The sequence below is a fragment of the Lytechinus variegatus genome, chromosome 12, assembly GCF_018143015.1.
Source record: "Lytechinus variegatus isolate NC3 chromosome 12, Lvar_3.0, whole genome shotgun sequence".
Classification (NCBI taxonomy): Eukaryota; Metazoa; Echinodermata; class Echinoidea; order Temnopleuroida; family Toxopneustidae; genus Lytechinus; species Lytechinus variegatus.
This window is the reverse complement of record NC_054751.1, coordinates 33,286,507-33,396,888: the sequence shown is the minus strand read 5'-3', so window position 1 is coordinate 33,396,888 and position 110,382 is coordinate 33,286,507. Positions and strand designations below refer to the sequence as shown.

At 35.2% G+C, this 110,382-nt stretch overlaps 5 protein-coding genes across 8 annotated transcripts in view; 3 read left to right on the top strand and 2 right to left on the bottom strand.

Moving 5' to 3' along the window:
• Window positions 1-3,022: 3,022 nt before the first annotated feature.
• Window positions 3,023-15,948, top strand: LOC121425462 (WD repeat-containing protein 54-like). Of its 2 annotated transcripts, XM_041621523.1 has the most exons (9): window positions 3,023-3,351; window positions 5,443-5,505; window positions 6,658-6,724; window positions 7,487-7,540; window positions 9,135-9,167; window positions 10,230-10,437; window positions 10,730-10,892; window positions 11,486-11,554; window positions 12,034-15,948. In XM_041621523.1, the coding sequence occupies exons 1-9, from the start codon at window positions 3,109-3,111 to the stop codon at window positions 12,163-12,165; spliced, it is 1,032 nt and encodes a 343-aa protein (XP_041477457.1). In that variant the 5' UTR covers window positions 3,023-3,108; the 3' UTR covers window positions 12,166-15,948. The 2 variants fall into 2 exon arrangements, with proteins under 2 accessions (XP_041477457.1, XP_041477458.1); XM_041621524.1 differs by lacking the exon at window positions 9,135-9,167 and having other exon boundaries at window positions 3,024-3,351.
• A 4,987-nt stretch (window positions 15,949-20,935) lies between these two features.
• Window positions 20,936-60,007, bottom strand: LOC121425461 (coiled-coil domain-containing protein 125-like). Of its 2 annotated transcripts, XM_041621521.1 has the most exons (13): window positions 59,822-60,007; window positions 41,357-41,892; window positions 39,658-39,728; window positions 36,423-36,509; window positions 32,262-32,270; window positions 29,220-29,291; window positions 28,631-28,716; window positions 27,992-28,074; window positions 26,755-26,870; window positions 25,341-25,451; window positions 23,786-23,993; window positions 22,083-22,246; window positions 20,936-21,070 (listed from the first exon to the last, which is right to left on the bottom strand). In XM_041621521.1, the coding sequence occupies exons 2-13, from the start codon at window positions 41,715-41,717 to the stop codon at window positions 20,963-20,965; spliced, it is 1,476 nt and encodes a 491-aa protein (XP_041477455.1). In that variant the 5' UTR covers window positions 41,718-41,892; window positions 59,822-60,007; the 3' UTR covers window positions 20,936-20,962. The 2 variants fall into 2 exon arrangements, with proteins under 2 accessions (XP_041477455.1, XP_041477456.1); XM_041621522.1 differs by lacking the exon at window positions 32,262-32,270.
• Window positions 60,008-63,938: 3,931 nt separating this feature from the next.
• On the top strand, window positions 63,939-80,007 carry LOC121425709 (synaptobrevin homolog YKT6-like). Of its 2 annotated transcripts, none has more exons than XM_041621877.1 (8): window positions 63,939-63,977; window positions 67,411-67,666; window positions 68,185-68,267; window positions 69,075-69,175; window positions 70,140-70,244; window positions 70,990-71,055; window positions 72,943-73,044; window positions 73,665-80,007. In XM_041621877.1, exons 2-8 carry the CDS (start codon window positions 67,563-67,565, stop codon window positions 73,698-73,700), a joined length of 597 nt encoding a protein of 198 aa, XP_041477811.1. In that variant the 5' UTR covers window positions 63,939-63,977; window positions 67,411-67,562; the 3' UTR covers window positions 73,701-80,007. The 2 variants fall into 2 exon arrangements, with proteins under 2 accessions (XP_041477811.1, XP_041477810.1); XM_041621876.1 differs by lacking the exon at window positions 63,939-63,977 and adding an exon at window positions 65,943-65,967.
• A 793-nt stretch (window positions 80,008-80,800) lies between these two features.
• On the bottom strand, window positions 80,801-91,134 carry LOC121425708 (mitotic checkpoint protein BUB3-like). Its single transcript, XM_041621875.1, has 7 exons — window positions 91,033-91,134; window positions 87,541-87,756; window positions 86,274-86,343; window positions 84,921-85,072; window positions 84,147-84,410; window positions 83,251-83,423; window positions 80,801-81,230 (listed from the first exon to the last, which is right to left on the bottom strand). Exons 2-7 carry the CDS (start codon window positions 87,736-87,738, stop codon window positions 81,107-81,109), a joined length of 981 nt encoding a protein of 326 aa, XP_041477809.1. The 5' UTR covers window positions 87,739-87,756; window positions 91,033-91,134; the 3' UTR covers window positions 80,801-81,106.
• An 8,250-nt stretch (window positions 91,135-99,384) lies between these two features.
• The window catches only part of LOC121424652 (putative pre-mRNA-splicing factor ATP-dependent RNA helicase PRP1), a 25,215-nt gene continuing 14,217 nt past the window's right edge, over window positions 99,385-110,382 (top strand). The window contains exon 1 of the mRNA XM_041620389.1: window positions 99,385-99,501. Coding sequence (XP_041476323.1) covers window positions 99,437-99,501 — 65 coding nt within the window. The 5' untranslated portion in view covers window positions 99,385-99,436. The remainder of the gene's footprint in view (window positions 99,502-110,382) is intronic.

Genomic DNA, 110,382 nt, shown 5'->3' with positions numbered 1-110,382 from the left:
GGAAATGGTATTACAGAGGGATAAATGTATTTACAAATAATGTTTCAGCGTTGATTCGCAATATTTTGTGTCAATTTCATGAATTATAGTTGTTAGATCATTTAAAACATCATTATAAAGTGAAAAGAATAAGCACAACTTAATTTCAGACTTACCTATGCAGTGGTAAGCTAGGATGCACCCCTCGTATACATAATGGACCCGTCACGATATTCAGAGACGTATCCAACTTTCAGAGAATGAAATTGATTTTTGTTGGCAAAAATAATGGTATCTGATATATTTTTATCTATAGTTCGGACTGACAATGTTTATATATTTATATATTCCTAATAAAATGTTCAGCACTGCAATGGAAAGAGCTAGAAAACCGCTGTGACTCGAACAACACACTGACGTACACAAAAGCTCTGCCCAGTCTTATTTGTTGAATGCACGTCGAGTGTAGGTTTGCTCTTCGGACATCAATATCACAAAGAAAATCTCCTCTGATTTGATGATAAAAGTGCACTATTTCCTTCTAAACCAATCTCCATGGTTCTTTCATGAGCATTTACCTCACAATGTGCCCTTTATTATAATCTGGGCGGAAATTCTTCATACCATCACACACCGATGTGACGACGGATATAAATGTCTCCAAAACCGATTATCCCAATACATATTCCTGACTATGGATGGTTTTGAGTGATTTTAATGTAATAAAGTGCCATATTTCCCATCAATTAAATGTATAAAAAATAATGGTCATCTGATAGAAGTTGTTAACATTCATTTTAGGGGGGCGGAAATTCTATCTGAATCAACGCCTGTCCTTGATACACATTTGTTTGTGAAAAAAGGTATGATGCCAGGGAATTCTGCGTGTTAAAAGGGTGCGCGCGTGCAGCGAGGACCTGTCCGCTAGTTCTCCATATGAGAGAGAGAACTCTAATAAAAGTATAAATTAACTGACTTTCATCGGGTTCCATGATAAATGAAGTATACCACCGTGTACTCCTGATTTTCAGCTTTAATTTGATATATAATTCGCCATTATTTTGTTTTCAATATAGTTCTCCTTTTTAACTATGTAGCCTTCTTCATATTAAAGGACTTTTGGAAGTTTCTGGAAATATATGTATATTGTATTGTTATATTATTTTTTTCATTATTTTTTTCTTGTATTATGTTATTACTGAAATATGATATATTCATTTATTTTATTTCTGATTCTGTCCTTTTGATAAAATCATAAATGGTAGTTAATAAATTGGTATGATAATACTATTACTAATATGATTTTCATTTTTATCTGCTCCATTATTCTCTCCTACATGACTTTGGCTTGCACTTGTAAATTTGTCTCTTTTTTCTTATCTTGGAAAAAAAGAAGTGATTACGATATCCCTTGAAGTTCAATTTATCATATTGTATCATTTTTAGTTTGTTTAAATATGCGCTTTTATAAAGTGGAAATGTTGTATTAGAGAATACTGTAATATTTGTATTTGTTACTGAAATCGATTGTTTTGAAAGGATATATTTTCATCAATAAATCAAGACGAATCTGAATATTTGTTTCATTGTTCATTCTGTTTGCCTGTGTTTGTGAATCAAGCCACTCCCAATGCTCTTAATTGATTAAATTGTGTTGATAAAGAAGGGTAGGTATTAATATCTGGATAAAAATAAAGGAAAATACAAGGATATAGGGAGCAAGAAGTAGAAAGTCCAGATTAGAAAGTTACAAGATTAAGTGATGAAAGGGATCATCACTTACTTACTTCCAGGATACTGCCAACTCCCCTAAAATGGTTCAAACGGGCAGGGTTAGGGTGCGCTGATGGTCGTTACGTGGAGGTGATTGGCGATGCTTAGTATTGATTTTGGTTAAGTACTTCTGGATTGTTTCTTTGAATTTGTCTTTATATATATGTAACAGATTAAATGAAATCATGCAACCAGGGGTAGAATGGGTGGGGGTTGGGACTCTGTCATCAAAAGGTGAAAATCATATTAAAAAACATGGACTTTCAAAATATACCCTAAACAGGTAATCATCCCATTCTTCGATCTTAGAATACCATAACAAGTGTTTCATTATGTTTTCCCCTTGCTGAATAATGCCTTGTATATTTGTTTTTCATGACAAGGCAAATACATGTAAATTTTAACTTTTACCCATTTTCAGGCTGTTAGAAATGATATGCCCTTTCTTTTTCTTTTTTTGATTTTCAATGATTGGTAACTTTTCTCACTGCTAGTATGTACATAATGTGTCCTTGAAAAGCAATACGTTTTACTGATTTTTTTAATAGGTCCACAGAGGTGTCCGGCCATTTTGTGATAGCAGTGGCCCCTTGGAAGGAGGAAAAGTGATTTGAGAGTGAAAAGGAATCATTTATTATTAGATTAGGAATAATGCAAGAGCATTGTAACAGGTGTTAACAGACTATAGTATGGTACGAAAAGGTGGTTAGAGAAAGATGGTGAGAGAAAGAGATTTAAAGTGGTGTTTAATGGCTCATTAATTGTGTGAATCATGACGAGGCATACGTGTATCAAAGATGGGGGGAGTATGATTCACAAGTGACTTGTCCCCCCCCCCCCCTCCTTGGCCAAACCTATTGCCATCCATCTTTTGATCCCACTTACCCCCAACTTTTGAAGTGAGGATTTAAATAAAAGTATTTTTCCTTGCTTGAGGTGTTGTAAGGACATTTTGCCTACTTGGATTGAAACTTTTTTTTACTTGTCCCCTCTAGGTGGTTATAAATTGGATCCCTTTTTTATGTACACCCTCTTTTTCGACTGAAAAAAAGCCAAACAAAATGAGACTAATTGGTGTGCACCTCTAGGAAATCCTGGACCTTTTTCTGATAAATATAAGAGAAAATAAATTTAGAAAATCAAGACTGACAGGACAAATGATATGAATTTGATAGCAGATTTCCCTTCCCTCTCAGCCTACTCTATCTTGATCTTCTCTCTGATATGTATCTGCCGCCATCTGCGTCGAAATATAGAAATCAATTCTTACCTTCGCGGCCTTCACTACAAGACGCCACTGAGCTGAATGAATGACTGATTTGACCCTGAAGGAACTGAAATTACATCTTTATCATCATGTATCACAAGTCGAAATCGGTACATTTAAAAAGTTCCGCATCTTTAAGATACAACAATCTGTCGGTGCTTTGCTCACCGGAACGGAATGTGACTTGCTACGCTGTTGTTCATAAAGCGGTGGTGAACATCTCGAACTGCGCCGGGGATGGAGCGGGGAGCGGTGTCGGTCCCAACGTCACACAGCGACAACTGCATTGCAAAGATGTTGCCGGTGTCACTCAAAATGCAGCCATTCTGGAGGTAATTATGAAGTCTCATTTATTTCAGAAAATTTGGAGCGAAATTTCGAGATTATCCTAGGCCATTTTAACTTAAGTGACTGGGGACTTATTTAAAGGACAAGTCCACCCAAAAAAAGTTGATTTGAATAAAGAAATTGGAAGGAGAGGGGCAAACAAGTTTTTATAGGTAAAACTTTACGCCTGCAACAAGGTATGTTACAAGATCCAACAAAAATTTAACACTAACGTTAATAGCAGTACAGTACTGTAGCACTGAAAATATCAAAAGAAAGTTATGACATTTCAAATTTTCGCTTAATTTATTAAAAAGCAGTTATATATGCACATCCTGGTTAGTACGTAGATGAGAATCTGATGTCATCCACTCACCAACTTATTTAATTTGTATTTCATTAGATCTGACCTAGTCCTAGAAAACATGATGTAGAATTATTTCTAGGCCTATAAAGATGTGAAATTTCGAATTTTCTCATTATCAAGTGAAACAGCGATTAATTCCTCCTGAACATGTGGAATTATCATTGCTTAATACTAGTTTGTTCAGACAAGTTGGTCCTTATTGTAAAGGTAAGATCTGTAAAAGATGAAATATTGTATAGTGAGTGATTGTATTACCGACCGGCCTTGTATTACCGAACGCGCGCATCATATGCGTCAGAAAATAATCAAATACGCTCAAACCCTTGCAACTTCCTTCCAAAGGGAACTTAAATAGAAAAAAGATGAAAAATTATCAAAAACACAATTTCGAAGTCTTTATATCCTCGAAACAATAAAATATGGTCAAAATAGCTCATCAGTGACTTTGACTGTTGTTTTCCCAACTTTTCCCATAGAAAACACACGTTCGGTAATACGATACCTTTTCAAGTGACCAAAATTTTTCACTTGCGAAGAGGGGTCCGATTGGAAGCTGATGTCGTAAAAATGAAAAACAATTTCGGCAAAATTTCTCCATATTTATATTTTGTAGGTATTTGTGTATTTATGGTGAAAGTTTGGTAAATTTTATTGGAATAATGTGTTTGATATGATCAAATTCATGAAAAGTGTTCGGTAATACGATCCACTACCATATATAAATCAAACATAAAAAAACAAGAAATAGTGAGTGAAGTACATCATCGACTGCCTCATTTGCATTTCACTGAATTGTTTTTTATCACTGTTTCATGAAAAACAAGCTTAAACTTAAAATGTCATAAATTTCTTGATGTCCGATTTTGATGAAATTTTCAGCGTGATGCTAGATTGAATTTTCCCTATTTATTCAAATCAACATTTTTCTGGGATGAACTTGACCTTTAATTTTGGGGTAAAATTTATTCTGATTCTGAGTGAGCGATCTTGCTCAGTATCAGGAAAAAAAATTGTCACAGGCATCGCTTTAGTTTAGGGGTGGTAGTATTTATCAACCGAGTAAAATATTCTTTACATTCATTCATATGTTAGTGTCACAAGAATATTCAGAATACTAACTCGGCTCAGAATAATGTTATGAAATTAGTGAACACGACCAATAAATTTTACAATAAGTGACAGAAGTATTTGGGTTGGTGTTTTCCTGATTTATAATGATTTGCCAAGACCTGGATGATCAGGTTGTCTTTAACATTAATTTTAATAGCACTTCAGTGAGAGCTGAATATTGTTAATTGTATTCTGATTAACAACTTGTAATACTTTTGTGCAGTATCTCTACTTGCATGCAGTTTCAGAGGTGCTGGTCAGAAAATTGGGATCGTCCCAGTTTACAGGGACTGTCTCAGTTTTCAAAGATTTCTCTTTGAGTGCACTAGTAGTAGTCAATGTAAACATATCAGGTTTCATAACAAGATTATTGGAAATGGTAAGTCATGAAAAATAGATAGTGAACTTGGGTGTGAGTTGAGGTCACTGAATCTATTTTTAGCACTCAATCCCTGTAATTGTAAAAAAAAAATGTCCCCATGAAGTCGGGCAATCTCATTTTCTCAAGACATGATTTGTCCTGGTTTATGAGGACATCCTTGTTTTCTGGGACAATCCCAATTTTTGGACCAGCACCTCTACTGTTAATGTGCTTATTTCTTCCTCTTACATACTTTAGGCTAAATTCTGTGAGTTGCCTTCAAGAACTCTAATGGTGGTATGCTGCCAGAAAGGTGTACAGGTGAGAAACTACTTTTCTATTCATTTCAATTCAATTTCATTTTATTGTCCACATGGAGATTTGTTACATTATATACATTTATCACATGCATACCATCTATACATTTATACAAAATTGCATTAGAAAGTGACAAACTCTCCAGAATAATGTCAATGTTTTTCCAATAAAGATGTAAAAGTAAAGACAATAGAAGATCTCATACATGTAGGTTTACGTGCACTTGGGTGTCATTTGATAAAAACTTGTTAGAATAACAAATACATGTACAACTTCTGTTACAGTAATAATATCAGCCAATTACATGTAAATCAAATCAAATGATTTCAGTAGTTTTAAACTGTTATTACAAATTTGTTAACAAGTTTTATGAAACAGGCCCCTGGTCTACAGCTGTTGATCTACTAATATCACATGGACTAAACCCATTCAGTCTACTGCCAATATGTGATTATTTGTGTTTTGTCTGCACTACACTTGCTTTATACCATTTTTAGTCCAACCCTCATTTACTGTAGTCTAATGCCCAGTCAGTTTAATGCTCATTTTTGTTTAGATACCAATTATTTTTATCTTTGTCAAATAAAAAGTTGATTCATAACCAGTGGATATTGGACCAAGGTCTAACCTCACTGAAAATTAAACAAAATGGTAATTGGTGAATAAGATGAGACGAAATAGTTTGGAGATGAACATTTGAGACAACCTTGGATTAGAACATGTTGGATGAGACCAAACTGAAAGTAAACAACACAGATGTAGACTGACAATATTTCCATCACACATACACGTACATGTACATGCGTTTCCTGGAGATGGACAATAGTTGGAGTGAAAAGTGAGCAAAATAGATACAATTCCCCCTACTTTGTTAATTGTCATAATTGGATTATTGAAAGTCAACAAAATATGAAAATGCTTTATCAATTCATCTAACCTTAGACTGATGCAGGCACAGATATGTAAAGAATGTATAGATTTTTTATGCAAAGATGTTTTCAAGTTTTGGAGGTTTAAATGTAAGTTACAATATGAATTTTTTTTTTAATTCAACATCCTGGGAATCAGGAATGGGTGCTGGTGAGATCATATTCACCCATTTAGTAATGTATTAAATTGTTCATTCTGCTATTGATATATTTATTTTGTTTGTAGATGTTTGAACCAGACAGCTCAGCATTGGTATTCTGGCATGCTCTATTCAACTCTGATGGCAATGACGGTAAATTCATTGTATTTCATTTTCATATTTGTTATTTGTAAGGATATCAATAAATGATAGCTAATAATATATATGATTTATTTGCGCTAAATGCATTCTATAGAATGCACTAGGAGCAGTAAGTTAAAGTAAGTTAAGTATATAAACAGCAAATAGAAATCAAGTCAGTTAAGAATAGCAATTGTTAAATAAAGTGTATAATGATAATAGTATGGTAGTAAATGTGTCCTAAGTCTGTGCGATACCCTTTCTGCACATAGAGGCAGTTGTGCGATTTCTAATGAAAACTGACATGCAACGCCCATGAGCTCTCCGTATAAAGATGAGACTTAATTGAAAAATCCCAGTTTAAATAGTGAAAAATTTGTTGATTTGAGACATGTTATGCAAAGATCTCAATAATAATAATAATAGCTGGATTTGTATAGCACTTTTTGTCCAAGGATAAAAAGTGCTGGTGTTATTACCACGGCTTTCGCTGTGCTGCCTATATAGACGCTCAAGCATTCAAGCAATTTCTTCCTACTTGGTACTGATTCACCTCACCTGGGTTGAGTGCAGCACAATTTTGGTAAATTTCTTGCTGAAAGAAAACAACCACTAGATCACGACGCCCCAAAAAATGCATCTTTCCCTCTAAAAACAATGTGTATTGTGAAATAACAACAAATTAGACATTCAATCTTCAATAAAAATGAAGACTTCACAAAGCTACCAAATCTTACTAATTAAAACATGTTGTATACATTTTTTTTCATGAAGGTTTTTTGTTTACCCGAGGGATAGCATCTGTTCTAGACAGTTTTATTGCAGTTGGTAAGTGTCATGCTTTTTCTTTATGTGGTTAATGATCTTCTGTCTGTATCTACAGGACATGTACTTCCTCACAAACAAGCTAAAAAATAAGAGTAAAATAAACATATAATTTTTGTATGAATCCAGAAAGTTTTGTCAGGGTTTGTTGAAACACACAGTTATAAAGATGTTGAGATAAAAAAGATCAAACCAAATACGAAAGTCAAAAGACTTTGTAAGTGTCTTTGACCAAAATGCTTGTGGATCCATGCTTCATTTCATTTTTTTATGTATATATTTAGAATGAGGTTGAACCATTGTAATTGTGGTTTACAATGACACTGATTGAAGTTGATACAATCGGGGAATGTGTAGATAAGGGGGCATTCTTATCCAAATGAAATTCCATTTGACAATAACGATATATTTGGAAATTCATCCTGTAATAGACTTGCTCTATCTATATTCAGTTGATCTGCTTGTTCTGCTATTCCTATGACATATCAACTTTTTTATTTTGCTTGTCAATTCTTCATGCACATTTTTAACTTTCTTGGCTGAAGCTGTGCTTTAGTAATTAGTTTCAGCACTGTCCAACCCAAGCAACTTTGTAATATTGCATAACCCATGGGACAAGGTTTACCACTACTTTTAAAAGCAATTTCTGAACTGAAGGAATGTACAGGTTGTGTAATCTTATCACCCAATTAAACAGTTTTTTATTTAAGAAGTGAAAAAGAAGAAGATGTAGAAAAAACACCCACTAATCTGAAAAAATAAGAAAATTATTAATTTCCCAAATTTCCTTATAGAAAATTATACCCTCTAATTATCAGCACTTAACGCTATTGAAATGGTAAACATTACAGTATGAATTCATAGAGATTAAACCCAAATGAGTAAAGGTATAGTATGAAATGCAAAGCTCTTATGGGCATTTTCACGGTAACTGACTTTACACGGCACAATTTTACACACTTTTCATTGTGTGTATGATTATCTCTAAAACAACAAATGATGGGAATTTACTTACCGTAAAAGCAAACTCCAATCATTTAAAGAGATATTCATACACACAATGAAAATTGTGCCGTGTAACGTTAGTTACCGTGAAAATGCCCTTATGTAGACACTTCCTATTTGTATTGTACATTAGGAGGATAGCACAGAGTCTGGCCTCTAACCTATAGGCAGAGGATACAGCTTTTGTCTTTGCCTTTACAAGTCTGATGCTGTTATTTCAAACATCAGCAATATGTCTGATAGAGAAGACTATCACTCCTGGCTGTGCAGCCACTCAGGTCTTGCGTTACTTCTTGTTGTTTTTTATAGACGAATGTCCAGTGGCAGGTTCTAGTAATGAAAAAAACGCAGCTAAATCCTAGTAGATAAAACAACAAAAGCTAACGCAAGAGTGTACAGACCAGTAGCCATGCTTCATACTCTTCCACATCAGAAGTATTACTGACTTACCGTATATGAGCATCAGACTCATTAATGCAAAGACAGAAGTTCGTCCTCTGCGTATACATGTTATAGGCTACACAGAATCTAGAATAGCACAATATTTATTGTAGTGGCATTTTTCTCCTTCCATCTACCTAAATGCGTTCAGGGGCAGCATTCGTCCATGACCGCGAATCACCAGGTTCAGTATTTCTCACTACTATGAACTTGTATCAGCACTCAGCACAGGTTGCAGTTACATCTAGATTTCATGCACACATTTTATTTTTAGTTGTAAAATACCCACTGGATTTGAGTCTGCCAGCAAGTGCATTTAGAACATCGCATGCCTAAGTTTTTAAAATCCATATCCTAAACCTAGGGTTCCCATGCCCATGGATTCACAATATTCTATTGGACTGTATCATCATTCCCTGGCATACCCCCCCCCCTCCCCCTCCCTCAGTGATACCATGATCTGTGATCAGAATTTGGGCTGTGTTTAAAAGCATCAGAGATTTTTTTTTTTTGAGGGGGGAGGGGGGCTTCTGGTGAGTTTTTTAGCTCACCTTCCCAAATATTTGATTTTTTTCAAATTTGTTACATTGTATTACTTATTCTAGTGGACTCCGTGGATATTTCACGGGCTCTTTTGATTAAATTTACCAGGTCTTTAGGGGTAATTTGGGAGTGATTTCACACCGACCCCATGTCATTTCCCCCATGTTATGCATGCAAGGTATGAACAGACATTCATGATCCAAACAATATATGTACCTACTATTTTGTCAGTCTATGTAACAGTGTCCTACAAAATATAGAACATCCACTGTTCACCCTCTTTTAATTACCAGTACTGCACATTATGTTTTGTTTTCAAACCTGCATCTCATTATTCCAGCTTTATTGCCCATTTGTTTGACAAGTGTTTCATCAGTTGATGTATATAAATAAGAATTCCCTCCCTCTCTCTTTTACTTTTTGTTTTTAAATTAATTTTCTTTCTGGATCGATTAAAGTTGGATTGACTTTTAGTTTTATAATGATGTATATTTACTAGAAAATTGAAACAATTTCCAAGTTTGAGATGATAGCAGCAGTGGTGGTAGTAGCAGAAGTAGAATTTTTACCAAGCCAGCTCTAGGCTGAGTTATAGGTTTATAGCTTGTGTAATATTTTGATTGAAGTGGAAGTTTCATTTTACCATTAATGATATGCATCACTACAGTCATTATTTCTTGTTTTTTATTATCATTTATTATAGGTACATCAACAGGCTCTGTTCTTGTGTTTTCTATACCATCCCGAGGTACCAATGTCCAGTTGAGTGAGACGCTAAGCGGTCACTCTTATCCTATTAGTGCTGTAGCTGGTGCTGGGGATATGATGGCTAGTGGGGATGACAGTGGATGTATAATGGTCTGGCAGGCCGGACCAAAGTTCTATCAGCTGACCAGAATCAATGGCGGAGGGTCAGTATACTTATTTTCATTCGAAGATTAACTTTAAGATGCCGAGCTAACTTATGCTTACAGATTTACTATACAAATAGAATATTTGTAATGATTTGTGATGAATTGATTATTTTCTTTTTGGATATCTGGAAGGTACCTTTTTTTAATACACTGAAGGAGAGTCTCATGAAACTTTTTTTAATGAAATCTATTTCTGTCTATCTTTATACATGTTTAATCTATTTATTTCTGAAATCTATTTATTTGTGAAAGCTGTTTATTTATGAAATCTATATTTTGTTTCTACCAGGGCTACATGTTCATCTCTCTGTCTGTACAAGAATCTAGTGATAGGAGGATATGGAACAGGTCATATTCGTATCTTTGATACTCAGAAAGGAAACCTGATGACTGAAATATGTGCACATGCTAAGTGGATCCATGCCATGGATCTTGCTCCATCTGCTGGACTGGTAAGTTAGCCAATTTTTTTGTTCAAAATGTATTTTTTGTGATAATATATGTTCTTTTATAAGATGATCATTTTCTTTTAATGTAAAGTCTGTAGATATTTGATGCAAAATTTCACTGGAGTGGGAGGTTGTGCGATTTGAATAGACTATGGTAAATATTAAGTATCAGTGCACAATTGACATTAATCACAAACTGTGCGTTAGACACCATTATATCTCAATTCAGAAAAGTAAGAAATCATCTATTATATTATTAGTAACAAGCTAAAACCCAAGCATAAGTCTACTATAAGTTCTGCTTAAACAGGTTCTCGGAGCTGAAAGGTGAATAAAACAAGTGCACAATAAATAAAATGGCGCAGAACAGTAGAGGGAGAACTAAAAAACGTAAGGCACACATGGAGAACTGTATAGATCTTGGCCCAGGACCGACAGAAGTGGAGGACATTCGTTGCTGCCCTACATGCCAATGGAGGCATAGCGGGCCGTAAGAACAATGAATATAAACAGTTGAGGTGGTGACCCTTTGACTTAGATGAATATCCATATACATATATTCTGAAACTTTTTTACATTTTTATTGTTGTTTGCAGTTATTGTCAACATCAGAAGACACAATGTTGAGAGTTTGGTCTTTAAAATCAGATGATAACCAAGCAAAGGTAAGGACATGAGTAATTCCACATTGGATGGTTTCATACGTTATCCTCACCCACAACAAGTGTGATATTTGTTAGAAATGTCAAAAATGATACTCTCACCAATAATTAGCATTCTATTAGCAATATTAAATGAGTTAAAGGCGAAAACATACACAAAAAATCAAATCTAGGGCAAATTTCATACGCTTACTTGCATATTTAATTGAAAAATATAAACAATTTTTTTTAACCTTCACAGTCTTGAAGTTTACATCCGGCTTTGTGCAATTGCAAATAATCGCTGCGATCTTGCAATCAGATCTGAAGGGGGGGATGGTCAAATTGACCTCCCTCCCCCAGTATATCCTGGTCTGTAATAGCCTAATTAAAATAAGGTTACACAAGGAAGAGGGGTTGATTTTTTTTTTGCTTCTGTAGGAATAATAAAAAAACTAGTAATGTGTCGTTAATTTCTTTCTTTCTGAATTCTGTACTTACAGGTATCGCTTGCCTACCAAGAATGCATCACAGATATTCAGTTATGTGGTGCTAAATTCCTTGACAAAGAAGGCCATTCTTTCTGTGTGAGTGGATATGATGCCCCTGAGGTTGTATGTTTTACTAAGGGATAGAGGATTTTATTATTATTCTTGACAGATGATGCTGGTATATCATCATTCCTCTTAATGAATAGTTGGACTTTGATCTCATCACATTTCAGGATCATATTTAGGTAAAGAAAGTTAGCACTTAGGAAACTTTTTCTTGTGTTAAAAATCTGATTTTGAGCCAAAGTGGAATATTTAGTTCATATTTAGCAGATGATTATAGGTAATTGGAGCGTTTCATGAAACTAGTGGTTATTAATTTTCACTCTAGTGGTTAGTAATTTTCACTGACCATTGTTATAAGCTACCATTCCTAGCATTTGATTGGCTCAGAGCATATTGATCATTGAAATTCACTGACTATTTTGTGTTTATGAAACGCTACCCGTGAGTGTAAGGTTTTCTTAAAGGGCTGATGTAAGAACAAGAGTCTTTTAAATGATGATTTTATGTAGGTAAGAGGAATATGTATAATGATGAACATTCCTTTACATGTTGTCTTAAGGGTAACTTAGATGCTGCACAACATTAAAGTTTAAGTAATATTTCATTGCATGAATTAGTTTTTATGGGTAACTTGAGATTGTCTTTTTGAACTAGTGCATTACCTGGGCCCAACAGCACAAAGATTTTTCAAAGATTGCAAACATGAAAGAATAGCTCGGATCGGTTTCTGCTCAATATCTGGTTCAAAATAAACATGCAATAACAATCTTGCTAGAGTTTTGTTATTTTGTGATTGATTGCAAACATTTTGCAGTAAAAAGCCAGGGAGAGCATAATTTGTAAAGACTTGAAGATTTTTTATCCAACAAGTGTCATTTTATCAGAAAGTTACCATAGTAACAGTGCTCCTTAGCCAATCAAAGTCAAGGATAGTTATCAGATCTGACACCTTGGCGGGCAAAATGTTAGGTCGATACTTTAATAGTACATTCTTAAGTACTTTGAATATAATGATTATAATGATTTGATGTACTGAAAACAATGACACCCCAAGTCAAATGTGTATTCATGTAATTGAGTGTAATTTTTAGCAATGGTATTCAACCCAGGGGGGGGGGGCACTCACATATATTGGTGGTACGGGACGTGGTGCTTTGATGACCCCCCTTTTCTTTATCCAGAGGATGTCAATCCCTAGGCATATGAAGGAAGAGCTGAGTTTCTACTGATATCCTGAAATATCCTTTTGTAGTAGGGATTAAGATCTTGCCGACATCATTAAGAGTATTATAAATATTTAGAATTGAACCTAATAAAATGATTACAAGGTACTGTAGTCTAAATGTAAATTTATTTTGCTTTAGCACTTCATTGTACGTGTGATAGGCTGTCATGATAAATCATAGGATTGAAATGACGTTGATTAAAAGAATCTTTAGAAACAAATTTTACAGATCAGTTTGTTCTACCATTGTAATTACACCAATATGGCTCTTTTAAAGCAGTACAAGGTTCCAAACATATTCTGCTTGTAATTGTTTTTATTGCACCTCTTGACAACATCTTGTAATTTGCTGAACCAATTGGTCAATCCCCGACATGCATTGACTTACAGTCTTGTTTCTTGTATATGCCAGAATGTTAGGTTGTAAAAGGGATGTGTGCCTTTATTCATGAATATCTCATAATGGTGTCATTTGAATTAAGAAGTAAAGTTTATCAAGGATTTTTGCTATTTTGTTTTGTTTCTGAGAGTAAAACGTTGGATGTTCTTTGTAAAATATTGATAGGAAGCAATGGTGATGTTTCTTCATGGTTGCTACGGATACTGGCTTTCGTTCGATTGCCATTTCAGCTACAGAATATAGTTTCAGTTGTATTCATTAGATTTCAAACTATTAGTACTTCTATTATACTTGCACCGTCCTTATTTAATATTGATATCACCTTGAGATATTGTGTATATTGTATCAAAAGTGAAATTATATTTACATGAAGTTATTATTGCAGCGATGGTGATTTAGATGTACTAGATTGTTTATCTGTATATCAGGACTATACAGTAGGTTGATTAAAGCGTATATTTGTAGAGGCAGATGTAGCATTGCTTGAATAGAATGAAAATAAAATGTGTGAAAATGCTATTTAGGATGTACTAGAAATGGTTCTGAGTAGCTAGCTTTTGAGATGTTATTTAAGTGCTTAATCTTAGTATAAAAGCAGGCACATCAAGTTTATGTTTGGTCAATAGAGTTGCACAGTTTGCTTTATTGTCAACTCTTGACTAATTTTACTTGTGGTATTGCTGTTTTTTAGGAAGTCATGACACGCTTCATGCCATACCTAAGCAATTTTTTTGGACATGGAATAAAATGGATTCATCCAATTCAGATGGATATCCCTTCTCTTGCAAAATATGTCCATCCTTGTACTGTATTCATGTGCGGTAATTAATGTCCCGTCCCACTTGTATTTTGTAGATGATACAAAGAAAAGTAAAATGTACATCATGCCAAGTTTACTTACTACCCGAATGAAATAATAAAAAAAAAAAATTAGCAATGTTTAGAGAAAATTTGATGGAGAAAGTGTAATAAATTGTCTGAACGGTCTTTATGGTACTACATTCCCCATTTGTTTTTATAAAAAAAAATAATGAGATCCTGATCAATTGTTACTTGAGGTTTGTCTGGCTCTGCCAACATTCAGCACAAGATTTCTTTTTCTAAACTACTATTTATCCCTTTAATATTCCTGCCAATATGAAAGCAGATAGGATACCCAAATCTACTGTACATTCCTCTTGCTTATAAATCAATATTTGTGTGTTGTGCTGGTATAAAAAAATGTGGCATTTTTATTTGCTAGTTATTAAATTTTATATTGCAAGATGTATTCAGCATGTTGTAGTGTTTCTTATTGATGTGCAATGTATGGTATGTGTATTTACCATTTTATACATTAATAACATCAATGTTTTGACATTTCTTTGTTATTTGATGGTTGTTTTTCAATGTACAAATTGTAATTTGCTTTTGTAATTCATACTCATTGAAATAATACATGTATATTTATATATATATGGATAATCAGCTATTTCAAGTCAGCTTTACATCAAATGAAGCCAATGTCTTTTATAGAAACTGTCAAATAATCCTACTTCAAAATGGAGAGATGACAAGATTTCTCAACATGATCCTACTAATGAATGGATTACAATACTTCAGATCCAGTTTGCATGTAATTGTTGCTATGTCTAGCAGGCCTCAAGCAAGCATTCAAGTAGATTATGCATCATGGATGTTAAAGTATTGGATCAAATCAAGTGGAAAACAATGAATAGTTAAAGCCAGTGAAATTCAATGCTTTCAAGATGGTTCAATTTGATCTTGCGATAAGAAAGTGTGTATGACAGACTTCTTGAGTCAGAAATTAGCTTGGTGAAGGGGATGCATATGTGGCTAGTTATCATTCAAACTTTGAGAATTCACTTTTTTTCCATCTTCAAATTTGATACCATATTCAACAAAGCACCTAAGACGATAGAGGACCACTGAACAAAAGTGTTAGCTGTTTCAATAAAACATATTGTACTCTATGCATTGATTCTCAAATGTCTTGTTTGCTGTCATAGTATACAGATTGATTGAGATAATGTTGATGTTTACACAACCTGTTTGATATATCAATATTCCAATTCTTATCAAGAACAAAATACAGTGCACAGTTCATGTGGTTATAGCATGATGTATTGAAATGATGTATTGAAATCAAGAAATTATTATTGTCGAAAAGAAAAGTATATCTTTATATTTCACATTGTTGCTTGTATAATGTGTGTTATTAAAGTATGTAAATGTATACTCTGTGTTTTAATATGTTTTCTTTGATTGTCACATTCTCTAGCTTACTCCTCTTGTAAATTAATCTTTGCTCGTTAGTGCTTCCAATAATATTATTTACAACAGATTATTCTTCTTCCAAAATGCAACAAATTTACTCCAGCTAAGGATACCAATCATTTTAAGAGACATCTAGCCCCCTCCACTCATTTTAATTTTTTATTGTTGATGAAAAAAACTTGGGGGCTCAGTTTAGGAAAAATGTTACCCATAACCGTAAAATTACTAAGTACTTTCCTCCTCGCCCAATAAAATGCTTTAATGTTTTAAAGTATGTCACGAATAATTAAATGTTAGGTTCCTGACTAGTGTTCATTTGAAACCCCCTAACTGCATCCTTCTTTTACCAGGAAGCGGAGGGGGGGGGGTGATCCATGCTAAAGCATCTCTTCAAAAGGCCTACAATAATTGGGGAGGGGAGATAAATTTGGCACCATCCCTGCTATAGGCCTGTGATAAAAGGGTTACAAATCCTCTCCCATTCCATCTCTAGAGGGGGAATATCTATTCTGGTAGAAAACAGGGGGGGGGGGTGGTGCAAAATTGTGATGATTCTACAAATTTCTAGATGGCATTAAATATTTCAATTAAATAAAATTTGGGGGCATGCTGTGGCAGTACAACAATTGTGGCTAGCTACGGCACCACAAGAACAAAACTGAAACATATTTCAGATGACTTCCATATCCTTCTTCAAGACTTTTATTGATGAAAATTTCAAGATGTGTGTTTGCACACATTTTAATGCTGAATGAATGGATCATTCTATCTCATCAAATTGATACATGGTTTCATAGGTCAACATTAAAAAAATTCATATCTTAAGTTCTTGTTCAGACATAGTGCAAAAAATATATTCTTTTTAAAATATTGTTGAGACTTGGGCATCACATTTCCAAACTTATGTTAAAGCCAATAAAAAGTTAGGCAGTTTGAAAAATAGGAATTTACACATCCATTCTATGTTTGAGAAGTGAATTATTGTATTGGCCAAACCTTTACTTTTCATTTAGAAAATTCAATAGTAAACTTTACCAATAGATATCAGATTCTAGATTACTTGCTCTTTGTTTTGTGATATTCTTTCATTTTATCTGTCACTGAATTCATAGTTTCAAATTGAATTATCTTACGACTGGCTTTAATGTGCTTTTAATATGTCATTTTCATTTTCCAAATTCAGCAGATCCTTAATCTCATATTTTGTGCCAAAATCAAGAATTATGTCACCCACTTTTTGTAGTAGAACAGCGAAAACATGTCCTACCTCTGCAAAAATTATGTGTTTATGTGATGTCTCATCAACTTCGTTCACTTGCTCCATGTCTGAACAAGAAATAAAACTTTTTTAATCAAACAGAGAAAAATGACACTGATAGCCAGGCGTGGATCAAGGGGGGGGAGGCAAAATTACGATTTTTAATGAAAAAGACCTTTTTTTGTCAATTTTTTTCGGGTAACAAATATCCTTCATTTGTGGTTGGTTGAAACCTTTTTTTTTGTTTGCTTGTCAAAATTTTCCTCTGAAAAATTTGCCCCCCCCCCTTTTGGAAAATCCTGGATCCGCCCCTGTTGATAGCCAAAGTCTGAAGAACAGAGATACTTAAAAAGCAATAGAATACAATTACATTGAATAAGAGAATCCATAACATACAGAAGAAGCAATGTCATTTTTTTATTACAAATGGAAGACATGGAACTGGAATTTTTCACAACATAAATAAATATAGTACAGATAATATAGTACAGAAGGTGTTCAAGGAGTTGAAAAATCTTGCCAGTATATAACATGTTCCTGAATTTTTACTGGGGAAGCCCACCTCGGTTTAAAAAAAAAGAAAGGGAAAATGAGAGGGAAACAAATCAATGACAAATCTTATTCAGATAAAATACCAATTATTCAGCTTTTCTAAGTTGAATTATTACGAGACAATATTAAAATTTGGCTCCTTTTCCCAATTCCCTGAAAAACCTTTTGTTATTGTTGTTGATCACAAATAAATTTCTTATGTTTAGTCATCATGTTGAGTCAACAACAAATTGTCCAACTAGCTATGAATAGCAATATAAATGAAGTAATTATATTTTCTTAATAATAATAATAACTGTACTTTGGAAGGGCTTTTTGCCTGAGGATACAAAGTGCTGCTATTATTACCACAGCTTTAGCTGTACAGTATAGGTGCTCGAGCATTCAAGGAATTTCTTCCTGCCAGGTAATATCATATCTTCCTGCCAGGTAATATCATATCTTCACCTCACCTGGGATGAGTGCAGCACAATGTGGAAAGACAAGAGTTTTTGTAGATGAATGATCTAAATACCATTACAACAAAAAGAAGCTTCTTCCCCTTTTTTTCATTGGAGCAGAAATGGTTGGATAATCAAAATTATTTTTCATAATTCTACCTCTGATTTCTTTGCTCCCAGCATCAAACACCACGTATACAACTTGTCCCTTTAGAGCTACAATGACATGTCATTTATATTACATTCACACAATATCATATCTTCAACACATATTACCACATATGAAGTAAAGTTAGAATTCATAAATAAATATATAATGTAATCTCTATGTCACATAGATTTGAATACACCCTAACTTTGGAAGCACATGTAGATGAAAACATTTCATAGTAGAGAAAGACCAAGGTAAAAAGAAAGAAATCTATTTAACAATAATGACAAATGTTCTAGTACTGCAGCTAGTGAAGATGAGATATACAGATAAACTAAAGACATGATACAAGCTTTGGTTTTAAGCACAAACAAGATGAAATATTCAGCAAAGACCAATGAACACATATATTAATTTCAACTGACCCTTTACAAGTCAGTTAAAACAAAAGTGAGTTGCAACAAACTAGAGGATTAACACTACTTTTTTTCATTTGAGTCAAGTTTTTAAAGAAATCATGAAGATAATATTTTATAATGCATTCAAATGATTCAATACTTCATTCCTGTTTTGACATTGCAGAATAATAAGCCAATAATTACTGTTTGTTGACATTGACGTAACAAAGAATTATTTGTGAAGTTTTCTTAATGCTTATAAATGTGTGTATAGCAAAGACATTGCCTAAATTAATTGTTCACTGTGACTCTCTATCAAAGCTGTTAACTTGAGAGATCATTGTAAAGAAGAACACCACCTCCAATCAATCACATGACATGTTCTTAACAAATCAACAAGCAACATTCTAAGCATGTGAAAAAATACAATTCAAACATTAACTATAACAAATTTTCTATATAACACAAAGAATATAATAATTACTAGTTGACATGGTGATGTATGTTCAAATACTTTCATATATACATGTACTGCCAGTTGTTATTGGAATGTCATAAAAATTGTCAGCATTTTGGGGGAAAATATAGAAGACTTTATACTTCAGCTATTTCAGCCACCTAACACTGATTAATTGTTGTGTTGGATCGATTGCACTTTTACTTTCAACCAGACTTAATAAGAGCAAATCAATGCAAGATGTAGAGTTCATACATATTTATTAAAGATGATAACTTGATTATGATAACAAATAACACAGGAACATGAGTAAGTCTGATGGTGACTATACTCTCTGAACTCCAATCTCTAATCTATCTGTATGCTGGAACAATCTGTAAGGTAATCTGCAATCTGATTTGGGTTCAGAAGTGAACCCCTTATATATTGGTCTGGTCTAGATTCTTTACGATCAAACAGGTGTTGGTCAACCTTGGATGCTTGACCAAAACAATCTGTACGTCATAACTTTACTCTGAATTGGGGAGTTGACCTTTTAGGGAGAACATGAAATGTAGTGAATAAGAAACCCATTAAATGTGTGTGCGTCAGAAGTTTAGCTGGAAGAAGAATGAGTAATACTTTCTTATGAAAGTTGGAACTGGTATACTTCCTGTAGAAGTATTGATTAAGTATCAATTATGTATTGATATAATATTGAATATGTGAGATATGTCTTATCATCACATAACATAATTTCAAAACTCAATATCTCATCTATAGTCTACAGTGACTAAGTTGACAAGTTCATATCTAGGGTTTGGTAACACAAAACTGAGCAATTGATCATGGGAATAATTTTTTATGATTGATTGCATAAACCATAATATAAAATCAATCATATTAATCCATTACATTATCAGTTACTCGGCTTTGTGTTATGACCCCAGAACATGTTAACACCAAGGAGGTAGTAAAACATTCCTTAAAAATAGTATTATTCACAAGGGTATGTAAGGTCATGTGATTTATAGGAATGGTCAATAGGAGAGGATGTCTTTAATCCAAAATCATGAAAAAGCTATGAGACTCAATTTTAAACTGTTCCACTGAATGGAAACCCAACATATGAGGTACAAAATATCAAATTTCCATTTCAGTGTGTTATGAATTAAAAGTAATGAGAGAAATCTGGAAAATACAGAATTTCACATAAAAATACGAATGTCTAGAATTTCTGCATTCTCCACCAAAAGTACTCTCTTCAGCCTGTAAAATAATATGACTTTCTTTCAATAAATAATTATGTAGCCATAAAACATATCACTAGGTATGACATTACCTAAAACATCTTTGGTTATACCTCATTATGAAGTAAAGCACATGTTTTTACAAATCAATTTAATATCATAATCAATTTATAATTAATGAGTATCAAAATTTGAATTGAATAGAGAGAATGGACTCTAACTGGATGTGAGATACAGGAAGTACCATATACCTAGCTTTATTAGGGTTATAAGCTCCTGAAATCATGATGTTTCATTGGCTGATAGAATATCCATACCGGCATGCACTACTTAAACTAAGTCCCTAATCCAAACTATCTTGAAGCGAGGTATTATTCTCAAAGGCCACTAACAGACTTACAATGATTTTACATCCATTACTGACAGTTGAGTTTGTTTTTAAGAGCCCCCAATCATTTTCAATACTGTTTGAGGTAATTCATCTGGTATTAAAGATCACTGTATTTCTTCATGGTTGCTTCTAGATCTTGAGTACGTCTTGCCAACATCTTGGTAACCAACCGCTGGTGAGCTAAGGCTTCACTTTTATCATTCAGCTAAAAATGAGGGAAGAAAAGGAAAAGGAATATTGTCATGAATGTGTATAAATGTTGCCTTCAAGATGTCTTCTTATTCAAGCTGTGACCTGACAAGGATGTATTTTGTTTGTAGTCCCATTCATGCATTTTTATGTGCAGTAAATTTAATTCTCAGCAGACTTGAATTTGTTGAAATTGATTTGGTGATATGCATATCTCCATGCATACTCTATCAACATTTTTCAATGATTTTGATACAGTTTCTTCCATAATTCAAAATCACGAATCAGAACATAAGTTCATCATCAAGAGAGTATCAATAAATAAAATAACCATTAAGATATCAAGAATTGTAGGCTCCTTTAACGAAAAAAACTCTCATGAAAAACAGTTTGATTTGTCATGTATGCAATTCAAGTTTCACCTTGAGAACTACTTGACGTAATATAGCTTATTTTCAATATTTACCACTTCATAGGCTATATATTCAAAATTATCATATACTGTATATAGTGTTCTAGCGATGCATTGAAAAAACATGTATTTTGGTCTGCATCAATTGCCGTGCAGTATCAGAGCGCAACTACGCTCGAAGACATCATAATGAACTACATGCAAGTCGCATGTAAATGACCAAAATTGACCATATAATTTTTTTTTTGGGGGGGGTGGGATAGATGATTATGATTATATTGGATGGCTTTATTTCATGAAATACTAGACATATATCACTCGTTAGGGCCAATATTCCACTCATCTGTGATTCATGGAATATTTTTCCAAACTCTTGGAATATTTTTGGTATTTCATCCTGAGCCATCCAATATAATATAATTACCATATTATTATAACATATACTCTAACCTCAACAAATCACTACCAGAAGAAAAAAATGGAAGAATCATGTCAGATTAAAAATCACGAAAGAAAAGGTTGATGAGCATTTGATAGATCATCTGATATATTATCCATAATAAATGTGATATAAATAACACTTTCAATATTACTGTATCAAATCAGAGATTCCTACCAGTTCGGCCATGTTTCTGATGAGATCAGGCATGGGTTGAGAGACTTGAACCCCGACACTTCTTGACCGTTCATGATGGATCTCATCCAGTTCACTGACCACTAGAGCTTGTATGTCCAGTGATTCTGCTAGCAGCTTACCAACATCATCCCGTTGACAATGTCCTGAATTGGATTAGTTTCAAAGAATTATCAAAGTGGTACTCTAGTCTGAAATCTAAATGAATTGAATAACTGGCATAAAATGGCATAAGCAAATGCAGAGGGACCATTATGGTTACATAATTTACACAAAAAAAGAAGAAATTAGCCAACTTGAAAGTACTTTTCTTACTCTTTATCTATGTCAAATTTTACAGTCATGTAATTCATCAAAAAATAGAAACAAGGAAATCATGCTTGCATAAACCTAGATATTTATACCACCTTTTCTCCTTGCTCTTTGAAACTCTTTCCAAAATTCTTCTACATTAGATTAAGTAGTTATATAGATGTTAGTCAGTCTATCCTTTTTAGCAGGTTAAATATACACGTTACCGTAAGTAACGGTGTATTAACCGCACCCCCAACTTTGGACTAAAAAAAAAATTCTCACAATTTATGGTACGAAGAAACAAAAACTAAGTTTAAGATTAAAAAGTATCCAAAGAGATTACCGGTATGCGGAAACATGCTGTTCTTGATCAACAATTAGAAAGAAAGAACGGTCCGACAATATTGGCCACTTACACACTCACCTCACAGTGTACACACACACAGCATTACATTGCAAACTACGATACAGTACCAGTCATGCCAGTACTTCTTATCCAATTATGATCTGTGTCTTTTCCAGCGTAGGAGGAAGAAAAATTCACATTTCTTGCATCACAACCTCACAATCACTTTCAGAAATCTGATGTCTTAGCATGAATTTTGGATACGGGATTACAGGAAGGTTCAAGAAACAAAGAAATTGACATTTTTTCCAGTTGTTTTTTACGGCTTCGTGCCGTCTCTCTCGTGCGTGGTTTACATGGTATCTTATGAAAAGCAAACAAGAAGGAAAAAAACAAGCTGGCGCAAAACGGCACTTTGAATAGCGCCAGCTTAAGTCGCACTATAACCATATTACAACGCAATCTCTAAGCTCACTCAACTCTCGCTCAGCGGTGACAAAATATTACCGAGTATGCTTGGCGTCTCTTTTAACTTAGCCAGGGAACTTCACTACTTTGAATAGAGAATAAAGTCAAAATTAGTGTCATGAAGGTGGGTGCGTTTGTTATGGACAATATTTAATTAAGATCGTAATAATCGCTTCCCATTACCCGCGGCTCATACCCCTCTAAACGACATTGTCTGGGCGGCTACACCCGGCCACTCGATGTGTTGTGAACTGGCAGACATCGTACATGTACGGGAGGGGTTACGGCGGGCTGGCTCAGACCCGTCACCGTGTATAAACCGCACCCCCGACTTTTGCTTCTATCCCGCCGAGAAAAAGGTGCGGTTAATACACCGTTACTTACGGTATTTGAAAAGGTGAGGATCTGCTTTTCCAGATAACAATAACAATTAATGTGCAAGTGAAAAGCAGTTCTATGGAATTCATGTGTATTAACTGGTGTCAATTTGAGAGAGCATCAGGTTAAGACTAAAAATAAAAACTAGAATTACTTTTTCGCTGACTTAAAGCGACAGACCCATATCTACAAATCTTACCATTCTTTGGCGGCGTCTTCTTCATCCATGGTAGAAGAGGTTTTCTCCTCATCCCATTCTTCTCAGCGTCTTTTGCAGCAGACGGAGGAGGGGAGTCGGCAAGCTCTTTGCTCATCGATGAGTTACGGTTGAGTTGTTCTTCAAAGGCTTTCCGGAAGGCATCGGCTACGAGGTAGGCTTCCTTGAGACTCTCATTTAACTTGAAATTCTGTAAGAAACAGCAAGGGAAGATGGTAAAATAAAAACACAAAAGAGGACCAATAGAACACAATGCTTGGTAAACATGGTCACACATGAATAAAAAATTGAACTGGTTCAACATAGTGTCACTCCTTGAATGATACTAAAAAATGAGACTCCACATCTATTTCTTTAATATTTTAGGTAGCTATTTCAGAACCAATTAGCTCAAACAAATGTTACCTGTGTATGAAATTTGTAATTTAACACTAGTAATAAAGTCATTCTTATTCAAGCTGGCCTAGTTGCTAAAGCAACAGATCTGACACTACTTTCTACAGTCACTATAAAATCGTACAACGTCAATTTAGATTTGACAGATATTTGATGTCTTTGATAACAAATGAAATGATTATTATTGAAATATATAGGCTATTCAATTTGCAAATGTAATATGAAAATGAAAATACTCCATATTATAACTAAACAACCTTACTTCCATGAATAAAGCTATCAAATACAGGTTGGAGACATGTTCTGGGTTTCCTCTTATTTCATGAGTAGTATGTAGTATTTTCCCACTACCATTATCTTGTTAATAAAATACCAAAAAGTTTCTATGACTGGAGTTCCAACAGGCAACAAATTTATTCAAGCAGCTGTTCATTTCTAAAGAAGCACAAAGAAAGAACGGCAATAAGGACCTTTTGATGTCCGCTTTTGAAGCCGCCAGTTTCAGTGAAGAAAGCAGAGGGGTGAAATTTTACGAATATCCATTTGTATCAATCTTCCATCTTTCATATTAATAAACAAACTGAAATTTGAATGCATGGCAAAACATCAATAACCAAGCACTATAACGACAAGATATTTGCTCAGATTATATCAATTAACCTGTAATCAGTGAAAAAAGAAAGAATTTGACCTTTACTGAAACCAGATTTGAATATTTTTCTGATCGTTTGCGGCGAATGAAAATTTCAAATGTGGTCTGTAGAATATTGTTGTTCATTACTGTATAAGCCAGATGAGTGCCCGCACATTCCCAGTCGAGCAAATTTGAGTCATATTTCAGGACATATTGCATAGTTTAATATCGCATGCCTCCGAATTGTGTACTACACATATAACCAGACCAAGATGCGGTGAAAAAGTAATTATCAGCACAAAAGCATATTTCCCTTTGTATGACCTATAGCTGTAGAGTCATGCGGGAATCATTTGTCTACACAATTGCAAGAGATGTTGAGCATAGTGCATGCCTGATATACTTTCTGCTGGTGGCTTTTAACCTTGTTCAATGAGATTTTATTTGCTGTTACTCCATTTCATTTGAAACCTCCTTGATAATACACTAAGTTTTCTCACTACTTACCTCATCTTTGAGTAAACTGTTATCTTTTTTGAGTAAGGCAGCTGTCTTAGCACACCGGCAAGGCTCTGGTTTATTACCACGACACAAACAGGAACCAAGCACGGCCATTTGCTGAGGAATAAAATACCATGTGAACATGGTGAAGTCGCTTTAACTCTTCATGCGTTCACCTGTAAACCCCCTGTGTGTTGCATTATGTTAGCAGTGATCCCCTCTCATTCACATATTTCTAACAATAAACCTGGCCATGGTATTGTTTGTGAGGGGGTTTTATTGATTTTCTCCTCTCCTTTTTTCAATGAACTTCCTGGCTGTGATCAGGGTGAATTGATTTTTGGGGATAACTCAACGATTCTGTAATTTGTAAACTGCGATAATCCGTCAAACGCTAAACTAATGTCGCACGCGCGATCAATCGGTACACATGTACGGTATACAAAAACGCCAGGCTATACATTGTAGCTAGGCACGCACTGGGGCATGCAATTGTTCGAAAAACAATGGGACAGGGGACGTCTATGGGAAATGTGTGGTTGTGCAAAAATGCGAACGAAACACGCCTACGGATGTGCAATAATGCGAACGTAACGCATGAAGAGTTAATCACTTCCGATACAGGGCACACATATTGAGCATCTGCTATGTATTACTATACAGCAAGAAACATATACATTTGCATTTGATTGTTCTATGCAATGACCATGCTAATGTTTGAGAATTCAAAATCAGTCATTGTAAAGTTTGTCTTATTTTTTTAGTCAGCCATCCCTCAATATTGCATATTACCATAGACATAATCAAATTCAGGATTATGAATACATGTACTATGCAAAATGGTATAGGAGGAACGGTGTATACATAGTCAAAATCTTCTGAACCTAGTATACTATAGTTGTTGATATTTCTTGTCCCTTAACTCAAGAATCAAATAAAAAAATAAAGACACTTTTATAGTATAACCAAAGGGCAATAAATTTGAGTTAAAAGAAGTATCACATAAAATAATGCAATCTTCTATGGAGCGTTGTGGCCTAGTGGATTAGTCTTCTGACTTTGAAACAGAGGGTCGTGGGTTCGAATCCCAGCCATGGCGTAATTCCCTTCAGCAAGAAATTCATCCACATTGTGCTGCACTCAACCCAGGTGAGGTGAATGGGTACCTGGCAGGAATTCATTCCTTAAAATGCCACCACGCTGTAAAAGGCTGCAAGGCTAAAGCCGCGGTAATAATATACAAGTCCTTTGGAAGCCCATAGGGACGTTATAACATAATATATGCGCTATACAAGAACTGCGTTATTATTATATTATTATTCTTATAATTTTCAAACAACTCTCCTTGTTTTTCAATTAATCACCTCACCTAGAATGAACTTTCATTCTTTTGTTTTTTGTTATCACTCCATTGACCTACCTCAGATACTGAGTTGTTTAAGCAAGCATCATTCTTAGAAGACCAATGTCTATCGTACTGCAGTCTCTCATTTGCATCCATCATAGCCAATAGTTCATCCCTCTCTCTTTTCAAAGCTGTAATGTAAAAAAAATCATTCCGTAATAAATCCTTGCTTTAACTAAGAGCAACTTTACAGACAACCTTGCAGAAGATAGCCTCTATACCATGTGAGTCAGAAAAAATTGACACCTCATAAATCACTAATTAAGGAATAAATATGTAACAAAGCCATAGTTATTTTATATAGCCTGAAAGAGTATCTTCTCTCAAATAATTTGATATCATATTTATGTGGTATGTGCGTACACTTGGGCAATCAGGAGGCATTCTTCACTATGATGTAAAATTTGATTTATGCCAAAGTAAGGCAATGTCTGCAATGAATGAATCTAGATACCAATGGCATCATAATCCTAAATGAGTTGCAGCAAACATCATTATTGTAGTATTATGATATCATAATCCTAAATGAGTTGCAGCAAACATCATTATTGTAGTATTATGATATCATAATCCTAAATGAGTTGCAGCAAACATCATTATTGTAGTATTATGATATCATAATCCTAAATGAGTTGCAGCAAACATCATTATTGTAGTATTATGATATCATAATCCTAAATGAGTTGCAGCAAACATCATTATTGTAGTATTATGATATCATAATCCTAAATGAGTTGCAGCAAACATCATTATTGTAGTATTGTGATATCCAAGTGCACATACATTTGAAATTCATTTGAGCATTGTGGCCCAGTGGATTAGTCTTCTGACTTTGAAACGGAGGGTCGTGGGTTCGAATCCCAGCCATGGCGTAATTTCCTTCAGCAAGAAATTCATCCACATTGTGCTGCACTCAACCCAGGTGAGGTGAATGGGTACCTGGCAGGAATTTATTCCTTGAAATGCCACCGCGCTGTAAAAGGCTGCGTGGCTAAAGCCAGGGTAATAATATCCGAGTCCTTTGGAAGCGCATAGGGATGTTATGACATAATGTGATATGTGCTATACAAGAGCTGCGTTATTATTACATTATTTTTCAGGAAAGAAACTGATGAGACACAGCCTAGGCTTAAAAATGTGTATTAAAAGTGTGGAACTCTATTTTTCATCATGCCTTTTCTTGTGGCTGCTAAATATGTCCCTTTGTCAAATAAGTCATTTTGAATCAATAAATGAACTGAATTAAACTCACCCATCTTGTCAGCATGTAATCGTCTGACCTCATCGGACCTGGCCTGTAACGTTGCCATGAGGGCAGTATTTTCAATACTCAGCCTGAAAAAATATCACATCATGATTTATGTGAAAAATTATCTGCAAGATTTTTTCATTCAACACTTCATAATTGTATAAGGTGATTCCTTTCAAGAATGTAACTTCTTGCTTGCTGACAATTGTGCCGATGTCTCATTCACCCTCCATTTCTCATTGATATCTTCTTTTCTAAAGCAGCGTTGCAATTCCTATCATAAACATGCATGTCTTACTCTGATCACATGTGTAAGTGGCACCTTCCATAAGTAATTATTTATACTTATCGGTTCATATGAAAACATATGATGGTCTTAAGTTAACATGGGAGTTGGACACAACAATGTTGGTGGCAGGGTATGTTGAATGGCGGGGTGGGGGAGGGGCTAAAGGTGACATGTTTCTTTCTTCTCTCAATTACATAATATATGTAGGTGGTATAAAGAGTTACAAGAACCAAACCTCACTTCTTCATACTCTTCTTTCTTTTTCTTCTTTTCCCTCTATATTTTTCCCTTTTTCAATTCTTGAGAAAAAAAACAGTCATAGGTGGGATTATCCCCCCATCCTCTAGTCTTACCTATCAAATCTTTCAGCCCATGTCTGCTCACTGAACATAAATGAACTTGACTTGGCATCCAATTCAAACTGTAATGCATTCACCTCCTACAAATAACAAGAAAACATGGAAAATATAAACATTAAACAGGACAAGGAAAAGCAGAACAAAAATGATTAAAAGAAATAATAATATCTTTGTAGTAAAAAAAAAAGGAACAGCATTATTTAAAAGCTATGCTTTCTGTTTGTTCCCTTTTTGTCTCATCAATGAATAATAGATAATGATTTTTTGTCTTAAATATATACATTATATTTGTTTTAAAAATTTGAAAAAATTAATCTGAATTTAATTAAACGACAAATAATGAATACATGATAACTGAAATAACAGTAAGTTTCACATTTGAAGTAATATTTTGACATTAATAATACACAGTAGGTTTAATAGCCTGTACAGGTCTTTGAATTTAAAATAATTTTTATTTCTTTCAATAATATGGAATAGGTTCTGTTTATTTCTAAAGTAACAACAAAAACAACAATGAATTAACAATACAAGCAACATTTGATAACAAAGATGTATGAACAGTGTGGAATTATGTAAATACCTTTTGAAGAACTTTGGCTTGATCTTGTACTGTAACAATATTTCTTTGTTTTTCAGCATTCAATGCAGCCACCTGATGGAGGAAAAAAGAATTCCTTATAACTTTCAAATAATAGTTAATTGTTGTTATTGACTAATGTTCTTCTGGACAACAAATAGAATGTAAAAATGATCTTAAGAGCAATAGTCAACCAATTCAATGCAAAAAGAGTGTGATGCAACATTTTATTTTAACACAAAGACAATGACAATAAATAAAATAGTAGTGAATGGTAGAATGACATACACTGTATGGTCACACACGCAGATGTATTGATAATGCAGGCATGATCTGATTACAGAAATAATAAATTTAATTATATAAAATCCTAAATATCATAGATTGCTAGACTATTACATGTACAATCAGGATAAATTTTTTTTACAGGGGCAGCGCTACATGGGACTCCTACATATGATCTTAGCCAAAAGGCTGAGATGCGATGTGACTTTTTTAAGTGGTGAAGTAAATACTGAAGAAATATAAAGTGTGGTAAAAAAATTAAGAGGAAAAGGGAAAAAGAATACGGTAAAGAGAAAATAAAAGAATAAAACAGTGGAGGAAAATGGAGGAAAGGAAAAGAGAAGCATATTAACAACAGATATATGAAAGAATAATAATTTATGTAATGCTTTGCCCAATATCAAAATACCTATTAAATGTCACTTCCGATAGCGGATATCAAGAATCTAAGAATATTTCATCCTTACAGTGAAGCTTTAAGAGTGTCTTACCCTGAAGAAGGAAAAAAATTATCAGAAATTTACTTTTCAATGTCAATTTTTGCATTTTATATAATTATATTGTAGGCCTACCCCACACAAGAGTTAAGTGACTGGTACTGGAACAAAATCACCTCTAAACCAGTATTAATGTATTTGAAATAAGAAATCAGAAAAAAATCTCCATATAATATGGTTAATTTAATAACTCTGAGTCCACAAAGTCACACAAATATTTAATTACAAGAAGTATGAAGATGATTAGAAATACAAACAGATGAATAAAACAGAAAAAGCCATATGATGTATCTTTAAAATTCACAAAGAAGAATTGGGTTCTGAATTATTATAGCCACATACCACTTACCCATGCCTAATTAGTATTAAGTAGTTTATCTCAACAAAACAAACATATTATTATCAAAAGAAAACCCTAAATATGCTACACGACCTAAAGAACAGAATATTGACTCATAGCAAACAAATTAAGTGGAAAAATACACTCACACTAAGTGCACTCAAAATACAGAATGTCACGTCTAACTTATTTGATATACATGTAATGGAGTACAATGTTTGTAACACTTGCACATTTATACTTAAACATCTGCTATTTTAACACCTCTCCATATTTCTCTACAGATATAATCAAATTCAAGCAACGAAAAAAACTTGGTCATGCCACTAATTTGCAAGCTGATTTTTGTTTATTCCAATAAAATCCATGGGTATAACTTTAAGAGCTATAAAATGTAGAATTAACATGAAGATGATAAAAAAGAGAACTGGTGAAAATGAACTTGTGCCTGGTGCTACAAAATGAAAAGCTCTCATTTCTCTCATAGATACATCACATTCTAGATCAGCAAATGCACTTGGTCATGCCAATAATCAGCGAGCTGATTCTTGTTTTAATATCTGGTGCTACAAAATGAAAGGATGCATGAAGGTGATAAAAAAGGAACTTGTAACAAAATCCAAAGATAGCTCTGAATCCAAACATATAAAGCTTTATGATGTATACTTGCTTCATCAAAATGAAGCACTTCACTTGCACTTTACAGTCTAAGAGATGCCCATCATTAAATCTTAATGTTTAGCTGCACTCATCTAAATTTGGTGGAGTGGGCGAAAGGCAGATTTTTTACTCTGAAAGGCAACTATGGGCCCTCATGAGAAGATGGATCATCATCAGCAATACTTTGATTCATTTCAATATAGCTCGCTCAATCATTCCTCCTTGAGAATTTTCTTAATACAGGAGAAACCCTGTTTCCATTATCCCTACTGAGGAATTAGATACAAAAATTCTTACTGAATCAAATTAAGTGTGGAATGTGACCTGGGCCCTCTTGCATAAAAGTTAACAAAAGTTACTAAATTATGTTGACTTTATTAACTACCATGGTAATATTGCTCAACAACCAATCAGAATCAAGGATTCCATGGAAATTACTATTGGATAGAAAAGTTAAAACCTAGGCCTACTGAGCATGCATAATGTGGGTTCAATGTTTGTATAGAGAATGTGGTGACTTGGTGGCATTAATAAATTCTTTTTATAAAAAAAAAAAACTAAGTGCATAAATTAAGCCTTGGAAATTAAATAAAATACTGTCTGACTTTAATAATTGAAAATACTTGCTCATTATTGATTAATACTTTTATATGAAACCCAGGAAATAGCACAGTAACTGCATCTTTGCTAAAATAATCTTCAGATCATTCTAAGAATTTGGGCTGATGTAGACTGGTCTACAGTGATGCACTTTCATTTGCAGGTGATATTAGATCTCTCATGGGTACACATCATTAATCTTATGTTATGACTCTCGCTTTGACATTGTTATTTTCAAAGTTAATTAACATTGAATCTGTTAGTAGAAGAAATCTGAATACACAAATGGATTGAAAATCAGAAGGAAATTTAAGTCACATTGATAATGTTCATTTTTAACAAGTTTAAATTATTTTCTGAGCTCTTTAAAGATTATGAATTTGTATACCTGAATTTAGGATTCTTGCCAACAGTAACTGAATTAAATTGACAATTCAAAATTCAATTACAGTGCATTTCCCTTTCTTGAAGTAAAGAAGACAGAGAGAGGAGGGAGCTTCAAGCAATAGGTTTTTATAATAGCAGTAACAACAAATTCAATATGAAAGTTTCTATTAACGGTACTTCTTCAAATGAACTTTTTAACATTTCATTGAAAAGCTAATTCAACATTTATTTGAAACGTTAAAGGAAACTTGAAATGAAGGATCAAATAATACTCACATGTGAAAACTGTTGAGAGTCATAAAGGAGGAAAAATTGCCAGCATTTTATAAGAAATGGAGATGGAAATAGATTACTACAAAAGGTGATAGGGAGATATTATTCAAGACTGTATAGTTGGACTCTGAATTTACTCTTTATTTACTTTCTATTGCGATACTTAAACTGGTAAAAGTTCAAAGTGAAATTTTTTACCCCTTTGGCGAGAACTCTAAAAACATACAGTTGGAGCCAAAAGTTTACATACACCTAGTAGTCAAACAGTGATCCTCAAATTTTTACACTTTCACTCATTCCTGCCAACATATGATTTCATGGATGCAGACAAGTGCGGTCTTTTCTAAATATATCTGGCATATACTTCAAATAAAAAACACTTGGAGACATATATATGGTTCATAATAGATATATTTCCAGTTTATTGGAGGGTCAAAAGTTTACATACATCAGCCCTAATACTTGGTAGCACTGCCTCCATTCGTCTTCACATCTCTCAGTAGACGTGGACAATTCGACACTAGCTTCTTGCAGACCTCCAATGTGATTTTCTACCACTCCTCTTGGCAGATGGCATTGACTTGAGTCACATTCCTTGGTTTCCTTGACCGAACATGCTTTTTGAGTTCTGTCCATAGGTTCTCAATAGGGTTCAGGTCTGGACTCTAGTGTTTCGGGTCAATTGTCATGTTGGAACCCAATTTTGACTAAGATTGAGGTTCTTAGCGGACCTTTTCAGGTTTAGCTGAAGAATTTTCAGGTAGTCCTCTTTCTTCATGGTGCCATCAATCTTCAGGAGTGAGCCAGTACCACTTGCTGCAAAGCACCCCCACAACATGATGCTGCCACCACCACTGCCCAGGTGTTCATTAGCATACTTTAGTCCGGCGTTACGGTGTTGGTCCTGGAGTTAAGGCTTCTTCCCCGCCCTGCAGCCTCTCAGTCCATGATCATGGAGGACTCGCTTTATGGTAGAGAGGAATACCTTGCTTCCTGAAGCCTCCAGATCCTGGCAAATCTCTTTTTGTCATCCATGGGTTAAGCTGAACTGTACGGACAAGCCTGTGTACTGCTGTCTGGTTGAGTTTTCGCTTTCTCCCTGATCTTGGTAGAGTCTGCACTGTGCCGAGAGTGTTATGCTTGCGTATTATGGTTTGCACTGAACCACAAGGCATGATTAGAGTCTTTGATATGACTCCTAAAGAGGAACCAGACTTGTGTAAATCAACAACATGCTGCCTAAGGTCTTCGGTATATTGCTTTGACTTCTCTATGGTGCTAATGTTGCAGTGCTGATCAACACGGTATTGGTGACAACATTTATAGATACCAACACTGAATCACTGCAGGAACTTCTGGTCAACATTTTTTACCATTAGTCTATTCAAAAGTCAAAAACCTATTCATCGGTCATATTCTAGCTTAGCTTGACAAAGATGGAATGTGAATCATGCTTCAAATGTCCAAGGAAGAGGTATGCATAATTCTGCAGTCATTATTCAATTGACATTATAGCATTATCACATTACTCAAGTCATTAAAAGGAAACCAAGTCCACTTGAAAGCCTTGGCACCTCTTTTTAAACGCATTTTATCACTTCAACAGTGAACTGTATGTAAACTTTTGACCCATTGATTTTTCAGAAATATAGATATTATAAACCATGTTAAAAATATCTGAGCATTTTATATGAAATATACACCTTGGGCATAAAGTATATGGATAATTCTTCTAATCTAATTGGCAATACAACTGGTTGAGGGACAAAAAATGATGAAAAAATGAGAAAAATATCTTTTTCACCAGGTGTATGTAAACTTCTGGCCCCAACTGTATATATTTCCCCTTTTTTCTCAAAGAAGTCAAATTTATTTTGTTCTTGCTTACCATGAATCTCCATCCTTTTTAGTTCAAATATATATGTAAAAAAAAAAAGTCCCCCCTTAAACAAACATCAATAATTTCCGAACCAATGCAAGTTTTTAATATATTTTTACACGAGCATGTACAGAATTTCTATAAGCTACCCTCTGAGTAAATGTTATGGACATATTTTACGTCATGCTTCAGTGAGCACCGTCAGAAGGCAAAAATGTCACATTTCAAAAGTCACAAGCCAAATATCATTACTTTGATTCCATTTAATTGGAACTAATTCCACATTCTCATGAAAAATAGTCAGAAGGCTTGTAAGGTACTTTCTAAAAAGACAATACAACTTTTTGGATAAATTTCACAGTTGAATAAACAAAAGTCCAAATTTGCTAAAAATTTGATTTTTATTACACATTTCTATAAATAAAATGATAGAATATGATGACAGTTATTTTGGGAAGAGTTTATTCAACAATATTCATTGCTTCACGGCTTGATGAACATTTATTGAAAACAAAAAATATGATTTTCAAATATCATAGGCAAGTATTGTTTCATTTTGGGAACTGAAATGATCTTTTCTCAACTTTTTTGTTAAGTTCATGACCAATTAACATGTTTCAATGATTCAAAGGCGTTTAATTAAATATCCACGCTTGAATGAACATGTGGAATGTGATTAGCTGTTTTCTACGTTATTGGAAAAATGAAATTTGTAACTATGGATATATGTCACAAACCTCCATGTATAGTTCATTTTATTTGATTTTTATGAAAATCCTGATGTTTAATGCATCAGTGAGCACACAATATTAAAAAATTATGCAAATGAGAAGAAAGTTCAAGGCCTTGGCCCCACTCTGTGTCACATCGAATGGTTATTTTGGTGTGCACGCATTTTGGATAGTGTTACTCTGAAGCCATGTGCGAAGTTTCATGAAATAACGGTTGGCAGAAGTAACAAAAACCGTCCATGAAACAAACCCTCATTTTGTATTTGTTAAAATTTTGACTTCGTCTCTCAAAGACTTGTGTACATTATGGGTGCATGTTTAAGAATGAGCATACCCTTATTCAATATGGTGGAACTTTTTTCAAGGCTGTCTTTAGCAATGCAATTTGGCAGTAATGTTCATCAACCTATGGGCAGAATTCTGTGCAAAAATGAAATCGATTTGTTTATTTATGGATGAGTGAGCACGCATCAAAGTGGGAAAATTGGTATTTTCAATGTCACAGACTCATTTTAAAGGGTAATAAATTGAATTTTGGGGGCAAATTTGGTTTCAAAAAAGACTTTAATTGCTGTTGTTTTTATCATCCATCATTTCTATCACCAAACACTTTCCATACTTTTAACATTTTCATGGTTGAGCGAGCACATTCGAAAACTTAGGAATGAATACTCTTTATACTGCATAAATGTATTCTTTTCCTAACAATTTCTCAGGATCAGTTTAATTTATGGACAAATCAGTGGTGGAAACAGACATTCAAAATGGGGGAGGGGTCTATTATTGGGGGAGCCACCAACATTTTCAAATTTCAACATGATCTCACAAATTGTAGAGGATACTACCATAAACCCCTATGATGATACGTCACAATACAGAGGCCGGGGAAGTGTTTTCTAAGTGGAGGGGGGGGGGCTGACCATGCAAAAATTACAATCGTATGGTCGTTTTTACATTTTTGTATATGCTTTGGAAAACGCATACATGTATGACTGAAGCCCCCCAACGCTTCCGCAGCCCCTGCAATACATCGTGGTCACTCAACCATGAACATACGATATCAAAATTGTGTGCAGTGGCTAAATGATGGATAGTAAAACAGCACAACACCATAAAATTCACCTAAAAACAACTTTTACCCAACTTTGTATTTGCACAATTTGAAAAACGACTCTTGTGACTTTCAAAAATGGTTGTTTTTAATCCAGTCTTTTATTACTCATGCACGACTCAACCAATCAATCTTATTTTTCCCAAGGAGTTGCTTAATGGGTGTAGAAAACCACCTACAAAATATCACATCTCAAAATAATTCCGTTCAAAAGTGACAGCAATTGGATTTAGGGGGGACTTACCTTTTTTGTTGTGTATATAATTATGATTGCATACACACTGTATTTAGAATTAATACATAGAAAAATATAAGTTTTTGTGAATATAATTTTTTTGAGGGGGGGTACATTCTATTATAATTATACTAGTGGTTCTACAATCACAATTCAAAGTTTCCATTTCTCTCTGTTGTATACTCTCTAATAATAATGACTGGTTTACCTGATTCTGAAGAATGCGTATTGCCCTGTACTTGCTGTCTAGTTGAGATTTAGAAGCTTCCAATTCACTTTGTAAAACTATTACTTCCTACAATTGAAAAAAAAAACAGTGTATAATGAGGGAAAACGCATACATATCTTCTTTGTAAGAAATGGTGACATCACTGTAGGTAACTACACTGCAAAAACTCAAGTGTTAATTTAACACCAGCCCGGAATCTATATATATCCACACCAGAGAAGTGTTAAACACCGGTTTTGGTGTTAGTCTAACACCAGATAGGTGTTTATACAACACCTATTAGTATTACAACAGCATCGGTTTGATTCCAAACTGGTGTCATTTCAATGCTTCTCTGGTGTGGATATATAGATTCCGAGTTGGTGTTAAATCAACACCATAGTTTTTGCAGTGTATAAATTGTTAATCACTTATTCAGGTTTCTTTTCTTTTTGGGGGGACTAGGCAGATAGAACACATACATTGCAAATTTGCAATATTCATAATCATTGTCTAGAGGACAAGTGTCCATTTCACTGTGTAACATACATGTAGAGGATGGGGAGGGGGGGGGGGGTTAGTAAACTTTAAAGATGAAACAAAGATGGGAGGTTGGAGTTATTGGAAGACCTTTTGCAAAAATAACAACAATAGAACATATTTAACATTTAACACAAGTTTACGGAAAAAAACAACACTTAAAATTTCATATGTCTACATACATGTAGCCAATGAGCCAAAATTGAAATTCATAGTACATGTACATTAAAATCTTTCCTATTAATAATGCACATATTCTCATGTTCTCTTTAATGGTAAAATACATGTACGTACAATTTGATTAATTCATACATTTAGCAGTTGGCAGGAAAGCTGGTGAATATAGTGTGTATACCCCACCAAAGCATTTAAATGAAACCATAATAATAAACAGTAGCACAGATGGTTAAATATCACTCTGATAACAATAGCCCAATCCTGTCCTATATTGATTGATAACACTTGGAATAAAAATAAATAAAACGCATCCTCTCTTTGGTTGGCACTTAGTGGTACTGTCAACTAACTTTATAAATATTTGTTTGCATTCTCTAATTTTCTAATAAATTAGATGCATAGAAAAAAACTATATATTCTACAAGTAGGCCTATATGTTAGCAATACTACTACACTAGTAGAAGTACACTGATTATTACGACTGCATGGTATATAGAGCATGTATTTCACAAGTACCAGTATATATTTGTTAAGAGACTAAATGGTGTCATCACTTTCCATGTTTAGATTTTGCCTTTAATAATGTTAAGTTAACTGTTTGAAAATCACAATTCCTCTATAAAAAATAAAAAAATAACTAGAATCTTAATAAATGCATGGGATATAGCATCCACATTCAGTATAGTTTTTGAAAGTATGACTATATTCATGAATACAAGGAGCCAATGACTGTCAGTCAGCTGATACTTCCGTTATTTTCTATGATGGACAAATTCATATGCCAACCACTGGCAGATCCAGGGGGAGGGGGCAAAGCCGGCCTGTGCCCCCCCCCCCCTTTGAGAGGCACAATTAAATTTGTAATGTAAAAATGCTGTTAATGCAAATCATTTCGTAACAAATGACAACAAGAGAAAAAACAGTATATATCATGGTTTTTATCTAAAAAAAAGAAACAAGCAAATAAATGAGCTTATGTTCCTTTTAATAATTGAGTGCATCACATCAGAAATCTACAAAGACAATCTGAGATAGATATTATAAGCATTTTTTATTATTTACAGGTATATTCTTATTCTAAACACATATTTAAAATAAACAAGGTTATACAAATTAAAAGTTATTGCATTATTAACAAAAAATTCTTTTTAAGACTTCATTTATAAAGTTTTGTCCAATATCATGATTAGGGCTAATCATGATCCAAGAAGTTTTCTTCAAAGAACTTGTGATCAATGTTCTAATAAAGACTTTAATCAAACTTCACCATAGAATAATTCTTGAAATTCTTGTCTGATAACAAGTGTGATTAAAGATAAATGCCACTTGTAATGCTTTCAAAATAACTTCAAACAGAATCCAATGACTGCCAAGTGTTTGTACTCTCTACATTATTTAATAAAACAAAAATGTAGCAAAACATTCTGGAAGTAAAACTAAGCATGTCATTCAAGCCAGATGCTTGGTGTTTTTCAAAGCATTGAGAATACAGTGCCCCACATATATGCTTATCTGTTTGTGTGACCTTCAATGTGATTTTTTTCATTTTCACTTAGATTTCATGATTTCACAAAGTCATGTTACCAGATCTAGATCTATGATGATGGAGTGACCTTTAATATTGATTTTACAGACTTCCTAATAAAATGAGCATTTACTGCAACTAATTCATTTATCATTATATAACACTTCTTTCATAATACAGGGTGGGCATTTCATAGAGCTGTAAGAGTTACTTTAAGAAAGTAAGAACTACTGGTGATCCTTTCATAAATGGTAAATGATATTATTTAGCGCATAAGAGAGGATCACCAGTCGCTCTTTTTTCTCAAAATGCACAAAAAAGCAACAGAAATTAATCCCAAATCCTCAACAAAATACGAATATCAACTGAAAAAACACGATCTCACTTTGCAACAACAATCATCGTAACTACACTCGAGCCTCTCCATCACTCGATCGTATCCAAATTAGTTTACACTTAAGTCCGCATAGAAGGCAGAATCCGGCCGTGTGTTGATGCCCTCTACGTTCGGTCATAATAAAATGATCACTGTGATTCATCAAATCCAAAATGGCGGATATTCGGAAGTCGTCGACTGCTCAAAACGATGTCCGAAAAGTCCCCAAATCAGCGATAAAATCCCATTTAACAATAAAATAATGCTAATAATATGAAAGGTGAGAATATATTTATGTCGATTATGTTTCCCTTAATATTTTATGAGCTCGAATCTCTTCGATTAATATGGATTTTAAAGCGATGTTAGTACATTGGTAGATGCAAATTTTGAGCAGCGCTAGCAATTTGACATCGCTACTCGTTGCGTGTTGGTTTTTTATGTAAACGGAATTGTCAATTTTTCTTGTACACAAAGTCTACAGGGAAACGGAATTTCCGTTTTCAGACATGCTGAAACGGAATTTGAGATTTTTTGAAACGGAAAAGGCAATTTTTAGAAATGGAAAATCACTGTCCCTACTAGACCCACTTTCCATTGGTTTAAAACTGACTTACGTTTGATGCTTCTTGGAGTCTATTAACGATAGATTGCTGGACAGCAAAGAACGAAGCAGGAACAGCAGACCCTGTCAACAAAAAGATCACATAAACATCACATGAAAATTATATTTCATCACTTTACGAATACTTTTCATTCTAACGTATCACTAACCTTTATAACGTTAATAAAAGTGCACACTTTATTATCAGTATATTACAACAATTTCCAAATAGAGAATACTTTGTTTCTATTTGTATGTTCTTTATATAGTTTGATATTCTAATAATTCCTTATCCGATTCATTTAATTTTCTGGGAAATAAAACAATAGTTATCGCAAAAATCAAGCAATCAATCCTTAATTCATCTTATTTAATTTCAATTCAAATTTGATTCAAAGGAATACTAAGAAATATCAGCTTTGCAAAGATGCTTCTATTTTTTTTCTTTTTGGGGGAGGGGAGGAACTATCACCAAATATACAAAATTTAAGGGAAAATTGAGCCTGAGAGTATTGGCAGGCTTTGTGTGCACTTTAACTATTACTGCCCCCTCCAAAATTAAATCCTGGCTACGCAGTTGCCTGACATTATATATTGGTTTTAACGAAAGCATTTAAATGAATAAATGAATTATGAATCAAGTTCAGAATATTGTGATTCAACACCTCACAAGTCATAAATATATATTCAAGAAATTTCAATTTGTTTCACAAAAATTCGAAGTATATTTACACTATAGAAACAGACTTCAATCATGTAATAGTGTGTCTATTATACTGAAACACAGGTAAATCATTTTTAATTTTCTGAGATGCATTTTTGAATTTTGATTACTGGACATCAAATAGCATATGAAGGTTATTTGCTTTTGTGACATCACTAAAATTAAATCAAGCATATAGGCTATCATAAAAAACCATAACTTATATTCTTTGGTGGACTTTTTGTAAGTCGTCATTTATATACTCATCTCAGTTCTATGCTTGGTCCTAAAACCATTGATTTCAGAGTGAACTTCCCCTGTAATACTCAAATTGAAAGACAACGTTTTGAGAGAAATTTCAAGGGTAACTGATTGAAATTTGTTTCCAAGTTTGCATATACTCAAATGACTGTAAAAGGTATATGACTATGAGATATTGCTGTGTATTTTTACTGTCAAAGATTATCATTTGGTTAATAATTTCCAGATATTACTAGAAATGGTGGGACACATTTTCTTAATGACTCGCAGCCACCAAATGCAAGGTTCTATTAAAAATTAAGGGTAAGAATTTTTCCTGGTATAGCCAAAAAAAAGTAATGTAATTAAAAATTAATTGCTACCAGGAAATTGCATTGAGACTTTGTGTAGAACTAGAAGGGTAACATTATCTCATGATAGACTGTACAGAAATGTTCAAATTAATTTCCAACTCAGGATGGGCTACAGAAATGTTTGAATTAATATCAAATGAACCATTATCATATCTATCTATATCATCATTATTTATTTGGAAAAGAAAAGGCAGATAAATAATGAATACAAACACAAGTACAGTTGTGAAAAAGTCACTTCAGGTAAAGACAAAAAAAATGTCAATATCTTGAAGTCCATAAATAGGCCTTTTGCAAACAAAGTGAATTTTACATGGATGCCCAGAGGATAATCCAATCTTATTTCAATAATTCTTTAAAGGAATTACATTGTGCAAATAGTAAGTCAGGAATACCTTTTACATCAGCAGCTAGCTTTAACTTGTCCTTCTTCTTGAGGAAATCTGTGATGTTTTGAGTGTAGAGAACTTTCTGCTGTCTGAGTGATGTTCCCAACGGCACTCCTGCAAACTCAGGAATCTCCTCCCTTTCATTCTCACCATTTCTTTCCCTTTTTATTGCTGACCCTAGACTGTTGCTCCTCTTTAGTCTCCTGCTGGAGCCGTTGCTTTTTCTTACCACGTCTGGTTCTTGTTCTCTTGATTCTGATTTGATTTTTAGGTCTTGTTGCCGAGGCGATAAGTCCACATCTTCAGTAGATGTAGAAATAGCTCCAGGTTTCAATCCTTGACCAAACCCCAAGTCTCCTTCTTCCATTTTTGAAGTAAAGTGTTTTTAAAGCATTTTCAAAAGAAATTATATCCAGTTGTGAGATGGCATCCTCACTCAGATGAAACAATGTTTTAGGCACTTCAGACTGCTGAATCTAGAGTCCAATTTCGCTTGGAAGATAAAATCTCCATTTGTGGTCATCATGAAGACGACTTAGGCCCTGCATTGATTTGAATAATAAGGAAAAAATTATGAAAATTTTTATTAATGTGGAAACAACAATTTAAAATTAAATGAACTAGGTGTAATCTACACCTCTAAAGGTTATATTGCTACTTGGACATCAGATGTATGCTGGACTGTCTGATGTATCTTCATGATATTCATAGTATGTGTTTGTTCCCAAGTCAGAGCAGTTTCCCTTGAATTAATCTTTAAAAATAAACAATTGAGAAAGCATACAACCCAGCATAACACAACTACAAACTAAAATATTCTGAGTCAAAGTGATGAAAATGTTACATTTCAAGCATTCATGTAAAAAAGGCCTCAAAAAGACAATATGGGGTCATCTACATGTACTTGAGACAGGCTTGCCCCAAAATCATCTCGCGAATTGTGTGATAATATATTTTGCTTTTAATAATAGATAATTTTGACCATATCATTGGCATATTTTACCCTTCAATTAAACTATAAGAAACACTGATTTTCATTAATATTGAAGACATTATAATTATAGGGTTAGGGTTTCTTTTGTCAATTTACCTTCACTAATATTTTGAACTGATCTTTCTGCCTTTATCTACAAGGCCTATACAAAATTTACAAATTAATGAATATAACCACAATCATAAAAATGACATATATATACATGTACCTCTAGAGTGATGTGGAGTAATAGCATTTCTATAGACTAAGGGAAATAAAGCCTTTAGAAGACTGAATTATTATTTTTTTGGCATCATCAAGGGGATCCACACTTTACAAACTTTGCTTTTTGGTGGACCCCCCTCATTTCCATTTATGCTCAATATTATACTGTTTTTTGTTTTACACAGTAAGAATGCTCGTCTGTAAAATTGTATTTGATTTGTTTTACTTTATATTACTTTGTATTATGTTTTGAATGGAAATGGAATAAAGAATTGAATTGAAAAAAAAATACCTGTACCTGATGTGCACACAATCCTTCAATTTCACTTAAAGGATACACACAAAGAAAATTCACGAAAGTGATGATTATAGACAAATTATATATGAATGGAAAGGTCTTGTCTTTTTATACACAAATATGTCACTAAAAAGTCTTACAGATGTTGTGGAAATGCAAGAAATGAAATTAATAGAGACCCTTCTCAGCCCCCAGGCAGACATTCACGCGATCGAAAACAGTCGAGAATAATGACGTCACATGATCGACTACACACTATCTCTCTGTGCATAATACACTGATACACCTTCCTGGTCTCTATTTTTCTTCGAATTTACCGTTTTCTTCATGTGTTATGATATCCGATTTCGACATCTTCAGACTATAAGAGAACCAGAACTGTGTTACTTTGTCCATTTTTATTGAATTATGAACTGGAAAGACCGATTTTGTCCACTCGACAGTCTTCGTTGTGTTGCTCTGATTCCAAGCTGTACGGTCCCATTCACTTGCTGCCGATGCAGGTTACGCTGTTTGATCCAGTCAAAAGTCAAGGTAAGCATGTTTGGAAACTGTAGTCTGTACTTGTTCTGACGATGCATTCAGGTCAGATGACAGATACAGATCTGATATAATTTTAGAATCATGCATTTTGGCATGACTACTATTAAAATTAAAAAGTCTTTATTTTAGAAATAATGTTTTTGCACAATTCCAGCAGATTTTTCTTCACAAAGACTTCAGTCAGATTTCTAAATAAACTGGTCAGGACTCAGGCGATTAAATTATTTAGGAGCACTGGCATGGACCATGGCTGAAAATATGCTGTTTCAGAGGAATGTTTGGCATTATCGTAGTTTTTGTCACCAGTCGACCATTCACTGCCGTTTATTTCGTCAACGGCAGTGATCCACTCCCATTGACTTTGTACACAACGAGCGCACAAACACCAAATTTCACGATAAGGCCGAATGTTTTCACGATATTAAGGCCAAATGTTTAAGTTTTTATTATACACAGGTCTAGTACCCAATGCGTTTATGCTCAGGAGGGCCCTGTATCGTATACATCCAGATACACAGAATTATATCACCATAATGCCGATGTCATGAAGCAAGACAAATTTTCAGCAGTGGTTACCCTGATCATGCTGATTCCTGGCCAAAACTAGAGTCTGGTGTTTCTTTCTGATTAGAGTGCTTCTACATATGAATGCGTAGTGCCTTCAACATAAAACAATGAAGATAAATGCACTCTTTGTAATGACACAGAGTACCGTACCTCAAGTGATTCACTACCGCTAAGCGGTAAGTAGAGTGGGGCCTACACAAACATCACTTGAGCGTTGAGGTAGAGCACCAGTGTTCTGAGTGGAATTTTTCAGGTGTCTAAACCCAGGCGCGGATCCATAGGGGGGGCCGAGGGGCCTTGGCCCCCCCCCCCTTCGGCTAAAAAAAAAGAGAGAGGGAAAGAAAGAAAGAAAAAAAGAGGAAGAGGGGAAAGAAAAGAAAAAAAAAGAAAGGAAGAAGGGAAGAAAAAAGAGGAAAAGGGGGAAAGAAAAGAAGAAAAGGGAAGAGGGGGAACGAAGGGAAGGAAGAGAGAGAGGAAAAGGGGAAAGAAAGAGAAGGAAAAAGAGAGGGAAAAGAAAAGGAGGAAAAAAAGAGAGAGGGGAAAGGAAGAGAAGAAAAGGAGAGAGAGGAATAAGAGGAAAGAAAAGGAGGAAGAGAACAAAAGAAAGGGAGAGGGAGGAAAGAAGAGAAGAAAAAGAGAGGGGAAAGAAAAGAAGGGAAAAAAACAAGAGAAGAAGAGGGGAAAGAAAGAGAAAAAAGAGGAAGAGGGGGAAGAAGAGAAGAAAAAGGGAGGGGGAGGGAGAAGAAAAAAGAGGAAGAGAGGGAAAAGGAGAAAAAAGGAAAGAGAGGAAGAGGGAAGAAAGAAGAGGAAAAAAAGAGAGAGAAGGGGGAAGAAAAGGGGAAAGGAAGAGAAGAAAAGGCGAAAGGAAGAGAAGAAAAGGGGAAAGGAAGACAAGAAAAGGGAGGGGAAGAGGAGCGGAAAGGGGAGAGGGGAAAGAAAAGGAGAGAGAGGAAGAGGGAGGAAAGAAAAAAAAGAGAGGAGAAAGAAAAGAAGAGGGGAAGAAAAAAGGGGAAAAGAAGAGGGAAAGAAAGAGAAAAAAGAGGAAGAGGGGGGGGGGAGGAAGAGAAGAAAAGGGAGGGGAGGGGGAGAAAAAAAGAGGAAGAGGGTGGAAAGAGAGAGGAAGAGGGGAAAAGGAGAAAGAGGAAGAGCGAAGAAGAGAAAAAAGAGAGAGAGAAAGGGGAAAGAAGAGAAGAAAAGGGGAGAGGAAGAGGGGGAAGGACGAGAAGAAAAAAAGAGGAAGAGGAGGAAAGAAAATGATGTTTGAACCAAAAGGGCGCCGAAATGATGTTCGAAGGGATGCCAAAATGATGTTCGAACTGGGGGCCAAATTGAAGTTAGAACGGGGGGGGGGGGGGGGCGAACTGATGATCGACCTACATGGAGGTGCGCCGAATTGATATTCGAGCTAGGGGGATGATATTCGATCTAGGGAAGGCAAATTGAGTTCGAAGGGATGCCAAAATGATGTTCGAACGGGGGGGGGGGGGCGAATTGATGATCGACCAACATGTAGGGGCGGCAAATTAATATTCAACTAGGGGCGCCAAATTGATGTTGGACCTACATGTAGGGGCGCCGAATTGATATTCGAACTAGGAGGGCGCCGAATGATGTTCGAAGTGGGGGCGCAAAATTGATACTCAAACTAGGGGGCGCCGAATTGATGTTCAAACTAGGGGGGCGCAAAATTGATACTCGAGCTAGGGGGGCGAAATGATATTCGAACTAGGGAAGGCACATTGAGTTCGAAGGAATGCCAAAATGATGTTCGAACTGGGGGCCGAATTGATGTTCGAACGGGGGGGAGGCAAATTGATGATCGACCTACATGTAGGGGCACCGAACCGATATTCGAACTAGGAGGGCGCCGAAATGATGTTCGAAGTGGGGGCGCCAAATTGATACTCGAACTAGGGAGGGGGGCCGAATCGATGTTCGACGTAGGGGCGCCAAATTGATGTTGGAACTAGGTTGCGCCAAATGGATACTCGAGCTAGGGGGGGCGAAATAGTATTCGAACTAGGGGCGCCAAATTGATGTTTGACTTACATGTAGGGGCGCCGAATCGATATTCGAACTAGGAGGGCGCCGAAATGATGTTCGAAGGGATGCAAAAATGATGTTCGAACTGGGGGCCGAATTGAAGTTAGAACGGGGGGGGGGGGGCGAACTGATGATCGACCTACATGTAGGGGCGCCGAATTGATATTCGAACTAGGGGCGCCAAATTGATGTTGGACCTTCATGTAGGGGCGCCGAATTGATATTCGAACTAGGGGGGGGGGGCGCAAAATTGATACTCGAGCTAGGGGGATGATATTTGAACTAGGGAAGGCAAATTTAGTTCGAAGGGATGCCAAAATGATGTTCGAACTGGGGGGCGAATTTATGTTTGAACGGGGGGGGGGGGGGGGGGGCGAATTGATGATCGACCCACATGTTTGGGCGCCAAATTAATATACAACTAGGGGCGCCAAATTGATGTTGGACCTACATGTGGGGGCGCCGAATTGATATTCGAACTAGGAGGGCGCCGAAATGATGTTCGAAGTGGGGGCGCCAAATTGATACTCGAACTAGGGAGGGGGCCGAATCGATGTTCGAGGTAGGGGGGCGCTAAATTGATACTCAAACTAGGGGGCGCCGAATCGATGTTCAAACTAGGGGGGGGGCGAAAAATTGATACTCGAGCTAGGGGGGCGAAATGATATTCGAACTAGAGAAGGCACATTGAGTTCGAAGGAATGCCAAAATGATGTTCGAACTGGGGCCGAAATTATGTTCGCATCAATTGTTTAGTTATATAGCTATCTTGTTTATGATTACAAAACTGATTAAAGTTTTACATTTTTTATGTAGAAATGTCAAAAATTTTCAGCTCGCGCTTCGCGCTCGTATTATTTGATTGTGAAATATGTAATGTCTTCATGGCTGAATGCAAGCAGTCCTTAAAAGGCACTTTTCGATCAGTTCAAAACGTGTACAAACATTTTCTGCTCGCGCTTTGCGCTCGCATTATTTATGTAGGAAGATCCCCTCTTACTCATCTTTTTCATGATTTAGGAAACATGAATAGGGTGTCCGGTTCTAGGTCTAAATCTAGAATTTTTCCGCTCGCACTTCGCGCTCGCATCAATTGATTTGATTTGATTTATTTTCTTCTGCATCCATAACATTCATATAATAAATTTTTTACAACATAATAAACATAATATGTATGCATTCTTGGCATGAATCATAAATAAAGAGTACTAAAAAAATGATTCCTGACAAAAATGATTAACTATATGATATTCACAATTTGCAGGAGGATTGTCATCATAAGCAGATTGCTTGAAAAAATGACAATCCCAAACTTATACTAATTGAATTAATACATTTATAAAGCACAATTGGCATATATTTTCAAATACGAAACATGAATTCATGCAATATTATAGTATGAAGATGATGATGATGATAATGATTATGATGATGATGATGATGAAGGCCATGGAGATGATGGTGGTCATGATGAAGATATTGGTAATGACTAAATCGAAGGAGGAATAAATTCACGATAAAAAGGATACGACACAGAAATTTTACTTCAAATATTCTGATAATAACATAGATTTAACGTTTGCCTTAAAGGGGAAGTTCACCCTGAAGAAAACTTTGTTGTGAAAATAGCAGAAAAAATAGTAAAAAAAAAATTGGTGAAGGTTTGAGGAAAATCCGTTAAAGAGTAAGAAAGTTATTAGAGTTCAAAATTTTGGATTTGTGACGTCATAAACGAGCAGCTGCCCCATGTGTTATGTAATATAAAATGTATGAATTTCAAATTTTGTATGGTTCCTGATGACTTAATTTTGTTTTCTTTTCATGATCGGGTATGAAATGATTTGTCTATTGATATACAAAAGTTACAGTGAAAACCATTTTCAATTTTCTGAGAAAATGACATTTCATTGATATTTTACCATTCGCTATGTAGGAATGCTGCTCGCATATGACGTCACAAATCAAATAATTGAAATTCTAATAACTTTTTAATTATTTGATGAATTTTTCTCAAACCTTCGGCAATATTTTTTATTATTTTTTCTGCTATTTTTACAATAAAGTTTTTGTCAGGGTGAACTTCCCCTTTAAATGAGTGAAGAGACGAAGATTGTTTTACAGACTCTGCTGGTAGAGAGTTCCACAAATCTGGACCAGGGTGTCTTATGGATCTCTGCGCAATAAGCAGTTTGGGGTTGATTAAATGGAAATTTGAAGAGTTATGGGTACGGTATGAATGAATAGATGTATTCAGAGAATAAAAGTTGTGGAATGAAGGTAGGTGGGAGCATGTTATTTACGTACTTAAACATAAGTAGTAAACTTTGAAGTGTATTTATGTCAAATACTGTTAGAGTCTTTAGTTTATGGAATAGTGGATTTGTGTGTGATAAATATTGGGAATCAGTACAGATTCGAAATTGTTTTTTTTTTCTGTAATTAAGTAAATTGTATTAAAGTTTTCCATTCTTTATAAAGAAATGTCAAAAAATTTCAGCTCGCGCTTCGCGCTCGCATTATTTAATTGATGAAATATGTAATGTCTTCATGGCTAAATGCAAGAAGTCCTTAAAAGGCACTTTTCGATCAGTTCAAACGTATACAAACATTTTCTGCTCGCGCTTTGCGCTCGCATTATTAATGTAGGAAGATCCCCTCTTACTCATCTTTTTCATGATTTAGGAAACATGAATAGAGTGTCCCGTTCTAGGTCTAAATCTAGAATTTTTCCGCTCGCACTTCGCGCTCGTATCAATTGTTTAGTTATACTGTATAGCTGTCCTGTTCATGATTACAAAAACTGATTAAAGTTTTCCATTCTTTATGTAGAAATGTCAAAATTTTTCAGCTCGCGCTTCGCGCTCGCATTATTTGATTGTTGAAATATATAACATCTTCATGGCTAACTGTATGCAGTCTTTAACAGGACTGGTAGGCCTACCTTTCCGATCGGTTGAAAACGTTTATCAAAAATTTCTCCTAGTGCTTTGCGTTCGCAGTAATTATAGCAGGCACTTCTTTTTTCCGAATGTTCAAATTTTAGGAAAAAATACATACAATTTAAAAAAAATTGCTCTCGCTTCGCGCAGGCACTATAAAATAAGGATTATGATATTATACATTTATGTTGATTTAAAGAATAAAGTTAAGAAGTGACTTATAGGACTACCCCCTTCAAAGAAACAAACGAAAAAAAAACATCTTCGAGCGGCCGATCGGGGAAAATATGGCTGAAAAAAAATTTCGGGCCCCTTTATTGGCGAAGGCTGGATCCGCCCCTGATTCATGTGCCCATGAAATAAGATAATTTAACATGCATTTAAGGCACTTATGATTGCCTGGGGGGAGGAGGGGCCGCCATTTTTCCGAAAAGTACACAGGGGCGCCAAAATCAGGTCGAATTTGGGCCCCCCTCCCTACAAAATCCTGGATCCGCGCCTGTCTAAACTTACTATTATTTGTTGTTGACCGGGAATTACATGCCACCGCACGTCGTCAATCATCAAGATAATGAAATTCATACTTTGATTTGATTATTTAAATTATTTCTTTATTTTTTTCTCTCTTCTACACACAGATCTGCACACTTGCTGACTCTGGTGACTTCTGGTCTCTGCTCGCTACTTCAATCTGGGAGATTCCATCATGTCCTCTTACTGATTTGGATATAGCCATTTTTTTCTTCACTCTTTCCAGGAGCTACGATGCAAGTTTTGGACTGATAATGATGCAACAGAAAATTTATCTTTATCGATCTTGGAAACGATTTTGAGCACAGTTTTGGAGAGAACTAAAAAAATTGACTTGGACAGGAATACAGCTTGTCGAAAATAAGAACACACAACTTAAAACGAAAAAAAAACAATTTTAATGTTATTAGGGCATTTTGCAAGAAATTTTCTAATCAATCACACGTCCCAAATCAAGGGTAAGTCCTTTGATTAAAGACAAACATGTACATGTAGTTGAACTGCTATTGCAACTCGACCTTATTACGCTTGAATTTGAATTTAAGACTTACGCTTGATTTGCAATGGAACATAAGTTTCTTGCAGTGCCCCATATTTGTGTTTTGTTATCAGATATCTAACGTGCTGATTTTTCTCGAAAGGTATAATATATTTGTCCTTTTAAACGGTATTTGAATATGGGTACGCCTTTTATTTGTTTTCCACAATATTTATTGCATGTACATGTATGAACAGAAGTGAAATATTTATTGTGAAGCACTGAATGTTGTGTGCTGTTGTGTGATGGTTCATCATTTTTTTTTGTTCTAAGACTGTAAGCCTGGTGGGTGTGAGGAAGTGGCCTGGATGAAAGAAAAGTGAACATGTGCCCAATTACAGATTTGCATATTTTAAGACAATTTTGTTTCTGGATAAATATTGCTATGCATTCCCTACATTAAGAGTAAAGGAGAAGTCCACACAATCAAAAATTCATTTGAATTTAAAGAAAAATAAGATATTGCAGGAAATTTCATAAAAACTTTGATTCAAATTTATATAATTACTACTCTAACATTGAGAAATTTTGCCTAATTTATAAAACGATGATATGCTCATCTGTGTCGATGTGCAAATTACACTAACCGTTATGTCACACGCACTAAGTTCTTTTGTATTTTGTTGTTTGATATATTTACATGACATGTAGATTTGATATTTAATTTTCTATTTATTTTCTGAAAAATTTTCAGAGGGATTTTAATTCCTCCAAATAACATTTAGAGTTACAGTTCCGTAAATGTAACCTATTGTGTTCGGATGAAGAAATTCCTATACTCAAATCTGCAAAGAATTAAAAAACAAAATGCCACAAAAAAATTAGAAACGAATGTGATGTGAGTGACAACACTAATTTGCATATCATTGTTTTGTGACTGTTTTGAGTAAAAACAGCAAGGGAAATTACTCTATTCAAATAATTTTTAGTTGATGTGGACTTGACTTTTAACTCATCCTGTACCCCTCCCATCCCAAATAAGAGTAGAATCTAATCAAGAACTTGAAAATCAAAAGCAGCAATTAAATAAGATTTGATAAATACAGGTCTGAATGGGATTTCACAAGAAAAAAAAGCTGGGTAGGGACGAGAAGGAATAAAAAAAATAACCAAGTTAATCTGAGTTTTGAACCAGGGTCCTCGTACACGACAAAACGATGGCCAACACGTTTGGCTACAGGCCATTCCCTATATTATGGTGTGCTTTTAAGATATATGAAACAAAGTCCGCTCGCCGCAGTGGGCTAATCATGTTTCGGCAATTCAACTGCAATTTCAATCATTTCGCGATGGATATTGCCATGTTATTTTGTGGTTCCTGACTTTGTTACGTAATGAAATTTCATAATTTTTTTTCAGTCGTGACGAAGAATGTCTATGCTTTATATTGATTATAATATCAATTTGTCGCAAGTGTGATTTCTAAGTGAAAATATGCTTTGTTTATTCAAATATATTTCTTGAAAAAAAAATCATTTTTTCTAAGCTAAATATCGGTTACCAAAATACGTTAAATGTGCAGTTTATTTCACTGTTCAGTAAATTCAAACTTTTATCTATATAACAAGACCAATCTTGTGAGGAATAAACAATTCTAAGAGCAAAAAACGCTGATTGGAAAGATCGTCTTCAATGGGCTGCTGTCAGCTCAGCTGCTCACGCTCATTGTGTGACGTCACTCAGCTGGAGCTCGCAAGAGGACCGATGGAAGGCAGAAATATGGCATGAAAATAAATCATTTTTTAGAGCTGATTTCTGCAAACTCTAATGACTATTTTGAAAAGTGAAGTTATATATCTGATTAGTAATACTTCCCCTTTACAATGATGACCACAAACAGGCATTATAAAATACTTTGGATTCTTCGGGTGTCTCCTTTAAATAAAAAATGTGAAAGCACCCCGGTCCCCACTGACAAGCTCGGTCACTTTCAAGTTTCTTCAAAAAAGTTATGCATCTTCGTGGATTCTTCCTCCCCCCCCCACAAAAATTTCTGTGAACGACCAAGGCAACAACAGTAATGACCATGATGGGCCAATTGTCAAAACAAAACAAAATTTCAGCACTGGCATGACTGGCAGCAGGTCTTAAGTTATACCCAATAGACCCTCCTCTAACTATATTTAGGACCAACACTACCCTACTCTATTTATCCAAATGAAGTAAAAAAATCTATATAATTCTATAATTCAACAAAATAAATACACTTTATGGCAAGTTTCCCAAAGTCTGCACAGACCTCCTTGTCTGTGCATACGCATATCTGCGCGATTCTACATGTAGTAAAAGAAGATACGCAACGAACACAAACTTTACAGATGCAAGACATAGACAGATATTCATTAAGAAATCCGACACAAAAATATAATGAATTTTGAGCATTTCATTGTGACAGCCTCAAAATGCAGCCTTTCTCATCAAAATCCCTGACTCGCATGCAAAGTGAATGGGTGTGCAGACATGGGGCACCATTTTTTGTTCAATCTGAAAATGACTGCCCGAGGTTTTTTTACAAGAAAATCATATAGATCTATTTCTTTCAAATTTTTACAAGATATTTGGTACACTTATAATAATATAATACTTTTACCACATCTAGCATTGCTTGTTTTCAATGGGCATTGTTGTTTTATCCCATCTTGGTATAATTGTTTAGTATGCTAATTCCATTTTTATACATATACAGCGAGAAAATATTTAATCAATCATTAGATTTATGATATCTCTTATTTCCGTGTAAGCCAGGTGAATACTACTTAACTCATTGACAGAAGTCCTTTAATCAGTTTTACCAACCTCATCAACATATTTTTCATTTTCCCCCTTATTCCGGCTCAGTTACATTTCATATTCAATTCTTTAAAGAAATATAATTTGTTTATAATTTGTTTCTTATTTTATTCATGCAAGCTTATGAATTACTGACTTTATCCCCACAGAATCATATTGTGGTTACAACTATCCAATATCACAGTTATCCCATGTATAAAATTATTCTAATCTTCTCCTTTCTTAATTTATAACATTTATTTATTTCATTACTTTTATATGTCATTTTGTTATAGCAATTGTTATTGTATATATTTTGTATTTTACCTTGTACAGAATTTCGCAATTCAGCCTTTGGCTGCGATGAAGTTTTTTTTAATGAACCATTTCAATTTCAATTTCAATTTCAATATAAGGAAAATTATCAATTGAAAGATTTTGTGATATTTCATATTTTTCTAATTTTTAAATGAATTCTTGTTTAAAATGAAATCAATATTGAAGAAATGTTTGCAATGAAGTTGTATTCCATATACATGATTTAGGGCTAGATCTTTTAGAAGAAAAAGGTAATCTCGGGGGCGAATATTTCATTTTTTCGCGGTAAACGCACATGATGGGACGCAATCCCTGGCACCATGGAGAGAGTAAGCACACGTTACTCGTTAGTGATGATTTTTACTCTCTAGGACTAAGAGTAAGACTCCTGGCTAGGTCACTCGGTCTCCACTTTTAAAAAAGTAGTCTAGCTAGGGTCTAGACCAAAAGCTTTGGTCTGTAGTAATTGGGCCATGTACCTGTATTAGCCTATATGTATTAGCCTGTGTATTGATCTATGTTAATGTATATTAAGTCTGTGTATGCTATGTGTATGTGAGGAGCACTTCTGATTGGAGCAGCCTTAATATGCTCCTGCATTGCCTGCTACGTACGTGCGTCACACAGCACGCACACAAGTTGGTGCCTTGTCGGGATCAGAGAGATTGGAAATAGACATCAGAGAGAGAAGACCCCGAGACGCCAACGAGTGTGGACGCCCCGGGGGGGCCACTTACATTGACGAGTGGATACCATGCGCGACCAAAAAAACACGTAAAAAGGATGTCCTTTTAACGATAGGGCACGTTACGTACGTAACGTGATAAGGGTGTCAAAAACACAAAAATAATGAAAAAAGGGTATCTATTTCGCTAGGAAAATTACGTGCTTAGGGTCGAATTTGCGGGGATGATAAAACAAAATTAAAATGTTTTATAAAGGATGTCCTTTTTGCCCCAACACTTCGTGTTTAGAGTCCGATTTGCGCGAGGTGTAGAAGGTGGGAAGGTAAAGCCGACGACGCCATGAGGACCCGTAACAATAAAACATTTCTGTACTTGTTTAGGGGTTCATTTCAGGGAATATTTGTCAATAGTATCGTTTTGTTTCCAATACTTGTTAAGGGTAGGGTTTCACACGCCAATACTTGTTAAGGGGTGCATTTTCATAATATGGAAATTACGTGTTTAGGGTGCTTTATCACACATTGAGCCTCGCCCTTATGCTCGGGCATGATTATAAAATATCCTGTTTATACAATGATACGATCAACCAATCCGTTCTCCCTTTCCTTTCTCTTCCTCCCCCCCCCCCCCCCTTTCTTTCCTATTTCCCCCTTTCGCTTCTTTCTCCTTTTTTTCTATCTTTCCTTGTTTTTTTTTACTGTACCCATTGGTGGTACCAAGGGATGGGGGAAAAGTCAGGACCGTGGTTCCCCACGCTTGAAATACCCCTATATTTCATTAAAGGAGAATGAAACCATCGGAACAAGATAGCTTGTGTGAAAACAGAAAAATCAAAGAAACAGATCAACAAAAGTTTGAGAAAAATCGGAAAATAAATGAGAAAGTTATGAGCATTTAAATATTGCAATCACTAATGCTATGGAGATCCTCCCATTGGCAATGCGACAAGGATGTGTGATGTCACTGATGAACAACTCTCCCCATTACTTTAGTATATATTTCACTTGAATTGCCTCTTTTATCACATCTATCCATAGATCATATGTTCTTTCTACATGAGGCCATGTGATACATATTTTTCAAAAATACATCATGGATAAAGAGTTTGTATCATCATAAGAAAAAGCAAAAAGAGACATTTTGAGGGTATTTTATAGTCCACCAAAAGGAAAGTTGTTCATCAGTGACATCACACATCCTTGTCGCATTGCCAATGGGAGGATCTCCATAGCATTAGTGATTGCAATATTTAAATGCTCATAACTTTCTCACTTATTGTCTGATTTTTCTCAAACTTTCTTTATTCTTATTCTTTGATTTTTCTGTTTCTACACAAGCCTATTTGTTCCAAAGGTTTCATTCCCCTTTAATTTTGTTAATTTAAGCCCCCAAAATTTGCATGCGCCAGATGAAGCTAGTGCAAATCTGGTTGCCCGGGTCAAGTTCTACAAGTTAGGATGCCTGGTTGCCCCAGCTTGGCCGTTGGATATCTCTGGGGGCCCCTTGAAAAATATACTTTTTTAAATTAAAAGAGATGCTCTAAATAGCCCTTTATTCCCTTTAATTTTGTTAATTTGAGCCCACTAAAATGCATGCGCAGGGTCAAGCTAGTGTTTATCTGGTTGCCCGAGTCGAGTTCTACAAGTCAAGATACGTGGTCACTCTGGCTAAGCCGTCGGGATATCCCTAGGGGTCCCTCGAAAAAAAAATCAAAAATTAAAAATCTCATGCCCTTTTATTCACTGACCTTGTCCCCTAAATGTCCTCGTACTAGGGCAAGCCAGTGTATTTATGGTTGCCCGAGATGTGCTGCACCTGTTAAACCCCCTATTTAGCTTTGAAAGCCCCTAATTTTGAATATCAACAACTAACCAAATTCACACGCGTTTGAATATCGAACCAACTTCACAGTTTGAATATCGAAAATCGAATATCCAACCAACTTCCTGCCGGTGTTAATGCGTGCAGGTGCAAGCATCTTGTCAGATCATCTCATCTAAAAGATGTCAACATGATGAGATCCGGGATCTTGTCATCTCATCATCTCTTCTAAAAGATGTCGACAAGACGAGATCCGGGATCTTGTCATCTCATCATCTCTTCTATAAGATGTCGACATGACGAGATCTGGGATCTTGACATCTGATCATCTCTTCAAAAGGATGTTGACATGACGACATCCGGGATCTTGTCAATTGATCATCTCTTCTGAAAGATGTCGACATGATGAGATCCGGGATCTTGTCATCTCATCATCTCTTCTAAAAGATGTCAACATGATGAGATCCGGGATCTTGTCATCTCATCATCTCTTCTAAAAGATGTCAACATGATGAGATCCGAGATCTTGACATCTCATCATCTCTTCTACAAGATGTCAACATGATGAGATCCGGGATCTTGTCATCTCACCATCTCTTCTACAAGATGTCAACATGATGAGATCCGGGATCTTGTCATCTCATCATCTCTTCTACAAGATGTCAACATGATGAGATCTGGGATCTTGTCATCTCATCATCTCTTCTAAAAGATGTCAACATGATGAGATCCGGGATCTTGTCATCTCTTCTAAAATATGTCGACATGATGAGATCCGGGATCTCGTCATCTTATCTTTTCCTATCAAGATGTCGACTTCCCAAGATAATTATCTCAACATCTCGGTGGCACTTTTAAGCTTCCATAGTTTAGGGGTTCATTTCAGGGAATATTTGTCAATAGTATCGTTTTGTTTCCAATACTTGTTAAGGGTAGGCTTTCACACGCCAATACTTGTTAAGGGGTGCATTTTCATAATATGGAAATTACGTGTTTAGGGTGCTTTTCGAGACCCCGTGGTCGCGCATGGTATCCACTCGTGAATGGAAGTGGCCCCCCCCGGGTGGACGCACGCAACCAGCTGATCCCCTCCGGCGTCATGATCTTCAATTAAGAAGCAACATAGAATCATGTGGCATCGTTAGTGCGACTGTCAGGTGACTATAAGTTGTTGTCACTGTTTTGTACTGTCGGTAACCCATTCGTGAGTCCTAATCATTGTCAGTGTCGTCCTTGTCATTAAGTAGTCAACCACTCGACCATCGTAGATTGTCTTATCCCGTGTCTCTCGTGCCGTCATCACAACTAACACATGAAGTACACTGTCATTCATGCCCAATGGTCTACATTTTACTTCATAATCATATCTCTGTTATATTGGTTGTTCCACTGAACTCCATTGCCATTGGCTCCACTCACCAATTACAGTCTACAGAGACAGAAGTTCCAAATCGATCTGTACAGGGACTAAATGGCCATTGTTTATGTATTAAGTTCATATAAACCAGGGAAGTGGGAGTTGCGCAACAGCCGAAGTGAGTCACTGTTTTCTTCCTTTTTTAACCGTTTTGTTGCATTTCAGGCTAAAACGGAATGATCTAAAGTCAAAATAAAGACTTTATTTTGGTCCATTTTTTTTATATATTTTTATGAAATAAAGATAGAAATTGATGAGCCCCGTCGGGTAAATCGTACCGGGGGGGGGGAATTTTTGCTTTGTTAACCCCCTAATCGTGATCGCACGGTCGCGAGTAGACCAAAAGCTTCAGTCTCTGTTTAGTTGGTTGTTCAGCTGAACTCCGTTGGCTTCACTCACCAAATACAGAGACCGAAGTTCTAGCGCGATCTGTACAGGGGACTCAATGGCCATATGTTCATGTACTTAAGATCGGATAAATCGGGGAAGTAAAATTGCGCGACAGCCGAGGTAAGTCACTGTTTTTGTTCCTTTTAACTTCATTTTTGTCAGTTTTTTTTGTTGCAATTAATGCCAAGAGGGAATATAAATTTGCATTTTGGTCACGTTAATTTTCAAAATTTTTATACAAAATTTGAAGAGCCCTGACGGGGGATTTTGCATTGCAAGTCCCCTAATGGTGGCTGCACGATAGCAAGCCGTCTGTGTACGAGGAGAAATTGAAAAAAAAATATTAAAAAACTCCTCGAAACGGCTGCCAGCTGTCTAGGTCGCGAGCCGCCTGTGTGGCTACGCTAGTCGCTACGACTCACGAGTATACCCAGTTGTTGTGTATCCGGACGGGTTGTGTGTCCGGACGATCTAGTACTATTTTAGAATGTCATTTGGAAAATTTTACAAGCGAAGTTTCATCAATTTTTAGAACAAAATGTTAGGAAATATTATAAAGAACAAAATAGAAAATGATTACAAGTAATGAATTCATATTTTTAGTGTAATCCACAGACAAAAAAGAAGGCTTCAAATAATTAAAGTGTCCGGACACCCGACCCCCCCCCAGGGCGCGACAAACCCGCTTGCCCGGGGCAAGTGAAAATGACGTGCGGGCAAGCACTTCTCAAAGTCAATTGCCCGATCGGGCAAGTGGTTGTTGCGTCTTTTTTTCTGTACCGTACCTCGCTTTTCCATAAATCATCAAAAATCCACACTCAAAATCATGAATAAGCCTTAAAAAATAGCGAGTAGCGCAGTTTCAAATTCCGAAATTGCGTTATTTTTTCTGTACCACGTATTTCCATACGTGGTACCAGGTATGAAAAAAATCAACGCAATGGCCGGGAAACAGTTGAATGTAGTATAGGGGTCCATTATGACTACCACCATGTGCAATTTCTAATGCACATTTTCCCCCTTCCGATATCACAATTCTGTGATAAAATAATTAGAATTACACAGGAAATAAATCACAGTCTAGTAACCGCGCATTGGTGAGTTGTCATTCGGCTTTGCTTTTCAAAACGGCCTATTAACATCCAAAATAACTTGCCATATTTGTTAATTATAACTTAAAATTCATTTGTTTCCCTTTTTGAGGGAATGAGGTAAATATCAGACAATAAATCATCAAACAAAGCTCCATCTATTTTACAAGGCCGGCGGGAGGCTCACACACGTGCGCATACTAGCTAGCCAGTCTGAGCTCTGTCTCTCTGCCAGAGCTCTGGGGGACAATTCGCTCAGTAAAGGCCTCAATGATGGTGATTTTCTGTTTCAGACAGAGTTTACATTTCGGGTATATTATTCAAAACTTCCAATAAAGTTTGATGATTTCTTCATTGTCATGTATATTTAAGTTATTAATGAATACATTCTCACCAAATTTAGACTCCCCCATAGAGAAATGCAATTTTCGTAGAAGTCTGCGTTTTCAAAGAACTTCAGGAAAAGTTAGGGTATGTGGGCCTTTATGGCTTTATTACATGGCCGAGTACAGGTTATTGTACTGGAATAGGCGAAGTAGAAATTAGATATTGAATTCATTTATATCAAAGTTCAACTCACAGTCACACCCACACAAACACCCACACACACACACACACACACCCCCACCCCCAAGATTCTAAGCATACCATTTCATGGATTTAAAGATGCAAAATGTGAAATTTTAGCCACTCCACTTTTGATGATAAAATAATTTTTTCCGAGTCAATAAAGAGCTGAACATTTTTCACTGGCTTTCTTACTTTTCCAACTACGGTAAATGAAAGCAATTCTAAGGAAATATGGTACGCAGGAAGCCATTTCATGGATTTAAAGATGCAAAATATGAAATTTTAGCAACTTTGTTGAAGGGTTTTTTAAAACCTTAAATAACCATAAAATATTGATTTTTTTCTCCAAAATAAACGTAAAGACTTAGGCCTACGTTGCTGAAAATATCCTTTTCAATGTGTGTTCTTTTATACTGGACATGATTCTCAATTGTTATTTTGTATACCTTAATAAAAATAAGAGTAGTGCCGTCATAATGAAAAAATTATTTTAAAAATTGGGCAAGCAGTTTTTTCTATCGGGCAAGCAAATTTTTTCATCACTTGCCCAACAGGGCAAGTGACGAAAAAAATTTTTGTAGAGGCCTGCCCCCCCCCCCCCCCATCCTACGACGACTACGAGAAATTTTTACGGCTGCCAGCTGTCTAACTTACATGGTCTAGCCGGCTAGAGCAACGCCAATGGCCTGCCTGCCGAATGACCGCTTCATAGTTTCATTTGATAAAAGGAAATTTGCCATTACGATATTCACCTATTCACTTGCTTGCCAAAAAGACACGCACGACGAAGATGCAGCAGGGATGAAGCAGCGGATAGAGGCCTTCTGGAGCACGGGGCTTGCCCGGCGCTGTCATCAGGTACAGTCCGGTGGGTCCGCCAGCAATAGGCGGTAGCCTTGCGTGGCGCGAGCAATAACAATAACATGAATGTTATCATCCCGGAAGTAAATCTCTATCATAGATATTTATTTTTAAACTTAGATCTATTATAATACTTATATGACAATTTTATTTTTGCTTGATATTATTTCAAATATTAAGATCTATATATTATATTTTCACATGATTATAAGCTAGCACGAGTAATTCAGGCCACATTATATTGACAAGAGAATATAATTTTTAGATTGGCAACTACCCTCAAGTACACAAATTCGACTTTAGACGTTTAAAATATTATGAGTCATTCAGAATGACGTGTCGACCGCTAGCGCTGCGCCCACGCAAGCGACCAATTAGCGCCCGATCTTCACAAGAAATATGAAAGAGCGTGTAGTGTGTCTTCAAAAGGGTGCAAAAGACAGGGGAAATGTCCTCTTTTCTAAAGTTTCAAGTTTCATTTATTTCTCCTCAAGAGATCAAGATAAAAATACATAGAAAAAATAAACAATGTAAATACAATGTATATCAAAATTAAAGAAAGTGAGGAAGGTAATGGCCAAAAAGGAAGAAACCTTGTGTCAGGCCAACCCATAACAAAAATTGTACTTAAAGAAATATTAAAAACATCATATAATCACAAATTCAATGAGGAAAAAAAAACATAACAAACAAGCAAACAAACACCTAGCTAAACCTTAACCGAATGGGGGGGAACCAAAAATAAATCTAAGATTTAGACAATAAAATGTTTTGTATTTCCTTTTAAAAACAGATACCGAAGGGCTTTATTCAATGTCAGAAGGGATTGAGTTCCAAATAACTGGTCCTTGATAACATATACTGTTTTTGAAGATGAGATGCTGTCAGATTTGATTTATTTTCTATTGCTTCACTCACAATGTTCATGATTTATAAATTTTAATTGCAAAAAATAAAAATGTAAAATGGGAGCTAGGCCTATCATTATGAGGATTACCCTGTCACCCTATATACCCGAGGAGCTGTGCTTTTGTGTAAAAAAAAAAACGGACAAGAAAAAAGGGGAAGCAGACAAAAATAAAGGGGTTTTCCTCCAGAAAAAACTTGGCAATCATAATAACAAAAAATGCCATCACTCGCATATGAAAGAAATTTATGGGGTGTGTCGTTTGTTTTTGAAGATTTACACGGGAGTCAAATTTCCCCTATAAAGTGACTACCACTTTATCATTCCATGCATAAAGGGCGTTATTACCCGTATTTATAATCAAAAGTATATTCAGGTATAGGCACATCAGTGCTTGAGGACATATACTTGAGTTAAAGGCCTGGTCACACCGCCCGAGCGTTGTTGCTGCGGTCGCGGAGCGGAGAGAAAAAATCATCACCGCTCACCACCGTTCACCATTTTCGAATTCGATTGTTTTGTTGTTGTTTTTTCGTTTTTTTTCCTCCAATTTTGTGAGCGAAATTCGACTCTCTTTCTCCTCAGCTCCACGACCGCTCCAACAACACTCGGGCAGTGTGACCAGGCCTTTACATCCTTCCCGAATCTTCCATAAAACAGAGTATGATTGCATGTGATATGCAAATTGGGGCACTATCATTCATGTTCCTTTTTGAACAGGACTAATGAATACACTGGCGTAAATCCGTGTTGATGTGTGGGGGGAAGACTGAAATATTTTGGCATTTTTTGCAGTCATGTTTTTAGATATGCAAGGAATTGTCAATGATATGTCCACAGTGGCGTACCGTAGGTCACGGCATGGGGGGGGGGGGGGGGGCGGGGGGCACCAAGCAAAATGTTTGAATCACTGAGTAAGCACGCTCAGTTGCTAGATATTCTGACCTATAATAGAGACATTTTAAGGACAATGCCATAAAACGGATATGGACATTCTATCTTAATCCCCTCCCAAAGACCCCAACATTGATGAATTGGAAGAAACGGGGGTTTCTCTTCAATGTTATAATAATGACATAAGAATTTCGTTTGGAAATGGTGAACTGGCACTTTATTGGCATTTTATGATTCAATAATATTGTTTTATTTGTTAAGCGGTATTTCAGGAGGAATTTTTACCAATAAAACAATTATCTCTTGTGATTTTTTTCTTCATTTCTTTCGTAAAAAGTGTGTGTGTTTGTGTGTGTGGGGGTGTTTGTACAGGCCATCCCCCCCTCCTCGAAAAGTGGGGGGATATATCCCCTACCCCCCGGGATTTACGCTAGTGAATGATTAAATTTAACATGTTTCGGTATAGATTATTTCAAAAATTAGATTTTAAATGCAATTTGCAAGCTTGATGGCTCGAAATCAAAATTTTCGGGATCTTATAGTTTATTTTCATTATTTATCTGTTTTGCAGAGCAACTTAAAACGTTGTCAGTTTCATTAATACAAACATGATGCAAATGTGAACAAGTGCGCAAGAAACAGACCTTAACTAGAGCATTCATGCAAATCATAATTAAAATGCTTCAAGTTTCAAGAAAAACACAAAGTTAAAATCGTCATAATATATCATGAGTACAAAACAAGAATTATTCCAATATTCTAACCATATTAATATTCTAGTCAAATTTCTCTATCTCAGGACGAGTCCATCCCAATAAAAAGTTAATAGGGCATAAAAAGGAAAATACCATCAAGCACAACACTTAAAATTTCATCAAAATCGGATAAGAAAGTTACGACATTTTATGAATTTCTCTGAATTTCACATAATAGTTATATGCGCATTCTGGTCTGTATGCAAATGAGGGAACTGATGACGTCACTCATTTTATTATATGAAATATGAAACATTTCGTCTCATATTGTTCTGTGAATCAAATTGCTTCATAAACTTGCCATTGTTTTACCATTTTATGGTTCAGTCAAGTTACACTCTTAAATCAAATCAGTCAAATTCACTAAACCATGCACTCTAGCGGCTGGGTACGTGCAACTGATATGAAAATCAGTGAATATCACATTTCTGACAATAGTATCATTCTATAGTCAGAAATAACTCTGTTCTAGTAAAATACTACTAGAAAATACTCATATGACTAGAATAACAGTTGCACCTGCTCCCGCACCTGCTGCAGCTGACCCTATCAACTAGTCATTTTTGACTGGTTTGTTTTTAGAGTGTGGTCCTTTTTGTCATATCTTTAAAAAAAAAAACATAAGAAATAGTGAGTGATGGACGTCACAGATTTTCCAATTAGAATAACTGAGTTGTGGATAATTAGGAAAAATAAGCGAAACTTTAAAATGTCATAACTTTCTTATTTTACATCCGATTTCGATGAAATTTTCACTGTTACGCTTGTTTGATTTTTCTATATTGATTCAAATCAACATTTTTCTAAAGTGGACTTTACCGTCAACTAGACCATAAACTTGAGTCTGTGTACCATCGACTGCTCTGCTGAACTTCATTAGCTACACTTTCCTAGTTTAGAAGGGGTTTAGTCAAATATCAGAATTATTTTATATAAATCCCCAGAAAATACTGACATTCCAGTCCGTTTGCCAACGCACTTTCTATTATTTTTTTTGCTCTTTTGTAGACACTATAATGTAATATATCGATTTTTTAGGTCTGCTATTTTCATGATTATGCGCTAATCGTCGCTAGAAAAAACCGCACAGTACGGCGCAATATGCATGAGTAATCGCTCCTAATTTCAGTTCAGAAAACCAGAAGCTACAAATTAAACAATCAAGAGTCTGTCGCGATTCGTTATCTGGTGCGCTGCGAGACCACCCATCTGATTCCAAACAAGAGAAGTGACAGTGAAAGCTATGCGACGTGACGTGCCCACTGATTAGTCAGAAGAGAAAGAGATAGGATTAGGATAGCAAAATAGTCAAGACTCAAGTGCAGTGACATGATTGAGAATTGAGATTGAGAATTGACATTAACAACTTGAATACTGAGGCTCTGATCTGAGTCAGTGAGTGAGACTGAGAGTGGAGCAGTGGAACGTGAACTGGATTGGAAGCAGTCACGAGTCAGCTCAGAAAAAAACTGAACGGAGAAAATAGGTCAGGTAAGTTAAAGCCGGGAGAGATAGGGCATAGGGCATGGAGATTGGAGGGGGGAGAAGGTGGCGAAAAAAAAAACTGAGTTTCGCACCGCCACCGGCCGACTTCAATTTTTTTTTCAAGCAAATTTCCCTACTACATAGTACATGTAGGAATTGTTCTTAAACCAATGTAAATCTCAGTCACATTTCAATTGGCCAGGACCGGGGGGGGGGACACTATTGACGAGTGGATATCATATATAGTGACGTATTGTATTACCGGACACTATCATATTTCCGGACGCGCATATAACTGCGTAGGAAATCAATTTCGTACCGTAAGACTTCCGCAGTTCAATATCACAGATCAATTCAAAGAACGAGAATGCAAAAACAAGGCGAAAATATAATTTTTACCTTATTTTTCTCTAAAAATGACAGAAAATGCTTGAAATAACATATAACACAGTTTTGGCATTAACAATTGATCCCAATTGATCTATTTTCTGATGGAAATACGGACCTGATTTGCCGAATTTCAATCTCGTACGCTCCATCGATTAAATCGTCGACGGCTAGTTCTCAATGTACCGGGTATACCCCGGCCGTGCGCGAGGTTTACCGTGATGGAGAGCCGTCATGATCGACATGACAGCGCATCGATAGAACTTGATGACCGAGTCTTACGATATGAACGAGCATTAACACTTGGAAGTGCAATATCGAACGCGCAATTAAAAAAAGGGAAATTAGTTAGCAAACGCAAATTTATAACAAAGATCTGCTCAGAATCGTTATAAGAAAGCAAACAAAAACTTAGAATATACTCATGAGATGATTAATCCCGAAAAAATCACACCAATTCTTTCTTACATCATTATAATCAAGAATATTTTTTACCCGTCCGGCGCGCGTCCGGAATTACAATATAATTTGTCACGCACGAAAATAATTGTTTTTCGCGGAGGGGTATGCGGCAAGTGCGGTGCAAAGAAAACTGTTGGAAAATATAAAATAATTTCATCATATTCATAATTTTCGGAATATTTGGAATAGCAAGTGATAATTTTTCTTGATTGTATTTCCTCTAGTTGTCATTTTTAAAGCACTGAAATGAAAGTGTCCGGCAATAGGATACACTGCCATACTGGTATGCGCGTCCATAGAAACGTGTGAAAAGGGTCTCTTTATCAAGATTGGGCACGTTACGTAGGTAATGTAATAAAGGTGTCAAAAACACTAAAATAATGAAAAAAGGGTAGATCTATATATTTTGCAAGGAAAGCTACGTGTTTATGGTCAAATAATTAGTTCAGACAAAACATTGTACATATGTAATGATTTGTTTCAAGTGTTTTAGTCATTGAGAATTTTAATTTTATGCGGGACATAAATTGGCAGTACTCTGGTCCATCACTATTAGACGTAATTTCAGAAAAGGTACAAAGAAGGTTCTTAAACTGAATGGAAGCATATCTCCAGGTCCAGACAAAATGCATCCAAGACTGTTGAATGAAACTGCACAATCTATTTCAGTTTCACTACAACTCATTTTTGAGAAGTCACTTGATGAAGGCATGCTTTACGGTGCTACACAAAAAGGCAATGAAGAAGAACATTGAAAACTATAGACCAAAAAGTGGCCAGAAAGTTGATGGAAAGTTTAATTTGTGATGTTGTGATGCAACATCTGATGGATCGTTGTTTCCTTTCAAACTGTCAACATGGATTTACTCCCAATCGGTCCTGTATGACACAACTTTTATGTGCAATGGAAGAGATAACACGCAAACTTGATGCTGGAATTCCTATTGATGTCATTGACATTTACTTAGATTTCTGAAAGCATTTGGCTTTGTTCCTTATGAGAGGCTCGAAGAAATTTATGTCATGGTATAGATGGGAAGTTACATGCTTGGATAAGAGCCAGAAGGGAAGAGAGAGTGATTATCAATGGTGAAAATTCTGATTGGAGTCAAGTACATGTAAGCAGTGGAATTTTGCAAGGGAGCGTGTAAGGACCCATTTTCTTTGTCATCTTTATAAATAATTTACCTAATATTTAAGATGAATGTGTAAATTTGCCGATGATACCAAAATCATTGGTGTAACCTAGCAACTCAAGTTTAATACTAGGAAATGCAAGGTTTTGCATGTACATATTGGAAAGAACAATGCGAGAAGTGTTTACACTGTAAATGGAGATGAATTAGAAGCATGTAAACATGAGAAAGATCTCAGTGTCATTATGGATGAAGAGCTCAACCGTCATGTCTCAGCAGCTGTTTTGAAAGATAACCAAAAACTTGGAATAATACACAGGACTTTTTCTCAAATAACCTCTGAAATATTACCAATCTTGTTTGTAACTCTGGTTCGACCTCATTTGGAATGTGGGAACTTTTTATGGCATGTGAGATTCAAAATGGATGCAGACAAAGTAGAGAAGGTGCAAAGGAGGTCTACTTGCATGATTCCTGGTCTCCAGAGTTTACCTTTTAGCTACGCCTATGTACAGACTCGTGTGTGTATTTGAGTTTTTTCAGACGTGTATCAATCAGATATGATTATTTACGTCTGGGACCGACCTTTAACGTCACCATCCGAAAGACGTGACCAGGGCTCGAACCTCGACCCTCTGCATCAATTTGTAACTTCCCCACAGCTTGGATTACAGGCGCATGCCACAACGCCCAGTTCACTCAATCTTCACTCACTGTTTTATAGAAGATGAAGGGGAGATATGATCACTGTTTATAAACTGTCAAATGAAAAGTTAGGGATCTCTAGTGACACATTCTTCACACCAGCAATTTACTCAGCAAAAAGAGGTTACAAGTTCAAGCTTTTCATAATGATCTAGAAGTAAATTTTCTAGCCAAAGAATAATTTCTGATTGGAACAAACTGCCTGCAGAAATAGTGGAAGCTAAATCAGTGGAAAGAATGTAAAGATCTGTTGGACAAGTTCTTGTGGGGGGGATTCAAAACCTCCATTTTTCAATGCATGTAAAGATTTATAAGTTCAAGCTGTATAGATTGTAAAATACCTGACGTAAAGAATAGAAAATCTACAGGAGTAGTCCTTCATGTCCGTTCCTGATGTGATGAGAGACTTGCTATGATATTTGCAAAGAATTACTGTGGGAAAATTGCTTGAAGTCGGCCGGTGCAAAACTGCATTTGCACAATGCTTAGGTTTAGCCTTGATAAATTAATTATACTTCATCAAGCTTAACTAACATTCCAAAGGTATAGGTCATCATTTTATGATAATTTTTGTTTCTAAAGTGATTCAATTTGTACACCTTATTTGTATATTGATCATGAATGTATTATTGATTAATCAAAATCCAATTATGAGTTTTAATTCAGAGCAATATCTTTCTGAAATCTATGTGTATTTATTCCTACATGTACATGTATATATAGTTAATTTTCTTTTCTTCTCTTGACAGATTTAGATAACTACAGACACCCAAGACTCTGAAGCAAAAGAGGGCAGTTTCTTTTCACATGAGATTATAATCATCACTCTCCATCAGAGAGACATAATCTTCATTCCACCTCCAGAGGTTTTCATCTCGCAGTCCCAACTTCCAGCAGCATCATGAAATTATTCAGTATCGTTGTCCTTTACAAAGGTCCCACCAAAGTGACAATTTTGAAGTCAGCAAGTGACTTGTCTTCTTTTGGCTACTTTCAGAAGTCAAGGTATTTATGTTTTTATTATTAAACAATGTATATGTATTTAAACACCACCTGATTTTGTTTTAAGTATGTATATCAATGTATTATACTCTTTAGTTTAATATAGTGAGTAATATTCCATTTAACATACTACCGGTATACCCTTTGCACATAGAGATCCGACATATTTGGGACAAGGTAAATGAAATATGTTGGCGGGTTATTTTTTTAATAACTCACATTTTGGAGTAGTTAATTGATTATTCAAGACTAATTAAGTTTTAAAAGTAATGGATCACACTGGTATTACTGACCATATAATATAGGCTCACGTTTTGTTTTTCTTAGACATTTGATACACTTAAGCATTTTGTGTGTTGCAGGTATGTGATTATTTATGTTCTGTGAATTTACATAGCAAATTCACTTGAATTTACAAGTTGAAAATTCTATTACTTGTGATCAATCTTAGTAGACCTTGATACATCTGGTGATCCATGCTTTTCTATACTCACTCTCCTATCCCCATTCTTTTGATACAGTGTTCAAGAGTTCATGAACTTCACAAGCAAAATTGTTGTAGAAAGAACACAGCAGAAGATGCGCTCATCGGTGAAAGAGCAAGGTATGTTTAATGTATGACGTTATTATAATTAAACCATAAAGAGAAACAGTTACAGATGCTTGTGACACATCCTTTTCCTATGTTCAGGAGATCAAAACTAAAGTCTAAGGCCCATATTCTGATAGCAGGTTTTTACTTAAACTCAGGTTTAAAGTTGTGGATTAAGTATGGAAAGCCAAAAGTATCAAAATTTATATTAAGTTGTATGTTTCTTATGTTTATTGTGCTCTTTCCTGATTCATTGATGGTGAAGACAATCATCTATTTATACTTCCTAGACAATTATGAATTATTTGAGAGCCAAATGAGCTGAAGTATGATATCTCTACTGTTAGTGATTTATGTAACAATTGGCTATCCATACTTAAACCACAACTTTAAACCTGAGTTTAAGTTAAACCTGCTATCAGAATACGGGCCATAATGTATATAATGTTATCTTACCTGGACTCTTTTTCAGAAAGAGTTTATTTGATAGGAATGCTTGCTGAAATGTCAACTTTCATTTGAAGAGCCAATCAGGAAGCATCATTTTCACTTTTATAGCAGTTGACATTCCAGCAAGAGTCGCTATCATCAACTTTTTTCGAAATGGGGTCCTGTACCTTATCAAAAAAAAGAGAATGATGACATTTTTGTAGATGAATTCATAGTAGAGTTCTGTATGGAAAATCTGACAGGAATTAGGTTTATTTATTTTGTTAAATTATATTTTTGTTTTGCGTTATTATTGCTTACTTTGAAGAGTATTTGGTATTCTTGAAAACCTTATTGAGTGATTTTTTTTCTTCAAATTAATCATTACAGATTACATTTTCCATGTCATGTGTAAAGAAAGTAATCTTTCAGGAGTTATCATCTCAGATGGGGATTACCCCCCACGCGTTTCATTTACGCTCTTAAATAAGGTGAGTCTAATTTTATATTATTATGTAACATACACTCACTATTGAATCTTCAATACTCATATGTAATATTTTATATGCTGTGTGAAATAAATGTAAACAATTGTTATTTAACTAGAATGATATGATTTAGTCGAATGAATATTGATAAGTAATAACCGCTCTGTAGTATAAGTGTAATTTGTATATTTTTTTAAACTATAAGTAATTTGTGTATCCGGTATATACACATAGTTCTTTCAATGAGGTTTTTTTGTATGATAGATCGATTTCTAAATTCACCCTTGCATTTTCACTGAATTGATAAGTTTATTTTTATAAAAACGTAGTAACCTATAATAATGAAAATACAAACCTATCAATTTTTTCTTGTTTTCCTGTCAATTTCCAATACTGCTTCCTTTTTCAAGAACTCCAATCATTTGTCTCTCTTACTGCAGTGTAGCAATATTGACTTTATTATGTGTTTTATGAAATGTGTTCTTTTGATTGTTATATGTATTGTGCAGGGCCCTGGTTGACAACAGTGTCTAAACCACTGAACAGGCTACCCTGGGTAAAGATGACAAATAAAATAAAAATAAAGTTTTTAAAGTTTAATGTTACATATTCATTAAGTTTAACTCCATCCCAACAGCAAGTTAAAATGATACTAATAACACTAGGCCTGACAGAAATAGAACTTTGAGTTGAGTCATGTTGAATTTCTGTCATTTACATAATAGTATATGTGATAATGATGAATTTTGAAAACGGGCATAACACTGAAAGTTCCTTCAAACTTTGATACAATAAATTTGATTCTGGACAAAAAAGATGTCTTTAAAACCATTCATATTTTGTTCTTGCAAGAAGAATGCAAAGTTGCTAGCCCCAATGATTTATACCCATTCTTGAGTTTACATGTAATTTGAAAGAAAAGAAAATGACCATGACCTTAATTATTGTAATTTTGTCTTTTCTTCAGATACTAGATGAGTTTGCAAGTGCTGTGTCACCATCAACATGGGGAACAGTCAAAGAAAATAGTGCAAATTATCAAGGACTTGAATCATATCTTTCCAAGTATCAGGTATTTGAGTATTGCTACAATGACCTTGATGTACATTTTATGCATATTAAACAACTGTAAGAAGCTGCAAGATTGAGGCCCATTTGTGGAAGGGGAATGGGTCAGAGCAGGATGCCCGGATAGGTGGAAAAAGTTGAGCTAGACTGGTTGTAACATGATGTGCTTGCTTTGTGTATAGCAGAGAATATTGCCTCAAACATTTAGGGGGCTGAATCGCTGATCAAGGTCCTCTCAGGGTGAATGTTTGTCATAAATTTTCCTTAAAGTTTTATTGAGAAGCTTTGAGGGTATTCCACATGTGGCCCAATTGATTAATTTTGTGTAGTTTAATATGAGGGTGAGTGTAGTGCTTGGGTTTCAATGTAAATTAAAGTGTTAGGAAATGTACAGTATGCCTATCTTTAATTATTTTCCATAGTAGAGGATGAATTTGTAAGATTTACAGCGCAAATTTTACAAGAGGATGATACTTTAAAAAATGGTTAGTATTGGAGTGCTGTTTTCGCAAATTCAATCAGATGCAAATTCTTAGTACAATATTGATGTCTTTGTTTTCTGATAGTTTGATATGCCCTTGGATTTATTGCCATTCAAAATGAAATTGCTGAGATGCATATGTAAGCCTGTGACTTACATATTTCTATTTGATGTTACCAGAAGTCTGTACAAGAGATTGTTTGGTTTGATGGGGATGTTTCTTCACTTACATCTCATTTTCTTCTTTTTTTTCTTTGAATTTTCATAGAATCCATCAGAAGCAGATCCAATGATGAAAATCCAGAAAGACCTTGATGAAACCAAAGTTATAATGGTAAGTTTTGCATTCTCTCAAATTAATGTTTTTAATTTTTCAGATCTTTTTCAATATAATAATCAAATTCATAACCATAATACCCATTCTTCCAATAAATTTCATCTATTGTCTATCAAGTCTTGTCATGAAGCTAAATTATTAAGTTATGTAGGTCCCAAACAATGGAATGAGATTCCCCAAATAATATCTAATTCACAATTTATATCTTCCTTTAGAAAACAGTACAAAAATTTTCTAGTGAATGATTATTAATTTTCGCAGTTGATATCAATGCATTACTTGTACCCTATCTGTCCCCCCCCCCCTTTGATTCGTGTCTTTTTGTATTCTTTGTTTTTTTTCTCTGTCCCTTTTCCTTCATTGTATTTACTACAATGATATGATATTCTGGTTTTTCTTTTTTATTAATATTGTTGTCTTTTTACTATGTTTTGGCGATCCAGCCTTACAGGTTTCTGATAACCTTCATGGAAAGCCACGCAATGTATTTTATTATCTAATCACATTATTTGATGTTTCTTTGTATTTTTATCCTATTTTGCAAAATAAAGATTGAATTGAATTGAAATTGAATTGAATTGAATGTACCCAAACAATGTAGGAATGAAGGAATACCTGGTATACAGTGATTTGCTTCCATTTTTATTATAAAATTAATGGGAGAGAAATTTGGGAGCTTGAAATGTGCATTTGATTAAATGCACAGAGGGGGTGCTGGTTTGGAAGAAAATTGACAAGCCAATAAAAAAAGGTTTTCACTCCAAAATGAAGATGATTTTTGGTCAGGAAACATTTGACAAGCACGAAAACAAAAACAAATAATCAAATTAAGAACAAAATAAAATGATTTTCACCCAAATGAAGGAGATATGGGTCAAATTTTGATGTTGTAGCATACCAACCTGATTTACAGGTGGTGCTGCCAATGGTGTATAACATACATACGCAGCATACCCCAAAAAGTTATCATTGGGGTGCACCCCTAGCACCCCTGCTTCCAAGGGCCATCTCTCACATTTGATTATATGGCAATGATGCTGTGTACATTTAAAGATGAATGAAAGTAGTTGCAGTAAACACTGATTTCACGAGAAAGTATGTAAAACCAGGCTTAATTGTCATTATATCATCTCGAGGATCTAGATCTGGTACAGTTTACATAATCTGAACTTTGTGAAATCTTGAAAACTAAGCTGAAAAAGGTTCACACTGAAGATCACCAACACAGATAAGCACACGTGAGACTGTGTATTATTATTGCTTTGAATGTCGACCCGAATCCTGCCCTTATTTGCTAATTTCTCAGCAATTACACAAAAACAGACACTTTGGTGGTCATTTCATTGGATTCTGTACGAACTCATTTTGAAATCGTTACCACAACTGGCATTTATCTTTAAGACTTCAGTTTTCTCCACAAAAACACCTTTACTTCAGCAGTATAGCAATTGGCATATTAAATTCCTGAAATTGTAATGCAATTGTCATTTTGAGGATCTTTACAGAACCATTATGACACATGTATTTGTTTTAATTGTTGTTTCCTTCAAAAGCAAATTACGATAATTCTGATAATGAGACAAACATTATGGTGTGAGCTGTACAGAAACACATTTGACCTAAATTGTACACACTATATTATCTAGAATATGATATTTTATTTTGAAATTTTACCAAAAGTAAGTAAAAAATTTAGGGGTGTTTGTGTAAATGTCCAAGGAACAATATTTCCCTATTGACAAGTAGTGGCTTGTATCTTAATCACTTTATATGTTAATTGTACATGTAGGTATCGAAATATGCCATTATTATTCTCAGATGCTCCTCAAGAATAATGTCATTCCTGGATTATTGTTCTATTTCAACTTTTTATCACTTTGCCAGCACGATACGATAGAATCGATGCTGACCCGAGGAGAGAAGCTAGATGATCTGGTAGCGAAATCAGATGACTTGAGTGCTCAATCAAAGACATTCTACAAAACAGTAAGTAACAAAGAAAATTTATTGGTCATTAGTCAATTGGATTTGAAGCACAAAATAAATGTATTGCTTGAAACTAAAATGTGCATGGTTAATATGTTTTGAAGTTGATTGAAGGATATGTAAGGCTCACCTTTTGAAGTAACTTTCTTTCACCAATATCGAAATATGAATAAGATAGTGGAGCGTTGTGGCCCAGTGGATAAGTCTTCTGACTTTGAAACAGAGGGTCGTTGGTTCGAATCCCAGCCATGGCGTAATTTCCTTCAGCAAGAAATTTATCCACATTGTGCTGCACTCGACCCAGGTGAGGTGAATGGCTACCCGGCAGGATTAATTCCTTGAATGCATGAGCGCTGAGAGGCAGCTCGAGCTAAAGCCGGGGTAATAATATTAATAACAACGCGCCTCGGAATAGAATATTTCTCAATAGATGGCGCTATATAAATGCCTATTATTATTATTATAGTGCTTGTGATTTAATGGGAGGTGTTATTTTTGTATTCTGAAAGACCCCCCCCTCCCCCCTCAAAAAAAAAGAAGAAATGGATCCAAATGACAATAATGTTCACAATCACATCTCATAAAGGTAAAAAATATATTTCATGCTTTCTCTTCCACAGGCACGAAAAACAAACTCCTGCTGTGTTATACAGTAAAGAACATTTGTGCGATCAGCTACTCCTAATGTAAGCACTCGTCATAATAGATGTTGGACTTATTCAGCAATGCACATGTGGTAAAAAGGCATGACTTGTATCTCTCTATATATAAAAAGAACATGCCAATGATCTTTGTAAACTGTTGATGATGATGATCTCTGGATGAATGTATAATGAGAGAATCGGATGATGGTAATGACACTGCATTTATGTACTGGACTTTGAAAAAGCAAGCTTGTGCTTGCCAAGAGACTTACAGCTGTTAAGATTCATTCCTATCTGAGGGACTAGTAAAACAAACATCATATGAGATGACAGATGACCACCGTCCTTGTATTGCAATGTCCTAGTCACCAATCATATTGCCTCTAGTGCTGGTGTAATTGAATAGTAATATGGAGCTTTTGTTTATTTAAGGTGACAATGAAGTTGGTGACGTAAAAGCATGTTTTTGGTTGATCCTTTTGTACATGCTCGTGACAGGATGTCCGTCAGTCATCAAAAATCTATTATAGATTTTAGGGTTCTGCCATGATAACACAGCATCGTAATGCCAAATTTGCTGTTGGACCTATGTATAAATTACAGTATTGTATGCTGTGGTTCCAGAAGATTCTGGTCGGAAGAAGTTATAGAGATGTAAACTTATAGTTTGACCCCCTTCCCGTTGTCTGCTCAGAATGTACCGGCACCACTGATGTCATGGAAATTTGATAATCTATACAGATTTAAGACCTTCAGCCATTCATTCTGTAATTTTTTTATAGCTTTAAATATGCCGTGCAATGGCATTTTTTCTGGAGACTTTTCAAACCTAGGCTTCACTATTTGGCTGCCATTGAGAGTCTATGCCTGACCAGTTGCAGTCCTGGGGGGTGTTTCACAAAGATTTAAGTATGACTTAGAGTCAAACTTGAATGCCTAGTTGCGCGCAGTATAAAAGGCATGACCACATTGGTCAGATCATGCCAAGAGGTCGCGCACTACAGCGTATTGATCAAAAAGACTGCGAGTTGCACATCAAGTACGCCTCAGCATGTAAGTGCGACACTAAGTCATACTAGTACTTTAATTCTTTGTGTAACACCCCCTGAATACATAATAATGTATTCGCAGGATAGAAAATTAATGTCACAGGTTCAAAGCTACATGTAAACTTGCTGGTAACCTCTTATATGATGGGAAAACACATAATTTGATGCACAAGACCAATTACACTGTGATTGGAGACTGTCTTCAGCCACAGATCTATATTTATTCTTATTAAAATTGTATTTCCCCATGGAACATGAAATATTTTTCTAATGCCTTTGAGTGTAAAATAAAGTAATATTCATCACTAATGTTGCAAAGTAAATGTATGGGATTGAATAGAATGTATCAATGTAGTGGATACACATGTCGTTATGCAATTATGAATTCATGGGAAGACATTTTGCAATGACAATGCATTGGACCTTGATGATTGGATCCTTAACTCATTAATTCAGTGCTCTATTTTTATAAAGCTGTTTGTAAACTTATTAATCACATATGACTTGAATATGAACTTGTCATAATATGCTCCCAAATTTCTCTAACATAAGAAAGAAAGACTATATTTTATAACCTCATCTAGTTTTTGGTCCCATGTATTTTATTCCAAGGTAATATGAGCAATGATGACTGAAAATTAAATTGTGAGCACCTCTTTCCAGCTTTATTTTCCTATAAATATTCCTGAATTATTGTGGGACAGCTGTTACAAATTTGAATCCATTGCGTTGAAATAATAACCCCCATAATTTATAAAAAATGTTATCAGTGGTATATAGCAAAATAGAAGCTCATTTCTATTTGAATGTATATTAAAAAGAAAATTATGCTATGATGGCATACATGTACCTCTCAAAGTTTTGTTTCTCTCAAGACTGATAATTTGGATTCGTGGAGCAGAAACGTCGGGTCGTATCTGTAGCACATGTTTCACTTAAAAGCCCTTTCTGTGAAATATTTTGTTGATCATAATTCTTGAGTCCATGACAATGACAGGGAAAGACTAACTTTGTTTGACTGAGGTCTGTTACTATGGTAAATGCTATTTGACCGGTAACTTGTCATTGGTAGCAACCATTGTGAAAAAGGACCTTTATTTTCAACATGCAAGCCTGTTTCTCTTGAAATGATCACCACACTACAAGCACATTGCAATTGTCTTGTGTGCTTGACCAGTGGTTTATATATTACAGCTATCAGCAGCAGCAGCTACCAAGAAATTTCACATTTATACAGTATGAATATAGTTTAACATTTCATCATGTTTTAATGACTTGAACACAAATTTTGTTTTGCTGCTTTTATTTTTGTACGAAATATTTCACTCAAAGGAAATTGTACTTTGCTATGGTTCTTACTCTTTTTTTAAAACAAAGTTATTTTTGCTGTCAAAGTTTGCTGAATATATATATATTTATTACTCAGAAATGACGAGAAATAAACAGGAAGTTGAAGTAAAGAATAATCCAAAACAAGTACTGTTGTTGCCAGAAGCTGTCATTTGATAATTTTTTGTTAGAGTTTCAGCCAGAGACTTGATGAATTGATACAAAGTAAAAAGAGTGATATTTACGGCTTCTATCAAACAAGAATAAGACTTTTCCCTTGTGATTTGGTATATACTACTGTCATTCATTAATTGGAATACGTGTATGATAAAGGAACATTGGTCATTTTTCTTTAGAGTATTAAAGTATAGAAAGTAGACAAAGTAAAACATTGTGACAAAAAAAAATATTGTAAGCAATGTTTTAAGAAGATAATATATTTATAAAGAGTATGACAGTTGTTAAAATATGCAGTATGTATATTTTATTTGCTTCAGTGGTATATTTTCATTACATATTTGATGTATTTTTGTATGTTTTCTTCACCTTCTGTGTTGTGGTTTCCTGTTGAAATAGATCAACAACAAAAAAAAACAAAGAGAGATTTCAATTTTGGAGAGTAAAAAATTATTTTTGATTACTATTCTCTGATTTAGCTCATCTTGTAAGGAAACCATGTAATCAAAACTCTCTAGGACTCTGTCCATTCCATGTAGACTTGCCGTACAGTAAATTTGTGCAGTGATTCAATAGTAATGCTAATTGTCATAGCCTGTTGATCGGATTGTATTTGATTTCAGTACATTTTACGGATCACAATGGTATGAATCACAATTTTGTCTCATAGTTGCTGAGTTCAATGTCAAGAATTTAGTGACCAAATACATAAATTGAACAGATACCATTTTTTTTGTGAAAAAAAGCAACAGATTTACACTCTCCACATATTTTCCCCCCTTACCTTTTTTGTTAAAATAACAAAATTAAATAATATTGAACCCTACTTTGTGATATATTTGTGATATGGAGGTTTACAATTAGGTGACACGACATTTGCTCCTGCGACAATTGCTCTGGTGTTAATATCTCAGAAGCCAGGCATAGGATTAGAGTGAGGATTGTAATAGAGATTTTGGTTTAGAATAATGTAAAGATTAGGATAAGGGTTTATTTAGCTTCGGAGGTACGGTTTTATGTTGGCTTAATGTGCAGATTTTCCATTGGAGCAATTGTCGCCGGAGAATATGTCATGGAACCATAAAATTAAAGTATATTTTTATGAAGATGACCGGTTAATCTTTGATAATTTGAATATTGATTTTTGAATATTCAAAACAATGTAATGATAGAAGCCATTCGTGTATGATAGATCAGAACGATGCAGATGTATCTACATGTACAGTATCTGTTGTATTCGATGTGCTGGGATCACAGAAATCTGTTCATCTCGAGAGAAATAGGACTTGGTATAGGGCAACTGGTTTGTTAATTTTTTTAATTTGACGTTTAACTAATGTGTTCTTAACTGTCTTGTTAACTATCAATAAGCTTTGTGATTGTTTCATAAAGCTTTCGTCATTTACGCTGGACTTAGGCAAGTTCTCGGGTGCGGAATCAGATTTATTAATTTCATATTCCCATTTTGATTCCCATCACATCATTAAAGTTCTTGTTGCTAAAATTCAATGGCCTGTATTCTGAAATCGGGTTTAACTTAGACCATGGTCTTACTCTGTGCTAAAATTATGGGAAGCCAAAAGTGTAAAATTTTCAAGATTTTTAAGTTGTATGTTTACTATGCTCTTTCCTGTTTCATCAATGGTGAAGACAATTGAGAGACAAATGAGATGAAATATGATATCTTTTCTGTAAGTGATTTATGTAACAATTGGCTATCCATACTTTAAACCTGAGTTTAAGTTAAACCCGAGTTCAGAATACGGGCCAGAGATGAGAGTGAAAGAAATTCAGGCCCATTTTGTTGAAACACTGGGCAATGTATTATCTCAAGAAGAGAACACCATTCAGTCCTGCATCAAGTCAAACTAATGAACAGCTTTATGGAACACCTTCCTCCTACCCATCTATTTTCGTTCTTTTCTGGTGCTTATCAACTCTCTTCCAAAAACAAACATTTTATTTCTAGTGGCCTTCAATTTTTTTCCTCTACTTTTAATTTTGCATGAAGCACACTTTCCAAATTTTAGGTGTCCAGCATAACTAATGCTCAAGGGGTTATACTGTTATTTCTACTAAATTTGCAACTTTGGACTGCATTTTATGAATTTTTTTTGTGTGTGTCTTGGTTAGCTATAAGGAACCCTTTTGAAGAAATGTATCTATAATTTTTTTTTCATTAAAAATCAAAACTTTATGTATTTTTCCCCTTCAAAAAGTAGTCTAACTTTGCAGACTAAAGAAACTGACTGGGATTAGTTTATGGAAAATGTATAGTTAAAATGGATACAATAGTAGACTTGTCTCAATAGACACATCATTGTCATTTATAGCCCTGTCACATTTGTTCTATGGCAGCCGTATGCATATTCATTTTTATTCAAACCCCCTATATGTAGCTGGTACAAAGAATATTATAACGGCTGTTTTTGACTCGCCATAGATCAAATGTGACTGAGGTATTAGGGTCTTGTTTAGGAAGACTATTTCACACTCTACTCCCGAGCACTCACAATTTAATATATACAGGAATTGAATGAAACAGATGTTATGAGATTTTTACAGGCATGTCTTAATTGTTCTATTGGATATACTTTGCACATGGTGGTTTATGTGAACATGTATGTGTGTATAAAGTGACGAAGGTATGCCCAGTCAATAATATTGTAATAATGATGAAGCCAATTATATGATTCTATGAATTTACAAACAAATGTGAAAATAAATTTATGTACATGTATTATGAATCTCAGTCTACATGTTTTGATTTTCATTTCTCATTTTTGTTGAATCTTTTACAAATAGTGAATCAAAATAAAGCATCAAATTTGTAGGAAATAAACATTCAACTCTTCAGATAGTTATACAATGTACTAGAAACTTTATTTACATTTATACAAATTTTACATCAATGAATCTAGTGCATCAAAACATATTCAATGATATACTGAAGTATACAACACATGAAATTTACAGCGTATGTGAAGCAAAACAAAAAGGCTAGTATTCTCAAAATAGATTTCAATTTTACCACAGTACAAAATCACAAACTTTGCAGATTTCTCGTATTTCAGGCATAAATTTAGCACCCTTTGCTAAGTGCCCGCATTCATTATTGGACTACTGTATACTTGCTGCTTGCGATGAAAATAAGATTATGTACACAAAATCTGCATATTCCATGATTTTGTACCGTGTTACAATTAAGGATACAGACTAAACGGTACAATGAAGAAATGGAAAAAAAGACGGATTATGATTTATACAAAGTAAAGTCTGTTGAGCAATTGTTTGGAGGCCAAGATTTCATTTTCTATGACGGGTGGAAATTTCTTCAGCAACAGCTGTAATTCTTCAAGAAGTATTGTACTTAACAGCAGGATTACGAAGAATGTACTTCCTCTGTTTTGTGTGTGGTTGCAAAGTTAGTATAAACTTCCATTTCCATATCGTATAGTTGGCAAAGGAAGAATCATCTAAACATGACTACCGCTTACTTATTTGAATTTCTTTCATAGCGCAGAAATGAGCTATGCATCATTGATTTAAAACATAATTATTATGGAGAATGGCATCTAAAATTTTGACAAAATTAATTCATATTATTTGAATCAAAATATTTTGAAAACTACCTTCATCACATCCCTTTTAATGTTTGGATCCAGATGAAGCACAGAGAATAAATCAAAATATACCAACAGTTAATAGAACCATACTTATTTACAAACAATTCAAGTTGTAATAAAGGGATCATAATTAGACTATAAACAAGGTACATGGGGGAGACACACATTACTGGTGGATGATGCTAAAATTACCTGATCTTTTGGCCTCTTGCAAAGAAAAAATTTTGAGCTATAACTGGAACTTGTGCAAGCTAAAAAAAAAAATCTGAAGTTAATAGATTTTAAATTGTATTTGATTTTAATTGCAACTCTCTCTGCAACAAATCCCAGATTGTGTTCATAAAATCATTCTTGAAGTTATATGCATGACTTTGCAAACATGGAATATGCAGTATTTCAGTGTGAGCTTTAGGTACTTAAAATTTAACCTGATATAATATAAGTATGACTATTGAAAATATCTATATTTTTGGCCCCCAAATGCACTTTGTAGAAAAATGTACTTCAAAGTGAATTAACACAAGATTCTGTTTTCGAAAAGTTAAAATACAACTTATTTTATGCAATCAAGAAGGCCTATAGTTGAAAACCCCACATCCATACCCCAATGCTCATAAAGTCAGTTTGTATGAGGAATATATGTGAAAAACTAAATCAACTATACATATCTCTAACTCTATGCTGTGCTGTTTAGCCATGAATTGAATTATATCTTTGATGGATAGGGCGAGTTATAAGGAAAACATATAATTATATGCAACATTTTTTCTATGACATAAAGTAGTCAAAATTGTGTTGATTCATATATTTTCACTGTAAAATATGTTTGTCAAAATCAAATTTCGCCAAATTTGCCAAATAAAATAAAAGTTAAAGGTCATTTCACAAATTTTGGGGGAATGTTTTTTTATGATTCATCTCATTAATTTTCAGTGACAAATAAGCTATTAGTCAATCTGATGCAACAATTTTGGTAGTCTCTAATACCTTTCTTTGTGAAACTCACAGACTATTAAGAACTCCATATTTGATTTGACCGATGTAAAGCAGACAATACACATATTCTAATTTAACCCACTGAATACTGAATTCTGAGATTCCCAATGGCTTCGAACCTGGATCAGCTTGTTTCAATAGGTAATGGTTTAACATTAGAAAGAAGCGGTGTGACTTACAAGGATGGTCATTCCACCAAATAATACAGTGATCTGTTACAATCTAAGGCAGATGTGCCCTTTCAACTCTTTGGTTTAGTTTCTTGGTCAGATACTTTCCTGATGAAGACCGAATCTTCAGGATGATCGATATCCCCTTCCTCATATGTATACGATGATGCTATAGCAAGCACTGAACCATCATTACTGCAACAGAAATATCAAAGAAACAAGGACTTACATTCTTAATTCTTGGTAAGATAAAATGAATATACAGTCAAACCTGCTTTAAATAACAATTATAGCTAGATTTATAGTGCTTTTTAGATGATAAAATGTGTATCTACATGCATAATTTTTCTTGCTCTAGCTCAAGCAGCTTCTTTATTCTGGTAATCGGTGGTACAGTAAATATAACAATTTTTATTTCCCTTCAGCAATTTCCCTCTATTGATACACGTTTTAAAGGAAACCAAAACTCAAGATGATAAGTAATTTTATTGGAAAGAGATAAATGAGAGGAACAATTAAAAAAAAGTTTCATCAAAATTGGTTCAGGTTGTGAAATAAGCAAGTTATGGATGTTTAAAAGGTCATGTTTTACTTTCTATGGGAATCTTCAAATAGGCAAACATGCTTCAAAATGGCTGATTTTGTGGACAACTCTCCATTTGTTTTGTACACATTTTTTTTCAGATTTTCCCCATTATCTTTCAAATTGCATATTGCCTCATTCTGAGCATAATATATGTCATGGGAAAATATAATTCACACCACATATGTCAAGGTCAGGTGGAAATGATGTGAAATATGTAAAATAAAGGAGAAAACCTGAAAATATGTGTACAAAACAAATAGAGGGCTGTCCACAAAATCAGCCATTTTGAAGCATGTTTGCCAATTTGAGGATACCCATAGAAAGTACAAGACTTTTTAAATGTCTTTAACTTGCTTATTTCATAACCGATTTTGATGAAACGTGTTTTAAATTATTCCTCTTGTTTTAGTCTTTCCCATAAGATTACTTCTCTTCTTGGGTTTTGGTTTCTTTACATGAACCTGTCTATAACGACCACCTGCTCATGAAGACTGTTTTTTCCTCACGTATGTGGTCTTCATAATAGAGGTTTCACTTTGTTAGGATCAATTTTTCATTTCATTTCATTTCATTTTATTTCCATATCCATGATATCACAAAGTATATAATATAACTCAGACATACAAATTACACAATTTATGTTACTGAACGATAAAGCATATAATAATAATGAACAAATTTGGATATGGGGGAACATGCAAAAAAGCAAAGCTTGTTACAAGGCAAGTTCCCTAAAACAACAGTATGTAATAATCATAAGTTATCCTTAAACAGGAAATAAATCAATAGGAAATACGTATACAGTTTGAAAAAGGAAAAAGTACACAATATTACTACTTATATAGCAATAGAATAATAATAGTGCACCTGATACTAAGAACAGAACAGAAGGAGGAAGAGAGAGAAAGACAGACAGACAGACAAGATGTACATGAGAGAGGGACAAGTAGAACAGACATGACTAATCAATACTAGTCTCTACATGATGTAAGACGATGCTATAGCAGGCACTGAGCAATCAATACTGTAAAAAAAAATAATATATATATATTACTGATTCACTACTAAAAGGTAAAGAGAATTGTAATTTCACCCCATGGGTTGAGCGAGCTACATGGGTTATCAAAAAGTTAAATTCACACGTACCAACTCAATTTTTTTTAAAAGATGACTTGTGGCAACCGCACACCTTACGATTGGTCTGTGACCCAATGTCAGAATAAAATTTTGTAGAATTTGATGCTAATAATGAGACTTGGGATATCTTACTGTGTAATGTTCTAAATCATTGTACGAATACCTATGTTCAAAGCTGTGACTATGCTATCATCCTTCTTAGAATAAAAGCAAATTTAATATCTAGTCATAATGACATCATAGCAGTCGTACGATATTTGCTACGATTTGAAACTTGTTCGGCCTTTACTCCAAAATAAAGGTTTGAAATCTTTCAAAATGGTTATATCAGTATTCTTTCAATTAATTTTAACCTCAAATAAAATGATATGTTCCAATCACATTTTCAGAAAATGAGCCAAGTGCAATTTGTTCCAAAATCAGATCATGAACAGTCATAAGGTGTGCGGTGGCCTTGAGATTAAATGCTCAGAGTGGACTTATCAAACGAACCTGAATGCCAGAGAGCTGATACTTGTAGGATAACAATGGAACTGACACAGACGTTTCTTGTTGAAACCATCCCAGATGTTAACAAAACCATCACAGCCTCCTGTTGCAAATGTGTTGTGTCGGTTGTGGAAAGCGATTGCATTGACTGGGTAGATCTGCTCCACCCCATCCACCTAAGGTATCAGATGGAACATAGATGCAGGTGGGGGAATGAGAAAAAGACATTAAAATATAATGAAGTTAGGCAAAAGCAACTCTTTTTGTTATGGAGCAAAATTGCTGCAAAAGTGACTGATCAGGACAAGACACATGCTAATACATGTAATAACAAGTAGTTTCCAATGCAGAATCAAAGACTAATCAACTATTTCACAACTATTATTTCAATTTGATTTCAATTTAATTTATATTTGAGCAATTTTCAATTTTGCGCATGATTATCAAATGAAGGAGTGTAAACTGACAAATTAAGAAATGGTGGATACAGAGCTGTTGGTTTCAGGTTATATTAAATAACAGATTCATAGAATCATGTGGCCATAAAGTCCAAAGGAGAAAATCATTTTTAAAATAGCAAAATTACCATAAACCATTGAGGTTTGGTTTGGTTTTATTTACCGTATAAAAATCACAATAAAATACATTGCACAAGATATGATATTAAATATAAATATATAAACATGCACATAAAAATATACGGATGGATCACTCTATTCAGAGCCATTGATATAATGGCTCTGTTCTTCCTAGAGGTCCAGTATTACTGTAATACTGCGGTGGATATTAGATCGTTTTGAATACTTCTTCAAAATCAAATCACAAAAATATTCAGTCAGAAATGGATGCAATAAAACTTTAATCAGTACTTATGGGGAGATTTTCCACACGAAACTCACCTTTAATCTATGACACTTGAAAGCATATTTCTTCTTCTGGACATCTGGACTTGGGTCAAGGTACTCCACAGCGACCCTACCCTCAATGCTGCTCAATACATAGCCTTGACCATTAGGGAAGGCTCGTATGCATCGGGTCTGGTACTTGAGACTAGACTCTCTCCTCTGCTGGACATAGCCCATGTTGCGGAGATCCCAGACGAGAACCTTGCGGCCTGCGGTACCCACTACTAGCCGGTCGCCCGTTACAGCCATTGTGTAGACCTTAAAGGAAAACATCAAAATAAGAAAACCTTATAGCCCCGACATGATACCACAGGTTCGGATGATCTGAGGTGGCACTCTTCTGACATACAGCAAGGTAATATTACTGGTCCATGCTTTTGGCATAGGGGAGGGGATGCCCCCCTCTTGAACAATGAGATGAATGGAGCAACAAACTTATATTCTGATCCATAATAATAATCAGAGAAAGCTTGCTAAAGTTGTTGCAATGAGATAGCATGCTCAGTGTGGGAGGGGGTTATGCTTTGTTGGGATGAGAGTTCAAATGCATACATACATGTGATTTTACACAAGCCACACAATTTTTTTGACTTAGGCAAAACCAAGTTAATACTACACTCAAAGAAGATAAAAAATATGTAGGAGGCAATGGAGACTCTTGGGACTACAGTCCCATCTGACCTTGACCATTTAAAATAAAGATGCAATCAAGAGTAACTGTATGTACAGAAAGTTACAATCAGCTCTAATTCTTGATGTTCCACCTACCTTGTCTGGTTGTGAGAATGATCCCGTTGATCTGCCTATCCTAGGATCCCATAGCTTGACAGTCTGATCCCAGCTACCTGTTACAACCACATTGACATCTGTACAGAACTCAACACACTTCACAGCATCCTCATGGTTTCCAAGTACATTCTCTGGGAAGTTGAAAAGAGAGGGTTGGGATGTCAGTCATCAAGGTTTTAAATCTAGTTTTGTCCTCAACTATGGGGGTGGCCGGATTCACCTCATACTGCTCATCTTCCTTTCCTATGGACCTAGCGAGTCACCCCCCCCCCCCGGGCTCAAGTGAGGAATGGCCAACCTGGATATGTCTTAATCGCCTTGAAACAGGACGGTGCAAAGTCCTTAGGAAGAAATAGGGTTACAACATAGATGGGAACACTGCTTGCGAGTGTGGGGAGGATCAGACAATGCATCACCTTCTGGTCTGCCCCCTCCTACCATAACCATGCACTGCCAATGATCTGGAGTCCTTAAAGGAGAATGAAACCTTTGCTTGTGTGAAAACAGAAAAATCAAAGAAACAGATCAACGAAAGTTTGAGAAAAATCGGACAAATAATGAGAAAGTTATGAGCTTTTGAATATTGCGATCACTAATGCTATTGAGATCCTCACATTGTCAATGCGACAAAGATGTGTGATGTCACTCTTGAACAACTCTCCCCAATTGCCTCTTTTATTACATCTATCAGTAGAACATGTATTCTTTCTATAGGAGGGCATGTAATACAGATTTTTAAAGAATACATCATGGATAAAGAGTTTGTATCACCATACGAAAAAGCAAAAAGACACATTTTCAGGGTATTTCATAGTTCATCAAAGGGAAAGTTGTTCATGTGTGACATCACACATCCTTGCCGTGTTGCCAATAGGAGGATCTCCATAGCATTAGAAATTGCAATATTCAAATGCTCATAACTTTCTCATTATTTGTCCGATTTTTTTCAAACTTTCTTTGTTCTTATTCTTTGATTTTTCTGTTTCGACACAAGCCTACTTGTTCCAAAGGTTTCATTCCCCTTTAACCTCAAAGCCAGATCTTGTACCCTCCACCAGCCAGGTCTTGTGTGGTGACCCGAGAAGAAGAAGACCTCATACCCACAGAGATCCCCCCCCCCCTTGTCCTTCCATTTTACTCTAATGGTGCATCCTCCATCCTCAACCCAACCTTCCTACGTACACTGTGAAATGAATAATGATGTTTACAGTCTTTATACATTTACTGAATATAAGCACACAACTGCGAAGATGGTCATTTTAAAAAAGGCAAGTCCGAAGGATTTACACCATAGTATTTGAGAAGAAATGATGAAGAAATCAAATACCTTACCTGTGCTTGTGTTGATATCATACAGCTTTAGCATATTGTCTAATCCACCACTGTATACATGTGTTTGATCCTGAAGAAAACAAAACAAACATCTAATGCTAATATCAGGGTTCAATGTCTGACAAGAATGAAATTAATGTGGTTTTATTTTGACATATTAAAAAAAAAAAGTTAATGGGAAAATTACATGAATTCATTAAACGGTTAGCAATAACAAGTGACACACAGCTGAATTAACAAAACATGTCCATCATTATTTCTTCAATGATACAGCAACTCCATTTGTCTACTCAACAAGAATTTAATCATTACGTATAGAAATTACGAACAGATATCATCACATCATACAAGTATTTTGCATAGACCTAATTTTTTTCTTAGTATGGATCCCTTTAAAGGGAAATAAAACTATCGTTAATAAAATGATTTGCATGAAAGGAAAAAATAGGAAACAAAGAATGGTGCAAAGTTGAATAAACTGGACAAGAAACAGAAGTTTCTTATACCCATTCAAGTTTTATCAGATACTATGCATACCAGAAGAAATCTGAATGGCAAGGTGGTAAACTTGTTACATTGCAACATGACCTTCATAATTCTCTATTGTATAAAACTTGAAATGAATGCCCAGGGGGGGGGGGCCACTTACATTGATGAGTGAATGCCATGCGCGACCAAAAAAACACGTAAACAGGATGTCTTTTTCAAGATTGGGCACGTTACGTACGTAACGTAATAAGGGTGTCAAAAACACTGAAATAATGAAAAAAGGGTATCTATTTCGCTAGGAAAGCTTCATGTTTAGGGTCAAATTTGCAAGGGTATGAAAAAGACTAGAATGTTTATATAAATGTACTTTTTGCCCCAAAAGTCAACACTACGTATTTAGACTTACGAGTCCAATCTGTGCGGGGTGTTGGAGGTGGGGCCGCAGTAAACAAATAAAGGTAAAACCGACGACCATGGCATAATTAAAATATCGCTGTACTTGTTTAGGGGTTCAATTCAGGGAATATTTGCCTGGAGTATCGTTTTGGTTCCAATACTTGTTAAGGGAATAGGGTTTCACATGCTAATACTTGTTAAGGGGTGCATTTTTAGAATATGGAAAATACTTCTTTAGGGTGCTTTTGGAGACCCCATGGTCGGGTATGGTATCTACTCGTCAATGGAAGTGGCCCCTCCGGGTATGAATGACAGCTGGCGCTTAGTCTGTAAAGCTAAGGAAAATCCTCTCTGACCTAAAAATTCTACCATGGGTACTTACACAAAAGCAGCAATCGAGTACAGGCCTGTCATGCTTGTACTTTGCCCTGAGTTGGTTGGCTTGGACATCATAGAGCCTCACTGTCTCATCCCAGGAGGACACCAGTAAGAATTGAGAGGACTTGGGTCCAAACTTGACAGCTGAGATCCCATCTTCTGGAGGCTGTTCAAGCTTAAATTCATTCACTGATTCACCCATGTTTTGTTAAGAAACACACTGCCAGGGAAAGGAGAGAAAGAATTTCATAATACATGTAGAGGTCACGACTCACAGATCAGTGTTATGCTCAGAGATGCCTGGCAGGTGCTCTGAATTTGCACCTTGCACTTGTGGTAAAAAAAAAAAAAAAACAACATTTTGCAGCCCGGCAACACATTCCCTCTAAAATTGCTTGAGAATGGGCCAAAAAATGAGCTCAATCTACCCCTTCAATTTGATGACTGTATCTTGACTAAAATAAATTTATTTTTCGGTTTACAGTCTAACATTACATTTTTATGTGATGTCCCCAATTAAGAATATATCTAGACCTTATCTAACTGGCAACTAATATAGTAACAAAACAGCACCACATTTCTGGCACTAAGCCGACTTCAAGAGAATTTCCCCACCAGTAATTGTTCACAAATGTCATAGCAAGTCTCTTTCTCAATCTTATTTCAAGGTCAATATAGCCGACCGCTTTCTCAATAATTGCGATCAGGAATGGCTGTGTAGGTCCCTAGGCCTATTTCGGCTTTGAGTCGTCATCGTTCAAAAATTCTCAGTCAGACATAGCTTCGTTTAATAGATTCGCCATAATTTTTGTATGGAGTGAAGTTAGTGACCAAAATCATGCAAAATCGGCGAACAAACAGGTGAGTTGCAGAGGCGCAGACCCAGGCAGATCTTTTGGTCACTAACTTGGTTTATGAACTTTTGTCAGAGATCTGTTTTCTGGGACAATCCAAATTTTTGGACCGGCGCCTCTTCTATATATAGACCCTTCATATATGCTGTTTGACCTGCGATCGCTCGCATGCGATGTTTTGAAATCGGCCGTGATTAATATGTGTGAGGAAAAAGATACTGGCCCAAAATCACCAATTTTGAAGATATCGGAGGATGGACACGGAGTGAAATACAGGTGAAGAGTAAGAAAGTAAGCTTTTTTTCTTTAATTTTTACAATAATCCACTTTTTGATCCCAACTTTGTCACTTGGAATATCCGATCGAGTTCACTGTCCCGAAGTTCGGATAGGTGGAGCGTAATGTAGCGGATTGCAGGTCATGCTGAAATTCAGGGAAATGTAATTGCAGACAAACTGGCAAAGGAAGCTGCGTACCATGCATGCAATACTCCACCTCCCTCTTCATCCACTTCATATGCAAGTGTCACCAAGAACATCAAGAAGAACACTGTAAGACTCTAGCAAAGGCGATGGAATACATTGTATAACCACCAAAGGCAGATGGACATATCAGCTTCAGCCAAATGTCACAAGAAAGAAAGCCTATAGTAAATATGATAGGTCCACAGAGGTCAAGATCATGAGGATGATAACTGGACAGACTAAGCTCAGAGACCATCTGCACAGAGTACTCCCTCGTGTATGCCCTACACCCACCTGCGACTGTGAACATGACAGGCAGACACTTGAACATGTCCTTCTTCACTGCCCACTCCACAAGTCGCATAGAGAGGAGATGATGCAATCCATTGACGTTGGATATCAAAGGACAAGCACCCCTTCATATCTTCGAGATATATCCCTCTTTTCCCTCCTTGGGACTAACCCCAAATTGTCATCCCAAGTGCAATCAACAATAGCATCTTCTTTGGCTCGCTTCATCAAAAGCACCAATGCCAACTTCTAGCACCAGTACCTAAGAAAATAGTACCTAGCAGCTCATCAACCTTGTTACAAACACACTGAGAGAATACTGAGATCATTTGGGTGTCGAAACGACCCACAGGCACAACGAATAACAACAACAAGTGTAGCGGTAGTGAAGTGGAACGAGCCTGCACGAACTTCGCCCGAGGTAATTCCAGTTAAACTATTCAAAACTAGATTTACACCATTTCAATTTTTGGGGTGGCATCCCTACTGATATTAATGGGAGATTGTCTCCCATATTGGAGAGAGTCTCCCGTATGTATTGGCCGTGCGCCTCTACTCGACTACTGTTCACTGTTTTTTCCCTTTTAACTTTAAGTTCATTTTGGCTGCCTTCATTTTTCCCCATTTTGGTGCATTTCAGGCAAAAACAGAATTTATTTTCGTACAGTTCTTTTCATATTTTTATGAAATAAAGTAAAGACAAAAATCGATGAGCCACGTGGCGTCATGTCAGGGGGACTATTATGCATTGTTAAACGGCTAAAAAGTAATATGGTGGGTGCACGATAGCGAGCCGTCTCTTTACGAGGAGAAATTTCAAAAACAAAATTTTTTTTTAAATCTCGATACAGCCGCTGCCAGCTGTCTAGCAAGCAAGCAGCATGTACACTGGGTGATTTCAAGTACAGTGTTCGGTGTTGGTGTTGAGAGCGTGAAACGGCTGCTGAACCGAGCCCCAACACCGAGCTGAGTTCAGAGGAGCGATACCGATCGTGTTATCGATATCCTATGACGTCACGCCTCTGCGCTGCTGATCATCTCAACTTTACGCAAGAAATTCTCGACGACGAAAGTGAAATCGGGAAGAAATTGCAGTAAAATCTTATCGTACAGAATGCACAGGTTAAAATCACTGCAATAATCAGAAAGCATAAATATCATTTTCATTAAAATGTGTAAAACTCTAATGATTTGCGCTCATCTTAAACTGTAGTAGTGTAATAGATAATTTTACGGGGGTGTTTCATCGTGTTCGCCTCCTGTTCGTGAACTAAAGTTCCTCAACACCAACACCGAACTTAAAATCACGATTTTCCCAATCCCGGCCCTGGGGGTTGGTGTTGGTGAATAAGGAAATTGCACGTAGATCGTCAACACCAGCTGTAATGCTCAGCTCGGTTCAGCAGATGACATTCATTCACACCAGAGCTCAACACAAACTGCCGGAATGGCGGAAATACGTCATATTTTCCGAGGTCAACATGGTCAATCCCAACACCAGCGTGATTTCAAGTACGGTATTGTAGCTGGTGTTGTCCCAACACCAACACCAGATTTCAACACCGTACTTGAAATCACCCAAGGGCCAATGTGTTCGGACATCGGGGTTCACTCAGCCGCGCTCACGCCGGTGCTCCCCGCTACGCGCCGGCATGGCGGGTGTGCAGGGAAACTCGCGCCGCTCGGCTTGACAGTGCAAGAAATGCAAAGTGCCGGAGCAAAGTGCGACTCGAGGACAGGTAACGAAGTCGAAGAAGAAAAATAATAAATTTTCAATTATAAGATGATATAAAAATATTTAAACTTCAAAAACCAATTCAAATAGATTTTTCTCAGAGACCGAATCAATGAAAGTCAATATTTTCTCTGAAAAACCGACGAATTTACCTTTATACTCTCGGCGTTGGGGCTCCAAATTTACCTTCGTTTTTCCACAATATTTCAAATTACAATCGATTCTATGGTATTTTTAAATGGTCAGCGAAAAAAGCAAATATCATAGTTTTTCTTATTCTCTGCATACAATACATGATTTATGTTATGGAAATAATCTTGATTATTTTTTTCATATGAGTGAAAGAAATAAAGTAAATTTCATGAACATGATAATGACAAAAGTGAAATGAAAAAAAAAAATTGGTCGCAGCTAGCTCAGAAGAAGACGAAGCTCTAAATGGCTTTATTGGCTCTGGTCTGGGGCGGGGTCTGGGGGCAATGAAGAAATCAAACAGAGAAAACACAGACCCGTGTATAATTATAGGCCTACATACAGGCACGCGCTGGCTTGGGGTGATTGGGATCCCGAGCCCCCCCCCCAAAAAAAAGGAGGATATGATATGAAAGGGGTGAAATAATTCGGAATTAATACAAAAATCTATCAAAAATAAGATTTTTTAAAAATAAAAAGGCAGTTCTTTAAATGACAAGTCCACTTGATTTGAATAAAAAGAGAAAAATCCAACAAGCATGACACTGAAAATTTCATCAAAATCGGATGTAATATAAGAAAGTTATGACATTTTAAACTTATGCTTAATTTCACAAAACAGCTACATGTACATCCTGGTTGGAATGCAAACGAGGAGACTGATGACATCATCCACTCACCATTTCTTTTGTATTTTATTATATGAAATATGATATGTTCTAACTTTCTCCTCATGGTCAAGTAAAACAGTGATTTTTTCCTCCCTGGACATGTGGAATAAGCATTGTTTAATACTATATGATTCAGTCAAAGTCAGTCGATGGTCAAATCTGTAAAGTATGAAATAATAATTCAAACAATAATAAACAAAGAAATAGTGAGTGATGGACATCATCGACTGACTCATTTGCATGTCACTGAGTCGTGCATAAAAATCACTGTTTTGTGAAAATAAGCAAAACTTTAAAATGCCATAACTTTCTTATTTTACATCCGGTTTTGATGAAATTTTCAGTGGTATGCTTGTTTGGTTTTTCTCTATTTGTTCAAATCAACATTTTGCTGGGGTGGACTTGATCTTTAATTACTCACTTCACTCGCTCGTAGCTTTTTTTAAACATTTTTTTTATGGAATAATAGAACAATTCTAATGGAAAATCGTTTATGCATATCAATCAGTGGAGGTGCCACATGGCCGAGTGGTCTAAGGCGCCTGGCTATACATGGAAAGTCCGGAGTTCGATCCCCGGCCGCGGCACCTATGCCCGTGAGCAAGGCATTTAATCTACAATGCTCTTTTATCCTGCTTTCAAATAAATGGAAATGCTATATGCATTATTGGTAACTAGGTGTGCACTTGTTTTAAAAAAAAAAAAATCATAAAAGAAAATTAGCACTTTTACCAGAAAAATGTTCTAAAGAAAATGCTAAGTTATTGAAGGAAAAAATAAGGATTTTGGAGAAAGATAAATTGGCTTTAGAAAACTATCTTTAGGAATGTAGCCAGGCAAAAATAGAATTTTTAGAAGGTAAACAAAATGAATAAAAAGCAAGGAGTGAAGGTTAGATCTAGATTATTATGAAAGTGATGAAAAAGATACAAAGTATTTTACCCAACTGATGAAATCTGATAAAAGAAAAACAGTAATACGTAAATTAATGGTAGAAGGAAAAGTTGGTTTTAATCAAAATGAAATAATATAATGATAATAATGTATATGATTTGTATAGCGTCTTTTCCATTTTGATTAAATGCTCAAGTCCCTTAGATAATTATATTGTATCATACATATTTTGTTGTTGTATCAAAGGTGATCTGTGCTTAACAAGCGTTGCTTCTATACAGACCACCTCTTTCCCATATTTTCGATATCTTTTTAGCTCATTGTCCATAAGCTTTTATTCCTGTTGTGTTTTTTCTTTAAACTTATTGATATCGTACATGTATGCATTGTATTTTGGTTGTGGAAAGAAATAAATGAACTTGAACTTGAACTTGAATAATACAAGTGATACATAGACTTTACAAATTATGCTCGCAGCCTGCAGGAAGGCGAAAAATACGCTATTATTGAAAATAGTTTTTTCAAGATATCCCGAACGGTTAGAATCGGTTTCAAGGGGTATCTGTGAAAGAAAGGTATACTCATGGTGAATGTTTGGAGCTTTAAAACAAATGATGCTCAATAAAACACTGGGAAACGATGGGCTTATGTTGAATTTTATTTAGTATTTTAGTCAATAATAGGAGATTTGATAGTGGACGCTTTGAATTAATCTTTTTCTAAGGGGGGAACTTTCGGCACATTTACAACAGGCATGTTTTCTTATTATGTTTGCGAAAGACGGAAAAGACCCGTTGTTTACTAAAAATTACAGGCTAACTAAAAATGTCGACTATAAGATTTTAGCAAAAGCTCTCTCAATATAAAAATTAACAAGGTTTTGCATGAAATTAATTACATTGATCAGGTTCGATATAAAAGACAGAAATATTGGAGAGGCAGTAAGGTAAATAGACGACATGATTTTTCAAACGAAACAAAATGACATTCCGGGCTATTTAATGGCAATAGACTGAAAAGGCACTCGACTCTGTGTCCCTTTCATTTTTACAACTTCATTTCGATTTTGGAGTATCTTGGTGTAGGTGGAGTAAAACATTATTATGATAATGCCTCAAGCTGTGTTTTTTCAGGGGAAGGCATATCTATAGGATATTTTTGCTTTAAAAAAAGGTGTGAGACAGGAGGACCCCTCCCTATTTATTTATGTTATTTATCGAGGTCTTGTATTATGTCTATAGCTCATTCGATTCGTAAAAATTCCGATATACGTGGAATTAACTTTGGTGATTTTGAGGTTAAACAAATACTTTATGCAGACGATATGACCTTTTTTGTAAAAGATCTTCTATCAATAGAAAACATGGAAAAAAACCTTTGAAAAGTTTGAAAAAATATCAGGTTTGAGAATGAATAAAGACAAAACTTTATTTTGCTGTTAGGCCCCCTCTCAGAAGAAAAGTTAGAATGCCTTTTGGTAAAATAGTAGAGGTCATCATAATATTTGGTAGAACTTTTTTCATTGGATGTGGAGATACAGGACAGGATAAATTATAAAGAGATCTAGCAAAATTACAAGTTTGTTGAATTGGTGGAAACAGAGATATGCACTCTAATGGGAAAATACGACTGTTGAAAACATTTGCACTCTAGATAATAATTTTTGTATCGTCACCCCAGAACTGACCGTGGGGTTTTCATGATGTTGAAACGTGTTTGAATTTTTATGGAATGGGAGAGAAAAAAATAAAAAGTAACGTTATGTGCGTGGATTACGAAAAAGGAGGGCTTAAAATGGTAGATTTTCACTTATTTGTATTTGCACAAATGTGGTTAAAGAGACTCATACTATAGGAGATTCGAAACTAGGATGGAGACGATTTTTTATAAGTAGGACACGTGACTGTGAAGGTTTATTTGTACTTTTTAGTTATCTTTAAATTTGTGCAGACTGTTCCTACCAAGCCTTTACATAAACATGTTGGAAATATGGCAGGGGTGCTACGAAAGAAACATTGCTTAAAAAAGGAAACGTAAAAAAGAAGCGAGATATTCTTCAATAATAAGTTTAAACGACGTTTTGACGGACATGTGTTTTTTCAAAGCGTTCTAAGGAATATTTTTAAATTACATCATGACAGGGGTAATTTTAAATCATCTAGAGCCTTCCTCAGGATGGGGAGTAAAAGAAGATGAGATTGGTTGTCTCCACACAATATGAAAATATTCCAGCAACGTGCACGGACACAGCTTTGAATTAATTAGATTTATGTTTCATGGAAATGTGAACAAACTAGCTAATATTACTTTTAAGAAAATCGATAATTGTTACACATAAAAACATTGAAAGAAGATATGACTTTTCTGAAAAAGATAGGATAGCTACCTTTAAAGGAAAATGAAACCATTGGAACAAGATAGCTTGTGTGAAAACAGAAAAATCAAAGAAACAGATCAACAAAAGTTAGAGAAAAATCGAACAAATAATGAGAAAATTATGAGCATTTGAATATTGCGATCACTAATGCTATGGAGATAGCAAATTGGCAATGCGACAAAGATGTTTGATGTCACTTGTGAACAACTCTCCCCATTACTTTAGTATATATTTCACTTGAATTGCCTCTTTTATCACATCTATCCATAGATCATGTGTTCTTTCTACATGAGGGCATGTATAACATATTTTTTAAGAATGCATCATGGATAAAGAGTTTGTATCATCATTAGAAAAAGCAAAAAGAGACATTTTGAGGGTATTTTATAGTCCACCAAAGGGAAAGTTGTTCATCAGCGACATCACACATCCTTGTCGCATTGCCAATGGGAGGATCTCCATAGCATTAGTGATTGCGATATTCAAATGATCATAACTTTCTCATTATTTGTCCGATTTTACTCAAACTTTCTTTATTCTTATGATTTTTCTGTTTCTACACAAGTCTATTTGTTCCAAAGGTTTCATTCCCCTTTAAATAGCAAGTTAAGGGATTTCCAATTTAAATTGTTATATGAACTTGTAAAAACTATTTGTTTAGATTTAGATTATCAACACAATATCCATTTTCGTTCTGTGCTTAATGTGAAGAGACATAATTTTAATATAATGAGCACATAATCTTCCCCTGCACGTGAATACATAAAAGCTTTGTGGAGAGACTGTCACAGTGGTTATACGTCAAATTGAAAATGTTAATTGGAAGAATATTCATATTGGAGTCAAGGTTTTTGATATAGGGAATGAGCAATTACTCCCGGGGGCCACTTACATTGACGAGTGGATACAATGCGCGACAAAAACAACACAACCAAAGGGGGGTCCGTAAAAAGGATGTCTTTTTCACGGTAGGTCACGTTACGTACGTAATGTGATAAGGGTGTCAAAAACACAAAAATAATGAAAAAGGGTATCTATTTCGCTAGGAAAATTACGTGTTTAGGGTCAAATTTGCGGGGATGAGAAAACAAAATTAAAATGTTTTATAAAGGATGTCCTTTTTGCCCCAACACTTCGTGTTTAGAGTCCGATTTGCGCGAGGTGTAGAAGGTGGGGTCGTACTAAACCAAATAAGGTAAAGCCGGCGACAGATCGAAGGACCCGTAACAATAAAACATTCCTTTACTTGTTTAGGGGTTCTTTTCAGGGAATATTTGCCAAGAGTATCGTTTTGTTTCCAATACTTGTTAAGGGTAGGTTTTCACACGCCGATACTTGTTAAGGGGTGCATTTTCAGAAAATGGAAATTACGTGTTTAGGGTGCTTTACGAGACCCCATGGTCGCGCATGGTATCCACTCGTGAATGGAAGTGGCCCCCCGGGCAATTATTAAATCATATTATTTTTCTAGTTATATTTATGATCTTTGATCATAGTAAAATGAAAAGGAGGGAATAAGCATAGCAGAGGCACGTGGAAAATTATCGGGACACCTGAGGAAGTGGGAACATAAACTCCTCAAAAAAAGTTTGGAAATCTGACTTGGATCGATAATCCCTCCTTCGTTTTAGTACAAATAAATGTGTAAGTGATAGCACTGATTAGATTAATTCTCTTTAAAATGATACCCTACATGATATGATTATGGTTTACATGGAGGTGCAGTGCCTTGAAATAGGGGCAAGGTCAAAATTCAAAAGCTGCAAAATTACACAATATTGAAAGTTACTGTTCTTTTTTTCAGTGGTGATGAGTGAGTTTTTCAGCGGATTCTGTTAAATGTTTTCATGCAACTTAACATCACCATTAACATGGAATCAAACACACCTCTGCACAAGCAAAAACATAAAAAATAAACAAACAAACATGCATGGGTATTTAAAACCACGACTCACAGTACCATCACTACAGGAGCAGGGGCTTGCCTTGATTTGAATGGATTTTCATCTCTTTTGACATAGACAAAAGAATCATGTTCTGCATTGACCCATCATGACTATTTCTGCTCGTTTTGCAGCTTTTCAATTCAGACATCATCGAACACTTTTGAATCCTGCTCTTTTTGTAATGGCATGATCATAACAAGCATGGTATCATTGTAAAGAATATTGAATGATCTTTTTAATATCAAATGTACATGATAGTTAGGAGAAATCAATGGTCAAACTCAGATTTCCCTGGAGATTTCCAAACCTTTTTTGCTCGTTTTGCAGCTTTTCAATTTAGACATCATCCAACACTTTTGGATCCTGCTCTTTTCCTGATGACATGATCATAACAAACATGGTATCATTTTAAAGAGAATTAAATGATCTTTTGAATGATGTAGAACATGAATTGTGTAATATTGGGAAATGGGAGAAATTAATGGCCAAACACAGAGTTCCAAACTTTTTTTGAGGCGTTTATTTACACTTCATGACGACGAGGCATTGATTCCGAATTCATTTATTTCTTGACTTAAAGGACAAGTCCACCCCAACAAAAACTTGATTTGAATAAAAAGAGAAAAATCCAACAAGCATAACGCTGAAAATTTCATCAAAATCTAATGTAAAATAAATTAAAGTTCCACTTCATTTCACAAAACAGTTATATGCACATCTCGGTCGGTATGCAAATGAGGGAACTGATGACATCACTCACTCACTATTTCTTTTGTATATTATTATATGAAATATTTTGATTTTCTCGCCATTGTCATGTGAAATGAAGTTTCATTCCTCCCTGAACAGTAACGTGGAATTCCATTATTTTAACATTTTGTGGTTCAGGCGAGGAGGTCCTAATTGTCAAATTCGTAAAAATTGAAATATTGTCATAGAGATATATACTAATAAGACATCTCTATGAATATTGTATAATTCAAACAATAAAAAACAAAAGAAATAATGAGTGAGTGACATCATCGACTCTCTCATTTGGATGTAACTGACTCGTTCATATAACTATTTTGTGAAAAATAAGTGAAACTTTGAAATGTCATAACTTTCTTATTTTACATCCGATTTTGATGCAATTTTCAGCACTGTGCTTGTCTGATTTTTCTCTATTGATTTAAATCAACATTTTTATGAGGTGGACTTGACCTTTAACTTATGACATGCTCTTATTTTCATGACTGCCATGACACTTGTGGACAGATGAAATGCATTTGATCAGGTGGATGTGAGGGTGTGTGTGCAGGGGCGGTGGACGGTGCTGTGTTGAAAGTGGGGGTGGGATCTGAGTGTGTGGGAGAGGTCCGAGGATTACGAATATTAAATCATCTCTCATAAATAATATTAGTTGTATTTTAATAATTTACAGGATTTAAGAAGATTTTTTTGTTGTGTGTGTGTGATACAACCATCAAGAAATGGTAAATAATTTGTTTGATTTTAGGTTGAATACTGTTTTTAAATTAAATATGAAGTATATCATGTATGCGTATAAATGTAAGAGAAAAGAATATACATTCCTTGGAAATAAATAACTATTTAATCAATCTTGTTAGAATAAAATGTATATCAGATATTTCGAGAACAAATTGAATTGATTTAGAATTTATTCACTATATATTGTTTTACTTCATTTTCGTTAAGAATGGATGTGTTGATCACAATTGTACGTTTAAACCAAGCTATTTGTAATTATATGGTCGAATATGATGTCGCTTTTTAAATTTATGAGCATGAATGTCATGTTTTACTATGTTCAAATTTGTATGATGAGAGAAGAGAATAAAAGATCATTAAAAGAAAAGCCCCCCGCCCCCCCGAAAAAATCGCACAGGCCACAAAAGTAAGTAAATATATAACTCCTTCTTCCTCTTCTTCTTCATCTTCTTCACAAAAGAATGAGGAGTATTACATGCATTAAATTCAACGTGCGCCAAATTATTAAAAATGTATATAGGTCCACGGGGTCCATGTTATACCTCCTTTAATTCTGCTCGTCAACCCTGATCAATATGCCTTCATTTTAATTCTTATATTTATCTCATCTTATGTACTTGTATGAATTCTGTAATGCTTTTTATGATGAGTGTTGAAAAAAAGAAAATAATTCTTCTTCTAATTTCTTCTTCTTCTTCCTTCATAATTCTTCCTTCTTGAGTGTAAGCTTCTTCTTATTTTTTTAACACATGCACACGTTCGTATAATGCATAAATTCATTTATTTGATGTAAGATGAAAGAGCAATGCATTGGACAATGGCCGTGCCCGTGCCGGAAACTCGAACCGCGGACTTCATGGTGGTAGTCGGGTGCTCTAAAATTCTCAACTCTCTCTCAAGGCCTGTTTTGCTGCCCTCTACGGTAAATACCGTCACATTGATTAATTGTTTTTGCGCTGGGTCTGCTGCGAGAAATCCGACGAGAATGTCGAAAAGACGTTTAGATATCGACGATTCATACAGTAAACGAAAGGGAGAATCTGATTATAGGTAATGAAGATGACTTGTTATTGATTCGTTATGTTTTCCAATCTTTTAATACGTGAAAAATTGTTTTTTATTGTCTTCAAGTGTTGCAGAAAATAATGCCTGAGCTGAGCGAGTGACAGAGATAATATCGTGACATGTGCATTGTGGATACCGGTACCGTACGGTTCATACGGGTGTCGTTACTTGTATTGAGTGATGTCATGAGGATGCAGCGTGGGGCTGCATGGTTTTTGACTATTCAGTATTAAAAATGTGTTAGGTGTGCGATGCTATGCAGAGACTCCAACCTCAGGTAACTTCTGATCTGGAGATTCTCCCGCCGGGATCCCCAAGCAAACTGGAGACTTCAACTTGATTTGCGCGAAGGCAGTGCACATCACAAACGCCGCGTTCTCGCCAGGATTTTTCTTACGCGTGTCGCAAACCTGCCGATTCGGTGGTGGCCGATTTTACACGTGATGTTTTGATTTTCACATGTGCTTTGATGATTTGATCCCAGTAAAGTCAAGTTTCATTGCCAATCCGCGAGGTTCACTGTAATATTGTTCTAATCGGCGGCGCACACCAATACCTAACTTAGAGTTGATATCGGCAAAATGTTGAAATGTTAAGTTGCTGTTTATCTAAAAATGTATGGGTCTTTTTGTCTGGAAATGTTTTAAAGTGTTTTGAGCTGTATTGACTTAAAACATATTTGAAATACCTTTCGTTATGGACTCCCGTTCTCCGAGAAGAAATATAAATCACGCATCTATCAGGACATGTTTTAACATTGTTTTGAGGTGCTTGAGTTGAAATATATTTGATATGCCTTTCGTTACGGACTCCCGTTCTCCAAGAGTAAATATAAATCACGCATTTTTCTGACAACCGCGGGAAAGAAAAATAAAAGAAAATAAAAGACACAAATATCTCAGATTAATGAACAATCTATTAGGAATGTTTTAAAATTGTTTTGAGGTCCTAACGAGTTAAAATATATTTTATATACCTTTTGCTATGAACTCTCTAAGAATAAAAATCACACATTTATTCTGACAACAGCGGAAATGAAAATAAAAGAACAGAAGTCACAAACATCTAAGTTTAATAAACGATCTATCGGGACATGTTCTGACATTGTTTTGAGGTGTTAATGAATTAAAATATATTTGATATATCTTTCAGTACGAACTCCCGTTCTCCGAGAGGAGATATAAATCACGCATCTATCAGTATCAGAACATGTTTTAACATTGTTTTGAGGTGTTTGAGATGCCTTTCGTTATATATGGACTCCCGTTCTCCAAAAATAAATATAAATCACGCATTTTTCTGACAACCGCGGGAAAGAAAATAAAACAAAATAGAAGTCACAAAAATGTCAGATTAATGAACGATCGATTAGGTATGTTTTAAAATTGTTTTGATGTCCTCACGAGTTGCATGTAAGATACATGTTATATACCTTTCGTTTTGAACTCTCTAAGAAATAAAAATCACACATGTATATGACAACAGCGGAATTAAAAAAAAGAACAGAAGTCACAAACATCTAAGATGAATGTACGATCTATCTCAGGACATGTTTTAAGGTGTTGATGAACTAAAATATATCTGATATGACTCCCGTTCTCCGAGAAGAACTTACACGCAATTTTCTGACAACAGCGGGAAAGAAAATAAGACAAGATAGAAGTCACAAACATCTCAACGATCAATTAGGTATGTTTTTAAATTGTTTTGAGGTCCTAACGAGTTTAAATATATTTTATATACCTTTCGCTTTGAACTCTCTCAGAAATAAATTCATACATTTATTCTGACAACAGCGGAAATGAAAATAAAAGAACAGAAGTCACAAACATCTAAGATTAATGAACGATCTATCTCAGGACATGTTTTAACATTGTTTTGAGGTGTTGATGAATCAAAATATATTTATTATATCTTTCAGTACGGACTCCCGTTCCCCGAAAGGAAATATAAATCACGCATCTATCAGGACATGTTTAACATTGTTTTGAGGTGTTTGAGTTGAAATATATTTGATATGCCTTTTGTTATGTACTCCCGTTTTCCAAAAATAAATATAAATCACGCATTTTTCTGACAACCGCGGGAAGGAAAATAAAACAAAATAGAAGTCACTAAAATCTCAGATTAATGAACGCTCGATAAGGTATGTTTTTTTTAAATTGTTTTGAGGTCCTAACGAGTTCAAATATATATACCTTTCGCTTTGAACTCTCTCAGAAATAAAATTCACACATTTATTCTGACAACAGCGGAAATGAAAATAAAAGAACAGAAGTCACAAACATCTAAGATTAATGAACGATCTATCTCAGGACATGTTTTAACATTGTTTTAAGGTGTTAATGATTTAAAATATATCTGATATTACTTACGGTATGGACTCCCGTTCTCCGAGAAGAAATATAAAACACGCAATTTTCTGACAACCGCGGGAAAGAAAATAAGACAAGATAGAAGTCACAAACATCTCAACGATCGATTAGGTATGTTTTAAAATTGTTTTGAGGTCCTAACGAGTTTAAATATATTTTATATACCTTTCGCTTTGAACTCTCTCAGAAATAAAATTCACACATTTATTCTGACAACAGCGGAAATGAAAATAAAAGAACAGAAGTCACAAACATCTAAGATTAATGAACGATCTATCTCAGGACATGTTTTAACATTGTTTTGAGGTGTTGATGAATCAAAATATATTTATTATATCTTTCAGTACGGACTCCCGTTCCCCGAAAGGAAATATAAATCACGCATCTATCAGGACATGTTTTAACATTGTTTTGAGGTGTTTGAGTTGAAATATATTTGATATGCCTTTTGTTATGTACTCCCGTTTTCCAAAAATAAATATAAATCACGCATTTTTCTGACAACCGCGGGAAGGAAAATAAAACAAAATAGAAGTCACTAAAATCTCAGATTAATGAACGATCGATAAGGTATGTTTTTTTTAATTGTTTTGAGGTCCTAACGAGTTTAAATATATTTTATATACCTTTCGCTTTGAACTCTCTCAGAAATAAAATTCACACATTTATTCTGACAACAGCGGAAATGAAAATAAAAGAACAGAAGTCACAAACATCTAAGATTAATGAACGATCTATCTCAGGACATGTTTTAACATTATTTTAAGGTGTTAATGATTTAAAATATATTTGATATACATTTCGTTACAGACTCCCGTTCTCCGAGAAGAAATATAAAGCACGCAATTTTCTGACAACAGCGGAAATGAAAATAAAAGAACAAAAGTCACAAACATTTTAGATTAATGAACGATCTATCAGGACATGTTTTAACATTGTTTTGATGTGTTGATGAATTAAAATATATTTAATATACCTTTCGGTACGGACTCCCGTTCTCCAAAAATAAATATAAATCACGCATTTTTCTGACAACCGCGGGAAAGAAAATAAAACGAAATAGAAGTCACAAAAATGTCAGATTAATGAACGATCCATTAGGAATGTTTTAAAAAATTTTGAGGTCCTAACGAGTTAAAATATATTTTATATACCTTTAGGCTTTTGCTATGAACTCTTTAAGAAATAAAAAAATGAAGCTACAGCCAAAGCAAGTGATACCTCCTACGTCATATAAGGTACATTGCGTAATACCTTGGGTGAAGCAGCTGGGATAGATCTGTCATCAGGACACTCGACAACAAATTTAGATAATCTGCCAAGATTTGCTGAACCATTAAATCAGGTAAACATGAGATGAAAATCGTTTCTCTTGGGTATCATTTGGGCAGCCACTGAGGTCATTTTAAAACATGAGCCATGAGAGCGATTGCTTTGGGTGGTGACGGACATTTCATTGATTTTTTTTTTCAATCAGCGACTATACAAATAAAAAAAAAAATATACAAATTCTAATAACTTTTAAAGTCTTTGATGGATTTTCGTAAAACTTTCATCAATGCTTATCATTATGTTTAAGTTCTGCTATGTTTACAATAAACTTTTTGTCAGGGTGAACTCCCACTTTAATGTTTGGTCACTTGAAAATGACACCTACGTATCACGAACGTGTGTTTTCACTAAGTTAATTTTCAGTTGGGAAATATTGGAAATATACAAAATCACTTATTCATTTTTACCATGCTTTATTTTTTTTCAGGTTGAGACTTCGAAAATTTGTTGACCATTTTCATCATTTTGCAATTCAAATTCCCGTTAGAGAGATGTTGCAAAGTCTTAGGCATATTTCTGATCTGTACGATGCAGGATCTAGGGGCGGGGGAGTTATATCGATTAAAAATACCTAAACATCGATCTCACGCCACCCCCCCCCCCCCCCCTAGAACATCAATCAATAGAACTGTACACACATGTGAAAAACAATACAAGAAATTATAGTCTGTTTTAGATGAAAGAATCTGTACGATGCAGGATCTAGGGGCGGGGGAGTTGGCACGACATATCGATTAAAAATACCTAAACATCGATCTCACGCCACCCCCCCCCCAGAACATCAATCAATAGAACTGTACACACATGTGAAAAACAATACAAGAAATTATAGTCTGTTTTAGATGAAAGAATGAAAAATAAATGGTGAATCCAGCAATTAGCTGTCATACAAATAACATTAACATCTCGCTCCCGGGATCTCGCTTTTTTTCTTTCACAAAATCATCCACATTTATATCGCAAACCGTTTTAACATTCATTAACATTTTCTAATATCAGGAATTAATTTCTTGATGTCAAGTATTTATTTCTTGATATTAAGAATTCATTTCTGATTTCGAGGGTCAATGTATTGCAATAAATCATTCTGATTTTCAATCATAAATTCTTGATATCAAGAAATTAATTCTTGATATCAAGATCTTCATTTTCATTTCTGATTTTGTGCATGCATCAATATATTGCAAGAAATCATTCTGATTTTTATTCACAAATGAATTATTGATATCAGGAAATTAATTCTTGATATCAAGGTCTTCATTTTCATTTCTGATTTCGTGCATCAATATATTGCAAGAAATAATTCTGATTTTTATTCAGAAATTAATTCTTGATATCAAGAAATGAATTCTTGATATCAAGAAAATCATTCTGATATTTATTCAGGAATCAATTCTTATTATCAAGAATTAATTTTCATTTCTGATTTCGAGCGTCAATGTATTGCAAAAAATCAATCTGATTTTTTTTAAAGAAATGAATTCTTGATATCACAAGAAATGAATCTTTGATATCAAGAATTCATTTCTGAATTCGATCGTCAATTTATTGAAAAAAAATCATTCTGATGATTAATCAGTACTGGTTTCTTGATATCAAGTTAGAAATTAATTTTTGATATAAAAATAAATGTTTTTTGGTATCAAGAATTAATTTCTTGATATCAAGAAATCGTTTTATGATATCAAAAAATGAGTTCTTGATATCAAGAAATGAATTCAAAAAATTAATTCTTGATATCAAGAAATGAATTCAAAAAATTAATTCTTGATATCAAGAAATCTAATAATTTTTGATATCAGAAAATGTTAAAATAGCTTGCCATACGCATGTCGCGGCAGCCAATTCCAAGCCTATTACAGTTCATACATTCAAGAATTTCAACAATTATTTCGTTGTTACATGACAGCAGAAATTGAGAATGAGCGTTAAGAATATACTTAGCAAGTAATTAGCAGGAAAATTATATGGAACAATTAATTTTAAAATCAAAATTTCTTGAAAGTTATCAGAATACGGTATCATGTAAAAATGAAAAGTTACGTCGCATCGCGGACAATTCAGTTCCAAACATTGCGTGCAGGTCCGGCTCTGGCTCAGCTAGCTACCCGCGCCAGCGGGCTGGCAAAGCTAGCGTGGCTGGGTGGCTGGCTAGCCGGCTGGAAGTGGAAATGCGCCAGTGTCTATGCATGGATATTATCCGGTCAAGTGATAAGATCGTAGTTTGTCTGTTGCCGAAATGATTCTGAAACATTCTATATTTTTGAGGATTGATGATGAATGATGCAACAATTATTTTCGATGATTTTCCCTCACTTTTTATAATTTTCCCTCACTTTTTATAATTTTTTTTTTGCCCGTGTCGCTCACTTTTTGCGCGTGACGCACCAGGAGCTTGTGGAATTTGCGTGTGTCGCATGCGACGCGTGTGTTCTACACTGGCGAGAACGTTGCAAACGCGAATGGCGAAGTTCCTTGCGGTCGGGGTTTAATAGCCAAGATCCACTTGTTCACTGCAACTATCCTGCCTGTGGGGAATCTACAGGTAGGACTATGGTATGCCAATGCCTGTACGCGCGTTTCCGTTTTACACCCTGGCGACACTTGTTCACTGCTACCATCTGGCCTGTGGAGAATCTACAGGTAGGACTATGGTATGCCAATGCTGTATTGAGCACACACTTTAAAAAATCATTAAAATATCACTTTTGTGATCAAAATAACTGATTTCCATACAGTTTTAATTCATTTATTATTAGTAACTTGGGAATAATTTTTGTATTCACCAGAGCGCTCAAAAACTTGAATTATGGGCATATTTTTGTGTACACCCTCTATTGGTGGAAAGTAATATGGCAAGAAAATTTTCATTTTTTGATCTCTATTTTTAATTAAGAAAAAATTATATAAAGAATCACATTTAAATAAGAGCCAAGCTGTATGAATAACAGGTCTAATGAAAACTGTCAGTGTAAAAAAATCAAGCATTTGCCCCAAAGAAAAAGAGAAAATAAGCCAAACATTGCCACCCTTATTTGGCCACACATGGAGATATAACTGAGAACAAGGTTATATCATAACCTTGTTCATTGAATGAGTGCCTGGCGAAGGCATTTTCCGGAAAAGTAGCCAAAAAGCGACTAGTGAAGAGTCTACACACGTCGCTGGTTGCATGCAGCGTGCGACACAGGCGAGTCCACCACCGCATGCAATTTGCACAGTTACTGATCAGAGCACAGAGTTCCTCGGCACTTCATGTACAGAGAGAGCGGCAGTCAGGAGTGAAATCCGAACATGCTTTTGCAGTCGCGTTGTTTATGATAGTTTTTTTTTTTCTAAAAATAAATTATTAACTAAATGAATAGAATGACAGACAAAATCAAAATAAACAGATACTTATAATGGAAAGACAAATTGAAGTTTGATGGATTGATACACTTAGAAGCTGCCGAAAGATAGATATAGAAGACTGATAAATAGATATAGACAGATAGATAGATAGATAGAAATAGAGAGAATGAGAGAGAGATAGAGAGAGAGGTGGATAGATAGATAGAAAGAGAGAGAAAGAGGGAGAGATGGATGGATACATGTAGATAGATAAATAGAGAGAGGGGGAGAGACAGAGAGGTCGATATAGAGGGAGAGGGGGAGAGAGAGAAAGAGGGAGGATAGATAGATAGGGGGAGAGAGAGAGAGATGTTATAAATAGAAATATGGACGGACAAAGAGAAAGAGAGAAAAAAGACAGACGGATGCTAGAGAAGGAGAGAGATAGAGAATTTGAGAGACAGATAGATAGATGTTAGATAGAAAGATAAAGAATGAGAGAGACAGAGAAGATAGACAAATTAACAGATAGATAGATACAGATAGATAGATATATAGATAGAGAGAGAGAAAAAGAGAAAAACAGACAGATGGATAGATAGAGATAGATAGATGAGAGATAGATAGATGTTAGATAGATAAAGAGGGAGAGAGACAAAGAATATTAACAAATTAACATATAGATAAGTTAAAAAAATAGATAGATAACAGGCCTCTACAAAAAAAATTTTCGTCACTTGCCCTGTTGGGCAAGTGATGAAAAAATTTGCTTGCCCGATAGAAAAAAACTGCTTGCCCAATTTTTTAAATAATACCTGTTCACTTATTAATGAATTATTAGTAACATTATTTAATATTGTATGATTTTTAAGTATTTTTTTTCACTATGCTTAGAATCTTGGGTGTGTGTGTGTGTGTGCGAGGGTGTGTTTGTGTGGGTGTGACTGTGAGTTGAACTTTGATATAAATGAATTCAATATCTAATTTCTACTTCGCCTATTCCAGTACAATAACCTGTACCGGTACTCGGCCGTGTAATAAAGGCCCACATACCCTAACTTTTCCTGAAGTTCTTTGAAAACGCAGACTTCCACGAAAATTGCATTTCTCTATGGGGGAGTCTAAATTTGGTGAGAATGTATTCATTAATAACTTAAATATACATGACAATGAAGAAATCATCAAACTTTATTGGAAGTTTTGAATAATATACCCGAAATGTAAACTCTGTCTGAAACAGAAAATCACCATCATTGTGGCCTTTACTGAGCGAATTGTCCCCCAGAGCTCTGGCAGAGAGACAGAGCTCAGACTGGCTAGGTAGTATGCGCACATGTGTGAGCCTCCCGCCGGCCTTGTAAAATAGATGGAGCTTTGTTTGATGATTTATTGTCTGATATTTACCTCATCCCCTCAAAAAGGGAAACAAATGAATTTTAAGTTATAATTAACAAATAAGGCAAGTTATTTTGGATGTTAATAGGCCGTTTTGAAAAGCAAAGCCGAATGACATGACAACTCACCAATGCGAAGTTACTAGACTCTGTGATTTATTTCCTGTGTAGTTCTAATTATTTTATCACAGAATTGTGATATCGGAAGGTGGAAAATGTGCATTAGAAATTGCACATGGTGGTAGTCATAATGGACCCCTATACTACATTCAACTGTTTCCCGGCCATTGCGTTGATTTTTTTCATAACTGGTACCACACCGTACCATGTATGGAAATACGTGGTACAGAAAAAATAACGCAATTTCGGAATTTGAAACGGCGCTACTCCTATTTTTTAAGGCTTATTCATGATTTTGAGTGTGGATTTTAGATGATTTATGGAAAAACGAGGTACGGTACAGAAAAAAAAGACGCAGCAACCACTTGCCCGATCGGGCAATTGACTTTGAGAGGTGCTTGCCCGCACGTCATTTTCACTTGCCCCGGGCAATCGGGCAAGCGGGTTTGTCGCGCCCTGGATAAATAGAAAGACAGACAGATGGATAGAGAGATATTAAATAGATAATTAAAGAAAGAGAGACAGAGAAGATTATTAACAAATTAACAGATAGATAGATATCTTATAGTTAAAAATAGATAAATAGATAGAGAGAAATAGAGAACAGACAGATGGATAGATAGATGGATAGAGAGATAGAGAGAGAGATAGATAGAGAATTTGAGAGATAGATAGATGTCAGATAGATCAAGAATGAGAGAGAAGAGCGACAAATTAACAGATAGATACTGTAGTTACATAGGTAGGTAGAGAGAGAGAAATAGAGAAAGAGATGGATGGATAGATAGAGAGAGATAGAGAATTTGAGATAGATAGATGTTAGATAAAGAATGAGAGAGACAGAGAAGATATATAGATACTGCAGTTACATAGATAGATAGAGATAGAATTTGAGAGATAGATATATAGACAGATAGAAAGACAGACATCAGCAAATCGGCAAGGCAAATGATCAAGGCAAACATTCGTATTGAACCTGGAAAGTATAAGCTCAGCTGCACTTGCAAGTACGGTTCTGCGGATAACTTCGGTGCGGACTTTGGATCTCGCGCCCAGCTGATAATGTAAACAAACGTAGACGTAGACTCTTCACTAGTCGCTTTTTGGCTACTTTTCCGGAAAATGCCTTCGCCAGGGTGTAAAACGGAAACGCGCTGCCTGTACATAGCACACACTTTGAAAAATCATTAAAATATCACTTTTGTGACCCAAATTACTAATTTCCATACAGTTGCAATTTATTTTTCATTAGTAACTTGGGAATAATTTTTGTATTCACCAAAGTGCTCAAAAACTTGAATTTTGGGCATATTTTTTGTACGCCCTCTATTGGTGGAAAGTAATATGGCAAGAAAATTTTAATTTTTTGATCTCTATTTTTAATTAAGAAAAAAATAATTTAAAGAATCAAATTTAAATAAGAGTCAAGTTGTTTGAATAATAGATGTAATGGAAACTGTCAGTGTAAAAAAAATCAAGCATTTGCCCCAAAGAAAAAGAGAAAATAAGCCAAACATTGCCACCCTTATTTTGCCACACATGGAGATATAAGTGAGAACAAGGTTACATCATAACCTTGTTCATTGAATGAGTGCCAAGATCAGGCACTTGTTCACTGCAACCATCCTGCCTGTGGGGAATCTACAGGTAGTACTATGGTATGCCAATGCTGTACATAGCACACACTTTAAACAATCATTAAAATATCACTTTTGTGACCAAAATTACTAATTTCTATACAGTTGCAATTTATTTTTCATTAGTAACTTGGGGGAATAATATTTGTATTCACCAGAGCACTCAAAAACTTGAATTTTGGGCATATTTTTGTGTACGCCCTCTATTGGTGGAAAGTAATATGGCAAGAAAATTTTCATTTTTCAATCTCTATTTTTAATAAAATTTTTTTTAAAAAGAATTAAATTTACATGAGAGCCAAGTTATATGATGAATAGCTGTAAGCCTGTAATGATACCCGACAGTGTAGAAAATCAACCATTTTTCCCATAGAAAAAGAGAAAATAAGCCAAACATTGCCAACCTTATTTTGCCACACATGGAGATGTAACTGAGAACAAGGTTATATCATAACCTTCTTCATTGAATGAGTGGGATCAGGAGGCTTTTCCTAATTCTAAAGTCAAGAGTAAAAATCATTTACGAACGTAACTTAGGGAGTTCGGTGAAAATGCCACTTTCAGAATTTGTATCTGTCTGTGCACCTATGTAAAAACAAGTATGAAGCCAGTAAAGCCAGAGGAGGAAAAATCCTATAGAAACCTACATGTATACCATGAGAAACTTTGAAATTTTAT

Bases quoted from the DNA above. Each gene is read 5' to 3' on its own strand.
- LOC121425709 (XM_041621877.1), top strand. From the start codon at position 67,563: ATGAAATTATTCAGTATCGTTGTCCTTTACAAAGGTCCCACCAAAGTG. The intron at 67,667-68,184 runs GTATTTATGTTT...CTTTTGATACAG, and splicing joins GGCTACTTTCAGAAGTCAAG to TGTTCAAGAGTTCATGAACT. The intron at 73,045-73,664 runs GTAAGTAACAAA...TCTCTTCCACAG, and splicing joins CAAAGACATTCTACAAAACA to GCACGAAAAACAAACTCCTG.
- LOC121425461 (XM_041621521.1), bottom strand. From the start codon at position 41,717: ATGGAAGAAGGAGACTTGGGGTTTGGTCAAGGATTGAAACCTGGAGCT. The intron at 26,871-27,991 runs GTGAGTTTAATT...TTTACATTACAG, and splicing joins ATTACATGCTGACAAGATGG to CTTTGAAAAGAGAGAGGGAT. The intron at 21,071-22,082 runs GTAGGAATCTCT...CCTCATTTTTAG, and splicing joins TCAGAAACATGGCCGAACTG to CTGAATGATAAAAGTGAAGC.
- LOC121425462 (XM_041621523.1), top strand. From the start codon at position 3,109: ATGTATCACAAGTCGAAATCGGTACATTTAAAAAGTTCCGCATCTTTA. The intron at 3,352-5,442 runs GTAATTATGAAG...TACATACTTTAG, and splicing joins AAAATGCAGCCATTCTGGAG to GCTAAATTCTGTGAGTTGCC. The intron at 7,541-9,134 runs GTAAGTGTCATG...AAATGCGTTCAG, and splicing joins AGACAGTTTTATTGCAGTTG to GGGCAGCATTCGTCCATGAC.
- LOC121425708 (XM_041621875.1), bottom strand. From the start codon at position 87,738: ATGGGTGAATCAGTGAATGAATTTAAGCTTGAACAGCCTCCAGAAGAT. The intron at 84,411-84,920 runs GTAGGTGGAACA...TTTTCCTTTAAG, and splicing joins CATTCTCACAACCAGACAAG to GTCTACACAATGGCTGTAAC. The intron at 83,424-84,146 runs GTGAGTTTCGTG...CTGATACCTTAG, and splicing joins TCAAGTGTCATAGATTAAAG to GTGGATGGGGTGGAGCAGAT.